Consider the following 121896-nt stretch of genomic DNA (forward strand, 5'->3'; position numbering starts at 1 on the left):
TAGTGGGCAGGGGAAGTTCGAGGAGGGGACGCATACGGTCTGGATCAGGGCCAATGACCCCGTTTTCCACCACGTATCCGAGGATAGCTAGGCGGCGCGTGCGAAATACACACTTCTCCCTGTTGTAGGTCAGATTCAGGCGAGATGCAGTGCGTAGGAATCGAAGGAGGTTGGTATCGTGGTCCTGCTGGTCATGGCCACAGATGGTGACGTTATCCAGGTACGGGAAGGTAGCCCGCAGTCCGTTATGGTCCACCATTCGGTCCGTAGCACGCTGGAAGACCGAGACCCCATTGGTGACCCCAAAAGGAACCCTTAAAAAATGGTACAAGCGACCATCCGCCTCAAAAGCCGTGTATTGTCGGTCCTCTGGGCGAATGGGGAGCTGGTGGTAGGCAGACTTTAGGTCAATGGTGGAGAACACCCGGTACTGCGCAATCTGGTTGACCATGTCAGAAATGCGCGGGAGGGGATACGCATCCAGCTGCGTGTATCTATTAATGGTCTGACTATAGTCAATGACCATCCGGGGTTTGTTCCCACTCTTGACCACCACAACCTGCGCTCTCCAAGGACTAGCGCTAGGTTGTATGATCCCTTCCTTGAGGAGCCGCTGAACCTCAGATTGAATGAAGATCCGATCCTCAGCGCTGTAACGCCTACTCTTAGTTGCGATGGGCTTGCAGCCTGGCACGAGATTCTGGAATAAGGAGGGTGTGGTAATCTTAAGCGTCGAGAGGCTACAGGTGGAGCGTGTTGGACAATTTGGAGGCTGCTGTTCTCCCACTGAAAGCGGAGGGAGTGGCCCACCGTACTGTAGGGTTACACTCTTCAAGTGGACCTTGAAATTTAGTCCGAGGAGTATTGGCGCGCAAAGGTGCGGTAACACCAGGAGCTTGAAGCTCTTGTAAACCGTGCCCTGCACCGTTAGATTTACCACGCAACTCCCGAGCACGTTGACAGACCGGGATCTTGACGCCATTGAAATTGTCTGCTTGACAGGCTGTATCTGGAGGCCACACCGCTTCACGGCGTCTGGGTGAATAAAGCTCTCCGTGCTCCTGCTGTGAAACAGACAATAAATCGTGCGTTTGTTTACCTGTATGTCCATCATGGACTTGTCGAGTCTGTGAGGCTTTGCCTGGTCCAGGATGATCGACGCCACCGTTGGTTCGTGAGCACCACTGCAGGCAGCTGAGATGGATGATGACGACCCCTGCTGGTCATTCGCGGTCGGTGCCGACCAAAATGGCTGCTCCCATAGGTCGCACGTGGGCGATGGCGCCAAAATCAGCGACCCCTGGTGGTCGCGCGTCTCTTGCGACTCCGTCGTCTGGAATGGCGACGTCCTGGCCTCGCACGTGGAAGAAACCCATGACGATGCCGACGACGAGGAACCCGGCTCCGGGGAGTCGCACGCCGCACTGCTGTTCCTGGAAGTAAGTTTGGATCGACATACCTTCGAATAATGCCCCTTCTTGCCGCAGGCGGAGCACAACACCGCTTTAGCGGGACATCGCTGCCGAGTGTGCTTCACTCCTCCACAGAAGTAACACCGCGGGCCGCCTGGAGCTGCTGCCGTCGTCAGGCCCGAGGGTGGGCACGCCATCACGCAGCTTTTCGGACCCGCTGGACGAAGTGGGATCTGTGACTGCTCCTGCCGCGCTGTCTCCACGTGGTCTTCGGGATACATCGCCAGGCTTTTGGAGGCCGTTTCTAGTGTATCCGCTAGCTCTATAGACTTAGTGAGATCGAGATTACCTTGCTCCAACAGTCGAAGTCGGATATAAGATGATCCGATTCCCGCCACAAACGCATCTCGAGCGAGGTCGTTCATGTTCTGGTCTGCCGACACTGCTTTGCAGTTACAGCCCCTGGCTAGCTGTAGGAGCTCGCACGCGTACTGTTCCGTCGTTTCGCCGGGCTGCCGTCGTCGAGTGGCTAAGAGATATCGAGCATGCATCTCGTTTGGCGGTTTAATGTAGCGCTTCTTAAGAAGCTCGAGGGCCCCTTTGTAGTCGGTGGCCGCACGGATCGCTAAATATACAGCGTCGCTTACCCTCGCGTGGAGGACCCGGAGTCTGTCGTCGTCCGTGGTGACCGCTGCGGAGGCTTCGAGGTAATCCTAAAAACATTTCAACCAGTGGTCGAAGGTGTTGGAGGCGCCCGCCGCACGTGGGTCCAATGTAAGACGTTCGGGTTTAAGCATTTGCTCCATGCTCTCTGTATCGTTTTTTTTTTCAACGACGAGAGTTCAATTAGTAGTCAATAAAATTGACGCGCGATATAACTCACGAGGCTAGAGATGCTCGAGGAAATAAAGGCTTTTATTGACTACTACAATAGAGCTACCATATATAATACACGATCCCAGACTGAGGGGTCCCAGACAGAGCAGTGACCTTTCTACCTCTCCCAGGAGGCGGAGCCCGACTGGGATGTACCATAATAACTATAATACAGGTCGAACAGCCCAACCCTAACCCCAACAGTAACATGTAGAACAACCCAACCCTAACCCCAACAGCAACATATATACAGACTCATAGTACTGGCCGGACCCTGGCTCAGTACTACCTGGTGGGAACCAACGATGGTTCACCACAGAGTACCACACTTAACTGGGAGAGGGAGAGAGACTGTTGGTCCCACATCACTTTCTGAACTGTCATGTCACCTTGGAATGCCGCTATCTGTCCCTGTACAGCCGCCAATTTACCCTGTCGCCGCCAAAAATGTAAGTGGATTAGGCCTTACCTTACCGGTCTTTTGTATGCCTCTGAGCCTTGTGCTCTCCTCCTCGGTCCGAGCTCCACTGCTGCCACTGAAAACGTAGTTCATCAAATTCTCAACAGATAGAGGACAGCCAGGCAGCAAGGGAGTTGGACTTCAGGGACATCAACCTCACTTATGTGGCCATTAGAGCTCCCTCCCACCAGCCAGCAGAATATGTGAACAGCAAAAACCTTCACTCTGAGTTTTCAACTGGTCTGTGACCACGGACAAATAATAATGCATGTCTGTGCTTGTTCCCAAGGCAGCTCTCAAGACTCATACGTACTCCTACATCTCACAGGTCTCAGGGCTTTTAGAGGCCCCAGTCCAGGTTGACAGCTGGCCCCTGGGTGACATGGGTTATCCCCTCTGGACCTGGTTGTTTATATCAGCGAAGCATCCCCATTGCATGTGTAAGTGCGGTACAATGCAGCTCACTCCTCCAGCAAAGTCATCATTAAGCAAACCATTGGTGTACTAAGAGTTAACTTTTACTGCGTTGACTGGTCTGGAGGGACTCTGCAGTATGCTCAGAGGGTATCACAAACGGTTGTGATCTGCCTTGTACTGCACAACATGGCCATGCAACATCGAGATCTGTTGTAACAGAACAAGAGGGAGGAGCAGCAGCAATCCTCCTCAGATGAGGATGAATTGGATGAGCCTGGGGAGGAGGCCATGAATGTGCATGAGACTTTACTGAATGTCAGGGCCATGAAGAGATATTCAAGGTATCACAAGGATAATGTGATGTACACCAGATTCACTCAGGTGTGAGATGCCCACATGACCATAACCCACTGCCAGAACCCCATGGTCTGCTCAGGATAAAAGCAAATTACTGCGGATGCTGAAACCAAAAGAGAAAATGCTGAAAAATCTCGGCAGGTCTGGCAGCATCTGTAAGGAGAGAAAAGAGCTTTGACAAAGGGTCATCTGGTCTCAACGTCAGCTGCCGAGCTTTTCCAGCATTTTCTCTTTTGGTGCCTGCTCGGGATGTCCACTAAGCCCCGTAAACCTCTGTCCCCAGAGCGACCTCTGAACCTGCTACCTCTGCCAGCTCGAACAACAGGAGGAGTGGGCCTTTGTCATACACACTCGCTATTGAATATGACATACATCTTTCAGCCTCTCATGATCAAGAATTCAGATCCTGTATTATTGTTCCAGAGGTTTGAGTGCACCAACAATTCGATGGTTAGGATTTTCCATTCTGGGCCTTGGTCCTGTGGTGAAATGGGAATCATGAGTGTTTCCTACCGCAGAGCCCAGTGGGAATTCACACCCAATCACATAACACTGGGCTCATTCTGTAGTTGGGGATTTCCAAACATCCTACAGGGTGGACAGGATGATGCACACACACCTGTCATGTCTGGCTGCCATATTTAAAAGGCACTCTGACATCAACCTCTTTGTTAAGAACCCATCATGGAAGGAGGAGAGGGCCCGGTGATCCCAGGAAGCTCAGGCCCCAGGATTCAGTGACTCTTCCCTCAATGTGTTGTTCGGTGCAGTGGCTATGAGGGGACCAGCAAGCACTGCTCATGACATATCTCTGTATGGGCTCACTGCTCTGGGGAGTGCTGCCTCAGAGCCCTTGTGGATGACCTGCAATGGATCAATCACATGACACACAATCCAGTGGATTATTTGTCAAACTAGAAGCCTGAGAAAGGTACATGAAACCCAATTGCTCTCAACCCCATCTTCTCTTTTTGCACAGGAGAATTTGAAGCATAACATGAAAGTGAGAAAGAGAGTGAAGGTGGGAGGGGGCTTGAACTGAGGAACCTTACCGAGTTCTTGGAGCAGACAGCTGAGCTGGTGGATAGGGAAAAGGATTGCAAATGGAGAGATCGGCAGGCGGCCTCCAACCAGTAAGGCTCCATTCATAATGTAGCTACACAGAAACCTAAGGATCATGTGTTCCTCCATGTTGGAGGCAGCTCAGACAGTCACTTGCTCTCTCCCAGCTCTCACTTACAGATGCCTTCAGGAAGAGGGAAGGCCAGATGACAAAAGAGGAAGCCTTGTTCAGTAGGTCGTCCAGCCCACAGAAAACTGAGGATGCTGGGGAGGAGAAAGAAACTGCACTTTTAGAGGCATCACAACAGTCACCTGCACCCTCCACCAGCACAGAGACACACATCTTAGTGGGTACTCAATCTGTTGAGGCAGGGTTTCATATTCTGTGGGGTGACCACACGGACACGTTTCTGCAACAAGAGGACACAGTGTCAGCCAAGGTCACCGGCTCGTAACTCAGAGAACTGCAGGGGAAGAGGTATCTGCGATGTCTGATTCAGATGATGAGCCTCTGGGGTCAGCCCTGCACGAGATGCTGGAAATGCAGCAAGACACGGAGCAACATCAACCAGTAAAGTGGAGGCCCTCAACAGAGTGGCACATGAGGCAGAGGAGACTGTCCTGTCTGTCTGCTCTCTGATGAAGTGGTTTGGCCCTAAACACACATGGAGGTCTCCATGCCATGGAGAATCTCATCCAGCTGGCACCAAGTTTCTGTCAGACCTACACTCCATCATTGCAACCATGGGTGACATTTTGCTGTGGCTACATGAGACGGGGACGGAGCACCCTGACCTCCCTCCAAGTGCCAGGTAGGGGCCCTTGGGCACCCAAAGGGAGGAAGAGTGGCTGTTGGACACCCCTGGGATCTTCACTCAAGTCTCTCTGTGGATGTACAGCCATTTGGAATCCCCATTGTCTGTGACCATGTCAACTTCGTCCTCTGTGACCACTGAGTTGCCTGGTCTCACCTGATATAAAGTGAATCCTTGCCTTAACCTACTCCCGAAGCCCATCCCTGGGTTTCCAGGACCTGCTTCCCCTTAGAACCCACTTGCACCTCTCTACTGATTTTCCTTGATGTCACTTCCACCAAAATCTCCAGGAATTTATCCAGCCAGAGATGTCAACCCAACATGAAAGGTTAGCTTACTGTATGTCTCTTTCTTGCCTTGGAGAAGGATTTGGTACCTAAAGGGTTAACATGCAGTTGCATACAGTGCAGCCAGGTCCTCTCCATATCTTTACTCCCTACTGTAAATATGGATATAATTCAGTACTGTTAATAAAGACTGCTTCAACGTGTCAAAGCAGTACACATGGGTAGCAGCAACAGATTAAAGTGAAATCAATATAATGTGCAACAATTACCTGTGACAAAATGAACATGTTTACAACACCACTGCTCTCGTACCACCTTAAGTTTTTAGTTGCGGCTACAATGCCCTAGGGCAGGCTTGTTCAACCATTTTGCTCGGGGGAAGAGGGGAGTGGAGGCACATATTGATATATTCTCACTCAAGGGGCTGGTGAGCAAATTTTCGAAAGATAAGGTTTGACACAGCAATTAATTGATATATTTTTTTTAAGTTAAGGTTTAAAAGGAAGAAACAATTGCTGAGCAAAAGTACAGCAATGACAGAGCAATAAATCGTTAAGTCAAAAAAGAGTATGTAATTGAAGTGTCCCGAGAGTGAGAGGCTCAGTGTGAGTAAGTGGGTAAGTGTGATTGGTGCTTTATGTTGGTGGGTGGTGGTGGTGGTGGTGAGAGTGAGTTAGAAACCTGAGACTGGGCATAAGGCAGAATTACGCTCACCCCACACACACATTCTGTCTCACGTGCTCACCGCCACACATTCACTCAGTCTCTCACACTCACCGCCACACACTCACTCTGTCTCTCACACTCACCCCCACACACTCACTCACCCCCCACACATTCACTCAGTCTCTCACACTCACCCCCTCACACTCACCCCCACACACTCGCACAGTCTCTCACACTCACCCCCACTCACTTACTCATTCTGTCTCTCGCGCTCACCGCCACTCACTCACTCACTCAGTCTCTCATACTCAACCCCACTCACTCAGTCTCTTGCACACACTCCCACTCATTCATTCAGTCCCTCACACGTGCCCTCAATCACACATAGGGTGGGATTTTCCGGCCACACTCATCCCAGAGCTGGAAAATCCCGCCTGAGGTCAACGGATATTTGCATGGTCTGTGTCCCGCCTGTACGATTCCGATGGAGGGCGGGACTGGAAAATTCCACCCACAGTCTCTCACACTCAGCCCCACTCACTCACTCAGTCTCTCACAATCATCCCCCTCCCCCGTACACACACTCAGTCACTCACTCTCACCTTCACACACACATTTGTCAGTCTCTAAGTTCCACACATGCGAGCACTCTCTCACTCCCATATATTCACCACGGTATTATCTCCTCCCCAAGTCCGTCAAAACTTCACCCTCCCCGGACCCAATGTGACCTCACCCTCCCCATTCCCAATGTGACCTCACCATCCCCAGTACCGATTGGACTTCACCCTCCCCGGACCCGATGTGACTTTACCCTCCCCAGGCCAATGTGACCTCGCCCTCCCGGGGCCCAATGTGACCTCGCCCTCCCGGGGCCCAATGTGACCTCGCCCTCCTGGGGCCCAATGTGACCTCACCCTCCCTGGACCACCGAAGCTAAATGCTCCCCATGTCTGATGTACCTGGCTCCTTGGGCTCCAGCTCTCCTTCCACTTCCCCCAGCCTGGCAGCCCTCAGCACACTGACCAATACTGGTGTCCGCTGTACCACCAATCAGAGATTGTTTATCTCCCTCATTTGCTGCTCTCTCCAGAATTCAATCTATAGATTATGTATTATGTGACACAGCTCCATAAATACATCCCTGTTAAAGTGTTGAAAAACAAGTCCCTTCAGAAATGACCAATTGTGCTTGGTTCCATTACATATCTCCTGGGCTACCCATGAGTAGGTTGCTTGTAGGCTTGCCAACTCAGATTGAATATATTTCTAGACATTATATCATACAACCCTGAACATCCAACTTCACATCCTGTTTAATGTCCTGTTATCCCATCTCTCATGCTTTTATAACGAATAAATAAAAGTGTTCAGACAAATAACAAATTATTTAATGCCCCAATGATTTTCTTACTACGTTGCAATATTAATCTTTGATTCCTTTAGACTCCTACACAGTTCTGGAGGGTTTGGCGAAAAAGTAACACTGGTAAGAATTGGAGCTGTACATTAAAGGAGCGTTGAATGAAAGAAAATCGATGGCAAGGTGAAGGAGCAAATCAGGAACAAACTTGGTGTAGTGGGATGCTGACCTGTGCTTTAATAGTCAGGATAGCAATGGCTATAAAGCACAAAGTCGGAAAACCATGAAGAGCAGTCCAAGTTCTAAGTGGTGCAGTTATTGATCAACCAATTTAACGTTTCCCAACATCCATTCTCTGAAGACACTTCATGAACCAGGAGACCATGAAGAATTTGTTGTGGGGCGGCACGGTAGCGCAGTGGTTAGCACTGCTGCTTTACAGCTCCCAGGGACCTGGGTTCGATTCCCGGCTTGGGTCACTGCCTGTGTGGAGTTTGCACATTCTCCTCGTGTCTGCGTGGGTTTCCTCCCACAGTCCAAAGATGTGCGGGTTAGGTTGATTGGCCATGCTAAAATTGCCCTTAGTGTCCTGAGATGTGTAGGTTAGAGGGATTAGTGGGCAAATATGTAGGGATATGGGGGTAGGGCCTGGGTGGGATTGTGGTCGGTGCAGACTTGATGGGCCGAATGGCCTCTTTCTGTGCTGTAGGGTTTCTATGATTTCTACGTTCCATTTATTTAATTTAACTTGGGAATTAACAAGGCCAGTTAGCACATATAGTGCTGGCTCAAACATTGTAAAGGTTATTTCTATCATGGTGTCGGGAGTTTTACATCAGGTGTGCTGAAGTTTGCCAATACAAATCTATGTCCTCATTGCTGCTAGCAATAGGCCACACCCTGGTTCAGTGCAGAGAATTCAACCCCATTTAATCTGTGTTTTCACATACTCAGAGATTTCAAGAAAAAAAAGTGCAATTATTTTCATTCATACCTGATTTCTAGAAATGAGCATCTAAACTTTAGAAAATTACAGGATTTTTGTTTTCAGAAGTTAAAGAACATAAATATATGACTGATAATAGCCAGCATGCAAAGTTGTGAAAATCCAATTGAGGAGTCGCATTATCTTATGAGTGAAACCTTGGGGGCGATTCTCCCAAAGAAATTCTAAGTGCCGAATTTGCATGACAAATGGAGTAACTCCCGCTGGTTTTTTTCGCGTGATTTTCAGAATGAGTCTCTGACATTCTGAGCATTGCAGAATGCCCGAGCGTGAATCACTCTAAAAATCAGGGGGCAACGCCTCTTCCTGCTGGACAGGCTGGCAGCATAGCGCCGAGCAGGCCACTGCGCATGCGCCGATCTGTCAGCACTGAGATCGACATATGCGCAGTGGTCTGATGCATTGACTTAAAGCCCAATTTCCCAGATGCATTGCCGGCCCCCGACACCCTCCACCCCCAATCGCTGGCCTTCTGGACATCTCTGGACAAGCCCCTGTGTCCCACCCCCCGCCAGCCCCGATCTCCTCAACACTCCCCCCATCCCCCGGTAGTCCCGCCCCCTCCCCCCCCCCCCCCCCCCCCCCATCCCACACCACCCACCCCCCACCCCACCTGATAGCAAGCCTCGATCACCCCTTTCCCTTCCTCTGCCACCGATCTTCTGACAGAGTGGCAGTGTGACCTCTCCCCACCGATCGGCCTCCAAAAGGCCTCAACCCTAATAGGCCCCACCCCCTTGGCACTGTTCGCTGTCCGGTGGACAGTACCAAGGTGCCCCTTGGGCATTGCCACTTTGCCTGTTCTCCCTTAGTAGTGAGCAGGAGTAAAGCCCGCTGGAGGGAACCATTCCTGGTGTGGTGGGGGGGGGGAGTCGCTAGCGGGCCCGGAGACTTCAGTTCCAGGCCCGCTAATGAAATGGTAACATAGAAAATAGAAACATAGAAAACTACAGCACAAAACAGGCCCTTCGGCCCCACAAGTTGTGCTGAATATATCCCTACCTTTTAGGCCTACCTATAACCCTCCATCCTATTAAATCCTATGTACTCATCCAGGCGTCTCTTAAAAGACCCTATTGAGTTTGCCTCCACCACCACTGACGGCAGCCGATTCCACTCGCCCACCACCCTCTGTGTGAAAAACTTCCCCTAACATTTCCCCTGTACCTACCCCCCAGCACCTTAAACCTGTGTCCTCTCGTAGCAGCCATTTCCACCCTGGGAAAAAGCCTTTGAGAGTCCATCTGATCTCTGCCTCTCAACATCTTTTATACCTCTATTAGGTCTCCTCTCATCCTACGTCTCTCCAAGGAGAAAAGACCGAGCTTCCTCAGCCTATCCTCATAAAGCATGCCACTCAATCCAGGCAACATCCTTGTAAATCTCCTCTGCACCCTTTCAATCTTTTCCACATCCTTCCTGTAATGAGGCGACCAGAACTGAGCACAGTACTCCAAGTGGGGTCTGACGAGGGTCTTATATAGCTGCATCATTATCCCCGGACTCCTAAACTCAATCCCTCGATTGATAAAGGCCAGCACACCATATGCCTTCTTAACCACCTCCTCCACCTGCGGGGCCGATTTTAGAGTCCTATGGACCCGGACCCCAAGGTCCTTCTGATCCTCTACCGTACTAAGAGTCTTTCCCTGTTTATTGTACTCCTTCATCCTATTCGACCTGCCAAAATGGACCACGACGCATTTATCTGGGTTGAAGTCCATCTGCCACTTCTCCGCCCAGTCTTGCATCTTATCTATGACTCTCTGTAACTTCTGACATCCCTCCAGACTATCCACAACCCCACCAACCTTTGTGTCATCAGCAAACTTACCAGCTCATCCCTCCACTTCCTCATCCAGGTCATTTATGAAAATGACAAACAGCAAGGGTCCCAGAACAGATCCCTGGGGCACACCACTGGTGACCGACCACCAATTAGAAAAAGACCCATCAATACACACTCTCTGCCTCCTTTGGGTCAGCCAGTTCTGGATCCACCGGGCAGCAGCCCCTTGGATCCCATGCCCTCTCACTTTTTCGAGAAGCCTTGCATGGGGGACCTTAGCGAACGCCTTGCTAAAATCCATGTAAACCACATCTACCACTTTCCCTTCGTCAATGTGTTTAGTCACATTTTCGAAGAACTCCACCAGGCTTGTAAGGCACGATCTGCCTTTGATAAAGCCATGCTGAGTATTCTTGAGCATACTAAACCTCTCTAAATGCTCATAAATCTTGTCCCTCGGGATCTTCTCCATCAGCTTACCAACCACTGAGGTTAGAGTCACCGGTCGGTAATTTCCTGGGCTATCCCTATTTCCCTTCTTGAAAATAGGAACTACATCCGCAATCCTCCAATCCTCTGGCAACTCTCCCGTCTCCATCGACGACACAAAGATCATTGCCAGAGGCTCTGCAATCTCTTCCCTCGCCTCCCACAGTAACCTGGGGTACATCCCATTCGGACCCAGCGACTTATCTATCTTGATGCCATTCAAAGATTCCAGCACAACCTCTTTGTTAAAGACCACATACTCAATCTTTTCAGTCCACCGCAAGCCCACAGTACATCCACCCATGTCCTTCTCCTCTGTGAAAACCGAGGCAAAATACTCATTAAGCACCTCTGCCATTTCTACTGGTTCCGTACAGATTTTCCCGCCTTCACCTTTTATAGGCTCTATTCCTTCACGTCTCATCCTTTTACTTTTCACATATTTATAGAACGCCTTAGGGTTTTCCCTAATTCTACTCGCCAAGGCCTTCTCGTGAGCCCTTCTGGCTCTCCTAATTTCCTTCTTTCGTCCCTTCCTACAAGTCGTATACTCATCTAGATCCCTATCTTCGCCAAGCTCTCTGAACCTTTTGTACGCTTTCCTTTTCTTCTCGACTAGGTCCCGCACAGCTTTCGTGCACCACGGTTCCTTTAACCTACCAACTCCTCCCTGTCTGCTCAGAATATTGTCCTGTAGAACCCTAGACAGACATTCCTTGAAAAACTGCCACCTCTCTTCAGTAGATTTCCCCGAGAATACCTCCTTCCAATTTACTCCTCTAATTTGCTGCCTTGTGTCTTCATATTTCCCCTTACTCCATATAAACGCTTTCCTAGCTTGTCTGATCCTCTCTTTTTCCAATGCAAGCATAAAGGAGATAGAGTTATGATCGCTATCCCCAAGATGCTCTCCCACTGAGAGATCTGACACTTGTCCAGGCTCATTGGTCAGTATCAGATCAAGTACAGCCTCTCCCCTTGTAGGCTTGTCCACATGCTGTGTCAGGAAACCCTCCTGAACACACCTAATGAACTCCTCCCCATCCAATCCCCTTACCCTAGGGATATTCCAATCTATATTTGGGAAATTAAAGTCTCCCATCACAACAACTCTGCTATTATTGCAATTCTCCAGGATCTGTTTCCCTATCTGCTCCTCCAGCTCCCTGTCACTATTGGGCGGCCTATAGAAAACTCCCAGCAAAGTGATCGACCCCTTCCCACTCCGAACTTCCACCCACAGAGACTCTGTAGACAATCCCTCCACAGCATACACCTTCTCTACAGCTGTGACACTATCCCTGATCAGCAGTGCCACTCCACCCCCTCTCTTGCCTCCCTCCCTGTCCTTCCTGAAACATCTGAATCCCGGCACCTGTAGTATCCAGTCCTGTCCCTGAGATATCCAAGTCTCCGTAATGGCCACCACATCACGCTTCCAGGCATCAATCCACGCTCTGAGCTCATCCCCTTTATTCACTATACTCCTGGCATTAAAGTAAACACATCTCAATCCTTTGGTCTGAGCTCTCCCCTTCTCTATCCCCCGTCCATCCTCCCTCTTGCACCGTCTATAACCCTTCTCTGTTTGCGAGCTAACTTCCTCGCTCCCAGTCACCTCGCCTCGATCCCCTCCCCCCAACCTATCTAGTTTAAACTCTCCCCAGTCGCCTTAGCCAACCTTCCCGCCAGGAAAAGGAAAGTTAATGGGAATTTAAATATTTAAATCAACTTCGTGTCGATTTTCGGCAGCACGGTAGCACAGTGGTGAGCACTGTTGCTTCACAGCGCCCGAGACCCGGGTTCAATTCCCGGCTTGGGTCACTGTCTGCGTGGAGTTTGCACATTCTCCCCGTGTCTGCGTGGGTTTCCTCCGAGTGCTCCGGTTCCCTCCCACAGTCCAAACCATGGTGGATTGACCCGAACAGGCGTCGGACTGTGGCAACTAGGGGAATTTCACAGTAACTTCATTGCAGTATTATTGCAAGCCTTATTTGTGACTAATAAATAAACTTATTACTCCAAAATTACTTGGAGCCAGGGATGCACGAAGGGTGTGGCACCCAGCGGGGAGCCCGCTAAATGGCCTCCGCTGATGTCTCCTGGCTCCTGGCACTGCCAGAGAATGCAGCAGGCTGGGAGAATCGTCTCCCCATGTGCTAATAGTAAAAAACTAGACTTTTGAAAAACTTTTGAAGTAAAAGAGAAATTTTGCACAGAAATATGTTGGACAAAACATAAATCTTTGGAAAAGTATGGGACTAGACAAAAAAACGAGGCACTGGGCAAAAAAGTTCTAAAAATATTGTAAGGACTTTATGTCAAAGGGGTGACACAAGGTGAAATTGAAATTTTTGCTTGTTAACTGATTAACATCGAATGTTTTTCACAATACCGGACCAAGCTAGAGTCCCAGGCTAGCCACACCAACCCCCGCTGACTATGGCAAGGTCTGCAAGGCATAACAGCTACAAGATGAAGGGATGTAAAATTGCCGGCTCCTCCAACACACCCCTCCCTGATGAGCTCAATGCATTCTACGCCCGTTTTGAGCAAGAGGCATGCCCTCCACCCTGGAAGCCCTGGATGAACCTGCATCTGGGTTACCATCGCAGATGTCAGAGCAGCTTTCTTGAAGGTCAACCCAAGGAAAGCAACTATCCCGGATGGGGTACCCAGACGAGCACTCAGATCCTGCGTGGATCAGCTGGCGGAGTTATTCACAGACATCTTCAACCTCTCTTTACAACAATCTGAGGTCCCTATCTGCTTCAAGAAAACGACCATCATCCCGGTACCTAAGAAAAACCAAGCAGCGTGCCTTAATGACTATCGGCCAGTGGCTCTGACATCCATCATTATGAAGTGCTTCGAAAGGTTAGTCATGGCACGAATCAATTCCAGCCTCCCGGACTACCTGGATCCACTACAGTTTGCCTACCGCCGCAACAGGTCCACAGCAGACGCCATTTCCCTGGCCCTGCACTCAACCCTGGAACACCTAGATAACAAGGACACCTATGTCAGACTCCTATTCATTGACTCAGCTCAGCCTTCAACACTTTTCTTCCCACTAAACTCATCTCCAAACTCCGTGGCCTGGGCCTCGGCACCACCCTCTGCGACTGGATCCTGAACTTCCTAACTCACAGACCACAATCAGTAAGGATAGGCAACAACACCTTCTCCACGATCATCCTCAACACCGGTGCCTCACAAGGCTATGTTCTCAGCCCCCTGCTATAGTCCTTATACACCTATGACTGTGCGGCCAAATTCCCCTCCCATTCGATTTTCAAGTTTGCTGACGACACCACCGTAGTGGGTCGGATCTCAAACAATGACGAGACAGAGTATAGGAATGAGATAGAGAATCTGGTGAACTGGTGCGGCAACAATAATCTCTCCCTCGATGTCAACAAAACGAAGAAGATTGTCATCGACTTCAGGAAGCATAAAGGAGAACATGCCCCTGTCTACATCAATGGGGACAAAGTAGAAAGAGTCGAGAGCTTCAAGTTTTTACGTGTCCAGCTCACCAGCAACCTGTCCTGGTCCCCCCATGCTGACACTATAGTTAAGAAAGCCCACCAACGCCTCTACTTTCTCAGAAGACTAAGGAAATTTGGCATGTCAGCTATGACTCTCTCCAACTTTTACAGATGCACCATAGAAAGCATTCTTTCTGGTTCTTTAAGGCTTGGTATGGCTCCTGCTTTGCCCAAGACCGCAAGGAACTACAAAAGGTCGTGAACGTAGCCCAATCCATCATGCACCAGCCTCTCATTCATTGACACTGTCTACACTTCCACTGTCTCGGCAAAGCAGCCAGCATAATTAAGGACCGCACGCACCCTGGACATTCTCTCTTCCACCTTCTTCCTTCGGGAAAAAGATACAAAAATCTGAGGTCATGTACCAACTGACTCGAGAACAGCTTCATCCCTGCTGCCGTCAGACTTTTGAATGGACTTACCTTGCACTAAGTTGATCTTTCTTTACACCCTAGCTGTGACTGTAATATTACATTCTGCACTCTCTCGTTTCCTTCTCTATGAACAGTATGTTTTGTCTGTATAGCACGCAAGAAACAATACTTTTCACTGTATGTTAATACATGTGACAATAAATCAAATCAAATTTCCACTTGCTTTCTCAACTCCTCTATGACCTCAACACCAAGCTCACCTCAGCCACAAGACTCACTTCTTGCTCTGCAATCCTAGTCCCATTAAAGTTATGGTCATCCATGTTTCCTCTTTTAACCCATCCTTTAGTTGTCATTTGTACATAGTCCCTTCTCCTCAGGCACTGATTCCATCTCTATAAAAACTCACAATATTTAATCCCACTATGTTTAAATCCCTCTGTCTTTTAAAACTATTATTTCATGGATGTTAAGGAGCTTGGGGAAATAAATAGTGATGTCTTGAAGAGTGTACATATTACAGAGAAGGAGGTGCTGGAAGTCTTAAAGCGCATCAAGGTAGATAAATCCCCGGGACCTGATGAAGTGTATCCAGGACATTGTGGGAGGCTAGGGAGGAAATTGCAGGTCCCCTAGCTGAGACATTTGAATCATCGATAGTCACGGGTGAGGTGCCTGAAGATTGGAGAGTGGCAAATGTTGTGCCTTTGTTTTAAAAAGGCTGCAGGGAAAAGCCTGGGAACTACAGGCCAGTGAGCCTCACATCTGTGGTGGATAAATTGGAAGGTATTCTGAGAGACAGGATCTACAGGCATTTAGAGATGCAAGGACTGATTAGGGACAGTCAGCAAAGCTTTGTGAGTGGAAAATCATGTCTCTCAAATTTGAGTTTTTTGAAGGGGTAACCAAGAAGGTAGATGAGGGCAGTGCAGTTGATGTTGTCTATATGGACTTTAGCAAGGCCTTTGACGAGGTACCACATGGTAGGTTGTTGCATAAGGTTAAATCTCACAGGATCCAGGATGAGGTATCTAAATGGATACAAAATTGGCTTCTTGACAGAAGCCAGAGGGTGGTTGTAGAGAGTTGTTTTTCAAACTGGAGGCCTGTGACCAGTGGTGTGCCTCAGGGATCAGTACTGGGTCCGCTGTTATTTGTCATTTATATTAATGATTTGGATGAGAATATAGGAGGCATGGTTAGTAAGTTTACAGATGACACTAAGATTGGTGGCATAGTGGACAGTGAAGAAAGTTATCTCCAATTGCAACGGGATCTTGATCAATTGGGCCAGTGGGTTGACGAATGGCAGATGGAGTTTAATTTAGACAAATGCGAGGTGATGCATTTTGGTAGATTGAACCAGGGCAGGACTTACTCAGTTAATGGTAGGGCATTGGGGAGAGTTACAGAACAAAGAGATCTTGGGGTACATGTTCATAGCTTCTTGAAAGTGGAGTCACAGGTGGACAGAGTGGTGAGGAAGGCATTTGGCATGCTTGGTTTCATCGGTCAGAACATTGAATACAGGAGTTGGGACGTCTTGTTGAAGTTGTACAAGACATTGGTAAGGCCACACTTGGAATACTGTGTGCAATTCTGGTCACCCTATTATAGGAAGGATATTATTAAACTAGAAAGAGTGCAGAAAAGATTTACTAGGATGCTACTGGGACTTGATGGATTGAGTTATAAGGAGAGGCTGGATAGACTGGGACTTTTTTCTCTGGAGCGTAGGAGGCTGAGGGGTGACCTTATAGAGGTCTATAAAATAATGAGGGGTATAGATCAGCTAGATAGTCAATATCTTTTCCCAAAGGTAGGGGAGTTTAAAACTAGAGGGCATAGTTTTAAGGTGAGAGGGGAGAGATACAAAAGTGTCCAGAGGGGCAGTTTTTTCACACAGAGGGTGGTGAGTGTCTGGAACAAGCTGCCAGAGGTAGTAGTAGAGGCGGGTACAATTTTGTCTTTTAAAAAGCATTTAGATAGTTACACGGGTACGATGAGCATCGAGGGATATGGGCCAAATGCGGGCAATTGGGATTAGCTTAGGGGTTTTAAAAAAAAAGGGCGGCATGGACAAGTTGTGCTGAAGGGCCTGTTTCCATGCTGTAAAGCTCTATGACTCTATCTCCAACCTTCCTTTCCTGTCGTAAGGCCTTGAATGTGTGGTTGAGCTCTGGATCCATGCCTTTCTCTTCCAAAACTCCCTGTTAGAGTCACTTGGATCAGGATCTTGCCCCAAATGTCCCTAACAAAAATCAAGACCAACATTCTCAGTGACTAGAGTGCATTTCCTCTCTTTGCTACAGATTTTGACATTATTGACCACATTACCCTCCTCCAACATCCTCTTTTCCCTTGTGTACCTAAATGAGACTCTCCGAACTTTGTTCCATACTTATTTTTCTAGACCATTTATGGTTTATTTTCCCAACTCAGCACCTTGAAGTCCGTTAAGAACCCACCTTTTGCCCCTCCTCTTCCTTACTCTACATGCTGCCCCTTTGCAATATCCTCTGGAGATATGGAGTCAGCTTCCAGATGAACAGCGATGACTCCCAATTCTACGTGAACAGCATTTACCTTGAAATCTCCGATGCGCCTATGCTGCCAAATCGCTTATCTGGTACTGGATCTTGGATGAGCCACAATTTGTCCCACTAAAGCCAAAGCCATTGGCTAGAATTCTCCGGCCATTCATGCCCCACTGTTGCTGCCAGCGCGAACAGAAAATTTGGAATTCAGCCAAATCTCCATTCGCTGGAGCGGGACCGGAGAATCCCAGCTGCGGGCAAGGTCAGAGAATTCGGTCCGTTATCTTTGCAAATTCCATATCCTCCACATGACTTAATTCCCCCTCCCTGACCAATGTCCTGTTCAACCTTGAATTCGAATTTTGAACCTATACTCTGTACATCATGAAAACAATACTTCACCCATAGGTTGAATTTCACCTTCTTTACTGTAGCTAAGTGTGCTTGGTGCTTTATTCACCTTTTGCACCTTTCATAGTGGAAATTTAAAGCGCACTTCCCAGTCTTTCTCTTCTCAATGCTACTCCGCATCACAGTCACCATCTCAGGCATTCATATCCCAAGCCCCAGAATTCCATCCCCCCTATTTTCACACTTAACGATTTGCTCCCAGACTCTGTAATCTGCCTCCTCCTACTTTGACAAACAAGTAAACCCCTCCCTAAAATTGATATATATTGCCACCCTCTTGTTACCCACACTCCTCTATCTCATTCTATTGCTGCCACACCATTAGATCACACTGCCAGATCATTCCTACCTCTAGCGATTACATGTCCTACCTGCCTGCAATATGGACCATCTTCCCCATCGTCCTTTGGATCCTTGGGTTTTAAAGAGTTAAGACCTAAAATTAATTGCAGCTAAACAAAAAAAAATACAATTTCAACAACTATTTAGCTGTACAAGTTCCATTAAAATTGGGGAGCACAGTTAAAATAGTTGATTTCCAAAATAATGCTACCACACCCATAACATTATCAAATAAATGTAAATGCAATTTTCTAACCAATTCTCAGTATTGCATATCACATAGCATAAAACTTTGGGCGGAATTTTACCGGCCATGCCCAGAATCAGGGCAGGCATGCCAATAAAATTCCGGCCTTTGTCTTCCAACAGGTTATTCAACACTTCAGAGAAGAACAAGATAAAGTTCAAAATGTATTCTTCACACTAATTGTAGTTACGTAAGAGTGTTAAACATTTGAAGATTTCTGCAACCTGAACAGAAAATGCTGGAAAATCTCAGCAGGTCTGACAGCATCTGTGGAGAGAATCACAGAATAGAATCCCTACAGTGCAGAAGGAGGCCATTCAGCCCATTGAGCCTGCACTAACAACGATCCCACCCAGCCCCTATCCCTGTAACCCCATGTATTTACCCTGCTAATTCCCCTAACCAAGAGATCTTGGGACACTAAGGGGCAACTTAGCATGTCCAATCAATCTAATCCACAGACCTTTTGGACTGTGGGAGGAAACCGGAGCACCCAGAGGAAACACATGCAGACAAGCGGAGAACGTGGAAACTCCGCCTAGAAGTTGTCAGTTTAAGGATAAAACTGGTCACCCGAGTCCGGAATTGAAGCCAGGTCCTTGCACTGTGAAGCAGCAGTGCTAACCACTATGCTACCTTAAGAGAGAGAACAGAGTCAAAATTCTTGACTCGAAACATTGGCTCTATTCTCTCGCCACAGATACTGTCAGACCTGCTGAAATTTTCCAGTATTTTCTGTTTTTGTTTCAGATTCCAGCATCCGCAGTATTTTGCTTTTATTTCTGTAACCTGAGTTTTCTTCATAACTTGCGATTTAAAGTACTGTGAAGCAAGCTAGATAAAGGTGCCAGAATTACAATATTTGAATCCCAAAATATGGTGAATAGTCCCATAATGCTTTGCAATAACATGTAAATAAAAACAAAGTAAAGTTGAAGTGTTCGATACCAATTGCTCTAAAGTAGGGGTTTTATGCAATTTAGGTTTTATGTAACCAGAGTTTCATCATAACCTATGCTTTCAACACAGCATGCAGAAGCCTAGATATTGTCAGTTTTAAGATTAAAACTGGTAACAAATATTCAGCAAATGGGCACTAACATCAACAGTAATGTATACCCATTACAATATAACAATTTCAAGGTCTTTTTGTGCAAGTACTAATTTGCTCAAGACGTTTCCCAGCCCATTAGCCTAATTAAATGCAGGGGAGGCGACGGCCTAGTGGTATTATTGATAGACTATTAATCCAGAAACTCAGTTAATGTTCTGGGGACTGGGGTTCGAATCCTTCCATAGCAGATGGTGGAATTTGAATTTAATAAATATCTGGAATTAAGAATCTACTGTTCATCATGAAACCATTGTTAATTGGCAGAAAAACCCATCTGGTTCACTAATATCCTTTAGGGAAGGAGATCTGATGTCCTTACTTGGTCTGGCCTACATGTGACTCCAGAGCTACAGTAATGTGGTTGACTCGCAACTGCCCTCGAGCAACTAGGGATGGGCAATAAATGCTGGCCCAGCCAGCGACGCCCATGTCTCACAAATAAATTTTAAAAAAGAAAATTAAAACTAGCAAATTAGGTAGGAATGAGTGTAACATGTCATTCATTCAGTACATTAATTTCACTCAAATGGAATACGCATCACTGCAGGGACAGCTGCAGAAGATGCCAGAAATTTGATTTGAAATTAGCTACTTTTCATTTTATTTTCAGATGCTAGGTTTTGTTGTACTTGGGAAGCATTCAGTGCAGCTTTGGTTGCATGCAAAGTGTACCATCCAGTTCCACTGGTACACTACGCAGTAGGTCTACAATATTAATCACAGCTGCCTAGTAATAATGAAAATGTGTCTGAAGGGTGCTATAGCCATACTAATAATCATACTCACAGAAAGGGTTACAAGATTCAGTTTATCAGCAAAATCATGCACACTGCTAGCTGTAAGTACCCAAGGGCACAAACTGTAGGCTGTTAGTTCTCAAGCAGAACCATTGCAGTTGTCAACCTTTACAGAGTGGTGTAAAGATAGCATAGCGAGGCAACACTATTCACTAACATCAAGTTTGTTTATCTATCAAACCTCTCTAGCCTGAGAGAATTAATCAAGCACCAGGGGCCTTGGATCTGTGGAGGATAATTGATATCTACAAGTCAGACACTTTATTCATTTTATTTTCAGATGCTAGGTTTTGTTGTACTTGGGAAGCATTCAGTGCAGCTTTGGTTGCATGCAAAGTGTACCATCCAGTTCCACTGGTACACTACGCAGTAGGTCTACAATATTAATCACAGCTGCCTAGTAATGGTAATGAAAATGTGTCTGAAGGGTGCTATAGCCATACTAATAATCATACTCACAGAAAAGGTTACAAGATTCAGTTTATCAGCAAAATCATGCACACTGCTAGCGAGCTAAAGATAGCATAGCGAGGCAACACTATTCACTAACATCAAGTTTGTTTATCTATCAAACCTCTCTAGCCTGAGAGAATTAATCAAGCACCAGGGGCCTTGGATCTGTGGAGGATAATTGATATCTACAAGTCAGACACTTTATTCATTTTATTTTCAGATGTTATTTTATTTAAGAATAAATTGTAGCCAGGGGGTGTCAGGCCAGATAGTATATTTCAAGCCTTTGCATGAATTGGATGTGATAATCAAGTAGATGTGCACATGTTGTGATTGATTAGTAATTTTTGTACCTTATGTATGATGTAAACCTAATCAATAGTTGTGAGTGAATATAGTAGATCATAGAATCCCTACAGTGCAGTAGGAGGCCATTTGTCCAATCAAGCCAGCACTGACAACAATCCTACCCAGGCCTTATCCCATAACCCCACATATTTAGTTTACTAATCCCTCTGACACTAATGGGCAATTTAGCATAGCTAAGCAACTTAACCTGCACATCTTTGGACAGTGGGAGGAAACCGGAGCACCCAGAGGAAACCCACACAGATATGGGGAGAATGTGCAAACTCCACACAGATGGGCATCCAAGGCAGGCATCTTGCGAGGGCTATGTTTAAAATTCAGCTCTGTTTTACATGGTGCTGACTTGTCTGCAAAACAGGCAGCTCACATGCTGAGAATGCAGGCTAATGATTGATTTTAGCTATGGATGTGTTTGCTGTAATCTGAGTCAATAAATTTTAGTTATTTGTTTTTTCCCCTGGGGTTTCAGAGTAGGGTTTTGATTAGGTTAGTTGACAGAGTGATATGCTTAAGGGGAGGAGCTAAGCTTACAGCAAAAAGCAGACACGGCCCTTAAAGAAGCAAGAGATATCTGTTTGTCTCTCACTCTCTCTCTCTCTCTGGAGGTTGCTGTTTGGGACCTGGTAGGAGAAATAGGACTCACTTTCTGCCTGTCTCTCTCTCCAGAGTTGTTCAGGCAGCTTGATGATTGGCAGCCCAAGTACAAGCATGTAAGCCTTGTGTTGCTAACGGATTTTGAAGAGGAGTTTATGTCTATAAGAGGAATATTGCTTGAATTGGAGCTAATTGAGATAGAACACAGTTAAGAAGTGCATCTCGTCATTTAAGTATTTCAATTGGTAAAAGTTATGCTAATTAATTTGTTATAGTTAAACTATATTGTTAAAAAAAGTTTGTTTTGATGAAGCTTCCAAGTAGGTTAATAGAATCATATCTGGAGTGAACCTTATCCTCACACTAATACCAAAGTAGAAAAACTGTTGGGGTCTAGTTGGGCTTCATAAGATACTTTGGGATTTCTGCTCTGCTACCTTATCACTATTCTGGTTCCAAACTGACAAAAAAACCTTAATGTGCTCAACCCCAGTATAGAATGATCAAATCTATACCTATTTCCTTGAAAGTTCTCGTAAAGTTTTCTTTTTAAGGCAGTCATCTGTCGCATCCCTATTTGTGGGGGCATAAAGGACTGAAGCATAGCACCAGGGGGACTCAGAAAACGCGAACAATGCACACCAGGCCTGGCAGCATCTGTGGAGAGGGAACCAAGTTTCAGGGCATGAATTATGCAAATGTTCACAAATGTTCACAAAAAGCTGTCATTACGACCGTAATTATGAAATATGCCATTCAGCGGCATCTCAGATGTAAGGATGAGAACAGCCTTATTGTACAACAATCTCAAAATTCACTATCACCGGCTGCGTGAGCCAAAACTTTACACCAAGAAAAAGTCTCAGCAAGCAGATGGAGCAATGAATCAGCAGTGAAGGGTTAGTATCAGGAACAGCAAATCAGTAACACGAAACGTTAACTGTTTCTCTCTTCACAGATGCTGACTTGTTCCAGCATTTTCTGTGTTTCATTTTATATTAATCCCAGGCATTTTTCAAATGGTGCCACACAAGGCACAAGTGTCAAGAAAGGATGAGAATGATTTTGCCTTACACTTTCTTCAAATACTGCTTATTGCGGTCTTATCCTGGATGCATGTTATATTGTGACCGATAGTAAAGAAGTACTCGGCACAAATTTCAAATCAAATGCAGTGCATCTGCTGTTGGATCAGACACTGGCCAAAATCTACATCACTCAGCCTAAGTGATTTCTAAGTGAAAAGAGTGAGTCTGCTGGGGTTCACTGACAGATCGCCAATATTCTGCTGACTTTAAATCTCTTGGAGCTGTGCATTGAGAACTCCTGCATGTCATCAAGTACATCGCAGTAGACATGTCACTTCCACTTCGAACCGAAATCGACCAGAAATAATAACGCCTTGACCAGAAATCGAACCCCGTTTCTACATTGATAATTTAGACACTGATCCTGGAAATCACAAAAAAATAGACATATCTAACGCTGCTAACTGGGAGGCAAATGTGGATGAAAAATATGGCAATGTTTCTCGCAGAATTCACAAGTGGGTGGTGGGGTTAACTTCATTGTCAGCGTTCTTAAGTCGGAGTGGAATTAACGCCTGCCTTTAGAAGGAACACTGTTACCACAATACAATCTGAGGTTGTTCCCTTGTGAAAGAGAAACATTGTATTGCTCGCTCGCTCTCTCTCTCTTGGAATAATGATATTGGAGATTTTACACTGTATCCCTCACTTGAGTCTGGATGGCAGGGTCCGTCTAGATGAGCGGATAAGGGAGGAGCTAGGTTCCCTTAAAAGGCTTTTCCTCCTGGCATCTCTCAAAACGCCTGGAGCACAGTCGTATAGTCCGGTAGCTCCAATTACACAGCACCTCAAAACTTAAAACAAAAGTCACAAAATATTCTCTCTGTTTCGCTTCGAGGAGGGACACAGCATGGAAGATGAAAGTCAAGAGATGCGGGAAAACTACAGCGAGGTAAGGAGATAATTGTTATTTTAAACATATCCCCAGTGCATCTGACATGAACCAATTGCACAGTATCCGGCTATATTGAACAGTGGCGTTGTGTTAAATTGAAAGTTTACGAAGGTAATCTCTTCTTGGGAAATGAATGCTTTCGGACTATTAATCCATAGTTCAGAGACAAGTAAAATGTGAAGCACTGAATAAAATATGAAATGCAATATTGAACAGCCCCGAACCGCAGAATTGAAATGCCGGTATTCCGGGAGGTGATCATTCTGGGTTTTGTTTGTTTGATAACATGTGAAGGGCGGGCGGGCGGGGAATTGAACGAAATGCAATTCATCTTTTTTTTGTTATTGATGCATTTTGCGCATTGGGTTTTTATTTTGAAGGCGGTGGATACGGACGATAAAAAAACATTGGTTTTCAACGAGAACGAGACGGAAGGGCAGAAAAGCAACCTGTCATCAGCCAGCTGCAACTTCATAAACTCTATCATAGGCTCCGGGATCATTGGTAAACACGCTTGCTATTTATTTAAGTTGTCCACTCATTAGAAGCCATTCATCCGAACAGGCTAGGAAGGAAGCGAGTGTACCTTTTGCCTGCAGTCAGTCAATGGAACCAGGAGTTTGATGCTGAGCAAACAATGTGTCGGAAATTCCAAAATCAATAATTTATGCCTTGTTTTTTTGTGAATATTCCAGCTGCTTTGAAGCCAGTGTTGAAAAGGTTTCAGGTGATTGATGCGAGGGGACAGAATGAGAAGTTATGTGATTCCCTGAGTAAGAGATCTGAAAACCTAGGGCCAATGAATATTCAGTGAAACAGAAATTTTGCCATAGCTTCCCTAATGAACCTGGGCATGCAAGTAACAGTATACAGCAGTGGGTGGTTCAAGACTCATTAGCAAAATTAAAACCCGTGAGAATAAGTGGGCGGCAACTAGCATGGATACAAAATTGGCAAAGGGACAGAAAGGAGAAAGTTGTGATGAAGAGTTGCTTTTCCAAGCATATACTTTGTGTGACCATGACCGAGACAGCGCTAAGGTCTGACAGCAGAGCCTGGCCTCCAATTGTCTTGGAACCCCTTTGCAATTGAACCAAGGTCCTGCCAAGCTGAGATGCTGTGGTAGTCAGTGTGCCCAACGACCCCCCATATTAAAAATAATCACATACAGGCAACTTCCAGTTATCATCTGAGCAGAAACATGCAGTAATATTCCCCAGGGATCAGAGTTAAGACCACTATCGCTTTTAATACACATTAATCTCCCGGACTCGGGTATACACAGAATCATTGAATCCCTAAAGTGCAGAAGAGGCCATTCAGCCCATCAGGTCTGCACCGACTCTCTGCAGAGTATCTTACCCAGCCACCTCCACCATCCTCCCACTCGCCCTGTCCACAAAACATCCCACATTTACCATGGTGAATCCATCTAACCTACACATCTTGGGACACTAAGGGTCCCTGGAGCTGTGAGGCAGCAGTGTTAACCACTGTGCCATACAGGATAATTTCAAAAAAAAGGAAACTTTAAAGGTGGAAGAACAATTTGAGAATAATGTTTAAAATAAAACAGATGGGATCCTTGGCTTTCTTAATAGAGGCAGACATTAAAAAAGCAAGGTTATGTTAAATCTATATAAAACACTAGTTAGGTCTCAGCTGGAGCAGCATGTGTTCAATGTTGGACACCATGGGGGCAATTCTCCCAGCCCACTGTGCTGCTAAAGTTTACAATCATTCCCACTTGCGGGGAGCTGGCTGCCCGAACCTGCTGGGGTGAAGGGGGCCATCGACGCCCCCCAGGAAGTCAGGGGTAAAAGGCGGTGCCCCCTGGGCATTGCCACCTTGGCAGTGCCAGTCTTGCCTCCTAGCACTGCCCAAAGGGCAAAGTGCCAATGCCCAGGGGGCACCTTGGCACTATCTACCTAGTATTGGGCAGTGCCAAGGGACTGGGGCCATAGGGGGAGGGCCTATAGAGGGCAGGGCCTCTGTGGGGAGGGAGGGGTCCCGCTGTCACTCTGCACTCAGGCTTGGTGACAGAGAGAGGGAGACCAGTGACTGCGGATGGCCATCAAGGGGAGAGGGGAGGGGGTCAGGTCTGGGTGGGGGGGGGGGGGGGGTCGGGGTTGCTGGTGGTTTGGGTGGGGAGATCTGGACTGCTGGTGGGGGGGGGGGGGGGGGGGAGGGTGGGTGTTGAGGAGATTGGGACTGCCGGGGGAATGGGGGCAGATCAAGGCACGGCGGGGCAGGGAGGTGGTTGTGGCTGGCCCAGACACATCCGAGGGGGCCAGCGATCGGGTCATGGGGGAGATCAGTGGGACAGCGATGTAGGGTCCCGGGGCTGGCCAGTGACTGAGTGCAGTAGCCGGCTCAGCACTATGCTGCCGGCCTCTTGCAGATAGTGAGGAACATTGTCAGAGGCTACAGAAGGATATAGATCGGCTGGAAATTTGGGCAAATGGCAGATGGAGTTCAATCCAGATAAATGCGAAGTGATGCATTTTGGTAGAACTAACGTAGGGGGGAGCTGTACGATAAATGGCAGAACCATAAAGGGTGTAGATACGCAGAGGGACTTGGGTGTGCAAGTCCACAGATCCTTGAAGGTGACGTCACAGGTGGAGAAGGTAGTGAACAAGGCATATATATGGCATGCTTGCCTTTATAGGACGGGGCATAGAGTATAAAAGTTGGGGTCTGATGTTGCAGTTGTATAGAACATTGGTTCGGCCGCATTTGGAATACTGCGCCCAGTTCTGGTCGCCACACTACCAGAAGGACGTGGAGGCTTTTGAGAGAGTGCAGAGGAGGTTTACCAGGATGTTGCCTGGTATGGAAGGGCTTAGTTATGAGGAGAGATAGGCTAAACTGGGGTTGTTCTCACTGGAAAGACGGAGGATGAGGGGTGACCTAATAGAGGTGTATAAAATTATGAAAGGCATAGATAGGGTGAATGGTGGGAAGCTTTTTCCCAGGTCGGTGGTGACGTTCACGAGGGGTCATAGGATCAAGGTGAGGTGGGGGGAGGTTTAACACAGATATCAGAAGGACGTATTTTACACAGAGGGTGGTGGGGGCCTAGAATGCGCTGCCGGGCAAGGTGGTGGAGGCGGACACACTGGGAACGTTTAAGACTTATCTAGATAGCCACATGAACGGAGTGGGAATGGAGGGATACAAAAGAATGGTCTAGTTTGGACCAGGGAGCGGCGTAGGCTTGGAGGGCCGAAGGGCCTGTTCCTGTGCTGTATTGTTCTTTGTTCTTTGTTCTAGGCCTGCCTCCCCGATTTTTAGCATAATTCACGTGAGTGCACACTGTGGTACACAGAGTGTGAGAGATTCATTTTGAAAATCCTGCTGAAAAAACCCAGTGGGATTTACTCCAATTTCTATGCAAATTCGACACCTAGAATTTTTTGGGGAGAATCCCACCCCACATCTCAGGACAAATGAACCAAAGTTGTCAGCAGGAAACTTTTATTTTAACACAGCAAGTGACTGGGATCTGAAATTTAAAAAAAGGGATTAGCGGGTAGGGCCTGGGTGGGATTGTGGTCGGTGCAGACTCGATGGGCCGAATGGCCTCCTTCTGCACTGTAGGGTTTCTATGATTCTATGATTCTATTGCCCGATAAGGTACTGGAAGCAAATCTCATAGTAATATTCAATAGAGAATTGGATAGATACTTGAAGGAAAAGAATTTACAGGAATATAAGGAAAAAGCAAAGGAGTGGAATGAATTGGAAAAACCCGACCAAATCACTGGGATAGGAATGATGAATAATGTGGCCTCGATGATTCTATGATATCACCAAACATGCCTTTTACAAATCTCTGTAAAGCTGCCCAACGAATACCATTATTTTACTCTTTCCCTCTCGCCCTGCAACTTTGCTTTTCTTTTTCAAGAAAGCATAAATTCAACTTTCTTTAGAATCTGACTTCAAAACCCCTTTCACTCACCCTTTCAGCTAATGCATTCCAGATTATAACAAGTCGCTTGGTACTCTGCCGTTTATCTTACACCTGTGTCCCCTGGTTATCAATCCTCTTGCCAATGGAAAAAGTTGTCATCTATCTACTCTATCAACATACTTCATGATTTTGAACACCTTTGTTCAATCTCTCTTTAAGTATTCTCTTTGAAGCAGAGAGAATTCTGTTTCTCTAGTTTCTCCAGAGAGCTGAAATCTCGTTTCTGGTCTCATTTGAGTAAATCTCTTCTGCACCATCACTAAAGCCTTTGCATTATTTCTATACTGTGGTGCCTGGAAGCTGAGGTGTGACCAATGATTTTATAAAGATTTAGCCAAACTTACTTGTTTTTATACTCTATGACACTATTTATAAAGCCCTTAATTCTGTATGCATTTTAACAACCTTATAAACTTGTTCTGCACCTTCAAACATTTGTGCATATAAGCCCCCAGATCGCTCTGTTCCTTTAAAGTCAGACCACTTATTTATAATTCCACCTTCTTCCTTACAAAATATGTCATTTCACAGTTCTCTATATTAAACTATTTACTGTGTATTTGCCCATTTCACCAGTCTTGAGTTTAATTGATTTGATTTATTATTGTAACATGAATTAGTATACAGTGAAAAGTATTGTTTCTTGCGCGCTATACAAACAAACCATACCATACATAGGGAAGGAAAGGAGAAGGTGCAGAATATAGTGTTACAATCATAGTTAGGCTGTAGAGAAAGATCAACTTAATATAAGGTAGTCCATTCAAAAGTCTGACAGTAGCAGGGAAGAAGCTGTTCTTGAGTCGGTTGGTAAAATCGACTTTTGTATCTTTTTCCCGATGGAAGAAGGTGGAAGAGAGATTGTCCAGGGTGGGTGGGGTCCTTGATTATGCTTTTCTGAGGCAGCGGGAAGTGTAGACAGAGTCAATGGATGAGAGGCTGGTTTGCATGATGAACTGGGCTTTGTTCACGATCCTTCGTAGTTTCTTGTGGTCTTAGACAGAGAACCATCAAAGATGCCAAGAGACAGTACCAAGCTAGGGTCCCACTGACTATGGCAAGGTCTGCAAGACATAACAGGCTACAGTCTGTGTCCTGACATTTCTGACTATCTTCATTACCTGTTACAATTTTTCCGGGTTTTGCATCATCTGCACATTTTGTAATATTGCCTCCTATACCCATGTCCGTGTCATTAATATATATCAAAATGAGCAGTAATAGCAATACTGATGGTACACCATTGTATACATCTCTCCATTTTCAGTCAAACTTTGCATGCAAGTTATCACTTTGATAGATGGTGTTAATCTTTCAAGGTGTAAATCTTATTCTACTTTTATTGTCCAAATTATACACTGTTGAGAGAACCTTTCACTAATTTGTAAGATTTAAATCTCCCTTTTGAGCCATAATTCAATCGTGGAAACCCTGTAATATAGGCTTGAATGTGCTGAGTGGGTTATTTTTTTTCATGTCCCTTGACAGGAAGTTCAAGGCGGTAGATCCAGTACCAAATTTGATCCTGGGCGCATCTCCTGGAAGGCCAGATTTAAACAAAATACTCTCAGAATTTGGCCGTTACTACAAAGGCAAGCATTTTATAGCCCATTCCTAGTTCCCACCAAGAAAGTAAATATGGGCCAACACCTTGAACCTTTGCAGTCTGTGTGGTGAAGGTGCACCCAAAATGTTGTTTAGTGGGAAGGTCTCGGACTTTTTTCAGCAGCAAGGAAGGAATGCTGATATATGGCCAGCCCAGAATGGCAAGTGACTTGGAGATGTTGGTCTTCCTGTGTACCTACTTCTCTTGTCCTTCCAGAGCAGTTTGTGAATTGTGTCAAAGAAGCCTTGGTGACTTTCCGTTGTAGATCCTGTCGATTGTGCATGCTGTAGCTGTGATATGCTCTTTTAAAAAGTTCCTTCAAGGTATATGGCTGTCACTGGCTAGGCCGGCATTTACTAGCCATCCATAATTGCCCTTGAGAAGGTGATGGTGAGCTGCCTTCTTGAACCGATGCCATCCATATATTGTAGGAAGACTCAAAGTGCTGTTAGGCAAGGAACTCCAAGATTTTGACCAAGCAACAGTGAAGGAACAGCGATATATTTCCAAATCAGATGCTGTGTAGCGAAAAGAAGAACTTGCAGGTGGGGTATTCCCATCCATCTATTCTCCTTGCCTTTCTAGGTGGTAGAGGTTGCGGGTTTGGAAGGTGCTGTTGAAGGAGCCTTGGTGAGCTGCTGCAATGCATCTTGTAGATGGTACACACTGCTGCTACCGTGTGTAGTGGCAAAGGGAGGGGATGCTGAAGGATAGGGTGCTAGTCAACAGGCTTTGTCCTGGATGGTCTGCTCTAGTAGCTACGGAATCTTTACAGCTGGTCCAGTTGAATTTTTGGTCAATGGTGACACCCAGGCTGTAAATGGTGGGGGATTCAATCGTGGTAATACCAGCGAATGCCAAAGGGTACTGAGGCTCTGGCATTTTGGAGATGGTTATTGCCTAGTGGTTCTGTGGCATGAAAGTTACTTGTCACCTCTCACCTGAAGCCTGGATGCCCATCAGCTCTTGCTGTTGGTGGGCATAGACTGTTACAGTACCTGAAAAATTTTGAATGGAAATCAGTGAACAGCCTCACCATTGGCCTTATGCTCGAGAGAAGGTCATTGAAGCAGCAGAAGATTGCTGGGCTTTGCATGCTTCCCGGTGGAAATCCTACAGTGATGTCTTGGGGCTAAGGTGTTTGGTATTTAGCGACAACATTCATCTTAGTTTGAGTCTGGTATGAGTCCAATCAGTGGAAGGGTTTTCTTTGTTCCTCAACTATTTTTACCAGGGGTCTTTGATATCATATTTGGTTGAAATATTCCTTGATGTGAATTGCAACCTCACCTGTAGAATTAAGCTCTTTTGTTAACATTTGGACCAAAACCTTAATGAAGCATGGTGCTGTGTGAACTTGGTGGAACCTAAACTGAGCATCAATGACTGGGTTCTTGGTTTGTGCAAAATAACACTGTTGCAAACCCCTTCCATTACTTTGGTGAAGGAAGTTCCAGTAATAGCGGTATCAGTTCGATCCAGTACTGAATGGGGAAATGGAAAACAGTTCTGAACTGATATTCCAGTAGAAAGTGCCAGTCATGGTGCCAGCAATACTAGACATGCTGCCAGCAAATCTGTTCATGCTGCCTACAAAACTGATTATGGTGCCAGTAATACTGATGATATTACGGGTAGCGATCTGGACTGCTTATTTTTCCAGCTTACCCAGTGGTCTTTATTGCTGCCGCAATTACATGTATTGCTGCTGTGTTTATTACATTTATTGCTGGCAGAGGCTCAAGTGAACATCAACCGGTGTCAATAACTGGGAATACGCAGTCCCCATCCAATGTGTATTTGTGTAGATGGAGGCCCTCAAGATTAATATCTGCCATTCTGCAGATTTGGAAGTTCCAGACAAGATATTCAGAATAAAAGTTTGTGTAAAAGCTGTGCAAATTTTAATGTGAAAAATAACAACCATACAACACCGAAATTCATATTGATCTCAGACAGAATAAGTTGGAATATAGGCTTCAGTAAAAGCTGCATGAGCAAACACAAATAACTGCATCTTATCATTGCACTGCACCGATTGATTCCAGGCTGATGTTGGATTTCTGTTCAGGTCCATAATTTTTTCCATGTTGTAATTGTTCAGCCTGCCTCGCTCCTTTGAAACCTCCTCCTCGTTCAACTCCTTTGTCTTCAACTGATAGGCCAAACATACTGCAGACGGGGAAGGAAGAGGAGAAACATTAACATTGACTCATTGAAACTATTAGTCACAATTAAGAGAGGAGTGAAATTTATTGCAGGGAGAGATAGGATGTTTAGTCAGAAGAAGATTGGAAACGTGGAATGTAATTGAAGAAAAATTAATTTTGTGGACCGAAGGCTACAGTTGACAGCTCTCATGGGTGAGGGAAGGTGTTTTACTATATGCTGACTGCCAGTGTTAATAAAGTGTGGATATGCAACCATACATGGAGCTGAGTCTGTGCACTTTGGTACCCCATACAGCAATAGTCAGGGACTGAACAAATAAGGAGTCTATCCTCTAGCCTGTGACATTTGCCCACTGCTGCTCTCTGATCTCTAAAATGGCCCGCAATTGAACCTGTAGGAGAAAAAATGTACTTATCAATAGCTTGTGTGCAAGATCTGTAAATACAGACTAATTTACCGTACATTAACAGATGCTGTATGAATGCAGGTTATGTATGTCATCATCTGTGATATCCATCACTTTAAAGGTGAACCGAGATTGCACAGTAGCGCAGTGGTTAGCACTGCTGCTTCACAACTCCAGGGATCCGGGTTCGATTCTGGCCATGGGTGTCTATCTGTGCGGAGTTTGCACGTTCTCCCCGTGTCTGCATGGGTTTTCGCCAACAATCCAAAGATGTGCAGGTTAGGTGGACTGGCCATGCTAAATTGCCTCTTAGTGTCCCAGGATGTGAAAGTTAGATGGATAATTCATGGGAAATGTGTGGGATTAGGGGGATAGGGTGGGCGAGAGGGCCTGGGTGGGTTATTCTGTCAGAGAGTCGGTGCAGGCTCAATAGACCATATGGCCTCTTCTGCAATGTAGGGATTCTATGAGAAACCTCCACCTCCCTCTGTTGGAGGGCTGCCTTCTCTGCTACCGGCTTCTGACAGGTCATCAACTCTTCCTGGACTGAGGTGCATTCTGCAACAGCCTCCAGCTGCATTGGGGCTTGGAAAGTGCTAGCTTATTATGTTGTCACCAATGACTGCTGGTGCATAAAGCTCCTCAGCTGCTTGCATTGGGCAGCATCCGTTCCGGTAATCTTATCCTTCTATCAGGAAAAAGATATTAGATGTTGATAAGGTTGTTGTCATTTTCGACATGAGCAGGCATCCAAATTCCATACTCTACTTGCATATGGGCACATAGTTGTCCATGCAGGTCTGTATGAATACAATGTTAACCAACACAATGAAAAGGGATATGTAGATATCTGCTGGAGTACATATACCCTGACCACAGTAGCATCTTCCAATGCCCTCTGCACTTGAATAGTTGTGAGGGAAACATGGTCAGCACTGAATCATAGACACCTACAGTGCAGAAGGAGGCCATTCAGCCCATCGAGCCTGCACTGACAACAATCCCATCCAGGCCCTATCCCCATAACCCCATGGATTTACCCTAGCTACTTCCCCTGACATTAAGGGGCAATTTAATATGGTCAATCCACCTAACCCGCACATCTTTGGAGTGTGGGGGGAAACCGGAGCACCGGGAAGAAACCCACGCAGACACGGGGAGAACGTGCAAACTCCGCACAGACAGTGACCCAAGCCAGGAATCGAACCTAGGTCCCTGCCGCTGTGAGGCAGCAGTGCTAACCACTGTGCCACTGTACCGCCCCACTTGCAAGCAAAATGGTCTGTTTCATAAAAAATACATCATCCTGTTTCAAGTTCTCCTTCCCCGAATAGTACTTGACACCCACCTCACCTTGTACATCTTGGATTCATGGTAGGTCTGGAGGTCAAACTTTTTAATGACCTTTGCAATTGACACAATTCAGCGAACCTTTTTGTCATCCAATAAGCGAACATTGCAACACCAGTTATTTTCAGATCCGAGAGTAACTGATTTGATTTGATTTGATTTATTATTGTCACATGTATTAACATACAGTGAAAAGTATTGTTTTTGCGCGCTATACAGACAAAGCATACCATACATACGGAAGGAAAGGAGAGAGTGCAGAATGTAGTTTCACAGTCATAGCTAGGGTGTAACGAGAGTAAAAGATAGAATTAGAAAGTATGCTGGGCACAGCCTGCAAAAAGTCACCTTACTCCGGCGCCATCATGATTGGATTGATTTCAGAAATCAGTGTCAAAAAACAACTCTCATCTACCCAGTTGCAAAAAAAATTTCCATTAGTCCCACTTTATATTTCCCCAAGCCATCTCCCAGCTTTTAAAATCTATTGCTCTGGCTCATAAGAACTTTTCCTGTGCTGTTGTGAAAGTTCAACAAGCAGATCATTGTTAAATTCTCTCTTTTCCCCACCAAAGCCCCACCCTCACCCCACCACTTTTTTCCAAGTGACCCTTTTAAATCATCTCCTCATCCCTGGAATTTGCTTTTTTGTTGGTGCCAAGATGCATTGCTTGCATGTGTCGCTCTGTCCCTTTGCTTCATGAGGGAAAAACTCCAAGGGGGGAGTTTTCCCATCCCGCCCGCCACGGAAATCTTAACGGGTGGGCGGACCATTCAAAGGTCCGTTGACTTCGGGCGGGATTTTCCAGTTTTGGGGTGAGCACGGCCAGAAAATCCCATCCCAAATGTGCTCTTCCTTGTGTCTGGCCTGATTTTTAAACCTTGGTTACTGAAATGTGTCCCAAAGGCGTGCTGGTTAGGTGCATTGGCCATGCTAAATTCTCCCTCAGTGTACCTGAACAGGTGCCGAAATGTGGCGACTCGGGGATTTTCACAGTAACTTCATTGCATTGTTAATGTAAGCCTGCTTGTGACACTAATAAGTAGAAATCATAGAAACCCTACAGTGCAGAAGGAGGCCATTCGGCCCATCGAGTCTGCACCGACCACAATCCCATCCAGGCCCTACCCCCACATATTTTACCCGCTAATCCCTCTAACCTACGCATCTCAGGATTCTAAGGGGCAATTTTTAACCTGGCCAATCAACCTAACCCGCACATCTTTGGACTGTGGGAGGAAACCGGAGCACCCGGAGGAAACCCACGCAGACACGAGGAGAATGTGCAAACTCCACACAGACAGTGACCCGAGCCGGGAATCGAACCCAGGACCCTGGAGCTGTGAAGCAGCAGTGCTAACCACTGTGCTACCGTGCCGTTTAAGTAAACTTAAACTTAACCAATCATCCAGCAGCATTGGGGCAGCTACCAGCCAAGTGGCTTCTAAGTAGGATGGAACACACAAGGAGATGAATGGAGACCTTGAAATTAGCATCAAAAAAGAACAGCAATTAACCAAATGGCACCATCTTGGAACTCGCGTTTATAAATCCAGGTGTTCAATATTTTTGAAACTTTCAACTTGCTGCAAGTAAGCTTAGCACTGTTAGGAGTATTGTCTAAGTTCATAAAGTTTATTTATTAGTGTCACAAATAGGATCACATTAAAGAATGCAATGAATTTTACTGTGAAAATCCCCTAGTCTCCACACTCCAACGCCTGTTCATACACTGAGGGAGAATTTAGCACGGCCAATGCACCTAACCAGCATGGCTTTCAACGGTGGGAAGAAAACGGAGCACTCGAGGAAACCCACGCAGACACGGGGAGAGAGTGCAGACTCCGCAAGGACAGTGACCCAAGCTGGGAATCAAACCCGGGTCCCTAGCACTGTGAGGCAGCAGTGCTAACCACTGTGCCACCGTGCTGCCCATTGAGGGTATTTATTAAATGCAATTTTAAAAGAAATACATTTTTAAATAATTAAATGTAGACTTTTAAAATGTAATTTAGTGTAAACTTTTGAAATTTGGTCACGTGAGCCTTTTGCCCTGATTCCACCCCGGGAGCCCCGCCTCCTGACAAGGCCTCCAGTGGAGATCCCCTGCCAGAGAATGCAAAGGGAAGTTCCACAACGTCAGTTCCCTGCAATATGGGGATACCCCAGTGGAGAACGTGACAGAGGGCTTTCCTGTCAGTCACAGCTTCCCTCTTGCCCAATTTCACCAGCCTGGACGTGCGGAGGTTCCATTTCAGGGTGCCATCGCAATCAAATTGGCATTCAAAGTCGATCAAGATTAAAATGGAAATTATGCTGATGTGCATAATTTTCCTTATCCCACTTCAAGTTTCTGCATGGTTTCCAGTGATATAAGTATTTCATTAAGTATTTTATGATGTATTTTAAATTAGGAAAAATCAAGGAAAAATAAACAATAAAATAGGTTTTCTGTACAGTCGTCAGGACCCTGACGTCAGAACCAAAAAGAAGTTCCAAACGCCACACTTGGTGGAAGACAATCCTGCTGTTTCCAATGAGATTGTTCCCAAATGGCCACTTCAGCGCTCATTATCCAATTAAGGACAGCAAGCAGACTCCCGATGTGGCCCAGTCACAGGACCGGCCGCTTGAGATCCTCGGCATCAGCAGCTCCACCAAGTGATGTGGGCATGGATGTCCTCTGGGGTAATATAAAAAGTAAACTGTACACAGGGACCTAGGAGGCAAGCCCTGCTGATCTGGTGGCAGAATTTGGCGTTGGATTCTTCATGTGTTTGAGCTTCTGACTCTGAAGACCACCACCACCCCCATGTTCCCACCCCCCACTCCCGACCACTAGCCCCCACTCCCTCTCTCCCTCTCCTATGGGACAGCACAGTGGTTAGCACTGCTGTCTCACAGCACCAGGGACCTGGATTCGATTCCTGGCTTGTGTGGAGTTTGCACATTCTCCCCGTGTCTGCGTGAGTTTCCTCTGGGTGCTCCGGTTTCCTCCCACAGTCCGAAAGGCGTGCAGTGTACCCGAACAGGTGTCGGAGTGTGGCGACTAGATTTTCACAGTAACTTCACAGTGTTATTGCAAGTCTACTCGTGACTAATAAATAAACTTTAAACTTTAAACCTTCACCCAGACTGCCATAAGGAGGCCGCCTCCATTAAGTGGGAATATACTGGCTGGCTCCAAAAACCCTCAACAAAAAAACGTTCTTGTTTGAATCCAGAGCAGTTCTTCTTCAGTCTCCCCCCCTCCCCCCCCCCACCCTCCACTCCACACCCCCTGACCCAGCAAAGTCCACCCCAACCAGATTCAGTGCGGTTGAATTTGACCAGCCATGGAGCCAGCGAGTATCTAAGTACAAACTTTATCTCGAGCCAAGTGGCAACACACGCAATTCTAGAATCGACTGTCTACAGGTGGAAAGCAGTACTCCTGATGGAAGAGCTCACACACATGATAGCCATGGGAAGCCACGTGCATGATGCAGCACAGCAGAAATCTGAAGGAATGGATATTCTTTCACAGCTGCAGTGGACAAGGCTCCATCCAACAATGCACCAGACAGGGTGTATGGTGCCTCAGTAATATCCTCTCCTGAAGGGATGGGGATACAGAGCGAGGGCAGGATGGGGGTCAGGAGCCTCTGAAACATCCTCCATTTATCTGCCAACACTTGACTCTGATACCAAGAATATCTGATAAATTAGCTTTGGAAGCTAGGTTAGCCATTGCTAACCCATTTTATCCTTTTGAATTGGATCCTGGAGAATAAGGTGCACTGCATCACCAGGACATTCCTGGCAATCAGGTGGCTTGTGAAGGATAAGTCCCAGAAGATCCAGGTATAGCGATACAACTTCGAATGTGATTCAATCTGAAGCCATTGGAAGCAATAAGAATCCAAACACAGTGTCGTGTGGCGACTAGGAGCTACTGTTTCCAGTATGTCATTGCACTAAGGCAGAAACAATGTTGTTGGTTTTAATGTTCGCCACGAGACACCGTTTATTGTCTGCTGTGATGACGTATCTCCTGGAACTTGTAAATACGTGATGTGGAAGGTTGGAATTTAAGTCTACAAAGTCAAATCTGAAAAAAAACTTTTGCAGCAATGATTCAAGCTGTTGCCAAAACTGCCTAACCTCACCATTCATGACATTGTGGCCACAATATGCCCAGGAAGATGTTCAAGAACTTTCATCTTCTAACTTTCTGCAACAAAACCTTAATTTAGGTGCCTGAATTCGTGAATGTATCCTGAATTTGGGAGCCAAAAGCTTCACGCTGCTCTGAATGGCAAATTTCTCTTCTTTGATCTGGTCTTTATAAGAAGGTAGCACCGCTTTCCTGTCCTCCTGAAACTATCTTCAGCCATCACCCACTGTTTTCCTTTGGAGCTGCTGAATGTACACAAGACTGTGAAGTCAGAGAGTCAACAAGATTGAGGTCAGTGAGGGGTCAGCAGGGCATTTATTCGAGGAACCATTCATTGAGCTACTGTTTCCAGGATGTCATTATATTAAGGCAGAAGCAATGTTGCTGGTTTTCATGTTCACCACGAGACACTGTTTATTGCTGCTATGATGACGTATCTTCTGGAACTTGTAAATACGAGATGTGGAAAGTTGGAATTTAAGTCTACAAAGTCAATTCTGAAAAAAAAACTTTTCCAGCAATGCAGTCAGCTGCCAACAATTCCACTTCTATTGCCTATGTTGCTATAGTTATGTCAGCTCTTTAGCAGCTCTGGAAGAAGAAGAGGTACCCATGCCCAAATGCATTCACGTATCATTAAAAATCTAACCGGTGGCAACTTTTTCACTACTTCAGATCTCATGGCACAAGTGCAGACACTCTGCCAGAGAGATAAAATAAGAGAGAATCTGAGAAATAGAGAAAACCCGAGATGTTTTGTAGAGGGAAATATTGAGGACTTAGATGATGGAGCACATTACAGAAACATGACTGAGGATGGCCAACCTCTGTGTGATAGAAATAGCTTCTCATACATAATCAATTTGGATGGACTTCCAGCATTTCACTCATCCAAATGCTAATTACGGTCTGCATATTTAATGATCAACAAACTCCCGCAAAACTCAGAATATTATTCTAGCTGGACTATGGTTCAGAAACTGGAATTATTGCTGGATGAAGTTGTCAATGAAGCAAGGAGACTAATGGACTAATGGGATTGAAGTGGAAAGTGATAACCGGCAGATTACTTCCACTTTGCTGCTGTGTGGATTCTCTTGCACGCTATGCAATGCAGAATACAGTCAAAATTAATGGATATCATGGATATGGCTTGTGATACCATCTTGGGAAGACAGTTGACAGCGTTGCGAAATACCTAATCTGTGAGTAGGAGGACAGGACAGACAATGAAATACTTTGTGATACGTCAAGGTCACTGGAAAAGTCGAGGACAGTTAGAGGTGTTAGGGGATCCAGTGCCTTTATGAAATTGTCATATTTTCCATTATCTTGGTCACTTCCACCCCTGAGGCCATGCACTGCCTGCTGCTGGGAGTTGTCCAACAGTTAACTGAATTGTGGACCTCCTCGCCAGTAAACCAGAAATTTTCATAGATCATAGAATCCTACAGTGCAGAAGGAGGCCATTCGGCCCATCGAGTCTGCACCGACCACAATCCCACCCAGGCCCCATCCCCATAACCCCATGCATTTACCCTAGCTAGCCCCCCTGACACTAAGGGGAAATTTAGCATGGCCAATCCACCAAACCCGTACATCTTTGGACTGTGGGAGGAAACCCACGTGGACATGGGGAGAATGTGCAAACTCCATGCAGACAGTGACCCAAGCCGGGATTCGAACCGGGGTCCCTGACGCTGTGAGCCAGCACTGCTAACCACTGTGTTACCGTGCTGCCCTTACATTGGGTTTCCCTAAAGTATAATGGTGCTGGTGAGATTCTGCATTCCATTAGGCTGCCAACTTTTGTTGCAAGATCCATGAGACCATTAACCACTGGAAGGTCCCTGAATGATACATGTGGCTATTGTCGTGTTTAAGTGGGATACTTCCAGATATTTATTTGAATTACTGGAAGGTGCTCAGGCAGGTCTCTTTCCTCCTGTTGCAAAGTTCAATTTCTCCAGATGGGGGTAAGGCAGTGTGATTCATCAATGTATTCATTAATTGGCAGGGTGCAAATTCTGTATAGTGATGCTACCAGAATCTCTCATGCGCATTTGTTGACATATTTTCCACAAAGCATAGAGTTGTTGAGTCATTCTTGCTTCCCTTCCAGGCATGTAATTGGCATGTGCAGCAACAACTCAAAGGGTAGAGAAGAATTACCTCCCAAGTGATGCACAAGTTTGTCCAAATATAACATTTGCCACTCATAATGGGTGAGTTTGCAAGCTCATTATTAACTAGAAGATTCTGTTGTGCAATGCTAAGCTCGAAGGATGGAGAGGAGAGTGCCCATGGGGAGGTAGACTATTTTAAAAAAGGTGACATGCAGACCTTCTATCCTCAAGAAGTAACAGCATTATGGAATCATAAAACCATAGAATCCTGCAGTGCAGAAGGAGGCCATTCGGCCCATCGCGTCTGCACCGACTACAATCCCACCCAGGTCCTACCCTCATAACCCCACGCATTTACCCTAGCTAGTCTGCCTGACACTAAGAGGCAATTTAGAATGGCCAATCCATCTAACCTGCACACTTTTGGATTATCCAGAAGAGGCGATACCATTGTTGGGGTGGAGTGGCTCATAGCTAACATGAAATGTGCAAGGATGGGGTGTTCTTTTGTACACTGCGGTGCAGAGGTGAAACTACACAAAGAAGTAACTCTCTTGTTTTATTTGGCATCCGAAAAATTGGACAACTGCAGATCAACTTGGCTCTTCAAGGTCATTGCCTAATGATTATCAAAAAGATGTTGACACAAGACACTGGCCCATTCGAAGATCCAGGATCTGGAAACAGGATGCATTGCACGTCTGATGATCTGCACAGCCTTTTCTCCTGAAATCAAAGCAGAACTGACTGAAGAACCAGTGTTAAAATGGAGTTCACTGGTAAACGTTGCAAAATTAGCTCTGAACTAGATTTCTGTTCACTTGAACATTTTGGAACTGAAACCTAGTTGCTCTGCGCTGTGGGAGCCAGCATTTCAAACTTAACACTCGTGGGGGAAAAAAATGTTAATTAGGACAGCTAAGTTATGCAATGAAATATTTGTGAAACACTTGGTGGGTGCAAAGGTGAATGCAATCCCAAGGAATTCTAATGGAATATAAACAAAGTATATGTTTGATGTCACATTGTGATCTGTTTCTGTCTTTGTTATGGAATCCTGCCAATAAAACAGTAATACGTCACTACACAGGTGGTTGGGGTGGTGAGTGGGAGCTTCTAGAAGTCAGAGGGTGGTCAGTGGGGGATCAGATGGTGAGTGAGGGGAAGTCAGGTGGTCAGTAGGAGGGTCGGGTTGTCACTGGGGGTTAGGTGATCAGGAGGTTAGTCAGTGGGGAGGGTAGGTAGGATGGCCATTGCGGGGTCAGGTGGTCAGGGACAGTGGTCAGTGGAGGTGGTTAGTGGGGGGGCTCAAGTGGTCAGTGGTGGGTGTCAGGTGGTTAGGGCTGGCCTGTGAGGGGGTGATCAGTCATCTTTGGGGTGGTTGGGTGACCAGAAGGAGGGGGGGGGGTCAGGTGGCCAGTGAGGACATTGAGTGCTCCCTGGGGAGGTCAAGTGGTCAGTGGGCATGCCAGTTAGTCGGAGGATGGTCAGTAGGGGAGGGTTAGGTGGTCAGTGGGGGAATGGTCCGTGCATCTTTGGGTTACCCCCAGTAACAATGCCTGGAGCTCAGAAGTTATGGGCCATAATATTTTAGGTTCCGTTGAAGGGCACAGATGTTGCCTGGCCAACAGAGTGATTGCACCTTTATCTGGTTTTATTCCAGATTTCCAGGATCTGCAGAATGCAACTTTTGTCCTGAACAAATAACAACGCCCTTCTAATGTTTCCTCTCTCAAATGGAAACCTACACTAACTGAATGAATGAATCCTGACATGCAGCCATGAATTTCTGGCACACTCGAAGGCTTTCCAAGTCATAATTGTATTGGGTATTCTCAAATGCTTTCTTTATTCGCGAGCAGTCCTTTGTGCTCACTATAGCATTCTTTTGCAAAGCAAAAATGCTCTCCCGATCTGCAATGCAGGCAATTTTGTTAAGTAGGTTACCTAAGCAAGTTATACTGGCCGCTGTACACAATCCAATTTGTAAGTTAAATGAAAGGACATTTATTGATCCTTTTTTAATTTGAACTTGCTGGGTGTGTCAGCCATAGCCCAGTGAATAGCACTCTCACTTCTAAATCATAAGGTTCTGGATTGAAATCCCAGTACAGGCTGACACTCCAGTATCAGTGAGGGAGCACTGCATCATTGGAGGTGTTTTTTTTAATAGAATAGAATTTAACCCAAGCCCCATCTGTTTAAGTTTTTTTAAAGTTTATTTATTAGTGTACAAGTAGGCTTACATTAACACTACAATGAAGTTACTGTGAAAATCCCCTTGTCGCCACACTCCGGCGCCTGTTTGGGCACACTGAGGGAGAATTTAGCATGGCCAATGCACCTAACCAGCACATCCTTTGGACTGCCTGCTTAGGTGTGTATTCAGGGTCCAGTGGCACTATTTGAAGAACAGAGAAGTAATCTCTGATGTCTCCGTCAAAATTTATGACAAAAAAGCATGGCTGCTTGTCAGAGTTTACTGAGCATAAAGGCTGCCATTTTCCTGCACTACAGCAGTGACTGCATGTGAAAAGTTTTTTTTTAATTAATTCATGAAACGTAGGCATCACTGAGTGGGCTATTATTTGTTGTCCATCCCTGCTTGCCATTGAACTGAGTGGCTTGCGAAGAGTCCATCATGTTGCTGTCAACCTGGAGTCACATGTAGGTCAGACCAGGAAAGAATAGCCAATTTTCTTCCTGAAAGAGCACATTAGTTGACCAGATGGGTTTCTACGTCAATGGTTTCATGGTCACCATTGGCATTCAAATTTCACCATCTGCCATCGTAGGATTCGAACCCAGATCTCCAGAGAATTACCTTGGATCATCAGTTCAGTGAAAGTACCACTGTGCCTCCTATTTCTTGGTGCTTTAAGATGTCCAGTATATGAAAAGTGCTGTAGAAATGCAAATCTCTTTATTCTTAAATTGAAACATTTGCAAATTTGAATTAAAAGCCTTACAAAAGCAAAATAAAAGCAAAATACTACGAATGATAGAAATTTGAAATGGAAACAGAAAATGCTGGAGAAACCCAGCAGGTATTGCATCATCTGTGGGAGAGAGAGACACAGAGTTAAGATTTTGAATTTGTTTGATTCAGAGCTTATGGCCTCAAAGCCTGTAGAATCTACAAAACATTCTCTGTTATATTGTAATCGCCTTGTTCAAACTATTGCGGCACAGTAGTTGGCACTGCTGCCTCACAGCACCAGGGACCTGGGTTCAATTCTAGCCTCGGGTGACTGTGTGGAGTTTGCGTGTTCTCCCCGTGTCCGGGTGCTCCAATTTCCGCCCACGCTCCAAAGATATGCAGGTTAAGTTGATCGGCTATGCTAAATTCCCCTCCATGACAGCGGGATTAGCAGGGTTTATACATGGGGCTACTGGGATAGGGCCTGGGTGGGATTGTTGTCAGTGCAGGCTCAATGGACCAAATGGCCTCCTTTGCACTGTAGGGATTCTATAATACTGAAAAGTTAACATTTTTTCCAGAAAGAATTTGAATTGGCAGATTGTAAAAACAAAATTCACTACCATTGGAGACTGGGCTGTTTTATCTCCATCATGTCTGTGCCAGAACCAACTTCACAAGGGGGTATAGAAAGCTGATCAAAGGTTGGTGGGTTAGGAGGTGAGGGGAAATTGAGAGCTGGTAGGCATTATTAAGAGTGCTCAAAAACTTTCAATTTCTTTTTGTAATCAGCCAGCTCCATCTCTGGAAAGAATGTGAGCTGGTCTTTATGCAGGCAAACTGGCTAAGTGTTTTCACCACGCCTTTGTAAAGTATGGCGTGATGATATCGGGCTGGCAACTGATCAGCGTCAAACAGCGGGTTCCTAGGCTGCTGCTGTTTCCTAAAATATTTTTTGAAATCCTCGTTACTGCTGCTCCCTGCTCCAAAGTCACTAAACGATCTTGCACACTTCTTTTTGTATTGACAATTACTCATTTATTCATCTGTACAGTATATTACAATTTTTCAGCATGTAACTTCAGCTTAGAAACTTTTACAAGCAGATAGTAAAGCTCCCTGGAAATGTCAACTGCGTTGATCTCAGACTGTAACGTTCTCCTTTTACTGAACAGTTTAAATACAATCAGCACTAATTACTTCTAAAAACTCGTAGCATCAAATCGGCTTGTGGGCGAAGGTGTAATGTGATTGAAACTTTCCCAAAACCGGATTTCTCCCAAATAAGCAGTAACAATTTTCAGTCCAAGGTTCTGATGTTGTAGGGTGGCACGGTGGCACAGTGGTTAGCACTGCTTCCTCACAGTGCCATGGACCTAGGTTCGATTCCAGCTTTAGGTAGACTGTCTGTGCAGAGTCTGCACGTTCTCCCCATGTCTGCGTGGTTTCCTCCGGGTGCTCCAGTTTCCTCCCAGAGTCCAAAGATGTTCAGGTTAGGTGGTTTGACCATGCTAAATTACCCTTTACTGTCCCAAGATGTCTACGTTAGGTGGATTAGCTATGGTAAATGCGTGGGGTTAAAGGGATAGGGCTGAGCAGAGGGCCTAGGTAAGACACTGTCAGAGAGTCGGTGCAGACTCAATGGACTGAATGGCCTCCTTCAGCACTGTAGGGATTGTATGAGTGGGAAAGAATGCTTTAAATAAGGGGTAGTTGTTAAATGAGGGGTAGTCTGTGCAATGAATAATTACAGCTGATCTGCAAAGAAATCCTGTTTCCAGAGAAATCCTGTATTTGTTGCCATGGTTACAGCTTTGTTCACAGGTGTAAACACTGAGTGCTCCCCAATCCAAACTCTCTCCAATTCAAACTCACGCTTGGTTCCGCATGCACAGTGGGGGATATCTGTTTCGGAGGGAATGTTCTCCCCAGATCCCCACAATGGACTTCCTCCTCTGCAGGAATGCAGCACCTGATCAGGCGACAGTGCTATTCTCCTTTTAAACTTAGTGAAGATGCAGTCTTCCTTTGATTGATGTTTTGCCATGGCCCCCAGATCCTGCTCATCTATGCCTTTAGTCACACAATCACTTTCTGCTGCCGTTGTGGATGCCACACATTTAGCATTTTCTAGCTTCTGATCCTCTGAGTCCTCAAGCTCCATCACCAACTCAAACTCTGGGACCAGGATGTTGACAGATGACAAACTGTCAGCTACTTCACCCAGCCACCCACAGGCCTCTCGATGCCCTGCTCTCCAGTCCAGGCTCTGGTGCTCCTTCCCGCTCCTTCCTCCAGTGAGAGCAGCTCTTGGGCGCCGAGGCTCCACACATGCGGCAAGGCCTGAGGCCGGGCCTGGACCCTAGGAGAGCCTTGGGCTCAGGCTTGGACTCGGCTGGGTAGAAGTCATTGATCCGCTCCAGTTGGCTCTGGAAAGCGGCGGATCAGCGGCACGGATAAGCCAGGACCACGCAGCAGAAGCCCCACTCCAAGGGGTCTCCACCAACCAGAGTCCGATGTTGCTTTGCATTGCTTACTGATAGGCTCATTTAGAGCTCTCAGACTCTGATTGGTGCTCCAAAGCCACCAGACAGCATGGGCCTCCCCCTCCCCCATTGGTCAGGGCCCTGTGCCTACGCATGACGTGTTTCATTGTATGTCTGTCTCTGCATGTGATAGCTGCAGTGCAATAACCTTCAAATGTTAGAAGACTCCATATGCAAGTTATTGCCACAAGCTCCATGGCAAGAATCCTCATTGCTGCGAAGGACTAACAGAAGGAGAAATAAAACAGAAAGTGCAGGAACAGGTAAGCGGCACTGATACAGTCATCAATGTACTGGTGGAAGAGTTGTGGGAGGGGACCGATTATGACTGGAATAGGGAACGGTTCACATACTCCACAAAGGCATAGTTTGGGCCCATGTAGGTACCCATAGCTAGCCCTTTTTTTCGAAGGAAGAGAGATGAGTTAAAGGAGAAATTGTTCAAGAGAGAACCAGTTCAGCCAGGCAGAGGAGAGTGGTGGGAGATGGGGACTCTTTGCGAGCCATTCAAGGAAGGAGCAGAAAATCTGATAAAAGCAAAAATGGAGTTTAATCCGGATAAATGCGAAGTGATGCATTTTGGAAGAAATAATGTAGGGAGGAGTTATACAATAAATGGCAGAGTCATCAGGAGTATAGAAACACAGAGGGACCTAGGTGTGCAAGTCCACAAATCCTTGAAGGTGGCAACACAGGTGGAGAAGGTGGTGAAGAAGGCATATGGTATGCTTGCCTTTATAGGATGGAGTATAGAGTATAAAAGCTGGAGTCTGATGATGCAGCTGTATAGAATGCTAGTTAGGCCACATTTGGAGTACTGCGTCCAGTTCTGGTCGCCGCACTACCAGAAGGACGTGGAGGCGTTAGAGAGAGTGCAGAGAAGGTTTACCAGGATGTTGCCTGGTATGGAGGGTCTTAGCTATGAGGAGAGATTGGGTAAACTGGGGTTGTTCTCCCTGGAAAGACGGAGAATGAGGGGAGATCTAATAGAGGTGTACAAGATTATGAAGGGGATAGATAGGGTGAATGGTGGGAAGCTTTTTCCCAGATCAGAAGTGACGTTCACGAGGGGTCACGGGCTCAAGGTGAGAGGGGCGAAGTATAACTCAGATATTAGAGGGATGTTTTTTTACACAGAGGGTGGTGGGGGCCTGGAATGCGCTGCCAAGTAGGGTGGTGGAGGCAGGCACGCTGACATCGTTTAAGACTTACCTGGATAGTCACATGAGCAGCCTGGGAATGGAGGGATACAAACGATTGGTCTAGTTGAACCAAGGAGCGGCACAGGCTTGGAGGGCCGAAGGGCCTGTTTCCTGTGCTGTACTGTTCTTTGTTCTTTGTTCTTTGTACTGCAGATGCAGAATCTGAAACAAAAGCAGAAAGTGCTGGAGAAACCCAGCAGGTCTGGCAGCATCTGTGGAGAGAGAATAGAGCCAGTGTTTGGAGTCTGGATGACCCTTCATCAGAGCTCTTCATCAGCTCTGACCAAGGGTCATCCAGACTCAAAACATTGCATCTATTCTCTCTCCACAGATGCTGTCAGACCTGCTGAGTTTCTCCAGCATTTTCTGTTTTTGCTGTAGAAGCGAAGAGTCCTCAGACCATGCTGGCGGGGGATGGATATGTAAAGGGATTGGACACCCAAAGTGAAGAGGAGGTGATTTGGACCAGGAAACTGGAAATTGTTGAAATGACGTAGGACGTCAAAAGAATCACGAATGTGGATGAGAACAGACTGGACGATGGGAGAGAGAATAGAATAAAGATAAGAAATAAGCTCAATGGGGTTGTCTACCAGGCAGTGCTGTTGGTGGATTTTGGAAAGGAGGTAGAAGCAGGCTTGCACAGCGTTGAGGGATTATGAGTTTGGAGGTTGTGGAGGGAAGATTTCCAGAGGAGCTGAAATCAGTGGTGATCCTGGAAACAATGGTTTGATGTTTGGTGGTGGGATCTGGTGCTCAGCCTTCGTGAGGTGGAAGTCCTACATGCGAGAGAGTGATTTAAATCAGAGTAGCACATGGTTCTCAGAGACTTTGGCCTGGGAATGACAGAAACAAATTGCAATTTGTTTGCCATAGTTCTGAAATGAATGAGCTTAATACCATCATTATGGAGTTAATCATTCCCTCTGGAACCAATTATTTTGATTCCTTTTTTGTCCTGAACTCACACCTCCAATGAACCATTGAGAATTCCAGTGCACCTTACAACAGCATAATTTGAGAAATTGGCCAGTCAGTCCGGAAACTACCTCCGATCTATCATCCCCTTGATACAGAGCGCGGGAGACTTTTACAGGGAGATGTGGCTTTTTCCTCCCACTCCAAGAATTGTGTGTGCTTCTTGCACAGATTGGGAACCGGGTGGATCCTATTCACTGCCTTACCCTCCCTCACCCCAGTGAAAATCATTCCCAAACCCTTGGAATTTAAGGATCTGTCTTTGAATTCTTCAATTACTTCAATTGAATTAGCCAAGTATCGTGTGTCTTTACAAAATTTAAAATATCTCAAATTAAAATAAGATGTTGTAAATATTAGAATCTAATTACCTCAGCCAAAATGTTAACTATCCCTTCACTTCACGGAAGCTTGAGGACCTGTTCTGCATTTTCTTTGTAAATCATTGCTAATTTGCCCACATAAATGCACAATTCACATCACCCTTTATTACAATTTAAGAGTTTTTCTGTTGACATAGAGCTAATTTATAGACCAACCAGTTGTCTATATTTGCCTTTGTTCATCTTTGCCCATTGATTAACAACTTACGATTAATTCAACAATAACCTCCCACAGCCCTGAAGTTGTCAACTTTAAGGGCCTTTAACTGTATTAATACTGAGCATTGTGTGTATGCATACACATGTGCGTATTATCTCTTTATCCTGGTGTTTAGCCCTTTCTTCAGTTACATCTGTAAGTTAAAAGGTGAAGCATTTATGAAGCATCTCTGCGTTATTTTACTCTCTATTCTAAGAATGCTTTTTCCTTTAATAGTTTCACCTCTTTAATTATCCTCTTGTTCAATATCTATTTTTGCTGTTGTCTATTGTATTGACTGCTGGACTTTTCTATCAGTCCCTTCAAAGAACCTTTATTATTCTTCAGTATATCATAGAATCATAGAACCCCTACAATGCAGAAAGAGGCCATTCGGCCCATCGAGTCTGCACCGACCACAATCCCACCCAGGCCCTATCCCCGTATCCCTACATACTTACCCGCTAATCCCTCTAAGCTACGCATCTCGAGACACTAAGGGGTAATTTAGCATGGCCAATCAGCCTAACCCGCACATCTTTGGACTGTGGGAGGAAACCGGAGCACCCGGAGGAAACCCACGCAGACACAGGGAGAATGTGCAAACTCCAACAGACAGTGACCCAAGCCGGGAATCGAACCCAAGTCCCTGGAGCTGCAGCAGTGCTAACCACTGTGCTACCGTGCCACCCCTGGTGTTTCTTCCTTAATTTTCTCCTATGACTCTTTTTACTTTATTTTGGAGAAAATCCATTTATCTTTCAAACTCTGGATATTTCCCCAATCTCTTTCTTTCTTGGTTAGGATGTCTTTTATCTGTATTCTGCTCACCTCATTTGTCAGCATTCACGGAATCACAGAATTTCTGACCTAGACATTAACCAGGGGCATAGATTTAAGGTAAGGGGCAGGAGATTTAGAGACAATTTGAGGAAAACCTTTTTTCCCACAGAGAGTAGTAGGGATTCTGGAACTCACTGCCTGAAAAGTTGTAGAGACAAGAACCCTCACAACATCTGAGAAGCATTTAGTGAGGAGTTGAAATGCTATTGTGTACAAGGCTATGGACCAAGTATGGGAAAATGGGACTAGAATAAATACGTGCTTGATGGCTAGTGCAGATATGATGGGCTGAAGGGCCTCTTTCTGTAAAACTCCATGGTCGGAATGTTACCATCGTTCATGCATTTTCCCATCCCGCTGCAGTGAACAGAGATTTGGCTGGGCACCAAATTCTCCGACCTTGCGGCAACGGGAATATGGCATGAACGGTAAGTAAGATTGCGCCCTATGACTCTATGTCTATGACTCTACTTAGACTACCATGCTTGAGCCAGCTCTTTGAATGAGCTAGCCAATTAATCCCACTCCCTCATTCCTTCCCCCCAGCACTATACATTTGTCCTTCAAGTACTTAGCCAAATTCTTTTTGAAAGCTGTTATTGTATCTGCTTTCACCATCCTTTTAGGCAGTGTATTCTAGATCAGAACAACTCACTGCATCATTTTTTTATTCCTCTGGTTTGTTACTGATGCACTTTTCAATTTAATGGTGGGTTATCAATATCACTGGCAAGGCCAACATTTATTGTTCATTGCTAATTGCCTTGAGAGTGTGATGGTGAGCTGTCTTCTTGAACCGTTGCAGTCCATGTGGTGTAGGCATGTCCACAGTGCGGCTAGGGAGGGAGTTAGGGAGGAAGTTCCAGGATTTTGACTCATCGACAATGAAGGGGTATAATATAATTCCAGGTCAAGGTGGTGTGACTTGGAAAAGAACTTGCAAGTGGTGATGTTCACAAGCGTCTGCCACCTTTGTTCTTCTAGATGTTAGAGGTTGCTGGTTTGGAAGATGCTGTGGAACGACTTTTGACCAGTTACTACAATGCATCTAGCACATGGTACATGCTTCAGACATTATGTGCTGATGGCGGAAGGAATGAATGTCTGAAGTGGTGGAGGGGGTGCCAATTAAACATGCTGCTTTGTTATGACTGGTGTAGAGCTTTTTCAGCATTATTGGAGCAGAAATCAGTCAAACAAGTGAAGAAAATTCCTTCACATTGCTGACTTGTGCATGGGGAGTCGAGAGGTGAGTTATTCACTGCAAATTTCCCAGCCTCTGACCTGCTCTTGCACTCACAGTATTTCTCTGATTTGCCTAGTTAAATCTCTGGTTAATGGTGTTCCCCAGGATGTTGATGGTGGGGAATTCAGTGCTTGTAATGTCATGGTCAAACATCATGGTTAGATTGGCTCCTGGTGGTAACGGTTATTGCCTGGCACTTGTGCAGCATGAATGCTACTTGTCACTTATCAGTCCAAGCCTGAATATTCTCCAGGTCTTGTCACATGTGGGCACAGTCTGCTTCAGTCATTGGAAGAAGTCTCACAACACCAGGTTAAAGTCCAACAGGTTTATTTGGTAGCAAAAGCCACTAGCTTTCGGAGCGCTGCCCCTTCGTCAGGTAAGTGGGAGTTCTATTCACAAACAGCGCATATAAAGACACAATCTCAATTTACAAAATAATGGTTGGAATGCGAGTCTTTACAGGTAATCAAGTCTTAAAGGTACAGACAATGTGAGTGGAGAGAGCGTTAAGCACAGGTTAAAGAGATGTGTATTGTCTCCAGACAGGACAGTTAGTGAGATTTTGCAAGCCCAGGCAAGTCGTGGGGATTGCAGATAGTGTGACATGAACCCAAGATCCCGGTTGAGGCCGTCCTCATGTGTGCGGAACTTGGCTATCAGTCTCTGCTCAGCGACTCTGCATTGTTGTGTGTCGTGATCTGTGTTATAGGTTGACCTGAGTGGGTTCATGATCTGTAGCCCTTTCGGTATCTTGTCTGCTTTCTTGCATCTTTGTAGAAACTTGATGTCTGTGTCAATATCCGCGATCTTCTTGGAGATCCTCTCCACTTGCAACCGGCAGTTTGCAGTGTCGATGGTAGTCATGATGTGGATGATCAGTCATTGGAGACAGTTTCTCCTTATTTACTCTATCAAAGCCTTTCATGATTTTGAACACAATTATCTATTTTTTTCTTAAGGTTCTATGATGATTAATCAGTTTCAGCAGTCTCTCCATGTTGCTGGAGTATTTCATGCCTGGTACTATTCTATATCCTCTCTAAGGTCTTGACATCTTTCTAAAGTGTTGCAATCAGGAGTAGCCACAATAAGGCCTAAACAGTGTTTTGGCACAGTGGTTCAACATTTTATTTTGTACTTTATGTTTCTATTTATAAAGCAAAGGTTCTGTGTGCCTTAAAATCCTTTCGATTTTATCCTCCCACCTTCAAAAACTTGTGAATGCACACTCCAGGACCTCTATTCCTGCATGCCTTCTAAAATTGTTACAGTTTGTTTATATTGCCCATCCTCCTTCTTCCAACAAATAAATCACTTTACACTTCGCTGTATTAAAATTTCATCTGCCACATGTGCCCATTTCCCAATCTGTCCTCCTCAAGTCTACCTGCAGTTGTATCAACTGCAAACTTTGAAATTATGTCCTGTATACTCAAGTATAGACCATTAATATATACCAAATATATCTAATACTATAATATCATTAGATAATGGATAGAACAGCTACACGAGATGGTCAGACTGCTTAAGAGAGTGGCTAACCCTATCAAAAGTAGACATCCCCCACTAGCTAGTCCATGGTGTTGCCTGTAAGGAACAACAGCTAGTCGAATATAACATAAGAACAAAAGGCAAAGAAGCACAAAGAGCATTAATCCTTTGAGCTTGCTTTGCCATTCAACAAGATCATGACTGATCTTCTACCTGAACTCTACCTTCCCACACTCTCCATATCTCTTAATTACCTTGGTGCTCAAAAATCTATCCACACCTGTTTGAAATATGCCTAACAACTGAGCATCCAGAGCTCTCTGGGGTACAGGATTCCAAAAACACATTACACACAGTTCCCTCATCTAAAATATTAACATGGATTGTGGATAACTGTGTCCCAAGCACTAATCCTTGTGGTATGCCATAAATTACAGCCTGTCAACCAGCAAATGTCCCACTTGTTTCTAATCCCTGTTTTCTGTCCATCAACCAATCCTCAATCCATACTAATGTATAATGATATTAAGTCAAGATGGGAGCCAGGAGTGGGGGCTAAGATTGTGGCCAGGAATCAAAGTCAGGCCTGGGGAATGGAATCAGGCATTAGGTCTGGGAATTATAGTGCAGAAAGTTGTGTCTTGTTTGACTATGGGGCATCACAGCCAGTGCTCTCTTTCTTCCTCCACATCCAGATACATGGAATAGATTTGTGCATTCACCATCTGATTGGTAGTCTGGCAGAGTGGATCATACATACTTAATAAAATCTACCTTGTTTTCATTTAACTTGAAATCAGACCGTGAAAGTGAAATTGCACCTCCCCAGGTTTCCAGCATGTGATGCTTAATAGAAATCAGGAGTTAATTCTACCTCTTCTAACCTTCACTTTTAAAATTTGGTCATGGGATGCGGGCATTGCTGGCTAGGCCAGCGTTGATTGCACATTCCTAATTGCCCTTAAGAAGGTGGTGGTATGCTGCCTTCTTGAACCATGTAAGAAGTTTAACAACACCAGGTTAAAGTCCAACAGGTTTATTTGGTAGCAAAAGCCACACAAGCTTTCGGAGCTTCAAGCCCCTTCTTCAGGTGAGTGGGAATTCTGTTCACAAACAGAGCATATAAAGACACATGAATAATGGTTGGAATGCGAATACTTACAACTAATCAAGTCTTTAAGAAACAAAACAACGTGAGTGGAGAGAGCATCAAGACAGGCTAAAAAGATGTGTATTGTCTCCAGACAAGACAGCCAGTGAAACTCTGCAGGTCCAGGCAACTGTGGGGGTTACAAATAGTGTGACATGAACCCAATATCCCTTGAACCATATTCTTGAACCATTGCAGTCCAGTTGAGAGCCAACCCAGTAACAACTGGGGTATTTGGTGTGGGGGGAAATGTGTGGGTCAAAACCTTGAGCTTTCTCAGTTACTGCATCAAGCACTTGAAACCTAGAGATTTAGAATTTTTTTTAAGAGAGGATCAATAAAATATTTTAAGGATGTAACTCTTCATTATTAAGTTAGGAAATATACTGATCACGAAAATGTTCTCCATAGATTCTACAACATTGTTATTGTATCTATATTATATATATTATAACTATCATAATTAAGGACGTATTGGATGAGTATTGAAATAGTTTCTCTGTAAATTGGGTGCCTTATGAATAATGTAGATTATACCATCAACATGTATGATCTAATTTGTAACATGATAGTCATTTATCCGAATGTTTACACCAAATATACCTGGCTTAAAAAAGATAAATCCTGAACGTCAAGCTCTGGATTGTATGATAATACTTTTCCATAGAATAACATGAATGTAAAATGTATTAGAAGTAATACAGATGAATGATGCTACTCCTGAACTGGTTTATTTTACATGTTCAGAACAGTAAGAAGTTTCACAACATCAGGTTAAAGTCCAACAGGTTTATCTGGAATCAGGAGCTTTTGGAGCGCTGCTCCTTCATCAGGTGAGTGGAGAGGTAGGAGCAGCGCTCCAAATAAACCTGTTGGACTTTAACCTGGTGTTGTGAGATCTCTTACTGTGCCCACCCCAGTCCAACACCGGCATCTCCACATCATGTTCAGAACAGTTACAGTGAGTGAATAGCAAGGGAAGATGGATTTTAGAATAGAAGAAAGAATTGTTCACAGTGAGACGAATTATGGTCAGTATTTGCTATTTTTAAATGAGACTAAAACATTTCTTGAGTGTATTCATTTCCTGGTGCAGAATTAATTCACTACATTTTGCTTATGTTGTCAGGACTACCATACTCAATGAGACAAGCTGGTTTCCCTTTAGGAATGTTACTTCTTTTTCTGGTTGCGTATATAACAGGTAACCTACAAATTATACTCTTAGCCACTGTTTTAATATTTTAAAAATATTCCATGTATAAATGATAACGATTAAAGTTTAATGTGACAGGTATTTTAAATGGATGATGAATGTTCCATTCTGTTCATAGATTATTCTATTATACTGTTGATTAAAGGAGGGAACCTGTCTGGAACAAGCACGTATCAATCTCTGGTAAACAGAGCTTTTGGTATGGCAGGTTATGTGATCCTTTCATTCCTGCAATTTCTGTATCCTTTCATTGGTAAGAATTTAATTTCTACATTACTTAACCACTGAATTCCTTTTAAAGCCAGTAACGATATCAACTGGGTATATTTTCTAAAACTGTCAAGTGCAGAATATTAAATAAAGAGTTTTCTCTTTTAAAAAAGGCTATAAATCAAAATATTGATTATATTACATTAATTATAAAGTAGTAAATCATTACATTAAAGAAAGTTATGAGTTCAAATAGAGTTGTTCAAAATTCTAAGAGGCTTCGAGAAAGTAATTGAGGTAAAAATACTTTCATAAATAACAAAGTTTAGACCGTGCAATGCTGTACCTGAAGCAATCCTGGAACCTTTTAAAGGGGAAGAGGATAAATATTCAATAAAGGAAAACATTAAGATGTATTTGAAAAGTTTAGGGGTAAGGGGACTAAGTGGATGATTCTTTCATAATTGTAGCACAGGTACGATGGGCTGAATGATGTCCTTCTGCTTGCAGAATTCAATGATTTCCACATTAGACACAAAGGCCCAGATAAACTTGTTGAACACCCCAATGAGTGACTTCTACTCAGGCCAAGAGAACTGTTTCAATAAAATATGCTGCGGAAATCAGGCCACATCCTAACTGGTCTTTATAATTGTTTCAAAAGTAGAAAATCTGAAAACAAAGAATAATTCTGCTGACGCATCGCCTCTTTCCATACTCATAGGAACAGGAGTAGGCCGTCCAGCCCACTGTGTTCGTCGTGTATTCAATTAGATCATGGTTGCTTTGTACCTCAAATCCACTGAACCACCTTTTTTCAAACTTGTTGAAATCTTTAACTAAAAATAATCTGATGGACTTTGCCCTGAAAATTTCATTGATCCTGCATCCACCAGCTATTGAGAGTGAAGGAGTACTGAAAATTTGGAACTTGATGTGAAAGAGCGTTTCTTGATTTCAATCTGAGCTCTAATTTAAGATATGCCCGCTTGTTATGGACTCCACCGCCAGATGGTAGAATTTCTTTCTGTGTACCCCATGAGACTCCTTTGTCATTTTCAAAGTTGCAACTAAATTACCAATCAACTTTCTAAACTCAAGCGTTCTAATTTACACATCTGTGGCTCATGGAGGCAATTGCACATGTTAAAGTGCAACTTCCTGAGTCAAATCTGAATCAGCCTCTTTTATTCCTTGAGAATTGGTTCCAAGGTGGATTTTTGGGGAAGCTATGAATTGAATTTGGCCTTGACCATCCCTAAACTGAGCTTATGACTTTGCAGACAGGTCCAAAATCGAGAAAAATAACTGATAATATGATATGAATAGTGTACAAAGATGTTCAACAGAGATTCAGAAGGGTGTTGCTTTTTATTATTTAAGCTTACAAATGTGCCATCACAGGTCTTGTTCTGTGTGGCAGTTGTTGCATGAATACTAATTCACTTTGTAAAATTTTTGCCACATTTAATTTTCAGCCATGGTGAGCTATAACATAATATCAGGAGACACATTAACAAAAGTATTCCAAAGAATTCCCGGAGGTAAGTGATCGTTTTCTACTTGCTTTACGGGCACAGTAACACTGTGCATAAGAACCAGGTTAATTCTGAAGTAAAGTCTTAAGGGATGAACTGGAAAAAAAAGTTAAATTGAACCCTTGCGCTTGTTGGCATTGTGATGAAAATGGTGCAGTTTTTCATTCTTCCCAAACCAGAAAAGAAGCTCATAACTGCTTTCTCATGCACATAACAGACATTTGAATAATATTAAGCATACTGGGGATTTTTCACCTTGTTTTTCTAGTTCTCCTCATGTGCACTGTTAAACATCCTACGCCAAGCTCTCTTACCAATGTTGCTTAGAAACCAGTTATTGGGAGATACATGACAGCATGCAGGGTGGCTTATTTCCTGTGGGAGAAATAAGTAGTGTCTGCTCAGACACCCTTGCTGTTACCTACCCCTCATGTACCATGACACATCTTTTGGAAACGGTAACATTTTATGTCAAATGTAGGCACAAAAATAATTTTCTGTCTTAAAATGTGTGGCTGTAAATTGAAATAAATCCATTCAGAATATATGTTTGTGTATGCATAATTAAAATATGCTTTGTCAGTATATTTTAAGGTGTTTGAGACAAGTGTAAATATCACTGACTACTGTAGTTCTATTAGAAAAGCTATTTATTTTTTAGAGAAGAATAGAGAATGTGCAAATGTTCCTTAAATGCTGATCTGAAGAGTGTGCCCAGCACAAAACGTAATTTAAAAATAACAAGCACATCTGAAAGTTACACCTATGCCTTTTCACAAGGTGTCAAGGCCAATGAGGAAAATAAATGACTTCCTCCAGAGTTAGCTGAAGTAATGGTCCTTGACTCACAACATGACATTGGAGGAGACAATGATGAACAGAACATTATTCTACTGGGAATAATGACATTGACGAGGCATGATCCAGGTTTTTTTTAAAAGGACAATCTAGGTGCAAGCAATTCATTCAACATGGATTTTGTTGCAAAATTGAGTGACTTGGTATAAGATTCACCACCCTCAAGCAAGATTTAGAATGGCTTATTTTCTTTCCTTTCAGAGTGCCAGATGTGTGAAATAGATTTCTAAGTAAAAGCAATTATTGCTTTGCCTGTTGCACCTGTTGTTCTCTACACAGTCGGACTCCAACCTTAGCAGGACTTAGCGGTAGATGCCAGACAGAGGTCAGGAATATTTCCACCCCACAGACTGATGGCAATGCATTAAAGAGCAGGAGAGAGGAGAACCTGGAGACAGCCAGCAGCATCTAAAAGAACAGGAGAGAGGAGGACCCAGAGACAGATAGCAGAACCTAAAGAACAGGAGAGGGGAGGACCCAGAGACAGACAGCAGCATCCAGAAGTGAGGGAAAAAGGAAGACTCAGATATAGGCAGCAGCATCCAGAAGAGCAGAAGAGAGGAGCACCTGGAAACATACAGCAGCATTGGAAAGATCAGGTGAGAAGAGGACCTGGGGACAAAAAGCAACACTTAAAATAATGGAAGAGAGGAGAATCTAGAATCAGACAGCAGCAGCCGAAAGAGCAGGAGAGAGGAGCACCCAAAGACAGATAGCAGGCACTAAATAGTGGGAGAGAGGAGGACCCGAAGACCGGTAGAAGAACCTGAATAGTGGGAGAGAGGAGGACCCAGAGACAGACAGCAGAATCTAAAAGGGTGAGAGAGAGGAGGCCCCGGATACTGACAGTAGCATCTAAAAGAACGGGAGAAAGGAGGAGTTGGAGATAGACAGCAGCATCTAAATGAACGAGAGAGAGGAGGATCCAGAGACAGACAGCAGAACCTAAAGAGCAATCCAATCAGTGACTCCAGAGCAGACCAACCACTTCCTGAGTTAAATCTCAATGTGACATCACAGGAAAGAAGGTAGTTGATTGGTTGGTGAGTAATTTTCTGATTTATCATTAGAAACTTGGGTAATTTTTTTGTAATGACAAAGTTCTATCAACAGTAGTAAGGATTACTCGTTGTAGTAAAGCTTATTAGATTGGCTGGTGAGCATTTGTTGTTCATCTTAACACAGGAATTTCGATTAGGGTAAGTCAACTAAATATTTGTTAAAATAATTGAGATATTAATTAAAATTTAAGCAATAAAATAATTAAGTCCTCTAAAGATGGCAGGGGAGGAAGGTGTGGTGCCTGTGGAGTGTGGGAACTCATGGACACTTGTCTGATCCAATGCAACACATCTATAGCAAATGCCTGGGCCTGGAGGAACTTCAGCTCAGATTCATCGAGCTGGAGGCTGAGCTGCAGACACTGAACCACATCAGGGAGAGGGGGGGGAAGTTTTATTCCCGGAGGCAGTCACACCCCTTAGGATAGGGTCATCTGTTCCTGGTCAGGGACAAGTCAGTGTGACTGTAAGCAAGGCAGATATGGGGATTGAGAGTATTGAAGTGGAAGCACCTCAGTTCTTGCAATTGTCCAATAGGTTTGTTTGCAGCTTGTATGGATGAAAAACAGAAGCTGTAGAGTGAATCAGTTTGGGTGGAACTAAGAAACAGCAAGGAGTAGCAAACATCTGCAGGAGTTGTTTATAGGTTATCAAACAGTGGTGATAATGTGGGGAACAATATAAAAAAGGAAATTAGAAGTGCATGTATCAAGGATAGTACAGTAATCATGGGGGACTTCAATCTACATATCGGCTCAGTAACCCTAAATAATACTGTGGAAGATGAATTCCTGGAATACATGCAAGTTGGTATCCTAGAACAGTATGTTTAGAGAATTTTAAATCTAGTATTGTGCAATGAGAATGGGCTAATTAATACTCATATTGTAAAGAAGACTCTGGGTAAGAGTGACCATAATATGATGAAATTTTATATTAACTTTGAAAGTAAAGACTTAAATCTAAACAAAGAAAACTACAAAGATATGAGGGGAAAGTTGGCTGTGGTAGATTGGGAAACTATATTAAAAGGCATGACTGAGACAGACAATGGGTATTATTTAAAGAAGTAAAACATTGTTTACAATAAATTTGCATTCTCCTGAGGCACAGATATCCAGTGGGAAAAGTGGTCCAATCATGGGTAACAAGAGAAGTTTAACATTGTATTAGATCAAAGGAAGAGGCTTATGAAGTTACCAAAAAAGTAGTAAACCTGAGAATTAGGAACATTTCAGAATTCAGCAAAGGAAGACCAAGAACCATATACTTTTACAGCACAGAAGAAAACCATTTGGCTCATCGTGTCTTCCACTGGTGTAGACACAGACTGAGAAAGAAAGAAAAAATAGAATATTAAAGTAAACTAGTGATAAACAAAAACAGACTTTGATAAATATGTAAAAAACAAAAGATTAGCGAAGACAAATGTGGGCCCATAATGGGAGAATTTATAAAAGAGCATAAGGAAATGGCTGTGAAACTAAGCAAATACTTTGTGTCTGCCTTCATGAAGGATGATGAAAAAAAAATTCCCTGGAATCCCGAAGAACTAAAAGATTTGTGAGAAGAGGAATTGAAAGGAAGGTTTTCAAAACTTGCAGAGGGATTTGGACCAACTAGAAAAATGGGCTGAAAAATGGCAAATGGAATTTAACGCAGACAAGTGTGAGATATTGCACTTTGGAAGGACAAACCAAAGAAGAACGTACAGGGTAAATGGTAGGACTCTGAAGAGTGCAGTTGAACAGAGGGATCTGGGAATACAGGTACAGAATTCCCTAAAAGTGACGTCACAGGTGGATAGGGTCGTAAAGAGTGCCTTTGGTACATTGGCCTTTATAAATCGGAGTATCGAGTATAAAAGTTGGAGTGTTATGGTAAGGTTATATAAGGCATTGGTGAGGCCGAATTTGGAGTATTGTGTACAGTTTTGGTCACCTAGTTACAGGAAGGATGTAAATAAGGTTGAAAGAGTGCAGAGAAGGTTCACAAGGATGTTGCCGGGACTTGAGAAGCTGAGTTACAGAGAGAGATTGAATAGGTTGGGACTTTATTCCCTGGAGCGTAGAAGATTGAGGGGAGATTTGATAGAGGTGTATAAGATTTTGATGGGTATAGATAGAGTGAATGCAAGCAGGCTTTTTCCGCTGAGGCTAGGGGAGAAAAAAACCAGAGGGCATGGGTTAAGGGTGAAAGGAGAAAAGTTTAAAGGGAATATTAAGGGGGGGCTTCTTCACGCAGAGAGTGGTGGGAGTGTGGAATGAGCTGCCGGATAAAGTGGTAAATGCGGGGTCACTTTTAACATTTAAGAAAAACTTGGACGGGTTCATGGATGAGAGAGGTGTGGAGGGATATGGTCCAAGTGCAGGTCAGTGGGACTAGGCATAAAATGGTTCGGCACAGACAAGAAGGGCCAAAAGGCCTGTTTCTGAGCTGTAATTTTCTATGGTTCTATGGAAAGAAATTACTATTGGTAATGAAGTAGTGCTGGAGAAATTAATGGGATTGAAAGTTGATAAATCATCTGAGCCTGATGATCTACATCCCAGAGTGTTGAATGATATGACGGTCGAGATAATGAACGCATTAGTGATCACTTTGCAAACTTCTATTGATCTTGGAATGGTTTCTGCAGATTGGAAGGTAGCAAATGTCACTCCACTGTTTAAAAAGGAGGGAAGAGAGAAAAATTAGAACTACAAACCTAATAGCTTGATATCAATCATAGAGAAAATAGTATAATATATTATGAAGATTGCGAAGGAATAAATGCGGCATTCTTAGGTTGACAGGCTTGTGAATCATGGGGTACCACAAGAATCAATGTTTGGGGTCCAGCTATTCACAATCTATATCAATGATTTGGATGTGGGGATTAATTGTAATATATCCAAGTTTGCTGATGGCACAAAAACTGGGTAGGAATGTGAGTTGTGAGGAGGATGCAAAGAATTTTCAAGGGGATTCAAGGCTAAGTGAATGGGCAAGAATGTGACAGGTGGAATATAATGTGTAAAAATGTGTAGTTATTTACTTTGGTAGGAAAATCAGAAATACAGAGTACTCCCTAAATGGTGAGAGTTTGGTAAGTCCAAAGGGACCGAGGTATCCTTGTTCAAGAGTCATAGAAAGCTAACATGAAGTTTCAGCAAGCAATTAGGAAGGCCAATGGTATATATGTTGGCCTTTCTTGCAAGAGGATTTCAGTACAGGAGTAAAGATGTCTTGTTGTAATTTGTTGTAGAGCCTTGGTGAAGCCTGAAGTATTTTGTACAGCTTTGGTCTTCTTAGCGAAGGTAGGATATTCTTGCCAGGGCTGGTCTGCAATGAAGGTTCACCAGACTTCTCCCTGGGATGATGTGACTGTCCTATAAGACAGATTGAGGGAAATGGGCCAGTATTCTCTGGAGGTTAGAGGAATGGGAGGTGATATAATTGAATCTTACAAAATTCTTACAGGGCTCAACTGGTTAAATGCAGGAAGGATGTTTCCCCTCGCTGGGGAGGTCTAGAATCAGGAGGCACAGAAAAGGAGAAAGGCAATTTAGTGCTGAGATGAGGAGAATTTTCTTCACATAGAGGGTGAAAATATTTGGAATTTGCTACCATGGAGGGCTGTGGAAGTTTATTCATTGTCTGTTTTCAAGACAGAATTCGATAGATCATTAGTTTTTAATGACATCAAGGGATATGGAGATTGTGTGGGAAAAGGCCTTGAGGTAGAAGGTTAGACATGATCTAGTTGAATGGCAGAGCTGGCTCAAGGGGCTGAATGGCCTACTCCGTCTCCTATTTCTCATGTTCCTGTGAAAACATGAAACTAAATTATTTATCGAAAGAACCTTTTTGTTCTAACAATGGGCCAGTTTTGTGAAAGGTTCAAACTGACTTCAAGGTGGTTAAATAAGTGAAGACAGACTGTGCTGAGTGAGATAATTTTCAATAACCAGCTGAGATTCACTCGCTTATACTGTGGTATGGTTCCACAGTTAAGGTGGTAAATGTTTGCAGATTTTTCTGCAACTGTGTCTAATCCTGTTTCTTGCACAACTTTCAGCTGGCAATTATTTTTTTCTTATTCCCTCTTTTGCTCATTTGCTACCAGCATTCTTGCTGCTGTGCCAGACTGGACATTAAACATGGGACTTGATAGCTCAATAAGAACATAAAAAATGAGAACAGAAGTAGATTATTTGGGCTGCTCTACTACTCAATAAGATTGTAAATGATTTGATCATAGCCTGAACTCCAATTTCTTGCCGACCCCCAAAAAACACTTGTCTCCCTTGTAGACCAGCTGTCTATCTAACAGCCTGAATATTTTCAATGAATCTGCCTCCAATGCTCCCTACAGAGGGGGACTAACAACCCTCTGAGAGTGGTGATTCGTCCTTTTTTTCTTTCCTTAACATGGGGCCCCTTATTTTGAAACTATGTTTCTTCATTCTAGATTCCCCCACAATGGGAAATATTCTCTCAGCTTCTAGCTTGTCAAGTTCCCTCAGAATCTTATATTCAATAAGATCACCCCTCACTCTTGAATTCCTTTGAGTATAGGTCCAAACTTCCCAGTCAATGTTAGAATTGTTACTCTGTTTAGATGGTAATAGGAACCAGAAAATTGTTTCAAATCTGATTTATGTATTGTAGACTAAGTCAGGTGTAAATGTTCACTTGGTAAAGATCTGTTTATGCTTATTGTCAAAATTGTATACAAGGGCCATAAACTTGTTTTTAAAAAACCCTTCTATGAAAATCCATATGGAAATGACATAAGCAGCCAATGGTTCCCGAAGGAACCCTGCAAATGTTTCACCAGAGTCACAGTGGGAAACCAGTGGAATCCCATTTTAATTTGTTTTGACTGGTTGCAATCTTTTCTTCCTTAGCCTAAAGCGATATGTATTTTGATCCATGTGAAAATAACAAACTGGTAGCACTACATTATCCATTGTCTAGGGGGCGCCATTTCATCACTTTGACAATTGCATGCTGACTTCATTGTGCGGAGATTACCATTAAGAATGGCGACAGCTAGGATGCACTTTCTGGATAATTTGCAGAATAATATTAAAATTTAGATCTGGAAATAAAGGGGCAACTTTGGAACCGTGCGAGATTTCCCAGATTGAATCTCAGAGCTTGCCGGGAGAGAGGGTGAGAAATTTTAAGAATGGTCGACTTTGGGCTGCAGTCAACATTTAAATGATATAATGACATAAAGATAAGCGGCCGGATATGGAAACAAAAATTGTTTCAATATTTCAAAAGGCTGCAAACAAAAATACAATTTTTCATGCTTGGGTGAGAACTATTGCCTAAACAGGGATGCCAAAGAAATGTTGAGGCACAAAACTGAGCCTGTGGGCGAGTGGTGGAGTGGCATAACATCTGAAATCATTGTTTCATGCTGGCAAAGTAGACCTGCTGCTGCATGAGTTGCTTGCAGGAAATGTTACTTTGTTTGCTACTCCAAGGCACACTTCGTGGAGAACCAGATTGTAGTATGCCTAGCAGAAGGTAGCTTCCAGGCTAAATGCAAATTGTAAGAAGATGCTAATCCCAGGGAAACTACTGAGGGTAAATTACCTAAAATAACAGCTACCATCTGAATGGTCCAAAGAAGCATGCTACCAGTGAAGCCTATCAATCTGTTCTGCATCAATGATGACCTTTCCAAACTTTAAAGCCCTTTGATTGCTTACCATACTCATAGAATCCCGGCAGTGCCCTATCCCCTTAACCCCACAAATTCACCTTGGCTAACCTACACATCATTGGACACTAAGGGACAATATAGTATGGCCAATCCACCTAACCTACACATCTTTGGACTGTGGAGGAAACTGGAGCAGCCAGAGAAAACCCACGCAAACACAGGGAGAATGTGCAAACTCCACACAGTCACCCAAGGTTGGAATTGAAACCGGGTCCCTGGCACTGTGAGGCAGCAGTGCTAACCATTGTGCCACTGTGCCATCTTGCTCCAGCCACAATTTATATTTGAAAGATGCAAATTACACACCTCTTTAAAACTTTAAATCTAGAATTATTGCAACACAACCTGGTTGATACTTGCTGACACAGTTTTTAGGTTCAGTGTATATCAGGAGGCTTTTGCTAGCACAAGGTTTAAGTAAATAGGGTCTGGGTCTATAGGATACTGTTCTACAAAGTACTAAACTCAGGGACTTTTGTGAGTAAGGGAATTTTAGTGGCTGGTAGAGTTGATCTTAGAATAATAGTTTATGGAACCAAATAGTGAACAGACTATTTTAGACCTACTAATGACAATATTAATGAATGACCTCATAGTAAAGGATGCTCCTGGTATTAGTGGTCATAACATGATGGAACTTCACATTCAGTTTGTGAAGAGGATGAGAAAGGTGACTCTGAAACCAGAACCTTAAACTTAAATAAAGGCTTTAAATAAATTAACCAAGCTTATGAAGACAGATTTGGTTAAAGTGGACTGGGAAAATAAAAGGAAAGCCAATAGAGACACAGTGGCAGACATTTAAGGAAATATTTTATAACTTTCAACAAAGGTATATTCCATTGAGAAATAAAGATTCCATGCAAAGTGTAGTAGCCCCTTTAAGGGACTTGCATCAGAAGAGTCACTTAACCCGATTGCCCAATGGGAATGAATGCGGGCTTCTTGGGGCAGAGAGTGGGGCTGTTGCAGCCAGATTGATCTTAGTGTTGAGGATGAACACATTATTTGTAGCACTCTGTGTATTGTTGTAAGTAGTAGTAACTAACTAGTAGTCATCAATTATTGCATTTACTACAAGAACAATGCCACAAATTGTGGCTAACTAAGGAAGTTAAGGATTATGTCAAATTGGAAGAAAAAATGCTGCAAAGATTAATGGTAGGCCAGAAGATTGGGGGGATTTTAGAAACTAGCAAAGAATGACTTAATAAAGAGGAAGAAATTGGAATATGAGAGGAAACAATCAAGAAATATAAAAACAGATATCAAAAATTTCTATAACTTAAAGAAGAATAACTAAAGTGGGTGTTTGTCTCTTTGGAGATGAGACTGGGGAATTAAGGATCAGGACAAAGAAATAAAGAGACTTTTAACAAGTATTTTGGATCCGTTTTTACAGTCAAAGACACAAAAAGTATCCCAAATCAAGAAGAATCGCAATGGGCAAAGGGGAAAGAGAAAATTAGAACAATCACAGAGAAAAAGTGTGAGGAAAATGAATGAGACTAAAGGCTGACAAATGTCGTGGACCTGATGGCCTATACCCTAGGCTGTTAAAAGAAGTAGCTGCAAATGTAGTGGATGCACTGGTTATAATCTTCCAACATTCCCCAGATTATGGCATGGTTCCAGCGGATTGGAAAACCACAAATGGAAACATCAGGAAAGGAGGGAAGCAGAAAGCAAGAAACCATAGGCCAGTTAGCCAAACATCTGCCATTGGAAAAATGCTGGAATCCATTATGCAGGAGGAAGTTTAGAAAATCATAAAACGGGCAGAGTTAACGTGGTTTTGTGAAAGAGAAATCGTATTTTAACAAATTTATTAGAATTCTTTGAGCATGTAACAAATAGAGTGGATAAAAGGGAAACAAGTGGATCTTGTGTATTGGATTTCCAAATTGCATTCAATAAGGTGTCACATAAAATGTTACAGCACGAGATAAGAACTGCATTTTTCTGCTGTCGGAATCACCATGAGATATCAAGTAAGGTTGTTTTTATTTGTTTGAAAATCAAATTTAAGGGGCCAAACAGTGCTGCATCTTAACTTGTCGTCCATGTTTGTTTTCCATCTCACCTAACCGCCTAAACCTCAGAGTTTGTCTACTCTGTTCAGCAAGGCAGTGGCAATTTCCAAAATGGCTACTGCCTGCCTTTGCTGCAGGTATCAAGCAGGGAGCTTCAGCCTCCGAGAGGTGCTTTGCGGCACAAATTGAGCATCAAGTTCACCTGCTGAAATTAGGGAATTAACATTTTCAAAAACTCTGCAAGAACAATGCAGCTTAGGCATGGTGTAGGGTTTTGAGGTATAAAAAGCTTCAAATTAAGAAAAAAACAAGTTCTTAATTTCTAATGCTAGTGCCCCCAGTTGTGGTTGACCTACGAGGTACAACTAACTAGCATTTATGAATCAAGTAGAATTTATTCAGCAAGAATATACAAATACTTAACAAGAAGCAATGAAGACAACATGGAAGTTTCTCAACTCTCAAGATCCCAAGGAACTCTTGGTGTCGTCAGCACAGGTGATGTCCCTTTGCTTTGTTTTTGCTTCTGAAGTGATGTTGAACTGTGTCCAGAAGAGTCATACCCCAGAAACCTTTATCCCTCTGCCTCTCATTCTTCCTACCTTTTTACAGATCGTCAAAATTAATCCCTCTATTTGCTAAAGGATGCTAACCATATTGTGTTATCCCATCTCTGTAATTAGAACCACATAGACTAAAGACAAGTGTTCATCCCTTTTACCCTGTTTCATGGGTTGTAAACAGAGACACAACTCTATCACTTGCTTCCTTAAAAGCTTACATTCCATCACAAACAAATGCACATGTGTTTCCTGATACAGAGAAGCCATAAATAAAGTCACATTCTCTTGTCAAACCACACAGGTATCAGAAAATATCAGAAAAAGGTTCCCCTCTGGTACAGATAAATTAAAGCAATGTATGGTTTGCTTAAACATAAGGTATCATTCTAAGTTCAGACTGCTTTAGCCATTCCTTCAAACTGATTTTAAAAACATCTGATTATATTGTGGGCTGTTTAGACACATACAGCTGTTTCACCTCAAAGAACTTAAGTTGTAAAACAATGCTGTTTCTTCACAAGTGACTCCTTCCTGTTCCCCAATTACCTTGACAATTAATCGTCTGACAGAAACTCAAGGCACAACTTCCAAATAAATGAGAGATTCTAAAAATTTGTAGAATTCTTGTACACTGGGGTAAGAAGAACATTTTAGACCAGCCCAAATGATTTGGCTTGAAGATTACATATGACAACAGGGAGTTCTGAATGAACATCTGGTTCCTGATCCCATATTCAACCAGCTGGCATTACTGGCCATGATAATTAGTCAATTGGTTTTTTAAACCACTTTGACTTTAACATTGCAAAGAGATTGAAGATACCAGGTTATACGAAAGACGAATCATTGTTGCTGTCCATGTGTTGAAGAATGGTATGTTAAAGTTACATTTCTCCACAAAATTGGGCTGAATCTTCTGAGGAGTGGGAATCACTGTCAGATTGCTATTCCACTTCTGTTTACTTCCCTTGTGCCAGAGCACCACATTTCTTGGTCAGTTTTCTGAACGAGGGCTGCTCAGAAATGTGGAGTGTTGAGTCTTCTTCGTAATGCAGGAGGGTTGGGAGAATCCAATCTGTACCCCCTTTTTGCAGCACTAGCCGTCACCTCCCAGTGAGCTTGAATGTCCCAAAGCTACTTTGACAAGCTATAGGGAGAAGGGTTGGTTGGAGAGGTGGGAAGATAGTGTGGGAGGAGATGGGGTGGTGGTCGGTAGGTAGTTGGGGGTTGGGAGGATAGTCAGTGGGGTTTGGGGAGATGGTCAGAGGATCGGGGATTGTGGGGGTGTTAAGGGGGCATTTAGGTGGTCAGGGGGTAGCCAGGAAATCTGGGTATGTGACAGTAGTCAAGTTTTGAGGGGTTAGTCTGATGGTTGGGGGTGGTCAGGGGATTGTTGAGTTGGGAGGGGGTAGTCAGGTGGTGTTTGGGAGTTAGTTGGGGAATTGTATGAATAGTCCATTGGGGAGTCGGATTGTTAGTCAAGTAGATAACCAGGAATTAGAACTAGTTTTAATCCTTCTAACTTTTCCTAGGTTACTATTTTGGCAAGTGAGTCAGACCTCTCTTAAGTCTTTGACTCATATCAGAGAGTCCCTGTAGAAGGGTAATGGTCCAACAGAAGTTGAAACTTTCTGGGCAGTTTTCATGGAATCCTTGTGTTGGGACTTCCAAGGGGCTCCCTGGCACATCTCTGGGTACCTCGGGGGTGCGACCATTCAGAGACTGAAAGATTTAGATAGACCATTATTCCATGCAGTTCAAAATATTAGATAAATGGGGTTGTGGTTGTGTAAATGGGTGCAATATTTTCATTCTTAATATTGGAAATTCCCTTGTAAAATTAAATTCTAACGCTTCATCTGTTTTTTTTTCAGTTGGACCTGAAAACATATTAGCCGAGAGACATTTTGTAATTATGCTAACAACCATCCTGCTTATACTTCCATTGTCCCTGTATCGCAACATTGCTAATTTAGGAAAGGTGACTATATTTTTAATCTTAATTCGTTATTGAATGTTAAAGTTCAAAGGATTTTGATGTAAATCATCTAATTACCAATGTAATCTGTAATTTACCAGAAAGAAAACCTGAAGTCTCAATGTTAAATACCAATGTGTGATGATATGTTATGACCCTCTGGTGACTGGGAGTCCCGTTCCCATGTGGGTGTGGCCATTTTGTGATGACTATTGTTCTGCTCGATTTTATGGTTGCATTCAATCTCCAAGTTTTCACCTGATCACTATTGATGCTGTGATTCAGTTTATGTACCAATTTGAAGGTAAACACAGCCTACTGACATGGTGGCATCGTTGGAACGTTTCCACATCCCCTATCAAAGGAAATTGGTGAGTTTATGTGGTACATAACACATGAATATTCACCTCTAATTACGTATTATGGCACAATAACAGTGGAAACTCTGGTAGTCATGCATCTGGTACTGAAGCAGCAGTGTTTTGGAAGATCTGAACAATATTTGATCATTGGTGACAGAAACTAACCTACGGCTTGATGCTTGATTCTCGCTTTTCCCACTTCCTCATTGGCATTTCCACCTGGGACCTTCTCAAGGGCAATTAGGGATGGACAGTGAATGCTGGCCTAGCCAGCAAAGACTACCTCCTTTGAACGAATAAAAAAAAAACTAGCCTTCTTTGTGAATTCAAAAACATAGCAAGTGATGGGACACACCACTCAACAAAAGGTAAACTTATTGGACATGGTGCTAGGGAGATAGTAAATTACTGCCCCACTATCTCATCACTTTTACATGTTGTTGGCAAAACAAACTTCTCTCTGTCCAAAAACCATCACAGCTTTGCTGTTGAATGTTTGATCATGGAGAACCTTGATATTGTGTTACTTGCAGACACTCCATTCATGGAGACCAAAGATGTGTCAATTCAAATGGCCAAATACGCAATACCAGTTGGTGACTCCACCACCTGTGTTTATAGATCTCAACCACATTGTGCATCCAGCCCATGCAGAGTGAGATGATTCCATATACTTGATGGTTCCTCAAGGTCAATGACAATTTGATCATGTGATTTCATTGAGATGATTCTATCAGAAGATCTTGCGGTGATCTCACAACATTTGAAGATGAACCATCTTCTCTTTCTTCAGGATCAAAGTGTCTTGGTCTTCACCACATATATTGACTAGTGTTGCTGACAAAATGTGCATATCAAACCTCTCCCACGAACCACAAATCCTGTGTTATAATGAATGTTTTTTTCAGATACAACCTGTCTTCATCCACACCAATCAGGATTCTCAGCCTTTTCAGGACACCATGACATAGCCACTTACCAAGCAATGGAAGCATAAGCATCATCAGCTGTTTTCAGAGTCTGTTCTGGATCACACTCTGCCTCAGTGTGTACGTCCTCAGTTCCACACATTATGACGATGTCTTTGATCCAACATTCCCGGGTTATAATGCCAAAGCCACAAGGGAACTGTACAGCTTTCACAGTGCAGCGGTCACCTTCTCCAGTGCTGGGACCTTGTTGATTTGCAACAAAGAATTGATGAATTTGGAAGCCTTGGAGTCTTTGCTCAACTTGAAGGTGCGGGGATCAATGTTGAGTACCTTAACCGATCATTTCTCATGAAGATATCAAAAGGAGGTTTTTGATTTATCATAGCATACACGGATGTTGGGCACTGCAGTAAGTCGCAATCCTCACTCATGTCAGATGTTAACTCCACCTTACTCAAGATTTCCCAATGGAAACACATAATTTCAACAGATCTGACCCATGCCTTTTACCAGATTCCATTAGCACAAACTTCCATGAAGAACTGTGGAGTATTCATACCCTGCAAAGGTGTTCCTCTGTACACTCAATTTGCCATGGGCATGTCTGGGTCTGAATCTACATTTGAGGAATTGACATGCCATGTCTTTGATGATCTTAGTAAGGAGTCTAACAACACCAGGTTAAAGTCCAACAGGTTTATTTGGTAGCAAACGCCACTAGCTTTCGGAGCGCTGCCCCTTCGTCAGGTGAGTGGGAGATCTGCTCATAAACAGCAAACAGGGCATATAAAGACACAATTTACAGAATAATGAATAATGATTGGAATGCGGGTCTTTACAGCTAATCAAGTCTTAAAGGTACACACAATGTGAGTGGAGAGAGCATTAGCACAGGTTAAAGAGATGTGTATTGTCTCCAGACAGGACAGCCAGTGAGACTTTGCAAGTCCAGGCAAGTTGTGGGGGTTACAGATAGTGTGATCCCAGTTGAGGCTGTCCTCATGTGTGCGGAACCTGGCTATCAGTCTCTGCTCAGCGACTCTGCGCTGTCGTGTGTCGTGAAGGCCGCCTTGGAGAATGCTTACCCGAATATCAGAGGCTGAATGCCCGTGACCGCTGAAGTGCTCCCCAACAGGAAGAGAACAGTCTTGCCTGGTGATTGTCGAGCGGTGTTCATTCATCCGTTGTCGTAGCGTCTGCATGGTTTCCCCATTGTACCATGCCTTGGGACATCCTTTCCTGCAGCGTATCAGGTAGACAATGTTGGCCGACTACCCTTTGATGATCTTATCCAGCTTGCAGATGACCTCTACTGTGGATAACATTCCTGAAGAATGTATTCATAACAAGCAACCTACAAAACTGCATGTGCTGTCACAATGTGATCCATGTCTATCTGCTCCTAAACTATCATCTGCTCTAAGTCAAAACTATTCTGGGATGGTTTTGGATGCAGGGCATCCTGTAAGCTAGCCCATACCATGTAACCACCTTGTCTACCTGTACTCCACTGGAGAAGGTTTCTGGCATCAGATCTTTCATTAAAGCCTACAAGATGCTTGGGAGAGCACCTCCGCAGTGTTCCTTGTACACAAGCCTTTGTTACTGCTGGATGTCAATCCAATGAAAGTGGACAGATAATCTCTGCACAAGCTTCCAAATGGCCCAATCTGCTCTTTCCATCAACACCATCATGAAGTCTGCCTATTTTACCCTCGCTAGCATTGCCTGATTACATCCCTGCCTCAGCTCATTGTTGTTACCTCTAGACTTGACTATTCCAGTACACATCTAGCTAGTCTCTCACGGTCTACCCTCCGCAAACTTGTTGCATTTAAAACTCTGCTGTTCAAATCAACTCGCACCAAATTCCTTTCACACTTCACCCCTGAGCTTACTGAGTTACTTTGAACAATACCTTGAATCCAAAATTCTCATCCTTCGTTTCAAATCACTTCATGGCCTCACACCTCCCATATCTCCTCCAGCCTCAGCATCCTCCGAGATTTCAGCGTTCTTCTAATTTTGATGTCATGCATATCTTGGATTTTGATTACACCATTGGTAGGTGCACCTTCTACTGCCAGGTCCTAAGCTCTGAAATTTCCTTGCTAAATCTTTCAGTCTCTGCCTCTCTGTGTCTTCAAGGCACTCCTGACAACCTTAATCTTGTATCAAGTTTTTGATCATCAGGCCTAATATCTGCTTATGTGGCTCTGTGTAATTTCATTTCAATAATGCTCTTGGGATATACCAAGGAATAACCACCTTGGGATACTTTACTCCATTAAATACTCTATTTAACTACAACTTGTTATTCTTTTATGTTAATCACCAATCTATTTTCATGTTCTATATCCCCTGAACCACCTTTATAGATCTGCTCTGTACTTCTAAATTCAGCTTGGTCATTTATCCCATTGCTATCTGTGGAACCTTGTTCTGTGTAAATTTGCTGCTTTATTTCCCTAATGTAGAAACATTCATGAGCCTGAATGTCTTATCCATCAGTCACATGCAAAGAATGGGCGTGGAAGCAGGTGTAAAATGTGATTTCACGCTGGCTGGCCAATTAATGGGCAGCCAGTGTGAAACATGCACTGGGAAAGGCTCAGCACTGCCTGGGCAGTGGGAAGAGGGCTGGTGCTGAGAAAAGGGATTGTATGCCGGTGCTTCTAATGTGCTCCCTCAGGGTGACAGCCGCTGCCCAGCTGTCTCAGGGAGTTGCAGATCTGTAAAAAATAAATTATGATGAAAAAACTACGCACATACAGCAGAAATTTCCTGTCCCACCCGCCACGGGAATCGTAGCGGACGGGACATTGACTACGCAAAGGTCCGTTGACCTCAGGCGGGATTTTCCGTTCTTGGGGCGAACGCGGCTGGAAAATCCAGCCCATAGTGTCTAACACAAACCTTCATCCCCAGACACCTTTGTAAATTCTATTTCAGCCCCGACAATTCATCCCATCCTGAGTCGAGGTTGAAGCTAAAACGTAAAGGCTGCCTGGACAATCAGCCTGTCCAACAACTGCAAAAGCAGACGGGCCGCGTAGACTTGCAGTCAGTTGACCTCTTAATGGGCTAAATTGCTTGCTTGGTTGTCGACGGCTGTGCTTCCGACTCATGGGCATGCCCACTATCCAAACTTCTGTGCAAGTACACGATGAAATTGAGATGCAAGCTTGACATCTTTTCGTGCAATTTCATGCACTTTTTGGTCAGGCCTTCCCCAGCAACATAAAATTCTGACCTTGATGTATTGAAATGAATCAGTCTGCAGAAAGTTCAGCAGATGTGAAAAACACTGTAAGCCACAAATTATTTGGAGTATCAACTAAACTCTAACAAAATGTGGCAAAAAAAGTGGATCAATTATTCAGAATGTCTTCTTGCATTATGGACTCTGCGAAAATACCTTGGCATCCTTATCACTTCTCCAGTGCGGTCATTCTGTAACTGAGATAATGTCTGAACTATTCTTTATCTCCACACCATGCTCACAGATTTCAGACTTCAGATCATTTTAACCCCTCAGTCGAAATCTGTGCAACCAATGGGTTAAGTTTTGGATTAAAACATCTTCTTTTGGTACTAATTTTCTTATGCTCTGACATATTGTAGAGATTAGTTTGATAATTTGACAGGAGATTTTGAACAAATGGAAACTCACTTCCTCTGTATTTTTTTTCCAGGTGTCATTTTCCTCACTTGTTTTAACCATTGTCATCTTGGTCATAGTTGTGATGAGAGCTGCAACACTTGGACCACTCATGTAAGTGTTCTCACTTTAACATGGAGCAAAGCCAATCCTAAATAAAAGCTACAATACTGCAGTGGAAAAGTTGTTGTTCAAGACTTAAACGTGTTTGAATTAAGCCCTGATTCTATAAGTGGTATTTGTTCACAAGGTGGAAAAATTTACTTATCTAAACACAATTTGATTCAACGCCATTAGTCCCTCCTGTTAAGTAGATGCCATGTCTCTTATGATCAGTTGTTTACTGTTGTGCTTTCCAATGCTATTCCTCTAATAGCGTGAAACAAGGATACTGTAATTCCCCCGTGTGCAATGTGTCAGAAGGTGTATTACTTAATAATTTTCGTCAACTGGTGAATTTATTTTACTTGTAAAAGAACAAAGCAGTTAGTCACAGTAAATCACAACATATTTTGTAACAATGGTTGTAGCATTGAAGATTATCAAACAAGCCACATTCCCAGTTAGTGGGCTAAGTAGCTTCTCTGACCAGTAACTCTCTCTTCAGCCCAAATGATACTACATTAAGGGGAGCACTGTTACCCACTGTGTGTCTCTCCCTTACCTGTTCTTCGTGACTGATTGAGTACTTGTGTTCATTTTGTTAGTTTCTTCATTAATTATAAAGGAAGCCAATGTCTTGATTAGAATCATAGACACCTACAGTGCAGAAGGAGGCCATTCGGCACATCGAGCCTGCACTGACAACCATCCCACCCAGACCCTATCCCCTTAACCCCACGTAGTCACCCTGCTAATCCCACTGACACTAAGGGACAATTCAGCATGGCCAATCAATCTAACCCGCACATCTTTGGAATGTGGGAGGAAACCAGAGCACCTGGTGGCAGATACGGGGAGAATGTGACCCGAGGTCAAAATTGAACCCAGGTTCCTGGCACCCAGGAACCGTGCCGCCCAGCTCTCTTTATCTGTAAATTGGCCAGTTGTACTTTCAATTAAATTGTTTGCCACCATACTCAGTAGTGACCTCCTACAATAATCCCTTGTGTCCTCAGATGAATTGGCCATTTTACCATAATGTGTGTGGATGTTTAAGCAGTGTTCAAATAGATTTCTATTGTTTCAATTTCAACGGCCATTTGGGAGGTGCCAATCAGCCTATTTGTTCACCAAGATCTTCTCAGCCTTTTGGCTAAGATCAAGTGTGGTATGAAGAGGATGCTGCGCTTGGTTGAGGCCATTGGGTTGCATTTAAGCTTCATGTTCATATGAAGCATTTTTTTAAAGCGGCATCTTGGTCTTTTGGCTAAGATGCAAATGAGATCAAGCCTTGGAGGAGGAAACCTCCCCCTCCTCCAATCAGCTTGGCTCATGTAGATCAGGCCCAAGACAGGTGTGAAGGCCCTGTCTTGTCAGCCTGGATCGGAAATGTCTCAACTTGTTGAGACTCTGAATTGGACTTGATTTGATTGAATTGGAATAAAAATACAAAAAAAAAATTTGTTCACCAAGATCTAATTCACTTTCTGCGCTTTGCTGCTGTATGAATTTATTCCCGTGAGATTAAAATATAATTTAACAACCTGACTGGACACATTTACAGTACCGTTCACATCCTCACGATGTCACAAGCAACTTCATAGATAATGGTGAACATCTGATGTGCAATCACCATAGTCATGTTTCTAAATGTGCTAACTAATTTATGGACAGCTTAGCCCCACAGAGAGTGATGAAGTGAATTGCCAGTTAATCTGTGTTTGGTGGTGTTGGGTAAAGAATACATTTTGATCGGACCCTGGAGAAAAATGCAATGGCACATTGTTCATTGCATGAACAGGCAGATGTGACTTCAGTTTACTCTTACTGAAAATGTGTCATCTCCATCATTGAACATGTTGTCATCTCAGAAATCTGTGCCCATCTCTCCTGGAACTCCAGCTTGAATCCCTCCAATCAAATTGCTGCTCCTGCCACAGTGCCAAAATGGTTCTTATCAAAGTCATAAATGATATCCTATGTGGCTGTGAAAGCAGTGGAATATCCCTCCTTCCTTCTTGAATGTGGGAGGAAACCAGAGCACCTGGTGGCAGATACGGGGAGAATGTGACCCGAGGTCAAAATTGAACCCAGGTCCCTGGCACCCAGGAACCGTGCCGCCTGCACACTTCACATGTTTGACATTATTCTCCCCCAACAATGCTCTACTGTGACCAACTGGATGGGATTGCACCCACCTGGTTACATTCTTATACATCTAAACATAGTTAAATAATCACATGCATTGGCCTCCCTACCTACTGCGATAGTGTTACCTCAGTGTGCACCAAGGATCTCATCCTAATCCATGAACTGCCCCTCAGCAACTTCATCCAAAAACAGGGCATTAGTTTAGTCATCTATACACTAATGACACCCAGCACTATCTCACCGCCACCACTCTCCACTCCTGCGCTGTTACTAAATTATCAGACCACTTGTCTGACGTCCAGTTGTGGATGTGCAGAAACTTCCTCCAATTAAATATTAGGAACACCAAAGTCTTGAATTCAGGTTACTGTTCAAAACAGGTGGAAACTGTAAATAAGCCAAATCTTCCAGATGTTACATGAGCAAGGTTGTTGGTTTCATGTGGCATTATTTGTGTGGACAGGCAAGCAAGGTCCAGTACATCAATACCAAAGGCTTTTAACTTCCAAAGTATTGTCTAGGGAACATAATTAATTGTTTATATAACTTGCTTGTTGATGCGTGATCTAACGCACGAGAGGCTGGATGTACTCGGGAAATAAAGGCTTTTATTGCCAACAATAACAGAGCTACCATATACAGTATACGATCCCAGACTAAAGGGTCACCAGGCAGAGCAGTGACCTTTATACCTCTCCCAGGAGGCGGAGCCAACTGGGGTGTACCATAAGGACTATATTAACAGGTAGAACAGCCCAACCCTAACCCCAACAGTAACATATCTACAGACTCATAGTACTGGCCAGACCATGGCTCAGCACTACCTGGTGGGAACCAACAATGGCTCACCACATTCACCCCTCCTTTGAAAACAAAGGCCGGCGGGGTACAAAACACAGAACAATTGTTCATCTGTCTATAAGTTCAAACGGTCTGGGGGACCGCACCGTCGCTGTGACCTCCTCAACAACGGCGATGACACCGGTTCAGGCAATCGCGGTGACGTTCTCTCCAAGGCGATGTCCAGCGACTCCTCCAGTGCCTCACGGGCCGGTAGACCCCGAGGTGGTGACAATCCGCTGAACTCGGGCACGCCTTGAAGTGGCGACCATCTCCTGGACTCAGGCAAGCTGTACACGGGAGTAAGAGGGTTAAGTGGTGGTCCCGATACTGCCCGCGCCGTGTCAGGAGGGGAAATAATGGTTGGGGGGTCTCTAACAGTAGGTGTGGGAGCGACAGGGGTTTCCAAGCCCCCTGCTGGCGCCAGATCTCGAATCGAGACCGTGTCCTCTCGCCCGTCAGGATATGCCACGTAGGCATACTGAGGGTTGGCGTGGAGGAGATGGACCTGTTCAACCAAAGGGTCGGACTTGCGGGTCCTAACATGTCGCCGCAGGAGGACAGGTCCTGAGTACGTCAACCAAGACGGTAATGAGGTCCCAGAGGAAGACTTCCTAGGGAATGAAAACATTCTCTCGTGAGGAGTAGCGTTGGTTGCCGTACACAGGAGTGAGCGTATGGAGTGGAGCGCATCAGGGAGTACCTCTTGCCAACGGGAGACTGGAAGACCTTTAGACCTCAACGCCAGTAAGACAGCCTTCCAGACTGTAGCATTCTCTCATTCGACCTGTCCGTTACCCCTTGGGTTGTAGCTCGTGGTTCTGCTAGAGGCAATCCCATATGAGAGCAGGTATTGCCTCAAGTCATCGCTCATGAACGACGAGCCCCTATCGCTGTGGATGTAACAGGGGTAACCGAACAGGGTGAAAAGATCACGAAATGCCTTGATAACCGTGGCAGCGGTCATATCAGAACAGGGAATGACAAAAGGGAATCGTGAGTACTCATCAACCACATTGAGGAAGTACACGTTCCGATCTGTCGAGGGAAGGGGGCCCTTAAAGTCCACACTCAGTCTTTCGAAGGGACGAGTGGCCTTAACGAGTTGTGCCCTGTCAGGTCGGTAGAAGTGCGGTTTGCATTCCGCGCATACCCGGCAGCTTCTGGTTATGGACCTGACATCCTCCACCGAGTAGGGTAGATTCCGGGCTTTTATGAAGTGGAAGAGCCGAGTGACCCCCGGATGGCAGAGGTCATTGTGGAGAGCCTGCAATCGATTCTCCTGCATACTAGCGCATGTTCCACGCGACAGGGCATCCGAGGGCTCGTTGAGCTTCCCTGGACGATGCATGATATCATAATTGTAGGTGGAGAGTTTGATTCTCCACCTCAAGATCTTATCATTCTTGATCTTACCCCGTAACGTGTTGTTGAACATGAACGCCACGGACCGCTGGTCCGTGAGCAGAGTGAACCGTTTTCCCGCCTAGTAATGGCGCCAATGCCGAACGGCCTCCACAATGGCCTGGGCCTCCTTTTCCACCGCCGAATGTCGAATTTCAGGGCCTTGAAGGGTGCGAGAGAAAAAGGCGACGGGCCTGCCCGTCTGGTTAAGTGTGGCGGCCAGGGCGAAATCAGATGCATCACTCTCCACCTGGAAGGGGATGGACTCATCGATAGCATGCATCGTGGCTTTCGCGATGTCGGCTTTTATTCTTGCAAAGGCTAAGCGAGCCTCTGTTGTTAGGGGAAAAGAGGTAGACTTGATGAGCGGACGGGCTTTGTCCGCGTAATTGGGAACCCACTGTGCGTAGTATGAGAAGAAGCCTAAACATCTTCTCAGTGTTTTAACACTAGTGGGCAGGGGAAGTTCGAGGAGAGGACGCATACGGTCTGGATCAGGGCCAAGGACCCCGTTTTCCACCACGTATCCAAGGATAGCTAGGCGGCACGTACGAAATACACACTTCTCCCTGTTGTAGGTCAGATTCAGGCGAGATGCAGTGCATAAGAATCTAAGAAGGTTGGCATCGTGGTCCTGCTGGTCATGGCCGCAGATGGTGACGTTATCCAGGTACGGGAAGGTAGCCCGCAGTCCGTTCTGGTCCACCATTCGGTCCATAGCATGCTGGAAGACCGAGACCCCATTCGTGACACCAAAAGGAACCCTTAAAAAATGGTACAGGCGACCATCCGCCTCAAAGGCCGTGTATTGTCGGTCCTCTGGGCGAATGGGGAGCTGGTGGTAAGCAGATTTTAAGTCGATGGTGGAGAACACCCGGTACTGCGCAATCTGATTGACCATGTCAGATATGCGCGGGAGGGGATATGCATCCAGCTGCGTGTATCTATTAATGGTCTGACTATAGTCTATGACCATCCGGGGTTTGTTCCCATTCTTAACCACCACGACTTGCGCTCTCCAAGGACTAGCGCTAGGTTGAATGATCCCTTCCTTGAGGAGCCGCTGAACTTCAGATCGAATGAAGATCCGATCCTCAGCGCTGTAACGCCTGCTCTTTGTTGCGATGGGCTTGCAGCCTGGCACGAGATTCTGGAATAGGGAGGGTGTGGTAATCCTAAGCGTTGAGAGACTACATGTGGAGCGTGGTGGGCAATTTAGAGGCTGCTGTTCTCCCACTGAAAGCAGAGGGAGTGGCCCATCGTACTGCAGGGTTACACTCTTCAAGTGGACCATAAAATCTAGTCCTAGGAGTATTGGCGCGCAAAGGTGCGGTAACACAAGGAGCCTGAAGTTCTCGTAAACCGTGCCCTGCACCATCAGATTGACCACGCAACTTCCTAGCACGGTGACAGACCGGGACCTTGATGCCATCGAAATTGTCTGCTTGACAGTCCGAATCTGGAGACCACACCGCTTCACGGTGTCTGGGTGAATGAAGCTCTCCATGCTCCCGCTGTCAAACAAACAATAAATCGGGCGTTTGTTTACCTGGACGTCCATCATGGACTTGTCGAGTCTGTGAGGCTTGGCCTGGTCCAGGATGATCGACGCCACCGTTGGTTCGTGGGTGCAAGTGCAGGCAGCTGAGATGGTTGATGACGACCCCTGCTGGTCATTCGCGGTTGGTGCCGACCAAAATGGCTGCCCCCATAGGTCGCACGTGGACGATGGCGCCAAAACCTGCGGCCCCTGCAGGTCGCACGTGTCTTGCGACTCCGTCGTTCGGAATGGCGACGTCCTGGAATCGCACGTGGTAGAAGACCTTGAAGATGCAGAAGACAAGGAGGCCGGCTCCGGGGAGTCACACGCCGCACTGCTGTTCTTGGATGGAAGTTTGGACCGGCATACCTTGGAATAGTGCCCCTTCTTGCCGCAGGCGGAGCACAACACCGCTTTAGCTGGACATCGCTGCCGAGGGTGTTTCACCCCCCCCACAGAAGTAACACCGCGGGCCACCTGGAGCTGCTGCCGTCGTCAGGTCCGAGGCTGGGAACGCAATCGCGCAGTTTTTCGGTCCCGCTGAATGAAGTGGGGTCTGTGACTGCCCCTGCCACGCTGTCTCCACGTGGTCGTCGGGGTACATCGCCAGACTTTTGGAGGCCGTTTCTAGAGCATCAGCTAACTCTATGGATTTAGTGAGATCGAGGTTACCTTGCTCCAACAGCCGAAGGCGGATGTACGACAAGCCGATTCCCGCCACGAACGCATCTTGAGCTAGGTCGTTCATGTACTGGTCTGCCGACACTGACTTGCAGTTGCAGGCTCTGGCTAGCTGTTGAAGCTCGCACGCGTACTGTTCCGTCGTTTCGCCGGGCTGCCGCCGTCGAGTGGCTAGAAGGTATCGAGCATGCATCTCATTCGGCGGTTTGTTGTATCGCTTCTTGAGAAGCTCGAGGGCCCCTTTGTAGTCGGTGGCCCCACGGATCGCTAGGTATACAGCGTCGCTTACCCTCGCGTGGAGGACCCGGAGTCTGTCGGCGTCATCGGTGACCGCTGTGGAGGCGTCGAGGTAATCTTGGAAACACTTCAACCAGTGGTCGAAAGTGTTCGATGCTCCCGCCGCACGTGGGTCCAACGTAAGCCGTTCGGGTTTAAGCATTTGTTCCATGTTTTCTTTGTCGTTTTTTTTCTCAAAAAAAAGAATTTACTTGTTGGCAATAAAATTGATGCGCGATATAACACACGAGAGGCTGGATGTACTCGGGAAATAAAGGCTTTTATTGCCAACAATAACAGAGCTACCATGCACAGTATACGATCCCAGACTAAAGGGTCACCAGGCAGAGCAGTGACCTTTATACCTCTCCCAGGAGGCGGAGCCGACTGGCGTGTACCATAAGGACTATATTAACAGGTAGAACAGCCCAACCCTAACCCCAACAGTAACATATATACAGACTCATAGTACTGGCCAGACCATGGCTCAGCACTACCTGGTGGGAACCAACAATGGTTCACCACACTTGTAAAACAAAATAAATGAACATTTGTTTTCATTCATGGGATGTGGGTATGGCTGTCTAGGCCAGCATTTATTACCTGTGCCTAATTGTCCATGAGAAGGTGGTGGTGGCCTTCTTGAACCGCTGCAGCCCCTGTGCTCTAGGTACACCCAAAGTGCTGTTAGGGAGGGAGCTCCAGAATTTTGACCCAGCGACTGAGAAGGAATATTTCCAAGTCAGGATGGCAAACGGCTTGGAGGAGAACTTCCAGGTGATGGTGTTTCCAGGTATCTGCTGCTCTTCTCCTTTTAGATGCTGGTGGTCATGGGTATGAAAGATGTTGTCTCAGGAACCTTGGTGAGTTCCTGCAGTGCATCTTGTAGATGGTACACAATACTGCCACTGTGTGTCTGTGGTGGAGGGAGTGAATGTTTGTGAATGGGGTGCCAATCAACTGGGCTGCTTTGTCCTGGATGGTATCAATCTTATATATTGTAGGATTGCATTCATCCAGGCAATTCAATCACACTCCTGACTTATGCCTTGTAGATAGTGCACAGGCTTTGGGGAGTGAGGAGGTAAGTTAGTCACCACAGGATTCCTAGCTTCTGATCTGGTCTTGTAACCACATATTTATAAGACTAGTCCAATTCAGTTTTTGGTCAATAATGACCCCCAGGATGTTGATAGTGGGGGATTCAGCGATGGTAATGCCATTGAACGTCAAGAAGCAACGATTAGATTCTCTCTTGTTGCAGATAGCCATTGCCTGGTACTTGTGTGGCCTGAATGTTATTTGCCACTTGTCAGCCAAAGCTGATAAGTGGCAAATAAACTGTTTCAATGTCTGAGGAGTCATGAATGGTGCTGAATATTGTGCAGTCATCAGCGAGCATCCCCACTTATTTATACAAAAAAAATTAAAACTATGTATGCAAGTAACATGTCACATACATGTTTTTCTGTGTGTGCACCAATTTATTTGCCTATTCCTTGTGATATTAAAAATGTGGAGTTGACACCATGACTAAGATTTTCCGGTCCTGTCCATGGCAGGAATCAGCACAGGTGGGAGGAAAATGTGATGGACCAGCCAAAGGTCCATTGACTTTGGGTGAGAATTTATGGTCCTGCGTCAGATGGGACTGGAAAATCCCAGCTGTGGGGCGGAATTTTCCATTCGGTGCCAGGGTGCTGGATGAGGCGAGAAAGTCAGCGTGCAGCTTGCAAGCTGTACAGATCATCCAGCACTCTGTGCAGAAAGGTTCTGAAGGTGTGGCTCACGCCATCATGTTGGCAGAGCAAGGCTGGAAAAAGCTGGCAGCTGGGAATCCTGAGATTGCGCGTCCTTTTTAAAGGGTGCTCCATTGTATAGAGTTAATTTAAAGTTTGGTTTAATTTTTAGTCTTGTGATTGTGGGGGTTGTGGAGAAGTTACCTATTAAAGATGTTGATTTTCTGTTAGGAATTAACCTACCTATTGATAAGGTACTGTCATCTCCTATGATTTCAGAAAAGCATGGTGTAGCTGCTAAAACTGAAAATGTACAAGATAAATCGAGCAATATACAAAAATCCACGATTGTCTATAATCTTGCTGTCGAAATTACTTTTTCAAAGGATGATGTGCCCAAAGAGTCAGAAGTTCAAAATGCTGCTGTTAAAAGGACACTGGAGCATCAGACTGAAAGCAAAGGGTTGATGGCAGCTGGAAACGAATTCAAATTGTCTGAATTAAAAATGCAGGCAAAGCCTGAGCAAAAGGTGACAAAGCAGATAGCAACAGCACCCAAAGCTAGTGATGAAACAAAGGAAAGAAGTATTTTGAAACAAAATGGCTCAGCTGCCACCAATTCTGATACAGTAGAACTGCAATGAAGAAAATATGTTCCTGAATGTATGAAAAAGCTAAAAAATATAACTGAAAAAAAGCTGGTGCTGAATGGGGACGATGGAAAGCAAAAATATTTCTTATACAATTGTGAACTGACTAGAAAGGAGCATCAAAATGTTCTTGTCTGATTACCAACATAAATAAAAATAAACTGAACAAAATTCTTAAAATGGTTAAAGAGGATTTTGCTCAACAGAAGAATGATCTGTTTGCACAAAATGAGGCAGTGTTAAACTTGCATTTGCTGGAGTAGAACACTGAAGGTTTAAAGATAAAAGAAATCCTGAATTTAAACAGGATGAGGATGATTCAGATGTGTGGCTGGTTGGGAGTTTCTTTAAAGACTTGGAGATTTAAGAAAAACAGGAGACATGGAAGGAAATGAAAAGCAGGGATAACAACCTGAACCGATGATGTTAAAAAGTCAACACCCTGATAACAATATTGTTCTTGACAAAGTTAAGCAGACCAAACCAAGGACATGGCAAAGCTATAAAACTGTATAAAACGAGAAAAGAGATCTTCTGCGATGAGTGATAGAAAGGAAAGCCACCAGCAGCAAAGTGCATTCTCATTTCTAAGAGAGTTGGAACTTTGAGAGTTCACACAAACTGAACTTCAAATCATTACTATCACATGCAGTTGGTTGTTAAAGATTAAGCCCAAAAAAATGTTAATGGTGAAGTGTGACAGAAGGGGAAAGAATGTTACTTGTACCGTGAGTAATAAATTGGTCATTAAAGTGTTTACAATGCTTATTTTTGTAATGTAGTAGCAAAATAACAATTTCATTTTTAGGGAGGATGTTTTAGGAACGCTGGACTCTATAAGATGGTCTCATTTAATTCAAATGGAATGGTTGAGAGAGGGAGATGGGACCTCCTATTAAACTTAAACTGCTCGGGCACACCCATGTGACCTGCATGTTATGGAGACAGCAACTCAAATTGAAAGCTATTCAAAGTCAGATGCAAATTTTAACAGCCTGACACAAAAAGTGAGGCAGCTGGTCATGCTGTTCCCCAGCCTCACCTGCTCTCAGGGTCAGTCAGATCAAGAAATCTGGGGATGGTTCCAAAGTTCTATGGAAGTTTCACCTTGGTGGAACAGGGAGAAGGGATCCTGATAAAGCTGGAGTGAACTTTTAAACACAAGACTCTATTTGGTTTTTCTATGTTTCTGTGGTTTTTCTATGTTTCTATGGGTTATAGGTAGGTCTAGAAGGTAGGGATGTGTTCGGCGCAACTTGTGGGCCGAAAGGCCTGTTTGTGCTGTGGTTTTTCTATGTTTCTATTTCTGCTGAGATTGTCATATAACATATTGACATGACAAAGGGTTTTCAGTTGCTTTAAGTTAAGGGAAGTACTTTTTCTGTAGTTTAGTGTATTAGTTGGCGACTAAGTATTGTTTATTCTATTTCGATTTTAGTGTGTTTGTTACAGTAAAAGTCTTATGTGAAATCTTGGCCTGAGTCTTCCACAGAGCAGCAATCATTGTCAGATTGCCCCTCCCCTCAAGCTTTTCCACACTGTGACACTACCTTGCATCTCTTGCCGGACCTTCCGAGTCCAGCATCTCCAGAAATGCAGAGGACAACTTCCTCAGAGAGCTCCATCAGAGCGCTATAGTTCAGAGAGGGATGATATAAGCCTCCTTTATACCGCACTAGTCGTTGTCTGGCAAGTTTAAATGTCCAGTGTGAGTATTAGTGAATGGGTGAATGAATATTAGTGAATGAATGAATGGGTGATTGGATAATTGAGTGAATAGATAGGGTGGTATGATGGCTAGGTGTGTGAGATAAATGGGTGGGATGAGTGATGTAAATTGGTAGAGTAACAGGTGGGTTGGGCAGCAGGAGCTAAGCTGGTAGGAGCTAAGGTGGCAATTAGGTGAGGTGGCAGATGGGTGAGGTGACAGGTAGCTCAGAAGGGAGTCAGGGATGTGGTTAGGTCAGAAGCAACAGTCAGGTCAGGACGCAGTAATTAGTGTTTGAAGGGGGTGTGTTTGATGGTTGGGGCATAGTCAATGGATTGGGGGAATGTCATTGCAGGAGAAGATGGCGGGCTGTGATTAGGGTGTGATGAGGATGTGTGATTAATTAGGGGGTGAGATCTGTAAATACCCAGGCAATAGACTAGGATTTTTCTGCTTAACATTTCCTGGGTAACTATTCAAGTAAGTAAATGGAACTGTCCAAAGTCTCCGACTCTAACTCTGAGTCGGGAACTTGCACGCAAGGTCTGGGCGCAGGGGAATTGCCCATCAGAAGTTCATACTTCCCGGTCAATTCCTACATGAGATCAGCGCATTGGGATTCCCATGAGGTCCCAACATGCATCTTGGATCATATGTTTAGTCTCTATGATCCACAGATCAAAGATCTGGGCCCTTGTTGAGAGATCCTCGAGTCAGTCATTGGAATGTTCTTATCTCTTTATTAAAAATTGCCAGTCTCTATAGTGACCATATTTCAGCCATAGTTCTGAATTAAAAGTACTATATTGCAAGGGGACAAAATTGTTGTCATTTGAAAATAAGGTACAATAGGTTGAAGAAAATATGTTGATATTTGAATGATCTCAAATTCTAAATACAGGAGAAATAACACTTCTAATGTGTCCTTGACTTTATCTCTGACTTTAAAAGTAGCACTGGAATCTGTTTTGCTAAAAAGCAGCAAGCTTATTACTGATGGAAAATCTGTTGCCTTCCAATCCCATTTTCTTCCATTAGTCATTTGGGCAAATATATTTGCAGAACAGTCATTAATCATAGCAAAAGCTATTTGGGTTTGCATGAACCCTATTTCATTAGCAGAAAAGTCTAATTGACTCTTGGTGAGTAGGAGTAAGCTTATTTATTGAGGTGTTGTTTGGCAAGCATTCTTTCGTTGGCAAAAGCAAAGAGCCAGAAGATCTTTGCATTCATTTCACTGACATTTAAATCATTATGTAGTTCATTAAATTAAAGGTTCTCCACATGCTTTTTCATGAAGACAGTGCCACTTTAAAAGGCTAATGCTTCCTGGGGATAAATATATAAAATTGTACTGTCACATTTTGGGTTTGTCAAACAGTAAGGTTGTGATATATATGTGTGGTCATAATGCAAACCAATTATTGGTGGAACAGTTTTTTGCTACTTGGGCCTATGAGGAAGCACATATAAAGGGGTGAATACAGTGGCACAGTGGTTAGCACTGCTGCCTCACAGCGTCAGGGACACGGGTTCATTTCTCGGCTTAGATCACAGTCTGTGTGGAGTCCACACATTCTCCCCATGTCTGCGTGGGTTTCCTCCGGGTGCTCCGGTTTCCTCCCACGGTCCAAAGATGTGCGGGTTAAGTGGATTGGCCATGTTAAATTGCCCCTTAAGTGTCAGGCAGGGTAAATACGTGGGGTTAGAGGGGTAGGGCCTGGGTGGGATTGTGGTCAATGCAGACTCGATGGGCCAAATGGCCTCTTTCAGCACTGTAGAGATTCTATGATTCTATGAACAACTTGGAGCAAAAGTATTAGTTGAGTCAGCTGGCAGTTTTTCTGTTATTTAAGGTTTCCTCCCCTGTGAAAAAATAATTTGTTAGCACAATATTCTCCCTTTGTTTTCATATCCACAACTTAATAACATAATTAAAGTTTCAATAAATTTCCGACTAGCTCCCACTATTCCATAAATATCACAGACTCAGTGATGAGTGGCACTTGAAAGAAGCCAGAGAATCATCACTGCGGTGTTGTAATTTTACCTCTGACCCAGTTCCTTTCCAATGGTATATTCCTACTTAGAGCATAGGATTATTGAATATACCCTTGTGTTTCCAGGAAAAGTAATGCCCCCTGGCAATGCCCTTGGCACAAGTTGGCACCAAACTGTGCTGGGGCAGTGCCAGGGGGAGCCCCATGGTGGGGGGAGAATTTATTTATTTGTGGTGAGGGGCCGGGGCGTACAGGGGAGCAAGGGATGGCAGAAGATCACCTATTCCGCAAATGGCCTTTGATGCTAGATCAGTTGTTCATCTTAAATCAGAGATTGGTCGTTTTTGTGAATGAAATTAAGATATTAAGAGATACAAGGCAATTGTGGATTTATGGAATTATGTTGCAGATCAGGCAGGATCACTGAATGATGGGACAGACCTGAGGGGCTAAATGGCTTAATCCTGTTCCTATGTTGCTATTCACATGTGCAGTTCCTTCGGGATCCCAGAATTGCTGGTTTAATATTGCCACATATGATACAGCAAGAAGAACAGCAACAATAATTTGCAATGATATTGCATGCTGAATTCTCCTCCAGCTGGTACACTGGCATACGTTTTTTTGATAGGTTTATCACTTCTATAAAGAAGGGATGTTGAGTTCTTACGCCACCTTTAAAATGCTTCAGCCAAAATGACAGAAGCACTCTCTGATCGTCAGGGAGAGGACTAATAGTAATATCTGAAGTATTTGCAAGGGTATCCAGAGGTGTTGAAAGGGCTGCAGTTGCAAAAGCCACCAGATTCCCAGGTGGTTCGCAGGAGATGTTGCTGGCTCAAATAACTGCCAGAAGAGACAGACACTGGAAATAGGAAGGCCCATAAGATAAGATAAAGGCTATTTGTCTCTTCTGCTCCTTTCCAATCAGTGAATCTGCATCACCCTGAGAGCTGTTGCAATGGAAGAAGTTTGACCAAGGCAAGTCAAGGCACCAATGCCAGTAAACATGCAGCTTTCACTTTCTCACTCAACATGTTTTCTTCTTTATTCTTTCATTGGATATGGGTGTCTCTGGCAAAGCCAACATGTGTTGTCCATCTCTAATTAACCTTGAACTGAGTGGCTTACTAGGTCATTTCAAAAGACAATTAAGAGTCAACCACATTGCTGTGGATCTGGGGTTACATGATCCCGACATCATCCAAACCAGGTATGGATGGCAGATTGTCTTCACTAAGGGACATTATTGAACCAGATGAGTTCATGTAACCATTACCGAAACCAGGGGTGGGATTTTCCAGTCCCGCCAGCAGCAGGTATCATCGGAAATAGAAGCAGTAGTAGACCATTCGGCCCTTGAGCCTGCTCCATCATTCATTTTGATCATGACTGTTCATCAAATTCAATACCCTGATCCCAACTTCCCCCCCATATCGCTTGATCCCTTTAGCCCCAAGACAACACCTTGGGAATGGCAAGACCAAAACAACCAGCCTAGCTTTCAATTCCAGATTTTTATAATTGAGTTTTAACTCCACCAGCTAATGTGGCGGGAATTGAACGATTGGCCCAGAGCTTTAGCTGGATTACTAGTCCTGTGGTATTACCACTGTGCTACTGCCTTTGCATCTGGGTACCAGAGACATTCAGCTCTGCAAAGGGTAACCTCTACAGCCCCTGAAGCCATCTTCCTTCCTCAAAGCTACTCTGACAACTCGTATAGCCTGCTCCAATGGCCTCTCCATGGGGTGAATTTTCCGGCTCCGCCCTTCACAGGAATCGTAGCGGGCGAGGGGCAGACCATGGAAAGGTTCGTTGACCTCAGGCGGGATTTTCCGGTTTCGGGCGAGCGAGGTCGGAAAATCTCATGTCTTCAAAGACATTTAGTTGAAGTCACAAGTCACCTCCATATTTCATCTTCATGGAATGCATGCAGTCATAACATGTATGTTAATGTTGCTTATATGCCCTTAATATTATCTTTTCTTCTTCCCCAGGAAATAGGTGGCTTACAATCAAAACTACAGAAGTATAAGCAAGGTAGAAGCAATAGCAATGAAAACCCCGAGGGCATGTGAAGAGGAGGCATTGTAAATTATATACAGGCAGGCTTGAAACCGTATGGGGAATGGCTCACAGTGGCAACGGAAGCTTGAAAATGTTGCCTGTCGTCTCTCCTTGATGCGCTTTCTTCAAGTATTGAAATGCCCTTACAATTATTTAGCCACTATTCCTTCCAGGATGCGCCTAGCTAAATAACCTCTCTTCTATTTCACATTATTGGAAAAATCTGACCATGATGTCAACCAACTTGATTCTACTACTGCAAAATTTGTAGTCAGATAGAAAGCAACAACTGTGCTACTTCCTCACCAACTACATCATGTCATACAACTTGTGCAAACACTAGCACAGAGACACTCACACAGGGGGAAGTAGCCAGTGAAGAAGAAGACTTATCATCGGATAAGGCATTAACCACTGTGGGCATGAGATGCTGGGCATGCTTTTTCATGTGAGTCAGACAATTAGCTGACTAAGCAAGAAATGATGAAAGATTGTTGCCTAGTGAAAAGCATATTTTATTTGGAAGAATTTTAATATTATTAATAAACCCCAAAATAGATATTGACATTCCTGGTACCATATCTGAAAATATAGTCAAGGGCAAAGTGGATCACAACTTGTAGTTATTTTTGACTTTCGTTCTCAGCTCAAAACTTATAGAACATAGAACAGTACAGCACAGAACAGGCCCTTTGGCCCACGATGTTGTGCCGAGCTTTATCTGAAACCAAGATCAAGCTATCCCACTCCCTATCATCCTGGTGTGCTCCATGTGCCTATCCAATAACCGCTTAAATGTTCCTAAAGTGTCTGACTCCACTATCACTGCAGGCAGTCCATTCCACACCCTAACCACTCTCTGCGTAAAGAACCTACCTCTGATATCCTTCCTGTATCTCCCACCACGAACCCTATAGTTATGCCCCCTTGTAATAGCTCCATCCACCCGAGGAAATAGTCTTTGAACGTTCACTCTATCTATCCCCTTCATCATTTTATAAACCTCTATTAAGTCTCCCCTCAGCCTCCTCCGCTCCAGAGAGAACAGCCCTAGCTCCCTCAACCTTTCCTCATAAGACCTACCCTCCAAACCAGGCAGCATCCTGGTAAATCTCCTCTGCACTCTTTCCAGCACTTCCACATCCTTCTTATAGTGAGGTGACCAGAACTGCACACAATATTCCAAATGTGGTCTCACCAAGGTCCTGTACAGTTGCAGCATAACTCCACGGCTCTTAAACTCCAACCCCCTGTTAATAAAAGCTAACACACTATAGGCCTTCTTCACAGCTCTATCCACTTGAGTGGCAACCTTTAGAGATCTGTGGATATGGACCCCAAGATCTCTCTGTTCCTCCACAGTCTTCAGAACCATACCTTTGACCCTGTAATCCACATTTAAATTAGTCCTACCAAAATGAATCACCTCACATTTATAACTTCTTTCTGATCTACCATTTAAATCAACGGGATCTTTCCACGGCATGTATCATAGTTGATTACGTGTCATTTTCATTGTCTCTCCTCCACTATCCGGCTGTATGAGACTGCACTCGTGATGACACCACTCCTACTTATCCAGAAGCAGCCAAACATCCCAAATGGGTTTCTCTACATTAGAAATCCCCAACTCTTATTGAACCTCTTGTTCCCCTCATTGGTCTGCTGCCCTTCAGTAATATCCATGTGCAGACATAACATAAACTTATGTGTATTTGAATTAGTTAACTAACTTTCTTCCTTCTTCTTTCTCTCACTTCCCTTCCTTCCTCCAATACGGATGAATCATAACTTCCTTCAGCTGAACATCAGGTAGACTGAAGCTATTGTTCTTTAGTGAACTCAGTCCTATTGGGCAATATTTTACCATTTTTAATCTAAGTGTCGGGCGGGCATGGAACTGGGAGAGTTCCAGATCCGTCTTTTGTGTGTGTTTTTAGGCCCCCCCATACGCACTGGCTGCAGAAGCCTGTGGGTGGGGCTTAACACGCTCAAATGCCTGCAGAGGGAGGTAGTGCGCATGTGCAGGCCTCTGATGCTGCACATGCGCATTAACAGGAGCAGGGGTCTGACAGACAAAGAGGAAGCTGTCAGGCCCCTGCTACTGCAGGCTGCCTGAAGCAGTTCCCCTCCTACAATCACAGGGGCCCACGGACGTACATGCAGCCCCCGCCGACCCCCCAACGCCACCCAGACCAATCGCAGACCTCCTCCCTCCCACCGATCGCAGCCCCGCTGCCCTCCCCCCACCAATCGCTGCCGAATGGCAGTGGGACCCTCCCCTATTGACCCTCCCTCTGCTTCCTCCCCCCATTAGCCCTGCCCCCTGGCATTGCCCAGAGGGCATTTTCCGGGTGCTTGGTGAGCATTACCCAAATGCCAGACTGGCTTGGCCAGGTGCCAGGGTGGCACTGCCAGTCTGGCACTGCCCATGGGGCTCCCCTCCTTGCCCTCAGCCTCCCCGGGGTACCTCAGTGGCCTCCGGTTCCACCAGCGAGGCTAAGTCGACTGCTCCCCATTGATGGGGACTCTGTCTATTCCTCACTGGTGCAAATCTTTCCCAGCGAGGTCACAGGAGAGCCCAGACAATTGAGCGCCGGGCTTGCTAATGACATGTACATGCTTATTTAAATAAATTCAATAAATAAACCTGCCTCTCACCCATTTCCGGTGAGGTGCTGACCGCACCGGAAATCCAGCACTCATGAAATGACGCTGGTTGTGAAAACCGGCACTAATCGCTTTATGACCCACTTTACCACCGTGCCACCGAAACCGGGTGCAACACGATGGTTAAATCCCGGCCATTCTACATGAGCACGAGTGATCAGAGAGACATATTCCAGATCATCACAGACTTTGATGCGCACTTACTTTAGGCATTCCTCATCTTGTTGATCTGCTATGATGTTTATTTCCTCCACCTCCTTGTACAGTGCATTATTTAAACCCTCATGTACAGCAAATTCTGCTCTGTGTGGGTTTCCTGCAGGTGCTCAGGTTTCCTCCTACAGTGTAAAGATGTGCAGGTTAGGTGGATTGACCCCATGCTAAATTTCCCCTTCGTGTCCCAAAATGTATAGGTTAGGGGGGTGAGGGAGATAAATGCATGGGGTTACGGGGTTGGGGGGGCGGGGTGTGGTGGGTGGGTGGGCCTGGGTAAGATGCTCTATCAGCAAGTCAGAGCAGACTCGATGGGCCAAATGGCCTCCTTCTGCACTGTAGGGATTCTATGTACTTTGAAATTGCCTCCTTAACCCTTTCACACCATTGCACGGGCCTTCTCATGACTTTCTATCCTAGCCTTCTGTCACACTACAGTTCCTATCGTGCTTCAGCATTCCATTCCTCCTACCCCTGGCCTGGGAATTCTTGTACCTCACGTGTTATAAAAATGTAAATTGTTGTTGCAATGTCTCTGAAAGACATTATAATATTGTCATTGATAGTAGGTAGGTATGCACCATCCATAGCTAAATGAAAGACATACATTGTCAGAGCTGCCAGAAATCAGACATGATTTATATTGAAAGAAAACGGACAGAATGTACTTGCCTTTGGTTTTACTGTTCATTCTAACATGCAGCTATTTGCCGAGTGCCTCAGCGCTTATATTGTAAGTAAACCCAGATACAAAATAAAATAAATCACAGTGGTTTGGTGAAACACCAGTGCTGCATTTCTAGACTATGGGCGGGAAAAATAATTAAAAATAGATGTGGTTGAAAACATTGTTTACAACAATACTCGTAGACCCAGCAAAAATTGAGGAAGCAAAACCTTCAGGGAGGAGGCACTAATTTAGCCATGCAAAGATGACTAAGATTTTAAAATGTTATATGTCAGCGGCTCGATTTGAGTAGGAGGATGGAAAATGTCAATCTTTTCATGCTTAAAAGCTTTACAATTACAGTAACTTTTCAGAAATGGTTCAGTAGTCTTTGCATTTTCTGAATAACATTAATTATAAAGGACAGTTAGTCGTAAGTTCTGACATTTATACACTTAGCTTTGCTTTCTGTGGTTTTTGTTTTAGATGACATCAGCTTAGCTAACTAGTGAATAAATGTTGTTCCATAATAGATTTTTTTTTTTTTGTTGGTTTCTTTGAAAATCATTTGACATTGAGGAAAAACTGAAATTTCTAAAATACAACGACAGCAAAACAAAAGTTTATTTAATGTGGTGACCAGACCACATGCAAGAAGTTTTAAAATATGTTTTCTTTTTATTAAGTGTATTGCAATAAGTAAATCATCTTTGCTTCCTGACATGTTATTTTACCTCCCTGCTAAAATCTCTGGAATTAATATGTGGAAAAGAGAGCTTCATCATGGTGATCTTTTGTAACCATGGCAACGGTATCTAGCCAACAGTTCTGTGTGGAGTATGATGTAAAATGCAGGTTTGAATTTTCAGTTGGCAGGCAACACCTCTTCATAAGTGAAAAAAAATGGTCTAGAATTGAAGATAAAATGGAACTCCATTTTAAGGTTTAAATCTTGCCAGATCAGCAATATAGCCTGGAATGTCTGGGAGAATTATTTGTTAATATTTAATATTGGTATTTGTGTTCACTGAAGTCACAGATGCTATGATTTGATTTTTTTTATTAAAAGACACAGAGGTCAACAGCAGGTCCCTGGTGCCTTCCAATTGGCTGAATACGTATCAGGCACATGTCCCAGACTGCATTTGATTTTCTCCTTCAATCACACAAGAAAGATTGCAATTGGGAGGTGGGGGGGGGGGGGGGGGGGGGGGCGGGGGGGAATAAGAAAATGGCAGAGCCGTTAACTCAAATACTTAGTGCCTCTTTTCACAATAGAAAACGCAAAAACCATTTCTGGAAATTGTGGGGAACCAACTGTCTAATACGAGTGAGGAACTGAAAGTCATTAATTTTAGTGAAATAAAGTGCTGGAGAAAGTAACAGGACTAAAAGCCATTAAATCCCCTGGGCCTGCTAGCAAACAACCTAGGCTGCATGTGACCACTAATTCATTTTCGCATCGAGACCCAACTAGATTGCTATCTGCTGCTGCATTAAAGAGATGACAGATACCCTTTATGGCAAAAGGGTGGGAGGAGTTCATTGAGCTATCTCTGATCTGATAGAAGCAGGCAGAGCATGTTTGTGGCATTTCCAGGATAGACATTTACCCTATGTTGCTTTATGTGGCTTTGCCAGTGCTGCATCTAAGGGGCATCTTGGTGGATTGTACATGCCCCCCCACCTCCCTCACGTCACCACGACCCCACTTTCAAACCTGCTGGCAGGGGAACATAAAATCCAGCCCCATGGATTTAGTTATTGCAAATTAAATAAAACATTATCTCATGCAAGATATTAAAGTCAGAAAAATCAGAATTTACCTAATCAAGCTGTGAATTATGATTTGTAGAATAATTTCTTTCGTTTATAACTAGTTTTGAACTGAAATACAAAATAAGTTCTGTTCTCATCACTTTCACATCAGAAGGTTATAGAGTCAGATTTTACAGGGGCTGCAGTTTTCACCAATGTTATTTTTAAAAAATTCTTTCATGGGACAGCACTGGGGTTGGCCAGAATTTATTGCTCATCCCTAGTCGCCCTTGAGAAGGTGGTGGTGAGCTGCCTTTTTTTTAGAACTTTAGAACTGAGAATCCCTACAGTACAAAAGGAGGCCATTCGGCCCATCGAGCCTACACCAACAACAATCCCACTCAGGCCCTATCCCCGTAACCCCACATAATTACCCTGCCAATCCCCCTGACACAGGGCAATTTAGCATGGCCAATCCACTTAACCTGCCCATCTTTGGACTGTGGGAGGAAACCAGCACCCAGAGGAAATCCACGCAGACGTGGGGAGAATGTGCAAACTCCACACAATCACCCAAGACTGGAATTGAACCTAAGTTCTTGGTTTTGTGAGGCAGCAGTGCTAACCACTGTGCCACCCTGCCACCCCTTCTTGAAATACTGCAGTGCAGTGAGTTGACCCACAATGCCATTAGGGAGGGAATTCCAGGAATTCCAGCGACAGTGAAGGACCGGTGATATATTTTCAAGTCAGGACGGTGATTGTCTTGGAGGGGAACTTGCAGGTGGTGGTGTTCCCATGTATCTACTGCCCTTGTCCTTTGAGATGGAAGTACTTCTGGATTTGGAAGGTGCTGTCTAAGGATCTTTGGTGAATTGCTGCAGTGCATCTTGTAGATAGTATACACTGCTACTACTGAGCATCGGTAGTGGGAGGAATGGATATTTGTCGATGTGGTGCCAATCAAGCAGGCTGCTTTGTCCTGGATAGCGCCAAGCTTCTTGAGTGTTATTGGAACTGCACTCATCCAGGGCAAGTGGGGAGTTTTCCATCACACTCCTGACTTGTGCCTTGTAGTTGGTGGACAGGCTTTGAGGAATCACCTGCTCTTGTTGCCACTGTATTAATGTGGTGAGTCCAGTTGAGTTTCAGATCAATGGTAACCCCAAGGAGGTTGGCAGTGGAGGAATTCAGTGATGGTAACACCATTGAATGAAGGGGTGGTGTTAGATTATCTTTTATTGGTGATGGTCATTTCCTGGCATTTGTGTGGCGTAAATGTTACCTGCCACTTGTCAGCCCAAGCCTGGATATTTCCCAGATCTTGTTGCATTTGAACATGGACAGTTTCAGTATCTGAGGAGTGGTGAGTAGTGCTGTACATTGTGCAATCGTTGGCGAACATCCCCACTTCTAACCTTATGATGGCGGGAAGGTCATTGATGAAACAGCTGAAGATGGTTGGGCATATGATACTGCCCTGAGAGATTTATTTTACAATACCATGGGTTAAAAATCTATTTGACATTGCAAAGTAGAAATTACCATGGGCAAATGAATTTGCAGCAGCAAAATGAAATATATCTGTTGAATTTTTATTTTGTTCCATACTGTATTGGGGGAGAATTGCCAAGAATGTATTTTATTAAAGTAGCTATATCCCAATCAATCAGGGACCCCTGAAATATGTTCTCTGATTCCATCAGTATTGGCATGGAATCAACGTTTCCATTAAGAAGTTATATCACTCTTAATGCTGATCGAATGCTTAATTTATTGCAAGATTCTATAATCATATTGCCAATACAATAAAGACAATTTGGATGTCACTGCAGCGCATTCTCCTTTGAAATCCTGTATTTTCCATTACTAAAGAAGCAGCTGTTTTAAGATAGCAATGAAAAAAATTAGCATTGCAGTTTGCAATCAATTTTGATAACCACATCATGGGCAGAATCTTATGCCCCCCTCACCCCATTGGCAGGTTTGAAAGTAAGGAGGGTTTCATAAAATGGAGTGCAGGCCTGTCTGCCGCCTCCCTGCCTGCCATGACCAGTCCCCATTTTATAGGTGGCCAGGCAGTGGAGGCGATGGGAGGCTCCCTCCCCATGAGCTGATAAGGGCCCTTAAGTGGCTAACTAATGGCAACTTAGGTGCCTCACCCTGCCCGCATTGTTTTTTAACCCACAGCCTGGGCAGACCCACCCCATCTGGGTATTCTGGAAGCTTTTACTGGGCAAGCTGGTGTCGGGCAAGGTTGAGGGTGGCTTCCCTATGGGCACCCCCCAAAAAGCTAAACCTTCCCCCTTTATCCTTTCCCTGACCTCTCAAACCCATTCCCCCACTCAATTTTCTGAGGCAAGATAGCCAGACCATGACATCACACCAGACTTACAAGCCTCCATTAGCTCCTCTTCTTTGTTGAGGACTTCCTATAGCTCCAGTAGGGCCAACACTTGAACTTGAGCCTGCTGGGACTACACAACTGCCGGCCACTATCTAAAGCAAGACTTATAGAACTCCTACAGTGCAGAAGGAGGCCATTTAGCCCATCAAGTCTGCACCGACTCTCTGACAGAGTATCTTACCCAGGACCTGTCCCTGCCCTATCCTCGCAATTCCCATTTACCATGGCTAATTGGCGGCACGGTGACACAGTGGTTAGCACTGCTGCCTCACAGTGCCAGGGACCCAGGTTTGATTCTCGACTTAGGCCACTTTCTGTGTGGAGTCTGCACATTCTCCCCATGTCTGCATGGGTTTCCTCTGGGTGCTCCAGTTTGCTCCCACAGTCCGAAAGATGTGCTGGTTAGGTGCATTGGCCACGCTAAATTCTTCCTCAGTGTACCCGAACAGGCGCCGGAGTGTGGCAACTAGGGGATTTTCACAGAAACTTCTTTGCCGTGTTAATGTAAGCCTACTAGTGACAAATAAATAAATAAACTTGAACTTAATCCATCTAATCTACACATTTTGGGACACTAAGGGGCAATTTACCATGGCCAATCCACCTACCCACTTGTTTCCCAGATGGGGGCGAAAGTCTCACCCTTAGCCAAGTAACACCACGTTGAGTTTTAAAATGTTGTGGGGCAACCACTATCATTAAGGATGCATTCTGTGTTGACCCTTTGGGTGGCAAAGTGAAAAACCTCACCATCTGAAAAATCCTTCCCCATGTCATTCAGAATAGGATCACAACTGTGAATAGCTATGGCGAAGCCTGCCATAAGTGTATGTTTTACATGGCCACGTTTCGTGCTGAGACCCGCTGCCCAGGGACATACATTTTAAAATCAGATGCAGAGGCTCACTCCCTGATGTGAAGTGTCCTGGGTCTTGCATTGTGACAAATTGCTATTTTGTGAAGCATGTATAAATGTCATTAAACTCATAAAAGTAACATGTTACAATACCTGAAAACTTTTGAAATGAGATGAGTTCCCCAGTGAACAATGGAAATGACCGAAGGACACCTTCTAAGACGTTTACTGGAACAAACAGACTGAAATAATAATAGAATAAACGCTGCTTAACAGGTAACTAAAGGATATTTTCTCATTAACTAATTGATACATGTTTTTATGATTCCAACAGAATGTAGTCTTAAAGATTCAGCTTCAAATTCCTCCCTGGCTTTCATTAGGCTCCCTTCTCCCTGACATACCAGGTCAAGTCTTCCAGTGTCATTTGAAAATTACTTCACTCAATCTTTTGATTATTCCCAAAACAAATTCCACAATAAAGGCACATTTGAATGACGCCTTACTCCTTATATTCCCTAAAATTCCTTCCCTTCAAATAGAGAACCTGTTCTCACTAGCATCTTGCTTGATTACTATGATAGAAACCGCCTTTTCCTTCTGCTCTTGACAGCAGTGACCATTTCTGTCTCTCTCTATGTCGCTGTGTCCAGAAAAATACTTATCCCTCTTTTGCTTCAAGATGTGAAACTTTGTCATCTGATTTTCAATAGGTTTTGGTTACAGGTCTCATGGACCCGTCTCGGGACAGAGTTCGGTACAATCACTATCGTTCCTTCACCTAAAGACATTTTTAAACATAACTGTCTTGTAAAGTCCTGCATTTGCATTTTCCCCTAAAATTGGAGAAAAGGATTATTGTAGAAATAATTCTTCATGACATTATCAAAAATGACAACTTACAACATTGTGAATGTTTTAACAACTTGCTTATGACACACAGGACAGATAATATTCTTCATTCTTTTTCAAAGATAAACATTAAACATATTATATTGGCAACACGATAAGGCTTCACCCATAGTAATCAATTGCATGTGACAATTAAGATTTAAAGTCCAGCTTGCATGAGTTCCTGGAAGCCCAACTCTTCTGCAAACTAGAGTCTATTTTACTGTTTGTTGATTCACTTCCTTTCCATCTCTGAAAAAGGTCTCCTTTTTCATTTTGTGTAATCTGCTTGATGTCTCCATGATGGCAATCTTACCGCTGCGCCCTGTCGGCTGATGGGTGAGGTGAGCCGGTAAGATTGTGCGAGAGCCAGGAAATCAGGTTAGCGCCTGATTTCTCACATCTCGCAACCTCACTGGATATCCAGCGAGGTCAGCCTCTGGCACGAGGCTGATCAAAATATTTAAATTGAATTTACATATTTTTAGCATGTGATTAGCGAGCCCGGGACACGATTGTCCGTCTCACTTGCCTCTGTGGCCTCACTAGGAGAGGCTCCCTCTGGTGGCAATCACAGCTGGTTCCCAGCCGGTAGAATCAGAGGCCATTGAGGCTCACGGGGAGGTCCAGGGCAAGGGAGGTGCACGTTGGGCAGTGCCAGCCTGGCACCCTGTCACTGCTCACTGGACACTGGGCAGTGCCTAGGAGGTGGGGCCTTCTGGCGGCAGGTCCTTCTGGGGCGGGACCTACTTGGGGGGGCTGATCAATGGAGGGGCAGTGGGGAGGGAGGGAGGAGGTCCTGCTGCCACGCTGCAGGCGATCCGTGGGAGATGGGGTGATTGGTCTGGGGTGTGGGGGTGATATTTTTGGGCAGGGTGGAGCATGATCGGCTGTGGGCACCCGTGATAGCTGGGGGGGGGGGGATGCTGGGTCTAGGCTGGCTGCAGCAGCAGAGGCCTGACAGGTTTCGTCCTCAGGGACGTTTATATTTTATTACAATTTAGTTTCAAATACATCTCTTGTACATTAATTCTGACTGAAATTCGTGGCTTATTTTCAGAGCAGATAAATGGAAGACTTTTATCATTATCTGAGCTGTAACAGTTTAGCTTGCAGCTGAAATTCATTTGCAGTAAACAGGATTTTCAGTGTTGCAAATTTTAGAGGCAAAAATCAGCATCTGAAAAGACTTATCCATTACCTTACAAGAGAATCTGTTATAGAGTTGCGCCATCTTCTTCAGTCTATCTGTAGACAGTTTTGACAACAGGAGCAGCTCTGAAGGCTGCATTCCCCATATCTGGAAATTCCTCCTGCCAGCCTAAAAATTGAGGCTGGGCAGGAAACTACCCTTAAGTGGTCAATATGGGCAGCACAGTGGCATAATGGTTAGCACTGCTGCCTCACAGTGTCAAGGACCCGGGTTCGATTCCCGGCTTAGGTCACTATCTGTGTGGAGTTTGCATGTTCTCCCCATGTCTGTGTGGGTTTCCTCTGGGTGCTCTGGTTTCCTCCCACACTCCAAAGATGTGCTGGTTACGTGGATTGGCCATGCTAAATTCTCCCTCAGTGTATCCGAACAGGCGCCAGAGTGTGGTGATTGGACGATTTTCACAGTAACTTCATTGCAATGTTAATGTAAGCTTATTTGTGACACTACGAAATAAACTTAAACTTAATTGTTGGCCATTTAAGGGCTTGAATTGGAGCTAGGGCAGGCATCCGATCCGAACCATCATGTCTGAGGCATAAAATTGTTGAGAGTTTGGGGTGAGTGGAAGTCCAGCTGGAGATCCAAGTGCGATGATTCATGCCCCCCCCCCCCCCCACCCCCCCCAATTTCTCCCCTGCCCTCGGTCTCTAAACCCTGTCCATGGGGAAGTATAAAATTCATGCCTTGAAGTAGAAGACGTTGACTAACTGTGGGGAAAGAGCAGGGGAATGGAGCTATTTTCTTTCCAAAAGCCTGCATATGAACACGAACCACATAATTTCCTTCTGGGCTGTGTCATTTTATGATTCTGTGATGCATCAAAGTCCTTGCATGGAAAATTTGAATTTACATAGTGCCTTTAAAATACAAAGAATATTCCACCTACAGTCTTCTACTCATGGATAATTTAAACAATTAGCAAGCACCATTTTTACAAGGACCAACATATTCCCTGGGGAAAGGTGTCATTAGCTCAACAGGGGAAAGAATCCCACAGCATACCCTTCATTCCTGCGATCAAAAATCCATGCAGACTATTGTTAATTTATTCATCTGTTTCTCAATACCCATTAATTTATGTTTAATAAATGCAGGATTTTCCTCTGAATCACACCACTGGAATCCAGCAAGGGTTTTGTTTCCTGGGTCTTTCCATCCTGAATGCAGCAGTTTGTCTCTGCATGTTACACAGTCTGCCAGCTCACAGAAATAACTGGCAAAACTGATTGAGAAGCTTGCTATAATAGCCACTTGGTCTCATTGCTTCAATGCGCTCAGAGGAAATGACTGCAGCATTATTCAGTACCACAGAGCTGCCAGTCATGTGGATTCATAACCAGTTACTTCTGTGCTTCTCCATGTACATCATTGCTGGGGCCATCTCCTCGTGATGTCCACTAATCTGTCTGAATTGAATACCACAAATTTTCTGAACACAAGCAAATTGTCTGTTGTTGCTTTCTGCATCCCCTGAGTATTTGATTGCCATTTACAAGTATCTCGATTTTCACTGAAATTAATAAAGAAAGAAGACCAAAGACCATTGCAATCTGACTCTTATTTATCTTGCAGTCCATCCACAAAAAATGCCTGGGATTTTGCACAGCCAAATGCAATACAAGCAATGGGAGTTATGACATTTGGTAAGTCATAAATATTTACCACAGAACAATGTGTGTTCATTCCGTTGTCTACTTATCTGCTGTGCAACAACTACACTCCCTACATCTCGACTTATTATTGATTAATGACAAATGTAAACTAATAATTGTTAAAAGAACAAACTGTCCCAGCTTTCTATAGTAATATAAAGAGAGTGTTTCCTTTTTTTGGAGTTTGCACATTCTCCCCATGTCTGCAAGGGTTTCCTCCAGGTGCTCTGGTTTCCTCCCACAGTTTAAAGGTGTGCAGGTTACGTGGATTAAGGGGCCATGCTAAATTGCCCCTTAGTGTGCCAGGGGATGTGTGGATTGGGGGATTAGCAGGGTAAATATGTGGGGTTATGGGGATAGAGGTTGGGTAGGATGCTCTGTCATCGGTGCAGACTCAATGGGCCGAATGGCCTCCATTTTCACTGTAGCATTTCTATGAAAATGTTGTGTTTTGCCAGAGGGAGTGCGAGGAAGTAAAACATTTTGTACTTGGAACGCTCAGAGTTAGATTATCCTGGACCCATCAACCAAATGAGGGGAAGGACTTTCATCATCCTATGCACTACCAAATGCATTTTCTTTGTCAGAAGGACTGATTATATATGCTGGACATGTTTAAAATGGTAATCACGTACTTGGCCAGTGCTCCACCACTGAGGAAGCTGTTTACCTGTAGTTGCTAAAGAGCTGCTCCATGGCCTAGAAACACAGGGAAATATTTGGGAAAGAGAAAGGGAGAGCAAAGAGGAGAGTTCAAATGGCAGGAAAAGGAGCAACGTAAAGACTAACATGTCAATTGTGACCACAAAAGTGAAGAAGTTCCCATGATGATAATGTTCACAGAGGTATGGACCAGAACAACTCTTCTCTGGCACAAAAGATAGGCATCCCCCCAAAAGGGCAGATCAGATATTTTGGAGAAAGTTGTCTCAGCAGCCCATGCCAAATTGCGCACCACAACGTGCATTAAGGTGCGGGAAATGTTCAATTGAAGCCTCCAATTGGGAAGTGAATGTATAATCGCTGGTACAGATCCTGAAATCTTGAAGAAGAATGCACTGCCAATCAAAAAAAGTGAAGTCTCTTGCATAGCCGGCACCTGAAAGAATGATCAGATTCTCAAGTCCGCAGATCTGAAATGAATCATCACCTGTTTAAGTTGGAGAAAAGATTTCACCAGATTCATAAGAAAACACTGGAGAAAATTCTACAACATTGGTTTGGTCGACACACCAAGGAGAGCATGGATTTTAGTTTGGTATCAAATGTCAATCTGACTTGATAGAGTTTCCAGGCTCTATTTCCTGAAGGAGATTAATGAACTGGTCGAACATTTATCACAATCCAGCAGTGTTCATTGTTATTTGTTGTGTTTTAGCCCACTAATTACTAGATCTGTCAGATTCAGTTTTCAAACCTTATCATGGTCAGATTTAAACTGTGTGGAGTTTGCACATTCTCCCTCTTTCTGAGTGGGTTTCCTCCGGGTGCTCTGTTTTTCTCCCACAGTCCAAAAGATGTGCAGGTTGGGTGGATTGGCCATGCTAACTTGCCCCTTAGTGTCCAAAGATGCGTAAGTTAAATGGGTTAGCTATGGTAAATATATGGGGTCACGGGGATAGGGTAGGGGAGAGGGCCTGGGTAGAATACTCTGTCAGAGAGTTGGTGCAGATTTGATGGGATGAATGGCTTCTTCTGCACTGTAGGGATTCTATGAAATTCATAGGGTGGAATTTTCCACTCTAGAGATTAAGTGCTGTGATGGTCAGGAGTAGCGGTGGGTTTCCCACTCGTCCATGGGTCAGGAAATTGCATCTGATCTTACGCTTGGAAGCTCATTAATTATGCATTGACAATTAGCTCTTTAAATAAAATGATTGGGCGGTCAATGATTCATCTGCCCTGCTGTATTCTAGTGGGGTGAAAGGTCCTGGCGCCATCTACAAATGCCAGCCAAATACACACATTACTCTCTGCAGCCCAGCTGTGTGGATGGCCAAAGCTGAGAAGGCTCCAAGCAAAGAGAAGGCGATGCCAAGGTTCAGCAATGAATCCCTGTGTGGTCAGCAGCAGCATGGGGATGTCCTCCACCCGAGGGATGGTTCCAGGAGGTCCACCAACTTCACCTCACCCTAGTGAGGGAGGTCAGCTTCATGGGCACACCTTCCAGTGCAGGAAGAGGATGAATGATCTCATCCACACTGACAGAGTAAGTCACATTCTGTTCACTCCAAACGCATGCTCTCATTCTGCACTCCGAGCATCACTCAATTCAGGGATTTCACAAAACATTAGTAGGAGAGATACCAGCATTCACCAGCATCTCATCTATCATCTTGTAAAAAGACCATTATCAGCTTTTATTGGGGAAGACTCACACAGCAGGCATGCATCCCAGCCTCTCATCCATTCCTTTTCATCACATTCCATCCCTTTGTCTTCATTCAGGCCAAGCTTGCTCACAACAAGAGGGAGAGATCCCAGACCAGAAGAGGGATGGCAGACAGCCAAGATCTCTCCAAGTTTGAGGAGATTGCCATCAAGTTGGCAGGTAGGGTCAGAGGTCACTTCTGCGGGTAAGGCCTCCATGAGTTGATCACATTCTAACATTCACAGTAAGTGATTTGTAATATTATATTCAGCATTCTTGTGAACTAAATTGATCTTCTTCCTCTTACAGGCAGCAACAGCCGATCCAGACAGACCAGCGAGGAAAGATAAGCCCAAACCTCCTGGGCCAGAGACAACCTGGGTGCCTAGAACTCAGACGACTGCTGGAGATCAGGAACCATCTGAGTCAGATAATGAGCCTCTGGAAGTGGCTGTTGCTAACATGCTGGAGGTGCAAAGACAGGTGCCAGGTGGTACATCAGGCAAAATTACGAGAGGTAGTTAACAGAGTAGAGTGAAGGATGGAGGAGTCTGTCCACATTCTGTCAGATAATATGGCTCTGAAATTTCAGCACCTCAAGTTCTCTATGGGAAGGGTGGCAGGAGGTTTGGAGACCTTGATCCAGCAGCTCCTGCTGGATTTCCACTCGGACTTCCACTCTATCACTATCGACATTGGTGGGATCCATCAGTGGCTAGGTGAGAGGGAGTCTGGGCACCTCGATCTTCCCCCAAGGACTCCTTCTGAAGGAGTCAGGCAGGCGGCCTTGGGCACCAGCAGAAAGGAGGACCAGCAGCTGGAGACCCAGGGCCATTTGTCCAGGTGACTCTGCGAGTGTTCAACTGATCCCAACCCCCTCTGCCTGTGCCCCGATCACCTTCAGCTGCACACATTGAGAAGGGTGCATCTGCCTCATAATAAGAGACCCAAAACAGGTCAGGGCAGGTCAGGCCTTTAAGGCTCCAGAGGACGCCTCTCCAAAGTCATCAGATGCAACAGGACGTAGAAGTCGGCAAGCTACCCCAGCTTCTGCTGAGGATGTCAGGGATGCACCAAAACATAGTGGTAGGGTTTGAAAGATTAAGAAACCTTGATATCACCTTTAAGTCATGGGTGTTCACTCACTGCATATACCTTGCACCTTTGTAAATGCATTTGCTGTCCATGACAATTGTTGCACAATTTGAATGCATCATGCATTATCTTTGAGTCATTCATGGGATGTGGGCAAGCCTTTTCCCCATAACAATATACTTCTAATGCTCTCTTGAATGCCTCATGTAAACTTGACTCCATCTGGATGGTACACAATACTTCCACTGTGTGTCAGTAGTGGAGGAAATGAATGTTTGTGGATGCGGGAAGGGGGTGGGAGGGGGCGGGGGGTGAGGCGGGGGGTGGGCGGGGGGAAGCAACCAAGCGGTGTGCTTTGTTCTGAATGGTGTCGCTTCTTGAGACTTGTTTGAGTTACACTCATTCAGGCAAATGAGACTTTCCATCACATTCCTGACTTGTGCCTTGGAGATGTTGGACTGGCTTTGGGATGTCAGGAGGTAAGTTACTTGCTGCAGGATTTCTAGCTTCTCGCCTGCTCTTAGCAACAGCATTTATGTGGCTAGTCCAGTTCAGTTTCTGGTTAATGATAACCCCTAGGATGTTGACAGTGGGGAATTCAGTGGTGATAATGTCATTGAATGTCAAGAGACGTTGGTTAGATCCTCTCTTGTTGGAGATGGTCATTGCCTGGCACTTGTGTGCAGGAATGTTACTTTCCACTTGTCAGCCCAAGCCTGGATTTTGTCCAGGTTTTGCTGCATTTAGACATGGACTGCTTCAGTATCTGAGGAGTTGTGAATGATGCTGAAAATTATGCAGTCATCAGCAAACATCCCCACTTCTGACTTTATAATGGAAGGAAGATCATTGATGAAGCAGCTGAAGCTGTTTAGGCCTCGGACGCTACCCTGAGGAACTCCTACAGTGATGTCCTAGGATTGAGATGATTGACCTTCAACCACCACAACCATCTTCTTTTGTGCCAGGGTGACCCGAGCAGAACACAAACTGAGCATTGCAATTAGCAAGTTATTGCTAAGTAAGTGCCATTTAATAGCACTGTTGCTGACCCCTTCTATCACTTTACTGATGATCAAGAGTGGATTAATGGGGCGGCAATTGGCTGGGTTAGATTTGTCCTGCTTTTTGTGTACTGCTCATAAATTTTCAAGATGGCGGTGCTGCACTTCTGCTTTGAGACCAGCTTCAACCCTCCCCCTGTCAGATTTCAGGTCCCCCAATCACCCAAGAGCCTTAGGTTTTTCAGGTAGACCTTCCTCTGGTGGTTCTCAGTCTTCCTCAGTAACCCTGGATCTCATTGTCATTGAGGTAGGCATTCCTGCCCTTTCACCTGAACCCATCACTGTTGATGTCCCATTGCTTCTTGCAGACCTCCCCATTTGGTGCTATGTGCACAGTCACATACAAAGATGACCCCCCCCCCCTCCCTTCACCACTACTTCTCCTGCCATATCCCAGGAGAGCTATGAGTAACCTCCCTTTGTTATGTTTTCCCCATTAATAGCTGCAAATACCACCGCTGGCCATGGCCATCCCATCTGCAGCCCAGTACCAAATCAGATATCCCAAGAATCTTGTTATAAAGGTGCCATAATAATTAGGGAGGATTTTAATCTACACTTAGACTGGAAAAATCAGATGGGCAAGTGTGGTATAGATGAAGAGTTCAGGAGAATATCTTAGAACAGCGCATTCTGGAACCAACCAGAGAGCAGACTATACTAGACCCAGTATTGTGCAATGAGATGGGATTAATTGCTAACCTCACAGTGAAGGCATGAAGGCACCGCTTGGCAACAGCAATCATAATATGATTGAATTTTTCATTCAGTTTGAGGGAGTGAAGACTCCAACGGAATGGGTGAACATGGTTCCACTGAGCTACACTTGTAATGAGCATTCATGACATAAAGTTTATTTATTAGTCACATGTAGGCTTACATTAACACTGCAATAAAGTTACTGTGAAAATCCCCTAATCGCCACACTCTGGCACCTGTTCGGGTACACTGAGGGAGAATTTAGCATGGCCAATGCACCTAACCAGCACATCTTTTGGACTGTGGGATGAAACTGGAGCACCCAGAGGAAACCCACGCAGACACGGAGAGAACGTGCAAACTCCATACAGACAGTGACCCAAGCTGGGAATCGAACCCAGGCCCCTGGAGCTGTGAGGCTAACCACTGTGCCACCGGGCCACCCCAGAAGGAGCTAACACTGTTGCTGCCTGACATGCTAATGCATATAAATTGAATTCCCAACATGGATCAGCGGGAAAGCCGACCCACCATCATCCCACATGAAAGTGGTGAAGGGAAAATCTGGACTTGTTTTTCCAACGGTGGGAATCCGACTTTTGGCCTCACTTCAAATTTTCCACTCCCGCCCGCCATGAAACCTGCCATTGGTGGGACAGGAACATTTCACCCATAACGTTTAGATTGTTAGTCTAGTGCCATAACCATTTGGTCAGCATATTTTGAGTATCTATGGAGAGAGGTCAGGAAGACATTTCAAAGTTATAATTGACAAACTTGATTTTTGTTGATATCCCTTGAGACATCAAATAAGTGCAGATTGTGTTTGGTTTATTAGAAAGAGCAGCCTTGAAGAACCAAGAGACCGTTTAGTATATTTCATTATATTCTTGAAAATAATTATCTTTGAACAGAATATTTTCAACTGGAAATTTTCTGTGATTTCAACATTTTTGATTTTCCTGATTCTGTATGCGGAGGAAGTGTTATGCATTCTCAAAATAAAGTCTCATCTATTGTTTGCGTACTGTATTGAATTCCTTCACATTAAGTGTGATTGGTAGCTTTTTTCCACCAAAGTATGCAGTTGCCTTGGATTTATATAAATAGACCAGCCAAAATTAACAATTGCAGTTTAAAAATGGGGTGGTTTTGTTGCAGGCTGTTGGTGAGGCCTCACCTGGAATATGGCTTATTGTTTTGGTCCCCTTACCCAAAAAAAGGACATAATAATATTGGAGGCAAGGTATCAAGTTATATTAATCATTAATGCAATTAGAAGAAAATAATCAGTAAAGAAAACTAGTAATAATTAGTAAAAATAATGAATAAAAAGTAAGCAAGGTAAAACTCTTTTTTTCTTTATTCTTTCATGGGCATCACTGGCTAGGCCAGCATTTGTTGCCACAACCCTCATTGCCCTTGAACTGAGTGGCTTGCTAGACCATTTCAAAGGGCAGTTAAGAGTCAACTATATTTCATTCATCTGGAGTCACACGTAGGCCAGACTAGCAGTTTTCTAAAGGACATTAATTTACAACGATTGACAACGGTTTCATGATCAGCATTACCAAGATTACCTTTTTTTTTCAATTCCAGATTTATCAATTGAATTTAAGTTCCACCAACTGCCTTGGTGGGATTTGAACCCTTGCCCCCACAAGGGTCCCTGGATTACTATTCCAGTGACGTTACCATTGTGCCACCATCTCCCTTAGTGTAGTAGGTTATCCACCCATTCATAGCCAATTGACAAAAAAAATCAAGCCCAAAGCATTAAAGATCTCTTTCATTGCATTGCCTCTGCGAAGTAACGTTCTTCTAGCAACGTCCCACTGGAAAAAGCAAAGTTAAATGTCTCTTACAAGAACCTGAAAAACACATATTTATTTGTTTGTCCATTATAAGAAAACAAATAATATTTATTAACGATGTATTCTGTACTTTCAGCCTTTGTCTGTCATCACAACAGTTTTTTACTTTATGGATCTCTGGAACAGCCCACAATAAACAACTGGTCTCGTGTTACTCATGTATCAGTGTTATTTGCCCTGTTTATCAGTGCAGCCTTTGCTGTAAGTGGATATATAACGTTCACAGGCTATACACAAGGTAAGGACACGATTTAGCTTAACTAAATGTAGATGGGGTAGAATTTCTGCAAGAGCTTCCCACTCTGTTGCCATAAATTCAACAGAGCACTGATTAAAAAGAAACCCAGGACAAAGAGTATAAATGGTCATTTATTTTTATTTATTTTTTACTTATTTCAACCACTTTTCCTCAGAAGTTGCCAGGGGAGATTGAGGGAAGCAGAAATTACTGGTGCAAACATTGAAAATGATCATGAATTATTTTTTTCAGTTATGAGTTTGGGTTAACATTCAACTATTGATAATGGCCCTGCAGGCAGAATTAATACTTATTTCAATTGCCTGTACACATGTCAAATGGAAATAAAACTGTCTGACTGACGATTTTAAAAAAAAGAGGAAACAAAAGAAGTGAGTCAGATTGCTGGCCAAAGGGGATTAAAGCACATATACAGCCAATGAATTAATCAGTGACTCAAAACCCACTCAAACTGCTGAAAAAGAAGTGAATTTAAAAAACTGTAGTCGTAAAGACAAGACATCACAAAATAAAATAAATGGATGGAAAGGAGAGGAAGGAGGATATGATTGCGAGATAAATTTTTCCCAAAAAGAATTTACAGAAGGAAGGATAATAGGAAGAAGGGATTGGAAGGGAGAAGAGGGAGATCAAAAAAAAAATTGACAACCATTATTGCTCCTGCATTATTTATTTGTTCATATTTTAGAGCTCTGTGTAACCATGACTAGTTAACTCTTAGAATGCCAGTGCATACAGAGAAATTACTCTCATTCTAGGCCAAACAATTTTCCGGCCGTGCTCGCCCCAAGGCCGGAAAATCCCACCTGAGGTCAACAGACCTTTGCATGGTCTGTATCCTGCCTGCTACGATTCCCGTGGCGGGCGGGACAGGAAAATTCTGCCCTGTGATTCTGAAACAAATCTGATAAAACCACAGTTAAAGTATTCAGAAGAACATTCTTCAACCTTCTTCCTTGGTTGAAGAAGGACCAAGGAAAACAGCCAATGAATTAGTCAGTGTAATTCATTGACTAATTACACTGTAATTTTCCAGTCCTTCCTGTGCCAGGAATCATCATGGACAGGACAGAAAATTTGACAGACCAGCCCAAGGTCCATTGCCATCAGACATGGATTTCCAGTCTGGCAAGGGCAAGACCAGAAAATCCCAGCTAATGTATCTGCTTTGCACTCTGATGTAACTGTGGAGGCCAATTGCGGACCTGCAAGGCTTTCCACACTGGAGGTAAGGGTGAATTTATCATTTTGTTGGGACTGCTGGTCTTTGAGTTTGTCTTCTGTTTGTTAGTTGCCTGTATATTTTGCTGATCGAAGGAACCAATGCCACTACTTGTGATTGCTTCCCAAGTAGTTCTTTCTAGTATGTGCTAATATTGCTCTAATTAACAATGGCAATCTGCCTCTCTCCATGCATACAGCCTAATGTGCTTAAGTTGAATGCAGATATTGGCAGGTTAGAATTGGCTTCTTGAGGCGTTGATATTTTTCCCAGCTTTAATCTGCCACCTGGGCCCAAACCCAGATGCTCTTCAGAATGTTTCTCTATACTACATCAAGGTAATTTTATAACATTGTGAATCCCGTGAGTCACCAGAGATGTGGTTGTCTCAATCTGGTATAATAAATAAAATCTTAATGTAGAATGATGCATAGTCTTAATTCTTTTCATGAAAACCTTTTTTTTGAAGTAAAATGAGTTACTTCAGAGTAAGATCATAGGTGGGATTTTCCGTGCACCCTGCCACATGTTTCATTGTGGTGGAGGGAACCCAGCATTGGCCGGTGGCGGGATCTTCTGATCCCACTGTTGTCAATGGGGCTTCCCGTTGAATGCACCCCCTGCCAACAGGAAACACGTGGCAAAACCGGAAGATCCTGCCGGCATGAATGGCCAGAAAAGTCCGGCCGATGTATTTTGTGAGAGAAAATGTTGATGCTTTTAATATTTTTAACAGAATAAAAATCAACCTAGACTCTTTTGATGTCTTTTTACCAGGTGACCTGTTTGAGAATTATTGCAGAAATGATAATTTGGTTACTGCTGGGAGGTTTCTGTACGCATTAACTGTTATTTTGACATTTCCAATTGAGTGCTTTGTTACTCGAGAGGTAAGTTGATCTTTGAATAAATTTGAGTGTAAGACTAGTTTGGGAATTTTTAATGATTTTACTTTTGTGCCTTGGTGTTGATAGACATGTACAAGTTAACTTAGTAATATAGCATGCTTTTTCTTTTACCTCATCGCATTGAGAAACAAATTTTGAATTTAAGATGCCTGGTATATCCTCCTGTAATATAAAATACTCTTACTTAAGGTAGAACCATTAATGCTGTCCTCAAAACATCAATTTTGTTCATGCCATTTTATATATTTTTCTGAAAGCAAAAGAAGGACCATAATCAATCTAGAAATTCTACTGTCAATAATTGCAAGGTCACATACTTCCATCCCCATAATATCATCTGACCCCACCCATATCTTTGCATGTTCCATCCCAGGCTCCACTAACAGTAAGCAGCAGCTCTGTCAGCTGCTGTTCCAATCAAGGGAGCTCGGCCGGTGTTCCATGGCTCCTCACCATGCGTGGACTCGGCAGTGCGGCCTTCGATGGGAACCCTTCCAGTTTTAGTTCTGAGGATACCCTTCCCCAGTCTGTCTGAATGGCTAGCCATTCCTGGAAGCCACTGCACCTGTTGTACAGGTGGGTGCACCCATGTTTATGATGCAAGTATTCCCAATGGGAACCCCCCTCTCACACACCGTACGCCCCCCCAGTGCCTGCTATGGCACTGATGTGGCAGCAGTCAGCAGCCCATTGAGGTGGATGGTGTCGGGTTTCCAGCATCCATGGGGGCACAGGTTGCTGGGCAGGAGTGAGGGGCCCGGGATGGATAACCGTACTGTCTCTCTCTCTCTCTCTCTCTCATTCTCTCCCCTTCCCGCTCCCACTCCCATTCCATAGGTACCATGGATTTCACAATGCAGCCAATTGAGCTGGCCCTAGTACCTGAGGCTATGATGGAGGAGGAGGAGGAGGAGGAAGGAAACTTGCGGCCATGGCAAGACCAACCCAGGGAAGAGGCTGCAGAAAGATAGGGGCCATTGGTCTGGGGCAGGAGGTGGATGGCCATCGGTCCGAGGGGAGGGCCAGAGGACATTGAAGATGGGGACCCTGACACTACAGGACCAGTGTGTCCTTCGAAAGCCTGTCGGATGCTGTGTGCTGATGCAGACTACAAGGAGACAGTGTGGCAGCTCGCAGACCTGGCACCTTGTGTGTCAGGATGGCACCTGGACCTGATGGCAGTGAAGATCACAGCGGCCCTCAACTTCAACAGGACCGTGTCCCCCAGGCCACCAGTGGAGACATCTGTGGCATCACCCAGTCCTAGACGGATGCTCGGGCAGGTGACTACATCTGCTATGATGTGGGCCAGGTCCAGCAGGCTTTTCTGCCATTGCCAGAATGCCCCATGTACAGGGAGCTATCAACAGCATGTATTTTGCCCTGTGGGCCCCATACCATCAAGGGGTGCAGTATGTGAATAGAAAGGTGTTCCACTCCCTTAACGTGCAAGTTGTCTGCGACCACCGGCTTAGTATCATGCATGTGTGCACATAGCACCCAGGGACCATGCAGCATAGCTTCATCCTGTAGAGCTCTGACATCCCCGGGCTCTTTGAGGACCAGCCCAGACTGCCAGGATGGCTCATGGGGGACAAGAGCTACCTGCTGAGATCTTGGCTGATGATGCCAGTGCGGAGGCCCCATACTGACATGGAGACCCGTTGTAATGAGGTCCACGCTGCCACTTGGACTGTTGATGAGAGATGCAACAGGCTCGTGAAAGTGCGCTTTCGCTGTCTGGACCACTCTGGTGGGCCCTGAAGTACAGCCACCTGAGGATCTCCCTGCATTCGACAACCTGGCATAGCAACGGGGGGACATCCTGGAGGGGGAGGAGGGGGAACCAGGCGGAAGTCCATGGAGAGGAGGGCAACGAGGAGGAGGAGACAGCCAAGGAGGATCTGGAGAAGAGACTGAACAGAAGTTGGAGGATGGAGAACAGGTGGTGGCAAGGGTTCGGCTGGGAAGGGCAGTGAGGGAGGCCCTCATCGCCACAAGGTTCACCGAGTATGAGGGGGTGTCGTGTATTACAACTCCATTTAACAGAACCCTAACCAGCGCTGTCCTTCACCCATGCCCTCTTGGTGACCCAATAACTTCTTAACCTTTCCACTTCGTCTAGGTACTCCCTAGGATGCACATCAGAGATGGAGACGATCAGCTGTGTTTCATCCCCCGTGTCCTAAATTTTTTAGAAAATTCAGTTTATTGTTATGTCAAACTTGCCAAATTTGCTCATTGCCCCTTGAATGAGAAAGATATGCAAATGTGTCCCCTCCCACCTGCATAAAGGTTGGTCAAGCCTCATCCAAACCCATGCACTCTTGGTATGTAGCCTACTATAGACTGTAGTACTCGGATTCAGTTCCTGCTAATTAAATGTTTGAAAATAATCCAATTAGATGGATTCCCTGAAAAATGCACCAAAATACAACAGAAAAAATTTCCATAGGTTTTGAATACTTGCAGCATCGGGGCTAATGAGTGCCTGTATGCTTGCATGTTATAATATGACTTGTGTTGCAGTATATGTGACATCAACTGCTTGAGTTTATTGTTTTTGCTGGCCAGTTGTTTTTGTGGACACAGCCTTGGTCCTTTAGTTGTGTTCTTCTGGCTTTTTATGAGCAATTATCTCAGGTGATCAAAGCACCCACCCAAAGTTTAGCGACTGCATGCAAATAAGGCAGTTGTGGTGGTTTCACATATCATCAGTTCCCTCCTTTCACCAGCTTACCATACGGGGTTGGGGATGCAAAGCACTTGTTTAAAGGAAACTGCAGAAACTGAAATTTAATTTTTACTTCAAGTTCCTTATAGCCAACAGAGAGAATGCGCCCTGATAGGAATTTTAACCCAGAACTTGAGGTAACTTTCATAGTCCACAATGCAACCTAGACATCTATAAACACAATTTTATAACAAATCAGTGCAAATATAATGGAGACCCGTCATTTTTGAGTAAGGATTTTGTACTAGTGGTGTACCGCAGGGCTCTGTATTGGGACCTCTGCTGTTTGTGATTTATATAAATGATCTGGAAGAAGGAGTAACTGGGGTGATCAGTAAGTTTGCGGACGACACAAAACTGGCAGGACTTGCAGATAGTGAGGAACATTGTCAGAGGCTACAGAAGGATATAGATAGGCTGGAAATTTGGGCAAGGAAATGGCAGATGGAGTTCAATCCTGATAAATGCGAAGTGATGCATTTTGGTGGGAATAATGTAGGGAGGAGCTACACGATAAATGGAAGAACCATAAAGGGTGTAGAGACGCAGAGGGACCTGGGTGTGCAAGTCCACAGATCTTTGAAGGTGACGTCACAGGTGGAGAAGGTGGTGAAGAAGGCATATGGCATGCTTGCCTTTATAGGACGGGGCATAGAGTATAAAAGTTGGGGTCTGATGTTGCAGATGTATAGAACGTTGGTTCGGCCGCATTTGGAATACTGCGTCCAGTTCTGGTCGCCACACTACCAGAAGGACGTGGAGGCTTTGGAGAGAGTACAGAGGAGGTTTACCAGGATGTTGCCTGGTATGGAGGGGCTTGGTTATGAGGAGAGAATGGGGAAACTGGGGTTGTTCTCCTTGGAAAGACGGAGGATGAGGGGAGACTTAATAGAGGTGTATAAAATTATGAAAGGCATAGATAGGGTGAACGGTGGGAAGCTTTTCCCCGGGTCGGTGGTGACGTTCACGAGGGGTCATAGGTTCAAGGTGAAGGGGGGGGAGGTTTAACACAGATATCAGAAGGACATATTTCACACAGAGGGTCGTGGGGGCCTGGAATGTGTTGCCGGGCAAGGTGGTGGAGGCGGACACACTGGGAACGTTTAAGACTTATCTAGACAGCTATATGAACGGAGTGGGAATGGAGGGATACAAAAGAGTGATCTAGTTTGGACCAGGGAGCGGCGCGGGCTAATTGTTCCTGGTTTCTCGTTTCAAGGCTTCATTCTACGATCATCTTGCTGGTGCCAGTACAGAGTGAGACTGCGGATAGTTGGGAACCTGTCTCGGGGGCAGGGGATTCATATGGTGTTCGTGGAAGTGGAAATGACTAGGGTTGGGAAGCATTTTCCGATCGGGGCCATTGTGATCTCCTGGACTCGTTTCGATCGCCTCAGGGGGTCGGAGAGGAATTTCCCAGATTTTTTTTCCCCATATTGGCCCTGGGGTTTTTCACTCTGGGTTTTCGCCTCTCCCTGGAGATCACATGGTCTGGAATGGGGGGGTGGGGGTAAGTTAATAGGTTGTAATGAACAAAGCATCGTAGCTGTGAGGGACAGCTCGGTGGATAGGATATTGGTATGTAGATAGGCTGGAAAATTGGGCGGGGATCCTGGATTCAGGATTCAATCCTGGACCGGGGAGCGGCGCGGGCTTGGAGGGCCGAAGGGCCTGTTCCTGTGCTGTATTGTTCTTTGTTCTTTGTTCTTTGTTCTTTGTATCTGCCATTCTTCTGACCTGCAGCTCACAAGCTAAGGTTATACATTTAATGATTGAAAACTCCTGCTTTGGACGTCACAAACTAAGCTTGGTAGTGTGTTAACAGCAAGCCTTTATTAACAACTCATAACTATGGACATATTTACAGGGTACAGGTATGGAGTTGACTCCATCCTAGGTCTTTACACATCTCTGTCCATCTCAACACTGTTCCTGGCTCTGAGTCATGTGCCTTTTTACATCACTGTGTGTGAGTGGTACTGTACTCATTCCCACCTTAGCACTGTATGTACCAGACCGAACTACTACACCTCCCCCCAAATCCTTATCCATGGATATGGTTACTTTAGTTTACTTCAAGTCTTATTTGTTATAAGTCTTGTGCGTTGATCTTATTGTTACAACCCCAGTGCTACTCTAACATTTTTGCTCTTACATTATTAACATTAACAACATCCTTACTACCCAATCCTCTCTTCAAGTCCTTGAAGTTAGAGGTTCAGGCAGTCGGGTGGCTGTGTAACCCTTCCACATCTTGTTCACTGTTCTGTCAGGAGAGTGGTAGGCTCTGGTGGTTCTGGCTCTTGTCATTGGCTTGGAGGTTGGGTGGCATTTAGGCATGGTTTCATCCACTTTTTCCATTGCTTGTGAAACCAGATTGGTTGGTCTGGCTGGTTTGGCAGCGCAAGGTTGTTTTATCCTTGATCGTTTCTTGCGGTGTGGACAAAAATGACATTCAATTGCTTGGCGATGTTTGTTCTTCTTCCTTCTCCATTTAGGCTGTCTGGAATCTCTCTGACTCTGAGCAAAAGTGATCCTGTGGCAAGACGATTGAGTAGCATGCTCATTTCTGCTTTTTGTGATTGATGGCGCAAAACTGCTAGCAGCATCCCTCATGGTTTTGGCACGCGATCTCAAAGTTACTGCATGTGCACAGTGGTTAGTGTGTCTACTAACCATAATCTTAACTGGAAGTAGAGGCTCCTCAGGCTGTTAATCCTGTTCTGGTACCATTTCCAGAGGAGCTGCTATGATAATCTTGTGCACAGTAGGTTGGTCTGACCATTGTGGACTTTTCCAAACCTGCAATGATGATGGACAAACCTGCTCCACCAAAAGTGAAGAGGGATCACAGGTGAAAGCACTCGTTAGTGTTTGAGGATTCAGAACTGTCCTCTTCTGGATGGTTAATGACAGTGGTTGTCTTGACATCTTCCAACATCTGGAGAAGATCTAGGGCCATCTATGCACCTCTGCTCAGAAAGGAAAAGGGCTGATTCTGGACAATAAACATCAACTCAAAAGACTTGTTTGTCACTTTACCTCAGTGGTTCAAGGATCATGCCAAGGACTGTGGGAATCAGACTTCCCCTGCTCCATACAATGGTGTCTGTCATTCGAATCCAAAGGTTTTGGAGTCATGGTTCCTTCTCTGATAGTACTGGCACCTGAGTCTAATTTAAAATTTGTTCGACAACCATTTACCAGGAAGTCAGCATTCCAAAATGAAGAACCACATTCTCTGATTTCCCCCAAGAAGAATGACTGTGTGCCTTCTGGGTCTTTGATCTCAACCTCATGGATGACCTCTGGGATGTCAGTACAGTGCAGACTTGCACAGTTTATCCAAGTGTCCTTGTTTGCTGCAGTGGAAGTATTGGGCATTGTTCACTGAACACTGATCTTTCCTGTGAGGGTGCTTCAAACCGCAGTGCTAGCAAAGTCACTCTGCTAGGAGGTTCAGGGGTTGCTTTCCCTAACTTGGGTGATCCTGCATTTTTGTGATTTGATAGGATGAAGGTTGGTTTCTGCCCAATGGCATGTTCCCTCAGGATGGTTCTGTATTGTTCACGTCACTCAGACAGTCTAGCTAGTTGGACAGCCTGCCCGAGGGCAAGATTAACTTTAGCTTTAGCAGATTAGAGAGTGAATCATCTGCAACTTCAACCATGATTCTGTCTCAGATGAGCACAGACTTTAAATCACCATATTCACAAACTTCTGCTATCCAGCAGAAATCATTAATGAAGGAATCAACAAGTTTCCCAGGGAGCTGGACACTCTTATTAAATTTCACTCTCTCCAGTATTTTGTTGAATCTTATGTTGAAATAGATATTGAAAGATTTCAAAACATCTTCAAATTTGGTAGATGATTCATCAATAACTTATCATCAAATGGTATCATCTGCTATTGGTCCAATCAAATAAAGAAATGTACTAACTTGTTCTGCCTCTGATTTTTTATTTAGATCTGCAGCAATGCTGCATCTTAAACATCTTCTCTTCCAAAGACTCCAATTCTGTGACTGCTCTGGGCCATGGGTGAATCCCAGTGGAGATGGAAGTGAGGAATTGCAAAATCCATTTTTGATTATTTTAAATAGCGTAGGTACAGCTTTAAGAGATTACATACTTCCAAGATAGGGGTGCCGGTCGCCAGTTCCTAATGAAGGATCTTCCCATGCTTACTGTTTTATGATGGGCTCTTCAAAATGGCAGCGTCTTAAGAAGAAGGAGTGACTTCAATGTCAGCTGGTTGCCGACTTAATTCATTCAGCGCTTTCACATTGTGATTCAGGCCTCTTGGAAAATAACCGCAGGCTTGCTGATTCCCACTCGGAATTTGGAATCGGGTTTAGTGACAGGTTGTTTTCAAAAAACACATCTGACTGACTGAAAAGGGGGTGTCTGAGGACGAGCTGGCCTGGAAGCAAGCTCTGCTCGCTGAAGCTGAAGACTTCTGTTTGAGTAAAACTTCTCATGTTTGTTGTTAACTTCCAGCCTCTGGAGCTTTTCTGTGAGTGTTCTCAGTGTCTGCTGCTTCAGTTGGGAGTAGGTTAAGTTCACTGCAGTATCCATTGAAGGCTTTCCTTAGTTTCTCAACATTGCGACCACCTGAAGAATCCTGCTTCAGACACCATGAAGTCGGCTTCCTAGTCTGTTTTTTATATCCGTCCATGGGATGTGGGCGTCGCTGGCTGGACCAGTATTTATTGCCCACCCTCGAAGGCATTTAAGAGTCAACCACACTGCTGTGGATCAAGAGTCACATGCAGGCCAGATGGGGTAAGGATGGTAGATTTCCTTCCCTAAAGGACATTTGTGAATGAGATGGGTTTTTACAACAATCGTTTCATGGCCATCACTAGACTTTTAATTCCAGATCATTATTGAATTTAAATTTCACCATCTGTCTTGGGGGATTCGGACCCGGGTCCCCAGAGCACTTCCCTGTGTCTCTGGATTACTAGTCTAGCGACAATACCACTATGCCACCGCCTTCCCCTTGAGTATGCTAACAGCAAGTCTAATTAACAACAGATAATCTTTTACAGTCGAGGGTACAGTTTTGGAGCTGTCTCCAGTCTAAGTCTTTTCTCATCCTATCCATCTCTGGACTGACCCTTCCTCAGGGTCATGTGCCTTCACTATGAGGGCATGATTGTACTGTTTCACATTAACCCCATATGTACCAGACCCCACTCCTACAATGCTGTGCATCCATATTGTAATGTAAATAATTAAGCATATGCATTTCTTTGTATAATATTAAACTTTATGATTGAAAATGTTCAATTAAGAATGTATGTGAATGATTATCATCTTTCATTATGGTCTGCAGTGGAACTCAAACCCCATTAATCATTTAAATTAAAATGCTTTGGAGGAATCTGAAATAGTAACAATTAAGATTAATTGGATATTTTGTCTGTCAAATAATAAGATGAAGTTAGGTTTTTTAATATGTTTTCATTAGGTTTGATATGACATGATATGTATATAGATCTGGACTTTTTCAAAAAATGTATCATTGCAGAAATTGGAAGAAAAGTGTTGTAAGGGGTCACAGAATTGTCTTTCATCTACAGGTTATTGCAAACCTATTTTTCGGTGGGACCCTATCAACAATTTTTCATATTGTCGTCACCGTGTGCATTGTTGCTGCATCCACAGGCATTTCATTAGCATATGACTGCCTCGGAATAGTTTTGGAATTAAATGTGAGTAAGAGTATTCCTAAGATAAGAGATGCTTGCTTCTTTTGTCATTCATCTTTGGGATATGGATGCCACTGTCAAGTTTGGAACTCATTACATATTCCTGAAAAGGCCTTCTTTTTCAACTGCTTCAGCCCATGTGATGGAGGTTCTCTTACAATGCTGTGTTATGAGGAAAGGTGCAAGGACTTTCCCCTTCTTCCCACCCCTTGGCTGATCGTAACAGGGTTTTTATAAGTATAAATACACAGTTCAGTGTATTTACTTAACTGTTTACATGCTGATTACAAAGAACTCAGCTGGTCAGGCTTTCTTGTGTTTAAACATGTTAGGGGTTAGTTCTTATTGTTCTTAGAAACCACTCAGGTAAAGATACTCACATAATAAAAAAAAGATAAGCACATAGCAAAACTATCACAACACACAGACAAATGCAAGCATGCAGAAATACAAGTTACAAAGTCGATGAGATTAACTTTTGGCTAAATTAAGATTCAACAAGAAAAGACACAAGTGGAACTGGAATCACACGTAGGAGAGATCAGAAAATGGTGGCGATTTTCTTCCCCTCATCAATTTGTTTTTTAATAACTTCATGGTTGCTTTTACTGATCTCAAACTGAACACAAATTCTAAAACACAATACTGAATTTGAACTAATTCCTTTGAATGACTAGTTCAGGCCTCTGGATTACTATTCTGGTAACAATATTTCTATATTTCTGTACCTGTATTCTTTACTGCTGAATGGTTTCTAACAAAATATCAAATGCTGTTTTTTTTTATCCATTTCAAACTCTGAGCTGAACCATTGCCCTTCACTTTAGTTCTTTTCGTGGCCTTCTCTCTTGTGCTGCCTTCTCAAAACAGATCCTCAGTTATCTTTCCTCACTAATCCAGAGGATGATACTTGAAGGCCTGGGGGTAGAATTTGACCTTGGACAATTGTACAAAATGATCAATAGTAAACGTGCAGCCCATTTTGCACCCAACCAATTTTTCAATGAGAAAGAGATTTGGACGGGAGTACAAAACAGTCATTTTGCACTAAAATCCCAGGATGAACTTGAAACCCCAGAAATATTGGCTGTTGGACAAAGTGAGCGATAATGAATTTAAAATATAAATAAGAGAATTTAGAAATCACTCCTTTCACTCTGACATGACAAGAACTATAAAAATAGTGACTATATATACTGATGATTAAAAACAATGAAATGAAATCACTCGGTGAAAGGTCCTTCATTGTTATCATTTTATTTTCACAGGGCGTGATTGCAGCTATTCCATTGGTTTTTATCATTCCAACGGCATGTTATCTAAAACTCTCTGAAGAGTCATGGTATCATTGGGACAGCATTCAGTCTAGTGTGATCCTGATCACTGGTACATTGATGATGATTGTTGGGTTTGTGATGGCTGTCATTTTTCCCCAAGACTGCAGTCATGGAAAGGAGATGTTTTACTGCATGCCTTCAAATTCATCTGCGTACAATGTTACAGTCTCTGCCAATGAGACCTACAGTCAATCTCCACTGTTCATTTCAAGCATATTGTAAAATATCAGATTCTGTGCAGTGGGTGGATTGACATGTGTGGATTTCTGTTGCATTATAACAAACTTGCTGTTAATTATACACTTGCTTGAAAAAGTAAGTTCCATACTTCATTCCAAAATGTGAAATCCATTCATTTATAATTGAATGTTTTCATTTGTTGTCAATATTTAAAACAAGAAAACACCAGCTTCCCCATTTGTACGTGAAGTAAATTGAACTTTTACAATTTTGATTAATCTGCAAATGTTTGACCACACCAACAAATGATACTGCTTTGGATGCATCAATAAATGAATGTAACTAATGTACTTTACTATTAATTAGCTAGACCAGTGATTCAACGGACTTACTTCATGAGTAACTGAGCTTTATACATACTAAGACCATGTTTGATCCCTGGTTGCATTGAACCACCTGATCTCAGCTCAGGCAGCAGAAGAGGCATGAGAATGAAACTGTGTCCCAGCACTGGGGAGAGGACAGTCGAGTGACCCCTGCTTTTAAGTGTTTCCATGTTGGTGCTACGTATTGTGGTAACTCAGCATTAAGCCAAAAAAAATCTAGTAGCATAAGAATCGCCCTACGTGTGCATTTTTGATTTAATAGGCAGGATCTTGAGCCTGCACTATTCGCGCGTGGGATCACCAGCAGGGACGCAAAATCTGGAGAAAACCAGTAATCGTGAATCTTGCTGGTGAGATCACAATTTCAAATTTTCCCAGTCCCTCGCCGGCGACGCAATCAGATTCACGCCCATTATGGGTGTGTACAAGATTTTAATCGATTTCAATAAATTTGAATATAATTATCCACTCCCCTCACCAAATTATCCCCCCTCATTAAATATTCACGCCTTGCTAACATCACGTCACATTGGTGAGGCCAGACGTAAATCTGTCGAGGGGATCCCCCAGGGTCGCAAAGGTAAGTATAGCCCCCAGGGAGAGGAACATGGCCAGGCAGCGCCCTGTGCCAGGGGGGCAGTGTCAGGTGTAGGCCTTAGAGGGCGCCTCATTGGGGAGGAGGGTGGGGACTAGGTGATGGGAGGGTGGGGGAACGGACACTAAGATGGGTAGAGAATGCTGGCGGTGAGGGTAGGGGGGGAAGGGAATGCGGGTGTGAACTCCGGTGATGATCGTTGGGGGGAACAGGGTAAGTAAGCTTTGTGTTCTGATTGGGGCACCCTTTTAAAGATGATGCCCGGATCTCAGTGCAGCCATTCTTGTTAAGAGTCCCCTCCTCGCCAGAGTAATGGCATCAACCACGCCCATTTTTTTTTCAGACCAAGAGCCCGATTTTACCATCAAGTTGTGCCCATTTTCAGGTGTGAAATCTTGGTAAAGTAGCGCGATCCGCGCCCACCTCCATGCCCTTTCCCCTTTTACCAAGGCCCAAAAATGGCTGTGATCGTGACTGCGTCTGAAACAGATGCGACGGCTATTTAAATGCATTTGCATGCATTTAAATTGACTTAATGGGTTGCACGCCCAACCTTACCGGCACTTCCCCCTTTACCACAGTGTTCGCCCATCCAGAATCGGCGCAAAACAGACATGCTCTACAAAAGTCCGATTTGGGCGCTCCAGTTAGTGAGGAGGTAAGTGCCGGGCTCTCTGCTTGAGATCGATGGTGGGGGGAGGATGGTGGGTCTGACGGCTCTCTGCTTGAGATTGGTTGGGGGGGTGGTGGTGGGGAGGTGAGGTCCGCTGCCACTCTGAGATCAGTGAGGGGGAAGGGGGGGTCCGCTGCCACTCTGCTTGAGATCGGTGGGGGTGGAAGGGGGGGTCCCGCTGCCACTCTGCCTGAGGTTGGTGGGGGGAAGGGGGGAGGGGCCCGTGATTGGCAGAGGGGGTGGGGCAATATCTGTGGGGGCTGGGGGGAGGCATTACCTGGCCTGGGAAGGATGTGGCAGCATTCTATCATTTTCTTCTGCGTATGTGCAATTGGAGGCGCCAATCGGAGCTGCAGGATTTGGGTACATTAAGCCCTGCTCACATGCTTGTGCAGCACGGTTCGGAATTGCTGATATTTTTTCAGGCAGAGTGCGTATGGGGGCACCTGAGAATGGATCCAAAAGTCGGATCTGAAACACTTCCAGTTTCAAGTCCGTCCAGCACTTAGGGCCCTATTTTACCATTTTGATTCTAAGAGTTTCAAAATCTGGTGAGAAAACTGGTCTGCAGAGGAACTGGAGAGCTTCATACCAATTTTCTCATTATAACTGGCACTTTGCCAAATT

The 121896-nt window shown here is 44.4% G+C and overlaps 1 protein-coding gene and 1 pseudogene across 2 annotated transcripts; one reads left to right on the plus strand and one right to left on the minus strand.

Moving 5' to 3' along the window:
* Positions 1-44237: 44237 nt before the first annotated feature.
* LOC144503388 (programmed cell death protein 2 pseudogene) lies at positions 44238-48644 on the minus strand (annotated as a pseudogene).
* Positions 48645-53674: 5030 nt separating this feature from the next.
* slc38a11 (solute carrier family 38 member 11) lies at positions 53675-119961 on the plus strand. Of its 2 annotated transcripts, XM_078229179.1 has the most exons (10): positions 53675-53735; positions 53866-54000; positions 55436-55501; positions 67607-67713; positions 72700-72779; positions 100074-100144; positions 107333-107494; positions 109515-109627; positions 117970-118101; positions 119367-119961. In XM_078229179.1, the coding sequence occupies exons 1-10, from the start codon at positions 53675-53677 to the stop codon at positions 119655-119657; spliced, it is 1218 nt and encodes a 405-aa protein (XP_078085305.1). In that variant the 3' UTR covers positions 119658-119961. The 2 variants fall into 2 exon arrangements, with proteins under 2 accessions (XP_078085305.1, XP_078085306.1); XM_078229180.1 differs by lacking the exon at positions 55436-55501.
* Positions 119962-121896: the final 1935 nt, after the last annotated feature.

Source organism: Mustelus asterias, chromosome 14 (assembly GCF_964213995.1).
Source record: "Mustelus asterias chromosome 14, sMusAst1.hap1.1, whole genome shotgun sequence".
Lineage (NCBI taxonomy): Eukaryota > Metazoa > Chordata > Chondrichthyes > Carcharhiniformes > Triakidae > Mustelus > Mustelus asterias.

Bases quoted from the DNA above. Each gene is read 5' to 3' on its own strand.
- slc38a11 (XM_078229179.1), top strand. From the start codon at position 53,675: ATGAGACAAGCTGGTTTCCCTTTAGGAATGTTACTTCTTTTTCTGGTT. The intron at 100,145-107,332 runs GTAAGTCATAAA...CTGTACTTTCAG, and splicing joins AATGGGAGTTATGACATTTG to CCTTTGTCTGTCATCACAAC. The intron at 118,102-119,366 runs GTGAGTAAGAGT...TTATTTTCACAG, and splicing joins GAATAGTTTTGGAATTAAAT to GGCGTGATTGCAGCTATTCC.